At 43.7% G+C, this 144,179-nt stretch overlaps 3 protein-coding genes across 4 annotated transcripts in view; 2 read left to right on the forward strand and 1 right to left on the reverse strand.

Moving 5' to 3' along the window:
• Window positions 1-6,795: 6,795 nt before the first annotated feature.
• On the reverse strand, window positions 6,796-54,050 carry LOC121277759 (G-protein coupled receptor family C group 6 member A-like). The gene is made up of 12 exons (XM_041187398.1): window positions 53,973-54,050; window positions 48,762-48,918; window positions 43,848-44,016; window positions 35,364-35,667; window positions 24,822-25,610; window positions 23,414-23,614; window positions 20,034-20,154; window positions 12,925-13,865; window positions 11,677-11,784; window positions 9,860-10,447; window positions 9,199-9,264; window positions 6,796-6,891 (listed from the first exon to the last, which is right to left on the reverse strand). The coding sequence occupies exons 1-12, from the start codon at window positions 54,048-54,050 to the stop codon at window positions 6,796-6,798; spliced, it is 3,618 nt and encodes a 1,205-aa protein (XP_041043332.1).
• Window positions 54,051-54,488: 438 nt separating this feature from the next.
• LOC121277760 (transmembrane protein 200C-like) lies at window positions 54,489-79,315 on the forward strand. Its single transcript, XM_041187399.1, has 5 exons — window positions 54,489-54,514; window positions 55,653-55,710; window positions 58,939-59,043; window positions 69,836-69,898; window positions 77,964-79,315. The coding sequence occupies exons 1-5, from the start codon at window positions 54,489-54,491 to the stop codon at window positions 78,639-78,641; spliced, it is 930 nt and encodes a 309-aa protein (XP_041043333.1). The 3' UTR covers window positions 78,642-79,315.
• Window positions 79,316-89,737: 10,422 nt separating this feature from the next.
• mcm9 (minichromosome maintenance 9 homologous recombination repair factor) overlaps window positions 89,738-144,179 on the forward strand; it is a 63,054-nt gene continuing 8,612 nt past the window's right edge. The window contains exons 1-10 of one of the 2 annotated variants that reach the window (XM_041188917.1): window positions 89,738-89,803; window positions 93,340-93,474; window positions 97,850-98,164; window positions 99,592-99,908; window positions 103,299-103,380; window positions 109,560-109,760; window positions 116,118-116,243; window positions 125,148-125,267; window positions 128,593-128,767; window positions 144,063-144,179. The exon at window positions 144,063-144,179 is cut by the window's right edge and continues 86 nt beyond it. In XM_041188917.1, coding sequence (XP_041044851.1) covers window positions 97,855-98,164; window positions 99,592-99,908; window positions 103,299-103,380; window positions 109,560-109,760; window positions 116,118-116,243; window positions 125,148-125,267; window positions 128,593-128,767; window positions 144,063-144,179 — 1,448 coding nt within the window. In that variant the 5' untranslated portion in view covers window positions 89,738-89,803; window positions 93,340-93,474; window positions 97,850-97,854. Of the gene's footprint in view, window positions 89,804-90,335; window positions 90,420-93,339; window positions 93,475-97,849; window positions 98,165-99,591; window positions 99,909-103,298; window positions 103,381-109,559; window positions 109,761-116,117; window positions 116,244-125,147; window positions 125,268-128,592; window positions 128,768-144,062 lie in introns of those variants that run through there. The other variant, XM_041188916.1, reaches the window with a different exon arrangement.

Here is a 144,179-nt window from a genome sequence, read left to right on the forward strand (position 1 = left end):
AGGAGCTTTATACTCAAGACTAAGGGCTGGATTTTCAACCTGGAGACAAATTGGAAGCTGGAAAACTCCCAGCACTGCCTGCCTGCTTCCGGAGGAAGTGCTCACAAGGACAGGATATTCATTGTGGCTGGGAGCAGGTGTGGGCTGCAGTCGGGCCAGATGACCCAGGGAAAGGTTCAGAGGCAGCCACAGGGGCTGCTAAGTGCAGAGGTGGGCTGTGGCACATTATCTTGGTTAAAGTAAAAGCAGAAAGGCCCTTCTACTCTTACCCCTCACACCCCCTCACCCCCACACACTCCCTATGCCACCTCATGGCCCCCCCCCCCGCCCCTCTTGGCCCGTCATGCCAAGCTATGCCTTCCATCCACATCCAATGGCCCCTCATGTCTCCCATGCCAAGCTATGGCACCACCATGCCTGTTCACCTACTATACACTGTATAGAACCAATGTACCCTATAGTTTCTTTTATTCATTCATGGGATGCGGGTGACGCTGGCTAGGCCAACATTTATTTCCCATCCCAAATTGACCTTGAGAATGTGGTGGGGAGCTGCCTTCTTGAACCGTTAGAGTCCATGTGGTGTAGGTACACCCACAATGCTGTTAGGAAGAGAGTTTCAGGATTTTGACCCAGAGGCAGCGAAGGAATGGTGATATATTTCCAAGTCAGGACAGTGAGTGACTTGGAGGGCAGGTTCCAGGTGGTGGTGTTCCCACCTATCTGCTGCCATTGTCCTTCTAGATGGTAGTGGTCGCTAGTTTGGAAGGTGCTGTCTAAGTAGCCTCGATGAGTTCCTGCAGTGTATCTTATAGGTGATATGCACTGCTGCCACTGTGCGTCAGTCAATGTTTATGGATGGGGTGAAAATCAACTGGGCTGCTTTGTCCTGGATAATGTGAAGCTTCTTGAATGCTGTTGGAAAGGCATTCACCCAGGCAAGCTGAGAGTATTCCATCACACTCCTGACTTGTGCCTTGCAGGTGGTCGACAGACCTTGGGGAGTCAGGAGGTGAGTTACTCGCTGCAGGATTCCAAGCCTCCGACTTGCTCTTGTAGGCACAGTATATGGCTAGTCCAGTTCAGTTTCTGGTCAATCATAACCCCCAGGATGTTTAGTGGGGATTCTGTGATGGTAATGCCACTAAATATCAATGGGCAATGGTTATATACTCGCTTGTTGGAGATGGTCATTGCCTGGCACTTGTGTAGCGTGAACATTACTTGCCACTTGTCAGCCCAAGCCTGGATATTGTTTAGGTCTTGCCGTATTTGGACATGGACTGCTTCAATATCTGAGGAGTCGAGAATGGTACTGAACATTGTGCAATCATCAACGAACATCCCCACTTCTGACCTTATGGAAGGAAGGTCATTGGTGAAGCAGCTGATGATGGATGGGCCCAGGACACTACCTTGTGGAACTCTTGCAGTGATGTCCTGAAACTGAGATGATTGACCTCCAACAACCACAACGATCTTTCATTCTGCTAGGTATGACTCCAACCAGGATAGAGTTTTCACCCGATTCCCACTGACTCCAGTTTTGCTAGGGCTCCTTAATGCCATACTCAGTTAAATGCTGCCTTGATGTCAAGGGCAGTCACTCTCACCTCATCTCTGGAGTTCAGCTCTTTTGCCCATGTTTGAACCAAGGATGTAATGAGATCAAGAGCTGAGTGACCCAAGCAAAACACAAACTGAGCACCAGTGAGTAGTATATTGGTAAGCAAGTGCCGCTTGAAAGCACTGTTGATGATCCCTGATGTGGACACAATTGGCTGGGTTGGATTTGTCCTGCTTTTTGTGTACAGGACATACCTGGGCTATTTTCCACATTGATGGGTAGATTACAGTGTTGTAGTTGTACTGTAACTGCTTGGCTAGTGGCACAGAAGTTCTGGAGCACTAGTCTTTCAGTATTATTGCCAGAATATTGTCAGGCCCCATAGCCTTTGCAGTATTCAGTTCCTTCAGCCTTTTCTTGATAGCACGTGGACTGAATAGAATTGGCTAAAGATTGGCATCTATGATGCTGGGGGCCTAAAGAGGAGGCCGAGATAGAATATCCACTCGGCACTTCTGGCTGTAGATTGTTGCAAATGCTTCAGGCTTATCTTTTGTACTGATGTGCTGGCCTCCTCCATCATTGAGGATGGGAATATTTGTAGAGCCTCCCCCTCCAGTGAGTTGTTTAATTGTCCACCGCCATTCATGACTGGATGTGGCAGGGCTGCAGAGCTTAGGGCTGATCCATTGGTTGTGGAATTGCTTAGCTCTGTCTATCACTTGCTGCTTATGCTGTTTGACATGCAAGTATCCCTGTGTAATAGCTTCATCAGGTTGACACATCATTTTTAGGTATGCCTGGTTTTGCTCCTGGCATGCCCTCCTGCACTCTTCATTGAACCAGGCTTGATGGTAATGGTAGAGTTGGGGCTATACTGGGACATGAAGCTGCAGATTGTGGTTGAGCACAATTCTGCTGCTGCTGATGGCCCACAGCACCTCATGGTTGCCCACGATCTAGTTGCTAGATCTGTTCAAAATCAATTTAGCATGGCGGTAGTGCCTCACAACATGATGGAGGGTATCCTCAGTGTGAAAATGAGACCTTGTCTCTACAAGGACTATGCGGTGGTCAGTCCTACTGATACAGTCATGGACAGATGCATCTGTGGCAGTCAGGTTGGTGAGGATGAGGTTAAGCATGTTTTCCCTCTTTTTGGTTCTTTCACTACCTCCCACAGACTCAGTCTAGTGTCTATGTCGTTTAGGACTTGACCAGCTCGGTCAGTAGCGGTGCCACCAATCCACTCATGGTGATGAACATTGAAGTCCCCCACCCAGAGTACACCCCGCGCCTTTGCACGCTCAGTTCTTCCTCCAAGTGGTGTTCAACATGGACGAGCACTGATTCATCAGCTGGAGAGGGGCAGGTGGTGAGATATAGCAGTATGTGGTGATCAGCAGGAAACATAGAAACATAGAAAGTAGGAGCAGGAGTAGGTCATTCGGCCCTTCAAGCCTGCTCCACCATTCAATATGATCATGGCTGATCCTCTATCTCAAGTCCATCTCTCACACTCTCCCATACACCATGACATTCTTAGAGTCCAGAAGTCTATCTATTTCCTTCTTAAATATATTCAGTGACTGGGCCTCCACAGCCTTCTGTGGTAGAGAATTCCACAGGTTCACCACCCTCTGAGTGAAGAAGTCTCTCCTCATCTCATTCCTAAATGGTCTACCCTCTATCCTGAGACTGTGACCCCTTGTTCTAAAGCCACCAGCCAGAGGAAACATCATCCCTGCATCTAGTCTCTCCATCCTTGTCAGAATTTTATACGTTTCAATGAGATCCCCTCTCATTCTTCTCAACTCCAGAGAATACAGACATAGTTAGCCCAACCTCTCCTCATACAACAATCCTGCCATCTCAGGAATCAGTCTGATGAACCTTTGCCATACTCCCTCTATGGCAAATATATCCTTTCTTAGATAAGGAGAACAAAACTGCACACAATACTCCAGGTGTTGTCTCACCAAGGCTCTGTACAGCTGCAGTAAGACATCCTTGCTCCTGTACTCAAGTCCTCTCGATATGGAGGCCAATATACCAATTTCCTTCTTAACTGTTTACTGCACCTGCATGCTTGCTTTCAGTGATTGGCATACAAGGATACCCAGGTCTCTTTGTACATCAACATTTCCCAATCTATCGCCATTTAAATAATACTCTGCTATTCTGTTTTTCCTACCCAAGTGGATAACTTCCCACTTGTCCACATTACGCTGCAACTACCATGTTTCCCTACCTGTCTGTAATTCACTGTTTTCTCCCTCCCTCTTTTTTTAAATAATGAGGTTTGCCACCCTCCAAATGCTGGGAATGTTCCAGAATCTTCACAATTTTGGAAGATGCAAACAACGCATCCACTATTTCCATGGCTACCTCCTTTAATAGCCTGGGATGGAGATTATCAGGCCCTGGCGATTTATCATATTTTTTTCTTTTTTTGGATGAGCATTTGCTTTCCTTATCCCTACTCCTGAAGCTGCTTTGGGTGCTTGTTCCAGCTAGAGATGCCACGCTAATGCAGGTAGTTACCATATGATTCTTGAACTATTTGTTATTTATGTGTACATTCATAAAATTCTGTCATTTTGCTTCTAAAAATTAATGTTACCATTCAAATTAACTTGCTATGTGCCTGTTCTAAGTGCAGACTTTCCTTTCACCTAAGTAATTTTTAAGTGCGAAGCTTAAAAACCAGTGTACAACCGAGAAGAGAGGTTGCTAGCTGACTACTCTTGAGATACTGCCAGCACACTTGTAGATCTGGTAGATCTGAGTAAGGTCATTTCTTGAATTGATTGTTGAATTTCATCACAGGATTAGTTTTCACTCGAAATATTTTGTATTTTTAGGTAAATCTTATATTTTCCTTCACCTGATGACTGATAAATGTCTCACTGATTTCAGAAAAAGTTCATTGTTGTCTATTTTTATTAAGAATGATCTAAAAGCTATTTGTTATTGAATAACAACTTATGTATTCTGCAGGCTATTGGACAGAGTTTATATAGGACAGGGATAAGATTTAACCCCATTGTGGTTTTTAAATGGTTGAATTCCTTTAAATTTCTGCAGCAGCCCTGTAACAACTGATGGGTTGTTTTGGATATCCTGCTCATACAGAAAGGCTGCCTGCAATGTGCAGCTGGACTCCATCATTAGCCTGTAGCTCCTTTTTGTTGCAAATGAAATGAATTCAAACAGTGGAAAATTGCTAGTAAATGGACATTCACTTTATTTAATTTCACTAAAAAAGCCTCATCACATCATAGCTCTGAATAATGCTGACATACTAAAACTAAAGTTCCTTTATTTAAGAAATCAATATGTCATTTCATAAAACGTTATGGCTGTCACTGACAAGTCATGAATGCAATACAAATAGACAAATGATTAAGAAATGCAAAACAAAATTAATCTCTTATGTGATTAAAAACTATTGATTGTAAAGTGGGTTGTACACCTTCAGCCGTTTTATTTCTAAATTTTAAACTATGAGCATCTATTATGAACATCATGAAAAAAGACTGAAAATTATGAGTATTTTATTTAGAGCTTCTTAAAACAATATTACTTAAATATATATTTCAGCCATATATTCCTAAATTAGCATAATGCAAAAATGATTAAAATGCTTTTTTGAGCAAAGTAAAACAAACATCTAAATATTAAAATTTTTTAGAATTTAGAAATTATAATGCATAATGGGATGAATCGCCCCACATTTGCACTAAATGTGGTAGCGGGTGGAAAAAAGGACATTTTACTCGCTGGCCGTAATGGTGGCTTTTCACGCCATATCGCCCCAATCCTGGCGGTCCCGCCTTATTAATAATTAAATCCCAGGAAACATGCCTGGTCGCTGGTGGGGCAGCCCCTGATTCTGCCGCCCCGTCATCACCTCAGGCCTTCAGTAAACCAGGCATATTTAAAGGCCACCCCTGCACAGAGCTAGCACTCTTCAAGGGATAGGAACCTGCCCGGAACCGATGGAAGGAACCGTGCAGTTCCCAAATTTAGCAACGCCTCCCTCGAGCGCCTACTGGACACAGTGGAGGCCGGCCGTGATGTCATCTACCCCCATTCGGGCAAAGACAAGCAAGCAAGATCACCAATCCAGCATGACAGGCAGTGGCTGCGGTTGTCAGTGCCAATGTCTTACAAAAGAGGACAGCCACCCAGTGCTGAAAGAGGATGAATGATCTCCTCTGTTCCACCAGGGTAAGTCACTCTTCTCATCACTCTCAACTCAAAACACTCACAAACCCATCACACATACACAGGGATCTCACTCACTGCCAGTACAAGGGACATCACCATTCACTCTCTCAAACACACCTTCATTTGCCTGATGGATTTTGTCCTCATCCTGTCCATGGTACCACGCCCCACCCACACACATGTCAGGCATCTTTCTCATCTGGCCTGGCAAGCATCCTGTTAATGTGCTCTCTATTTGTATTCATGCAGGACAAGCTGGCATGCAACAATAGGGACAGGTCGCAGACTGGTGGAGGAATGCCTGAAATCAAGGGCCTCAATAGAGTCACCTGGCTGGCTGGCGACAATCTGGACCATTTTTGTCTTGACAGTGTGTTCAGCGGTGGTCAAGCAAAGAGGATCCAGCAGCACAACATCCATCAGACAATCGTGCTGTGAGTCACTTCCCCTGTTCCGCAGTCCCCTGCCATGCACTAATTATCTCTCCTTGCTTTCACAGGTACATCTGAGAAGCAGTTGAGGGGCTCTACGATCCAGCTCCTCGAGTCAAGCCTCAGAAGAAGAATCTGATGACACCCTAATTGAAGGACCTCCACCAGCGCAGAGACACACAGCTCGGTGGGACCTAGCTCTAGAGTCACAATCTGGTGAGCACTTCGCTCTGTCTGATGCACAGAAGGCAATGACAGGGCCTTCCCAGGTGTCTGGCACTTGGGGGACCGCTGGAGGCCAGAAATCTGAGAGTCTGAATCAGATATTGAGCCTCTGAGCTTGGCCATACCTCAATTGCTGGAGCTGCAAAAGCAAGCTTGGGAACATCAGGAAGGGATGGCTGCTGCACTCCTAAGATTGCAAGGCACGATGGAAGACTCCATCCACCTTCAGTCTGAGCTGATAACACCGGCATGCCAACATACCTTCACCTCAAGGAGTCAGCCAGGGGCCCTCAGGCACCCAAAGGGAGAAGGATCAGTAGGCACACACCCCAAGGCCATCTAGCCAGGTGACTCTGGGAGTGTCCGGTCCATCCGGATCTCCTCTTCCTGTGACCCCAGCAGTTCCAGCTTCACAAGCAGAGGTGGGTGCCACTGCTACACAGAAGGACCCCAAAAGAAGGTCAGGGCCCTCCAGGTCTCGGCCCTCCAGAGGACACCAGTCAAGGTCATCACAGACAGGGTGTAACAGTCAGCTGGCTGCCTCCACCTCCACTGTGGATGTCGGGAGAGACGTAGCGGCAGGGTTAGGAAGGTAAAGAAGATGTAGTTGTATAACCTGGGCATGGGTGTTAATCATTTGTACATAATGTTCACTATTGTAAATAAACTCCAAGAATGTCTCCTTGCCTGTGGTTCCTTGTTCTGATGAGCAGTGTTCGTGTCACTCAGATGTGAAACCTTGGTTCCTGCACAAGATAAAGACAGGTGTCTCAGTCCAGGGCCTCTTCCCTGTGCAGTGTGTAACCTTCAGACCAAAGTGATGGTCCGGCTTCACACTGACTGGACACTTTTGGGATGTTTGCACCTTGATGGGGCTTATCACTGCTGCCAGAATGTCCTGGGCCGGTGGCACAGAGTTCCATCCTTCTCTTTGTGTGCTCTCAGCACCTTTGAGATGTGGCTGGCCCCCATATCATTAGCATCTGTGCCCGGGTGACAGTGTGGTCCTGAAGGGTTCAGCTCACGCAGGATGCCATAGGATCAGGAGAAGTTAATCTTCCCTGCTGCATCTCCATGATATGACCCTGTTCACAGAGTGTGAGTGATCTGCTATCAGCCAGAAAGGAGTCAGACATTTACAGAGGCTATGTGAAGATCTATGGAGTGTCCCCACTGCATGTCATCTTTATCCTCCTGGAATTTAGAAACTATGGGCATCTGCTGCATCTCCATGACAGGAGCCTTATCACAGAGAGTATGTGCGCTGCCATCAGTCAGACAGGAGTCAAACGTTCACAGATACAATGTGAGGATCTATGGTGTCTCCTCACTGCATGTCTCCATGAATCTAGCAGCTGTGGATAATGGGAGGGCCTCATCGCCCTCATCCCCGTCGACATCATGCCCATCGGAGGAGACATGCATCTCCTCCTCAGCTAACTTACCTCCCCATTGCAGCGCCAGGTTGTGAAGGGCACGGCAGGTGGCGACGATGAGTGACACCCTCTGCGGATTGTATTGCAGGGCTCCAGCGAGTAGGTCCAGGCATCAGAACCTCATTTTCAACATTCCAATTGTTTGCTCAACCAAAGTGCGAGTTGCAGCGTGAGCCTGGTTATACCTTCTCTCTGCTGCAGTCTGAGGCCTTCATATGGGTGTCAGCAGCCACGTCCTCTGCGGGTAGCCCTTGCTCTTGAGGAACCAACCCTGCAACATCTATGGACCCTGGAAGTTGTAAGGTATCCGTGACCTACTGAGAATGTAGGAGTCGTGGACACTCCCTGGGAACTGTGTGCAGACCTGTAAGATGCATTTGTGGTGGCTGAACATTCAGTGAGTGGAAGCCCTTGCAGTTCACGTTGATGACCGTTTGTTGCCATGTAGATCTGAGTGCCATGTGAGTGCAGTTGATGGCACCCTGCACCTCTGGGAAACCTGAGATCTGTGCAAATCCCAAATTTTGCACACTGGCTTTCCTGATCCCAGGTGAAATGCACAAAGTTGTGCACCTTCCTAAATATGGTGTCTGGATGCGCTTGTGTGTGGAGGGTTGTGATATCCCACAGAGGTCACCTGTGGAGCCCTGAAAGGAGCCATTGGCATAAACATTGAGCATCGCGGTCATTTTCATGACCACTGGCAGTGGATGCCCTCCATGTCCCCATGGTGTCAAATCCTGCAGCAGGTGACCGACCAGTTCCCTGGACATGAGCAGTCTTAGGTGACATTGGTTCTCAGTCATCTGCATGAATGATAAGCGCCATTTATAAACTCTGGGTCTAGTTAGGCGCCGACCAGTGACAGCTCGCTGTGGCTTTTCAGCGGTGTGTGGAGGAACCACAGCCGCCCCTTCTTCTTGAGGGTGCTGCTCCTCCCTCTGCCCAGCCAGGCACCTCCGTCACTCTCTTCTCCTTTGTCTCCGCTCCCTGTAGGAAATGAGGTATACAGCCAGGGGTCACTAGGCTTCATGCTCCTGATATACTCCCCCTGCAGGATGAAACAGAGAGATGCATGGGTTAGCATGCGTATACTAAGAACATCTCTTGGTTAAGTCTGAAGGCCCCTTAACTCATTCCAGAAAGTGCTGGACACCCCTTTGATGGCTGCCTGATACCCCACCACACAGCCAGCCAGCCGGCAGAAAGCGACTTGCCTGTGCCCTTGCCTGAATGCGCAGCACCTCTTCCTTGAAGTCGAATGGGTGACCCTTGCAAGCACTGCGCAACGTTAGTGTGCACTCACCTTGAAGTTCAGCTCGCCAGATGCACGCCTTTTAAATGTTTTTGTGAAACGTGTCGGTATGGTTGCCTAGATGATCCAGCATGGAGAGATGATTCTCACAAGCAGGGCTAATAATTATATGCAGATGTAATAAAAGGAGATTCCTGATGTGTGACCGTGGGAAACGCGGCCCGTGATTAACGGGTGTAGCGGGTGATGGCAAACTGGTTTCACAATGTCATAAAACCAATTTTTGGCCTTCTCTCCATGTTGTCCACTCACACCTGCCAAGATGCCCAACGCCAACGTGGATGGAAAATTCCAGCCAATGACGTTTTTTCTGGGCATAAGATTAAAGAAACTCCATTCCATTAACTGTCAACAATAAATCAGTGACAGCTTTCTATAAAAGCTGCAATCCAAAAGCCCTGTGATAAAGCCGACCCCTTCGTGCTGACCCCTTCGTGCTGACCCCTTTGTGCTGACTCCTTCGTGCCGACCCCTGTGTGCCGAACCCTTCATGCTGACCCCTTCGTGCTGACCTCCTCATGCTGATCTCTTCATGCTGACCTCTTTGTGCTGAACTCTTCGCGCTGACCCCTTCATGCTGACCCCTTTGTGCTGATCTCTTCGTGCTGATCTCTTCGTGCTGACCTCTACGCACTGACCCCTTCGCACTGACCTCCTCGTGCTGATCTCTTCGTGCTGACCTCTTCATGCTGACCTCCTCATGCTGATCTCTTCGTGCTGACCTCTTCGTGCTGACCTCCTCGTGCTGATCTCTTCGTGCTGACCTCTTCGTGCTGACTTCTTCGTGCTGATCTCTTCGTGCTGATCTCTTCGTGCTGATCTCTTCGTGCTGACCTCCTCGTGCTGATCTCTTCGTGCTGACCTCTTCGTGCTGACTTCTTCGTGCTGATCTCTTCGTGCTGATCTCTTCGTGCTGACCTCCTCGTGCTGATCTCTTTGTGCTGACCTCTTTGTGCTGACCCCTTAGTGCTGACCTCCTCGTGCTGACCTCTTCATGCTGACCTCTTCGCGCTGACCCCTTTGTGCTGATCTTTTTGTGTTGACCTCTTTCTGCTGACCTCTTTGTGCTGACCTCTTCGTGCTGATGTCTTCGTGCTGACCTCTTTGTGCTGACCCCTTCAAGCTGACCTCTTCGTGCTGACCTCTTCGTGCTGACCTCCTCGTGCTGATCTCTTTGTGCTGACCCCTTCGTGCTGACCCCTTTGTGCTGATCTCTTCGTGCTGACCTCTTCGTGCTGACCTCTTTGTGCGGATCTCTTCATGCTGACCTCTTCATGCTGACCCCTTTGTGCTGACCTCTTCGTGCTGACCTCTTCATGCTGATCTCCTCGTGCTGACCCCTTCGTGCTGATCTCTTTGTACTGACCCCTTCGTGCCAACCTCTTCGTGCTGATCTCTTCGTGCTGACTTCTTCATGCTGATCTCTTCATGCTGACTTCTTCATGCTGATCTCTTCATGCTGACCTCTTTGTGCTTACCTTTTCATGCTGATCTCTTCGTGCTGACCTCTTCATGCTGATCTCTTCTCATTTAAATGGAGCAGGTGGATGCAGCTATACAATGGGTGCATCTTGAGCACCAGCCTGCCCCATTCTGCTGGAAACTTGGATGATCATTGAAATTGGGTATAACACAAGCTCCCTCAAGAGATCTCATTTCATCAAACTCTCAACATCACCACATGTAGGGGGCATCAATCTATCATTTTAAACCACTCCCCACTTTTGGGGATCGAGCTGATTCTGCCTAGCCTACGTGTCCTTCTGCCTTTGTATCTTTGATGACTTCATGTATCATGTCACTGAGTGTTACACCGGGTTCCTCATGAACTGGAAAAGTGGGAACTCCAGTGAAACCCTGTCTCTGATCACTCTACTCAGTGGCCATATAAGGGGTAGACAGAAGCCCCACTCCATACAAAGTCAGAGAGAGAAATCTAAAGTAATGTCAGGATCCGCCCATTTGCATCCTGGCCTTTTTCTAAGTCATTATTCTGGACTTCCACCATAACTCTAGCAGAACAACTGAGAGAGTTCAGCCCCAAAGAATTTGTTTTTAACTCTGCTGAGCAAAGTATACCCCTTAATTGTGATTTTCAAGCAGTTGCATTACTGGATGAAAATTATTCAGTTCATTCACATAGTCATTTGCTACAAAACTATGAGCCCAGATGTAAATATGATGCAGTTAGAACCCTAATGCAATTTTAAACCCAGGTTTCCCAAGTTACACCTATTCCAAAATCTACCAGGAAAATCTAGTGGCAAGCAGGATTTAGGGTGGTAGAGTGTCCGGAAAATACTATCTTTTTATCGTTTTCTATAACATAATATTGATACTTTTTAAAAATAATTTTCATGAGTGCTCTTCCTGGCCCCAGGAAGAATGGTGTAGCCTTCCCTACCCCAGGCTTCTCCCCCACTTCCCTGGCATCAAGCTTCCCTGTCTACTCCTCAGCTGACCATTTACCTTGGTGTCAGGGATCATTCCATCATGCCTCTCGTAATGGCTTTTAGCCATGCAAAATCCCTCTGCTACTAACTGGCCAGGCAGTGATTCCAAATGTCCAATCAAATTCTAATCAGGGTAAAAATGTCAGAACAGACCATAGTGTCACTTAATTCCTTTGGAAAATCCTGGGTCTTGAAATTATATTGTACAATATTAGTGCATAATGTGTTTATAAAGAATTGTTTTGAATTCTAATTTAAGCGGTTCTGATTTATTTTGGCCCAGCTCAAAAAAGTGGGTTAATGCTGCTTATAAAATAACAAATTAATTTCATACAAATGTATTTATTTGCTAATATTGCAACACATAATTTCAAAGAACTGCTGTTTATATTGTGCAAAATTACTGAAGCATAGGTGTTAATATCAAAGTTGTTGAAACAAGGAATAAACTGCTTTTTCACTATGGCCTGTATTTTCAGTTCGGTGGGCAGGCGTGATTGGCTGGCCCAGGATCGGCCAGGAAACAGACCGCTGACCCCAATTGGCCCCCACCCGTGATTTCAGGCTATCTGGTCAACTAACAGTTGCCAGGGTGGGGGCGGGGTGAGGGCTGGCGATTACATCAATGTGTGCGCGGGCCAGCACTGACAGAAAGCTCCCCGAAGGCAGTGAGCTGCCTCAGGGAGCTAAAGACCTGAAACAGCAAAAATAAAGGCTTCAAAAGCTGAAAAAAGTGTCCATGCATCATAATCAGTCACCTGAAAAATTAGCTTATGAAAATGCAGTCCACAGAAATTTATTTATATTTTATTTCATCACAGAAATCTCATCCCGCCTGTGGATGAGGATTGTCGAAAAAGGCAAAGGCCTCCTGGCCGATTCGCCCATCCGCCAACCGTAAGTTTAGATGGGCCACGTGAAATGACAGACAATTGCACTGTTAATGATCTTAATCACCCTCTTAATTGTCAGCGGGCGCACTTCTGATTTTTGCGCCCGCCGACAATTAAGAGGGCAATTAAGCTCATTAATCATCTCGCGTGATTTCACGCCCAATCGGCTTCGCTGCGTCCCCGCCCGATCAGCGTAAAAGTTTTTACCAGCTTTTATGTCTTTTTCTCAGGCAATTTGATTCAAGTGTTTGATTTTGGCAATTTTTGACCTGGTTTGTCTGATTATCTTGACATTCAAATTCAGAATCTGGCACCATTTGAATCAAGGTGGAAGGCTGACCTACAGTAGAAATCTCAGAGATCCTTCTTACATTGGTAGTTGGACACACAAAGTGTCCTTTCTCTTTGAAATGCTCTCTTGCATGTGTCAAATAATTTGACTCAACGTTACTTTCTTTCTTAAAGCAAACTATATAGCAGGCAGGAAAGAAATGGCAACATAAAATGCTATAGATTGATGCTAAAATTGCAATTGATTCAATTACTGGGAAATATTTGCTGCTAACTTCGATGTTAATATACACAACAGCAAAAGAAATCCAGACAATTAAATAAACAAGCATGCTGAATGTGATAAATTTTGCCTCATTAAACATTTCTGGAGCCTTTCTTCCTTTAAAAGCAAGAACAAAGCAGACACATGCAAGAAAAGCAATGTATCCTAACATTACAGCAAATGCTACATAGGAACCTTCGTTGCATAACAACAAAATGATTTTGGGGTTCTTTCTATATTGCACAGGTTTTGGAGTATTCAAAGATAACCATGTTGAGCAAATAACCAATTGAATCACTGTGGTAATAATTATAATGGGCACTGGTTTATAGATATTCTTCAGCCTCCTGTGCATAGTTTGATTAAAACTGAAAGCGAGGATAATCCGAAAAGATTTTACCAAAATACAGGAAACACAAAGTGTAAAGCTTATACCAAAAAGTGGTTGCCGTATTTTACAAATGCATTCAAATGGCTCTCCAATAAACAAAACAGCACTGACAAAACCTAGTACAAGTGAGAACAGCATTATGTAAGACATCCAACCTCCAGCAGCTTTCACGGCTGGGGTATCCAGATATTTTGTGAACAATATGAGTATTATAAATATGTTGAGTACTCCTAAAATAGCAAGTATAATTAACACAACAGAAATAGCACTTCTCCATTGAAGAAACTCTATAGTTCTATTCTGGCATGTTGAGCTCCCTTCCTCAGACCATTGGTCTTCTGAGCACTTCTCACAGTTATTAGAATCTGTAGGGAAAGAATATTATAGAATAGTGTCACAAAATTATCATATTTTCCATAATATTATTGTGGGGTATTGTAAAGTAGACTTACGTTTGTGTGTGTGTGTGTTTGTGTGTGGATGGTTCTGTCTGTGTGGCTGATTTAATTAAATTAGAGACAGATAGACTACAAGGTTGAAATTATCAAAAGAGTTTGGTGTAAAAGAGCATATAAAATGTTAATGAGTGAATTAGGGTAAAGTCTCAGCAGATAGGGTGTGAATGAAATTTGCATTTTAAAATAAGTGGAGAGGTGTTTGGTTTTCAAAGGGATGGTGGGATGTTTACAACTAACAAGATAAATAAGGCAGGTTATTACATTGATTTTTCCCAAACAAACTGGCCGTAATGACACCATAAAAGATTTTTATATTATGGGAAAAAGTAAATTCCAAAGACATGGGGGAGAAATGGGATTTACAGATTAATGAGGAACAAGTATATTTAAAGAAGGATTGGAAGGCTATGGGGTGTGGCCCTGTAAGATCTGAAAGGTACACCATGTGAAACAGACTCAGGGGAAAAACCTCTAGCTACTTTGCAGCCTTTGTAAGAACACAAGTGGGTGCTTGTGGTAACATTGCTGGGTTGTCTCTAAGAAGTTAAAATCTATTGTGGACTGTTGCCTTAAAGGGGATGTATAGTTGGGAGTCTGGTTAACTAGGAATTTTGGGAATTGTTATAATAATAAGTAACTATGTAATTGTAATCTTGTGTATGCGTTTATCCTTTTCTTTTGTTACTAAATATTTTAATTTAATTTTTAAAATCTCTAAAGGCTTTAGTGAACTCATTGGCCAAGATTTTTCCCTTGGCGATTTGGGGGCGGGGCCCACTCGCCGAGGGGAAAATGATGCGGGATGATGTCGGGAGGAACCCCCGATATCATCCCGATCCCGTTAAATATTCATGAAGGCGGGCGGACAGCAAAATCAGCTGTCCATCCGCCCACCTGTCAATGGCCAGTTAAGGCCATTGACAGGCTAATTAACCTTATTAAACACCCTGCCCATCCAACCTTAAGGCTGGCAGGCAGGCCAGGAGCCCCAGCGGGCTACAGATCATTAATGAAACTTCATCCACTGCAGGATGAAGTTTCATGTCCGTTTTTTAAAGATTTAATAAATTTTATGTGTTTATTATTAACGTCCCATCTCGTGTGACGTTGTCACATGAGGGGCAGATGTTAATAATTTTAATATTTATCTATTTTTAGAGTTTACTTACCTCTCACAAATCTCCCTGAGACAGGACTTTACCGCAGGGAGCAGTGCGCTCTTTTGTGTGTATGCACAAAAGAGCGCACTTTGACAGATGGGGATTCCCTCCCCCTCTGCAGGCAGGCAGCTGGGTGGGCCTTAATTGGCCAAGCCGGTGAGGCCCGCCTGCCATCCAAGGGCTAAATTCTGCCCATTACTTCTAAATTCAGTGCACCAATCTTCTCGTAATAAATACAAATTGTAAATCCGTTGTGATAGTGTGACCAAGGGCAAAATTTTCCTCCCCGTTGCGGGGGAAGAGCAGGAGTGGGCGCGAGCGGGCAGGTTCCCTATCAGCGTGATGTCCACCAGCGAGCACTATGCAGTCCCTGTGTGGGCGGGGGAGAGGATTTCCTCACCTGGCAGCTCACTCTTTCACGCCTGCACGTGAAATAGCGCACAGGTCTCCCTGAGGCTAAGTGCTGCCTCAGGGAGATTGGCTCATATTTTCAAATTTTAATAAAGGAGTTTAAAAATTTTCCCTGCCATTTGTCCTCATATGATACTGTCATATGAGTTGGGACATGTCCATAACTTTTATTTAAACCTTTCATTAAAATTTAAATACCGTCATGAAACCTCATCCTGCCAGTGGATGAGGTTTCATGTCTTTTCACAAGCCCGCCAGGGCTCCCGGCCTCCCCACAAACCTTATGGTTGGACAGGGAGGTCCATTAATGTGCTGAATTGGTTTTCTAATGGCCTTAATAAGCCGTTGACAGGTCGGCAGGCACGCACCCGACTCGGTTGCACCCCCGCCGACCTGAAAATGAAAATGACATGTGATGACATCGGGAGCCCCACCCGACGTCACCCTGTGTCATTTTACACATCGGTGAGTGGGCCCCGCCCCTGCTCACCAACTGGAAGATCCTGCCCCAATTTTCCCTTGTGGATTTGTTCAGCCTGGCAAATACCATTTGGCATATTGTAACAACAGCATTTTTGACATAATAGGCCTAGTTTGTGAGCTTGTGTTACCAGCATGAAGCTGCACTGGAAGTGCTTCTTCAGAATTTGAGCACATTCTAAAATCCCTGAAATGCACCCCTAACAGGTGAAGTTCCTTCACAGGGAGCAAAAAATATATAAAATTATCAAATGACATATCAAGTCAATGAAGGATATAAATGTTTAAGCAAATTACAGGGTGCATTCACAAATCATGCATTCCTAATAGGTAGCTACTGTTAAAGGGAGCTTGGAACAGACAAAAGGCCACATCATTATAGTGGTGACATTCTTTCATTACTCTCTTAAATTACAAGGTCAGGTTACCCTTAAATGTTGATAAATCTGAAGTAATGACCCACATTCATTAATCACTTTTCTAAACTTTGGCCTCTATTCAGAGCATGGATTGCACTGACATTTAAGGTGGAATCATTCCAGATTTGCACAAAGTGCAGAAGTGGGCGGGTAAAAGCAGTTTTACCTGCTGGCCGCAATTGCAGGTTTTCACACTGTATTTCCCCATTCCCACCTCATTAATTATGCAGCCATGGGGAACAGGCCATCACGCTGGCCAGTGGCCTCTGATTTGCCTGCTATGCCATTGCCACACTGCTTGCTCATGCAGGGTGCCATATTTAAACTACAGCCGCGTGCACAATCCTCAATGTTGCAGGTCAGGAGGGCACTGGGGAAGACATGGCCCCGAAAGGCTAAGAAGAATGCAACACCCTAATTCAGTGATGCGTCCCCGGGATACCTTCTGGACACCATAGAGGCCCGCCCGTGATGTCCTCTACCCTCGCTCTGGCCGCAGGAGGCCCATCAGTCTCACCAAGCCAGCTTGGGAGGTGGTGGCAGTGGTGATCAGTGCTGATGATTCCGGGGGATGATTCCGGTAAGCTTATAATGAGATGCTAACGTATTGAAACTTATAATGAGATGTTAACATATTGAAACTAGAGCCAGAATTTTACATTCGGCGTGTGGGCACACGGCAGACATGCTTGAGCATAATATGACATAATATGTTGGGCATGCATCCCAACGTCATTGCACACTCGTGTGATGTTTCACTCGGTGAGCACGCACCAGAGTCAGCTGCGTGCCCGCCGATAATTGAAAGGCCTATTTTAGCCCATTAAGAAGCTAATTGAAATCAAATTAATGCTGCCTGTCCAACCTTATGGTGAGCAAGCAGGCAAAAAAGCCAAGCGGCCTTTACATTTTTTAGGAAGCCTTATCCACAAGCGGGATAAGCTTTCCTAAAGCAAATAAATATTAACTAAAAACTTTATTTTTTAATTAAAAACATGTCCCAGCTCATGAGGGGAAATGTTTTTTTTAAATCTTTGCTACCTTTATTAATTTTTTTTAAAAAGCACTTCAATCTCCCTGAGGCAGTCAGGCCCGCTTTCCCTCCTGCTCCTGCCCGCAAAGGTAGCACTGAGCGCTGCCGCTCGTGATCCACGCAGGGCGGACCTTAATTGGCCTGCCTGCGTGAAATCGCAGAGCAGAGCCAATTGCGGGCAGTAGTTGGCTTCCCGACTGCCCTCGCCCGCTCCCGCCGAACCCGCCCAATGAGGCAAAAATTCTGGCCTAGGCTCCCTACGTGCGGCAGCGGGAAACACGGCCCGCCATTGACGGGTTTAGCGGACGATCCCAAACTGGTTTCACTGCGGCGTGAAACCAATTTTTGGCCTTCTTGTCATATTGTCACCCCCAACCCACCATGCCACCTGCGCCGACAGGGCAGGAAAATTCTGGCCTTAATCTCCCAACTAAAAGCTGCTCTTAGTAGTTATGTTGCTCCACAGACAACAGAACATTTCTCATTTATATGTACCCCAGAAATTAATTTATAAATGTCTTGCACTTAGCATTCAGTTTCTAATATATCTCAGTCACACTTTTTCTATTATTCAACATATATTTTGGCCACCATTTTATAATTATAAAACAGGAACAAACTATATTAAGTGGTAAAAAAAATGCCAATGAGAAATTGATTTTAAAAAAAAAACTAAGGGGAGAATTTTCACACCAGCAAGCAAGTGGCGGGCCCTGCTTGCCAACAAGTAAAATGACGCGCGGTGATGTCAAGCGTGTGTCCCAACATCACTGTGCGTCATTCAGGTCTGCCGTTTGGCAGGCACATGCCGGAGGCTTCTGCGCGCCCGCCAAACTGTCAAAGGCCTGTTAAGACGATTAATAAACTAAATAAAGTAATTCTCAATGTTGCCCGTCCAACCTTAAGGTTGGTGGGCAGGCGAGGAGCCCAAGCGGCCTTTGTATTTTTCATGAAACCTCATCCATGGGCGGGAAGGGTTTATTAAATTAATAATTTTTGCTCATTTCATGAACATCTCCCAGCTCATGTGACACTGTCACATGAGGGGACATGTGTAGATGATTTTTTAACTTTCTTTATTAAAAATTCTCAACCTGAACTTAATCTCCCTGAGGCGGCTCTGTGCCTCAGGGAAATTTCTGTACTCTTTCGCCGTCTGTGCCCGCTCCCGACTGGCTCGCTCAACAGGCAGAGGATTTGGCCCTAAGAGTGGGATTTTCTGGTCCCACCCGTCACAGGACCGGAAATTCCCACTCAAAGTCAGCAGATCTTTTGCTAGTTTGTCAAATTTTTGATTCTCACGGCAGGTAGAAAATCCCAGACAAGGTATGTATAAAAACTAGCTACAAACAATGTAAAAAAGGGGGAATGAATCAAATTATTTCAAATAAAAAAGCAAAATAATGTGGATGCTGGAAATCTGAAATAAAAACAGAAAATGCTGGAAATACTAAGCAAGCCTGACAGCATTTGTGAAGAGAGAAAAGAGTGAATGTTTCGGGTCATTGACCTTTCATCAGAACCGAGAAAGGTTAGGAATGTCATAGGTTTAAAGCAAGTATACAGGCAGGAAAAGCGGGGAGGGATAGAATAAAAGGGGAGGTCTACAGTGGGGTGGAAGGCAAAAGGAGATGGTAATGGGGCAAACAGAAACAAATGATGGGTTTAATGGAGACGTAAATTGGAATGTAGAATTATTACCAACAGCTGCAGTCTAAAAACAAAACCAGAAAGCCCAAAATAAAATGGAAGCTGAGGTTCTGATCTGATATTGTTCAACTCAATGTTGAAACTGAATTAATTCGTATGCTTTTTAAAAATCCTTTCAACCACCCTCTTAAGCTGTCTCTAAGGTGACATACTTAGTATTGGTAATAAGTTTTGAAACATGATGAAAAGACTTGAAAAAACAATGACCAAACTTATCTATGCAATAGGATTTTCTGTGCCCCATGATATACTTGGGGCTTCACAAATTGTTGACTGAAAACTTCAACAAGGTGGCAAACTATAGCTCTGAGCAGACTTCTACGGTTATTATTTTTAGATTTTTTTGAAGTATGACAAGAAGAAGAGCCATTCACAGACCATACAAACGTTGCTGCTTTTAAGCCTCACCCTATTCTTTTTCAGAATCAATAAAAGAAATGAATTCACTGTATCTTAGAGATCTCTTACAAACTTCTTTCCATATCCTTTTAGTGCAGGGTGCACTGCTATTTCACTTCCACACCCCAATATTCCTGCTTAAAACTGCATAAACTCTGGCTCACTGGCCAAATGAGATCTGCAAGTTCGTATATATATAAATAATGGGTATCAATAATGATTTTAATACTGAACTTTGGAGTTCAAAATACAATCCAACCATTCAATTTTTTGCTCTTTTGATTTATAACTATTTTGTGACCATGGTTAATTTATAGCATTGTAATTGATATCAGGTACTAAATATTAGAAGTAACTTTATAAACTGAAAGTCCAATCTCATGTTCAGTCCATTGTTTGTATATATCTTTATATTTGTAATAAATTCTGCTAGATTTTCTCCCTACTCATGCTTGATACTTACTATTTTTTCCGGAGTAAAATCCTGCCAGGCAGACCTTACAATTAAAACAACAAGGGTTTTTATTGGATAAAGTCTTCCTTTCTCCAGGTCTACAGGTCCGTGAGCAATTAGACAATGCAACCTATGAGAAACACAGTAAGAAAATACATGAATAACTGAAAGTTTTGTTGACAGTGCGCCTTTTGAAGCTGTCATCTCAAGCCAACACTACAACCAGCCTAGGAGAACAAAGACTAATGTAACATTATCAAAGGTAGCGAAAAACAAAATAGTAAGGGGCTGTGGTGCAGAGGGATAGGGGGAGACATAGTGATGCAGTGGATAGGAGAAACTTAATCTCAATTATGGTACCAGCTTTTAAATCACTCTTAGGCAAGAAATAGAATGAAAAGCTTTAACAGTCATCAAGTCTATGTGAAACAAGTTCAACCAAGTGTTATGACGCAGCAGATGATGTGTGTCAAACGGGTCAAATCCAGGAGCGAAGCTTGATCACGCAATCATAACAGTTTCGCAATTTGTATTTATTTCAAGATGTGTGCCCTGAATTAAGAAGTAATAAGTCCACCAAGGCTTCAGAAGTTTTTTAGAAAACTAAATTAAACATTTATAAACAAAGGAAAACATTTCAAGCACATACATAGGTCTACAAATTACTACTATAATAACTCCTAAAGCCCCTAATTAAGCTTGCTTCCAGTTACACCTCTGTTAAGGCAACAGTAAATAAAAATAAATTTTAAACATATCCAAGCAAGTCAACATGATAACCTGGACAATAGAATTCAAAATGGCTTTCCCAGCTTCGGTTTCTGTAGACAGCAGGCTTAATGCACAAATACTGGAGGCTTCTCACACATCTGTTAGGCCTTACAATGCCTTTGCTAACACATAGTCTCATTCTCCTTTAAACATGTTTCTCCCTTATAATGTAAATTCCATTCTTCACATATGTCTTTCCCATAATATAAACTTTTCATAGTGCTAATATTGTCAGTAACCTTTGGGAAAAATAAACACACTGCTTGGCCTAGCTTGTCTGGCTAGATATAAATATCCTATCATCTCTTTGAAACTCAAACTGCCCTGATTCATCTAAAAATGCAAATTCTCATCACCTTACATTCTAAGATTTCAGCCATGTTTACATATTTAGCATTTCAAACCTAGCTTCTTTTGGTGAGTCAAACCCTCCAGACCAGCTGTCTCCAATTCAATTAAATCCCGCACAGACACGCAGAGAAACTATCTAAACTCCGCTATTAACCTACTTTTACAACAAATCACAATAATATTATGGATAGAATTAACACTTGGCAATCAGGCTCAGCAAGGGCGGGCGGGAGTGTTTGGGAAGCCAACTACTGCCCACGATCGGTCCGGAAGGCAATTTCACACTGGCGGGCCAATTAAGGCCTGCCCAGCATGAAACACGAGCAGCAGTGCTCAGCATTGCCTGTGCAGGTGGGGGGAGGAGGGCGAAATGGGCAAGTGCCACCTTCACTCATGCACACAAGTGCATGCTTCATAATCTCCCTGAGGCACAGAGTTGCCTCAGAGATGAACTGATTTTGAAAAAATTTAAAATTTTATAAATGTTATGAAACATGTCCCCTCATGTGACTCTGTCACATAGAGCAGGGCCATGTTATTAATGAAAAAATAAAGTTTTTATTTGAATTTTATTTGCTTTTCGAAACCTCATCCCGCCTGTGGATGAGGTTTCTAAAAAAGTGCAAAGGTCACTTGGCCTTTTTGCCTGCCCGCCAACCTTAAGCGAAAAAATTATTTTAATTAACTTTTTAATGGCCTTAATAGGCCTTTTAATTGTCAGCGGGTGTGCTGCCGATTCCGGCAGGTGCCCACTGACCGAAATATCGCACGGGTGCGAGATGACGTTGGGATGCACGCCGAGCTGAAAATTTTACCCTTTGAGAATTACTATACTTTCATGACATAAGCTTGTAGCATCAGTCCATAGCAACATATTTCCAACAATTCAGGACAAACTAGTCAGGTTTCTATGTTGGGCAAGATTGGTTGGGATTTTGTGTAGGTAATAACAGTGAAACTGTCAGTATTTGCCCCATTACATAACTTAATATGTTATACCATATCAGGTATACGATTCAAATTATGTTAACTTGTTTCATTTTGTGGGTAGCATATTTTATTTATTCTGGCACCGTTCTACCTTTTGGATTTTTTAACTTATTCATTCCTATTGTTTCATTTCTATTTCCATCCTTGACTTTGTAATGTTTGAGAATTCAAAATTTCAATGTTGCAAATTTACAGGAGTTTTATTTCCAAATTGTCATTTTTCATGTCCTATCATTAGATTCCAATGTTATGGTTGATTTTAGGTGACTGGCATGATATCTGATTGGTGCCAACAGCAAAACCAGTACATGCTTATATTGTTAATAACTTTTTTGCCCATTTTATGAAGCTTGGCACTATCCAGGACAAAGCAGCCCACATGCCTGGTACCCCACTCCCAAACATTCACTCCCTCCACCAATGGCACATAGTGGCAACCATGTGTACCATCTACAAGATGCACGGCAGCAACTCACCAAGCCTCCTTAGACAGCACCTTCCAAACCCATGACCACTACCATCTAGAAGAACAAGGGCAGCAGACACAAGGGAACACCACCACCTGGAAGTTCCCATCCAAGCCACTCACCATTCTGACTTGGCAATATATCACTGTTCCCTCATTGTCGCTGGATCAAAATCCTGGAACTCCCTTCCTAACAGCACTGTGGATGTACCTACACTACATAGACTTCCGCAGTTCAAGACGGCAGCTCACCACCACCTTCTCAAGGGCAATTAGGGATAGGCAATAAATGCTGGCTTAGCCAGTGACGTTCACATCCCATGAACGAAAAAAAATCTTCCTACTAATATTTCTGCTAAGTCTTCCTTTTTCCACAACCAAACAATCCCGTCCTCCCCACCATGACCGAAAGGGTCCTTACCCATTCCTGTTCCATTTCACATACTTCTGGTATCACCCCTTGCGCACCTTCCCAGACTATAATAGGATTCCCTTTGTCCTCATCTTCTACTCCACCTTGATCATCAGTGGATGATCCTCCACAATTTCTGTTGCCTCCAATGTGATGGCACCACCTACACAACTTCCCCTCTTTCAACATTCTGAAAGGACCTTTTCCTTTGCAATACCTTGGTCCCCTTCTCGATCACCCCAACATACCCTTCCCCTGGTTGGATCCCCACTCCCTGACATTAAAACCTGAAGCCCAAATACAAATTGTTTTATATTAGATATTTTTTAAAATGTATATAGAAAAAAGGTATGACTCAGAACAACCACATCCATTTCTGAATTATTTTGAATAAATCACCTTTACTGTTTTCCCGAAGTTATTGTTGATTCTTATCATGCGTTTCACCACATTGTAGTTACCAACTTTGACATACTGTATTGAATCTTTCACCATTGTCCATGTGATTATGTCATACCCAATTGAGGAATCTCCTGAACTGTCAAATTCAAATTGCCCATCTTCTGTTGTAAAGCTAATGGTCTTCAATTCATTTAACAACTGAAAATAGAACATTCTTCAGTTATTGAAAGTTTATACAGAAATATGTCAAACACGCAGCGCAGAACCACTTTATTTTCAGAATATTGAGGTGTACAATATTAACAATTTTCAAGTAGAGTGAGGTTTGGGCAGAGTGAGAAAGTCTTTATAACAATGGCATTGTGATTGAGGGAGTTGAGAATATGGCTCATTGGGGTTCAGTAAGAGTTTTATTTAGTGCTGTTTTGTTTTCCTTTCATGCTTTATCATTTCAGGTGCCAAAGAGGGAACTTCAGAGCACTATCACTGCCAGCACTTCCAAAGAACGGGTACATGTGTTTTATGTGCAAGCATACATCTTAGCTAACTTTGGAAATGAGAAAGCTCCTAAGGAGCATTTCAAGGAGTTCTCTTGATCCATGTGTGAGGAGATATGATAATAGATGAGTAGTTATAAGGTTAGTGAAGCAGATAAGTGAACTTAAGTTTTGTTTTAATGGAGTGTGAGGTTTTTCTCTGCAGAAGGATGTCTCCTGCATTCCTTCCCCACAATGTTGCTGACCTTAGTGTTGCCAAAGCTAAATGTTATCTGCTCCTGAGCCAGATGGAAGCTTTCAGGTAAGAGAACTAAAGAGGTTAGGGAAGAAAAGCAAGAAAAGAAGAGAATTATAACTTTAACACATGGCAAAAAAGAGGCAATTGTGAATCTGTCACCTGGTTAGCATTTATGGAAAAGAAAAACAGGTGGGGTGCAAAAATAAGTGACCGGTTTGCTAATGCTTGTTTCTTACATGGTGATGTAAGTTAAAATTACTTCCAAAGAGCCAAGTTTTATGGAGAGTTTTGAAAGTGAGGAGAGATGTAGCTGGTAGTTTTGTCACTAATGATAGATTTGAAGGAGAGAGTGTGTGGCGTAGATCAGAGGCAGAAGACTGGAATGTGTACTTGGTACATGGATGTTGAGAAGATTGTCGGGGTAGGATTGAGTGAGGTTAAAAGCCTATTTAAAGATGAGGACAGAGCATACAAGATTTTGTTTGGAATAGGAAAGAAGCTGCAAAGTTCTGGATGAGTTGAAGGTTGTGAAGGATGGAGGCAGAGTGCCAATTATGAGAGGATTGGAAAAATCAAGTCTTGGGAAGTCATGGAGATCAGGGAGGGAAGTAGACTGGTAAGACTCTGGAGATGCTTGAATAATACAGAAAGAATGTTGACATTTGTTTACCTGCCATGGTGGGAAATTAAAACTTAGGTTGCAGTTTCCTTTAGTGCAATTGAGCATCTTGTGAAGGGCATAAGCTACAGCATTGATGGCTAAGTATACTCCATAGATAGCGGATTCATTAATAGTTTCAATTATTTGATTATACGTCAGAGGTTTGTTTTGCTGTGAGTTTGAATAATTCCAAGTTGGTTTATTTGTGTTGCCTTTGTTTACAAAGCTTATATCGTCTTTAAAAAGCTCCTTAACATCTTGGGGATTCACCTCCAACTTTTTTAAGTAGTCTTTAAAGTTTGGGATGGTTCCACTTTTGAATGTAAAGCCGAAAACAGGTCCAACTTTTTCAATATGGTTCATGCTGGCAACCTGCCTAGAATTGGACCAGGAATCACTGGCAATCCAAGTTTTAGTTACATTCTGTTGAACCAGTATAGTGAATAGTTTGATGACATCTAAAGCTCTTACAAATGTGATCATAACATTTGCAGTTGATTTCATAATCTTTTCAGCTGTTGCATTGATTTTAGCACTGATTTGTTCATTGTCATGAATTGGAATAAATTCATGAAAATCAACACATATATTGAGTCTTGCTGCATGTGAGAAAAAACTGTTTAGTCCGGCCCGTCCATATGCATCTTCACTAGCAATGGCTCCAACCCAATTCCAGTTGAAGTGCTCAACAAGTTTAGCCATAGCATAAGTTTGATGGCCGTCATTTGGAATAGTCCGTAGAAATGATGCAAACTTTGTCTTGTCACTGAGCGTTTCTGCTGATGATGCATAACTGACCTGTCAAGAGTTCAAGGAGACAATGTTTCAAAACAGAACCATCTTGTATTTTTAGAAAAAAATGCATTTATATACAAACATGAATTATCTTAAGCAAATATTTTTAATCAAATATTAAAAGTGTGAGGCAGTAATTTGTACTTTTTTTTACAAATACTGAAGCATGAAAGAAGTAAGAGAGAAATAAGTTTGTATAGACTCAATCCTGTTTTAGCAGCATTGAGCCCACAGCCAAAAATGACCTATAATTCAGTACTAATTTGCACTGAGTTTTACTCAGTCAGCTCAGACTAACAGAGCAGAATTTTGAGGTGGGTGGCTGGGTGGGCACAGTCGGTGGGCCCAGGAGCGGCTGGGAAACAGGTCACTGCCTGCGATCGGCCCCGACCGCAATTTCACACTGGTGAGCCAATTAAGACCCACTGGGCGTGAATGGCGGTTCCCCAATTGTTGGAAAGGGGCAGGCGGGGGGTGGGGTCCAATGGCGACCCAGCAGCTGGTTTAAAACCAGCACAGTCAGGCCCTGGAAGGCTGCCAGTGACAAAGACATCTTCGGCGTTGTCAACAGGAGATTATAAATTATGGAGAGTAATGCATCTGCAGACACCAGGTGGAAGGGCAGATTGGGTGGGCACTCGGCACCCCAGTTTTCTGATGAGTGTCTCGTGGTCCTCCAGGAGGAGATGGCTGCCAGGAAGACACCCTTGTCCTTGGAAGGAGGAGGCCACTGCACCTAACAAAAAGAGCTTGTGAGAAGGTGGCAGTGCTGGTCAGCAGCCATGATGTGGTACAGTGCACCTAAGTGCGGTGCCGCAAGAGGTTTAATGGCCTGCTGTGCTCAGAAAGGGTCAGTGCAGCGTTGGCATGGGTCAGTGTGGTGAAATGTTAAGGTCTGGCCATACCCCCATTGTGGAGCTCAGGGGTGTTAGAGTCTGAGTGTCAATGGTCAATGATGCTGGAGCTGGCCAAGGGGGTGAGCCCTGGCTGCTTGGATTGAGTGCCTTGCGGTTCAAGGGCCATGACTCTGGTGTGTTCTTCAGGTGGGGTTGGCCAGGCTGCAATGGCACTGCAGGTAAAGAGTGGGCTAATCCATGCTCCTCTGTCCTTTCAGGAGAAGACGACCCATAACAACACTAAAAGGTCGCACACCTGCGGAGGCCCCGCAAACCTCCTAATCCTTTCCAGATACGAGCAAGGCTCTTGGATCTGGAGAGGAGCCACGGAACCTCGGTCAACCGGCTGCAGTGAGGCTGGGGTGTCAGACGAAGGTAAGAGTGTGGTGCACAGAGGTGAGAGTTTCAGATGCTGCAAATATTCTTGTGCAGTCTCATTATTGATGGGAGCCTCAAAATTGGATTCCCAATTGATCACTGAAAAACGATGGCTCCATGCTGCAGATCTCCATTGTCTCACCAGGGTGCCTGGCATGCACAGTGACAGTGAGATGACTTAAACTAATGGCATGTCCTTGTCCTCCCTTAGGTGCCACCTTGCACCCAATTGCAGGACCCTGAAGACCCACCCCTGACACCAGAGGCCAGCTAGGCTCCAGATGCACCTGCGTCACATCTGCTCTGTAAACCGGTCACTAGTGTAGATACCAACACCTTGGTGGACATTAGATCTTTGGCTAGATTGTCGGTGCACAGCGGTGAGGGCATTTTGCCTTGCTTGAGGTGCAGGCAGAGGTAGAGAGTGTCCAGGGTGCCAGCAGTCGGAGGACTGCTGGAGACTAGGATGATGCTCAGTCAAAGGCAGATTATGAGCCTCTGGAGTCATCCATTAAGCAGCAGATGCTGGATGTCTAGTAATATCTCTGGGAGGATCTGGCGGAGATCCATGAGGGTATGTGTGCCATGGTCTCCATAATGGAGGAGTCCATGTGGAGCAGGATATTGCATGGACCCTCATGGCCGAGTGCACTGCCACTTCCATTGATAAAGTGGCGACTGTAATGGAGACACAGCTCCAGGAACAGAATCCAGGGCACAGGGGGTTGCGCTTGGACCTGCAAGCCCTCACACAGGCACTGACCTCAGGTGGTCAGTGTCTGTGTGGGAAATGAATGAGGCACCCTGTTTCCCAGCTAGGTGCTGTCCATTAATGGTGTGCAAGGAGGTCCAGAGCGACCTCATATTGGTGCACAAGCTGCTTGTCATCTCTACGGGCTCCTCTCTCGGCATTCTGGATGATGGCAGCAGCTCCTCTCCGCCTCTGCAGTGACCATGGCATTTGATGAGACTGCAATGACTGGGGAGATGCCAGCTGTGACATTGGCTACTCCCTCCCAAGCAGGGCCAGCACAGGCTCCACTGGCCAGAGGACAACTGCCAATGACATCAGGGCTCCAATGCCGGTGCCAGCGGGTGGAGCACCAAGATGTAGCACTTGCAAATGTAAGTTTAAGGCACTATGATCACAAGAAGGACTGGCTATGGGTGATCTTCTGTTGTGCAATGTTTTGTTTATTTTAACTGGTTTGGGGTTGAAGACCAGAGAAGGTTCTGTCAATTTGCTTTGACTGTCAACATGAGATAAATTTTTTTGTCATAATGGCCTGAGTATGCTTCACCTTTTGTATTTAATGTGGTGCAGAGTATGCCAATATGTAAAGCTGGATGTGGCTCAAATTTTTATTGCACAGGCACTGAGTAACTTTGGACACAAATGAAAGGGTTATTTCAGACATCAAGAATGAGGTTCAAGCTGATCCTTGGCAGCTGAGCTGAAGGAGTGTTAGATCAAGTCATCCCTGGTGTCCCCGCCTCCGAGGAGGTTACTGAGTCTGCATCCACTCCCCAGCATTCTCCTCATCATGCATCTCTTCTGACTCACTACTGGACTCATCCTTTGTGGCCTGTGCAACTGCGTCAAGACCCTCTTCCTCCAATGGGTACCCCCTCGCCAGTGCCAGATTGTGGCGAGCGCAGCATGCAACCATGATCAGTGACACCCGCTCTGTGGGGTTTTGTTGTGCTCCCCCTCAACGGCCCAGGCATCGGAAGCGCGTATTGAGAAGACCTATGGTCCTTTCTATCACTGCACTTGTGGAAGCAAGATTCATATTGTAACATTGCTCTGCCTCTGTTCTTGGGTGGCCGAGAGGTGTCATGAGCCTTGGCACCTGGGAGTGTCTCAGGATGTACACGTTATGGGAGCTGCCAGGGTACCTTGCACAGACTTGAAGAATATTCGCCCTCCTTTCACACACTATCTGGATGTTCATGGAGTGGAATCCCTTCCTGTTGATGAAGGCACCTGACTAACCTGCTGGTGTCTTGATGGCCACATGTGTGCAGTCAATAATACCCTGGATGCGGGGGAACCCAGCAATCACTGCAAACACTCTGCCTCGCTCAGCCTTATTGGCCTTGTTCATACGGTAAAGAATGCCTGAACAGAGCTTCTGTATCCAGCTTGAAGCAACTGGACAGCTGACTGGGAGAATCCACAAAAATTCCCCCTGGAAAGAGCTGGAGGCATAGAAGTCAAGGGCCTCTGTGACCTTCAGAACCAATGACATGGGGTGTCCATGCCCCTTTTTCCCATGCAATGCACACAAAAATCGTACGAGCAATGAAAGATTGCCGTCAACTGGCTTTTTAATGGCTTTAAGTGACCTCTTAATTAATGGTGGGCGTGGCTCTAGCTCCTGTAGTCTCCTCTCGGCCACCCAAGAACAGAGGCAGAGCAACGTTACAATATGAATCTTGCTTCCACAAGTGCAGTGATAGAAAGGACCATAGGTCTTCTCAATATGCGCTTCCGATGCCTGGGCCGTTGAGGGGGAGCACAACAAAACCCCACAGAGCGGGTGTCACTGATCGTGGTTGCATGCTGCACTCGCCACAATCTGGCACTGGCGAGGGGGTACCCATTGGAGGAAGAGGGTCTTGACGCAGTTGCACAGGCCACAAAGGATGAGTCCAGTAGTGAGTCAGAAGAGATGCATGATGAGGAGAATGCTGGGGAGTGGATGCAGACTCAGTAATGTCATGCAGACTCCTCTAGCGCCCACCGATCGAAATATCGCGCGAGTGCGTGATGACGTCAAGACACTCATCCAACGTTATCGCATGCTATTTTATGTCCGATTGGGTCGGGCGTGTGCACACTGCGGGACGTAAAATTCTGCCCATAGAAACAATGAAATGTAATTCTGGGGTTGAATTTCAACTTATCACCTGCATGTGAAACTCATGCTGCGGATTGGTCATAACCTCAAATTCTCCTTACTCTTTAAAATTCTAAGAATACTTGCTCAGAGTGAGGAAAAATAAATAATTTTCATTTCTTAAAATGAATCTTGTAGGATCTTGAATCTTGTATCCTTATAGTACGAGCGGTAGCTGGCAGACAATATTGGTCTGCACTAAAAATGTAGTTTGCCAACATAATAAATTTGAAAACTTTTTATTGCATTGTGTAGAAACAGCTGCTTCTATTGCCTGTGAATAAAATCTTCTGTAAAAAGTATGTCAAAATAGAGTGCAGTGGACATTCATTGATGCTGTTTATTCTGCAGTTTATCAGAAAAGTTAAATCTTACTGTCCCTACTTCATTAATGTAATGGGCCATACGTTATCAGTAGTGATCAGTAGTGAACCTGCACATCTCAATATATGTGTCCCAATTTTGTTTTGTGGATTCCTTTTCCCACCACTGCATATCGCTTGAAGGCAGTGACTTGTACACATGCACACAAAAGCATGTAATTTGGTGCAGTGATCATTGAATAGTAATGAGAATGGGACCCTTGCATGATTTCAATTTTCCTACCCAAGGACACTGAGACCAATTGCAGCATGGCTACAATTGCCCTGAGACCTGTTTACTTTAGCACATTAAAGATCAAACCTAGCCTTTCTTTGTTCCTTGGATTATTACCTGAGCCACGTGCAAATTGGCATAGGGACGCAAGAATAAGGGAAGTAAACACGTGGCTAAAGGAGTGGTGTGAGAAAGAGGGATTGCATTTCGTGGGGCACTGACATCAGTATTGGAACAGGAGGGATCTGTACCATTGGGACGGTCTCCACCTGAACCGATCTGGGACCAATGTTCGAGCGAAAAGGGTAAATAGGGTGGTCAACAGGACTTTAAACTAGAAAGTGGGGGTGGGGGGGTAAAATTCCAAAAAGTATGACTAATGACTAATGAGAAACAAAGCAGCAGGTTAGCATGTGGGAGGGTGGATTCAACTTCATGGAAAATTATATAAAAACTAAAAAGAAAGGAGAGCCCAGGAGAGGCTATTAAAGTCTCCAGAACACAACATAGGACAGAATGTTTCGAAAGGGCTAGGAATCTAACTTCAAGCACATCAGATAAAGGGACGACAATGAAAAAGGGGACAGGAAATACAGGACTGAAGGTGTTGTATCTGAATGCGCGCAATATACGAAATGAGGTAAATGAGCTTGTGGCGCAGGTTGAAATTGGCAGGTATGATGTGGTGGGCATGATGGAGACATGGCTGCAAGAGGATCAGGACTGGGAGCTAAATATCTAAGGATATATATCCTATCGAAAAGATAGGCAGGTTGGCAGAGGGGGTGGGGTTGCTTTGTTAGTAAGAAATGAAATTAAATTGATAGCAAGAAATGATGTAGGTTCAGATGATGTAGAATCTGTGTGGGTAGAGTTGAGGTAAAAAAAAACCATAATGGGAGTTATGTACAGGCCTCCGAACAGTCGTCAGGATGTGGGGCACAAGATACACCAGGAGATAGAAAAGGTGTGTAAGAAAGGCAAGATTACAGTGATCATGGGGGATTTCAATATGCAGGTAGACTGGGAAAATCAGGTTGGTAGTGGGTCCCAAGAAAAGGAATTTGTGAAATGTCTACGAGATGGCTTTTTGGAGCAGCTTGTGGTGGAGCCCACTAGGGAACAGGCAATTCTAGATTTAGTGATGTGTCATGAGGCAGATTTGATAAGGGAGCTTAAGGTGAAGGAACCCTTAGGAGGAAGTGACCATAATATGAGAGAATTTACCCTGCAGTTTGAGAGGAAAAAGCTGGAATCAGATGTAACGGTATTACAGTTGAATAAAGGCAACTACGGAGGCATGAGGGAGGAGCTGGCTAGAATTGACTGGGAGATGAGCCTTGCAGGAAAGACAGTGGAACAGCAATGGCAGGAGTTTCTGGGAGTAATTTGGGAGACACAATAAAAATTCATCCCTAGGATGAAGAAGCATACTAAAGGGAGGACGAGGCAACCATGACTGACAAGGGAAATCAGGGACAGCATAAAAGCTAAAGAGAAAGCATATAATGTGGCGAAGAACAGTGGGAAACCAGGGGATTGGGAAGCCTATAAAGACCAACAGAGGACAACTAAAAATGAAATAAAGAGGGAGAAGTTTAAATATGAGGATAAACTAGCCAGTAATATAAAACAAGATTGCAAGAGTTTTTTTTAGATACATAAAGGGTAAGAGTGAGGCAAAAGTGGACATTGGGCCGCTGGAAAATGACGCTGGAGAAGTAGTAGTGGGGAACAAAGAAATGGCGGAGGAACTGAATAGATACTTTGCGTCAGTCTTCACGGTGGAAGACATGAGTGACATCCCCAAAGTTCAAGAGAGTCGGGGGGCAGAGGTGAGTGTGGTGGCCATTACCAAGGAGAAGGTGCTAGGAAAACTGAAAGGTCTGAAGGCGGATAAATGGATAAATCACTTGGACCAGATGGATTACACCCCAGAGTTCTGAAGGAGATAGCTGAAGAGATAGTGGAGGCATTAGTGGTGATCTTTCAGGAATCACTGGAGTTACGGAGGGTCCCAGAGGACTGGAAAATTGCTAATGTAACCCCCCTGGTTAAGAAGGGAGTGAGGCAAAAGACGGGAATTTACAGGCCGATTAGCCTGACCTCAGTCATTGGTAAGATTTTAGAGTCCATTATTAAGGATGATATTTCAGAATACTTGGAAGTGCATGGTAAAATCGGGCAAAGTCAGCATGGTTTCATCAAGGGGAGGTCATGCCTGACAAATCTGTTGGAATTCTTTGAGGAGGTAACGAGTAGGTTAGATAAAGGAGAGCCAATGGATGTTATCTACTTGGACTTCCAGAAGGTATTTGACAAGGTGCCGCACAAGAGGCTGCTCAGTAAGATAAGAGCCCATGGTGTTAGAGGCAAGGTACTGGCATGGATCGAAGATTGGCTGTCTGGCAGGAGGCAGAGAGTGGGGATAAGGGGGTCCTTCTCAGGATGGCAGCCGGTGACTAGTGGAGCACAGGGGTCAGTGTTGGGACCACAACTTTTCACTTTATACATTAGTGATATAAATGAAGGAACTGAGGGCATCCTGGCTAAATTTGCAGATGATACAAAGATAGGTGGAGGGACAGGTAGTATTGAGGAGGTGGGGAGGCTGCAGAAGCATTTGGACAGGTTAGGAGAATGGGCAAAGAAGTGGCAGATGGAATACAATGTGGGCAAGTGTGAGGTCATGTACTTTGGTAGGAAGAATAGAGGCATAGACTATTTTTTAAATAGGGAGAGAATTCAGAAATCTGGAGTGCAAAGGGACTTGGGAGTCTTAGTCCAGGATTCTCTTAATGTTAACTTGCAAGCTGAGTCGGTAATTAGGAAGGCAAATGCAATGTTGGCATTTATTTCAAGAGGACTAGAATATAAAAGCAGGGATGTGCTGCTGAGGCTTTATAAGGCTCTGGTCAGACCACATTTAGAATATTGCGAGCAATTTTGGGCCCTGTATCTCAGGAAGGATGGGCTGGCCCTGGAGAGGGTCTAGAGGAGGTTCACGAGAACGATCCCAGGAATGAAAGGCTTAACATAAGAGGAACGTTTGAGGACTCTGGATCTATACTCGATGGAGTTTAGAAGGATGAGGGGGATCTGATTGAAACTTACAGAATACTGGAAGGCCTGGATAGAGTGGACGTGGCGAAGACGTTTCCATTAGTAGGAGAGACTAGGACCCGAGGGCACAGTCTCAGAGTAAAGGGAAGACCTTTTAGAACAGAGATGAGGAGAAACTTCTTTAGCCAGAGAGTGGTGAATCTATGGAATTCATTGCCACGGAAGGCTCTGGAGGCCAGGTCATTGAGTGTATTTAAGACCGAGATAGATAGGTTCTTGATTGGTAAGGGGATCAAAGGTTACGGGGAGAAGGCGGGAGAATATGGGTTGAGAAACTTATCAGCCATGATTGAATGGCGGAGCAGACTCGATGGGCCGAATGGCCTAATTTCTGCTTCTATGTCTTATGGTCTTTGTCTCCACCCGAGTAGTGCATTCGACACAAACAACATATGAGGGGTTATCATCAGTGTTACTTTTGAATTAATATTTCAGCCTTGCTTCTGTCAGTTTTGACAAAATTTAAATTTAATTCTTTGATCTTTGTAAAAAGATAACAATCGACGGTAGGATTATTTTTTGAAAATTAGCAACATATGTGGCAATTTCTGCTCAATCAGCCTATTTTCAATCACCAGCAAAGTGATGGAAGATGTTGTCAACCGTTCTATCAAGCAGCACATATTCACAAATAACTTGCTCACTAATAGTTTGTTGCATCGACTTGGCTCCAGACGTCAGTATATTTTTGGCCCAAATGTGGACAAAAGCTTTGAATTTCAGAGATGATTTGTAGCACCAAGGAAGCTGAGAAAAACTGAAGTCAAGGAGGTCACTCTTTGGTGGTTTGCATTAAGTGATATTAGTTGTGGAGATTGGAGACTAATCACTTGAGCCCTGGGACATCACTGCAGGGTTTTCTCTTGGCAATACCCTTTCCCTTATTTTAACCTGCTTCATCAATGACCTGTCTTCCATCAGAAGGCCAGAAGTTAACCTGCTCACTGATGACTGCATAGTTCGATCAGTACTATTCATAATTCCTTAGATAACGAAGCAGTGCATGACTGTATGCAGCAAGACCTGGACATTATCTAGGCTTGGGCTGAAAAGTAGCAGATAACATTTGCACCACACATGTGTTAGGTAATGATCATATTCCAAAAGCTAGGACATTATCATCTCCCCTTGACATTCAATGGCATTACCATCATCAAAACCCCACTATTAACATCCTCAGTAGGAAATGAACTAAACTAGCCAAATAAATGCTGTGGCTGCTGAAACAGATCCCAGGTTGGATATTTTGTGGCGAGTGACTCACCTCCAGACTCTCCAAAGGCTTTACACCATCTGCAAGGCATAAATCAGGATTGTAATGGAATATTCTCCGTTCGCCTGGATGAATGCAGCTACAATAACACTTAAGTAAGTAGCTCAACATCAACCAAGACAAAGAATTCCTCTTGATTGACACAGCACCCACTGAATTAAAACTCACTCCCTTCAGCAATAGCTTAGTGTAGCAGCAGTGTCTATTACCAACGCAGCAACTCATCAATGTTTCTTCTATCACAGCATCTCCTAAACCTGAGACCTCTATCACCGAAAAGGACAAAGGAGCAAATTGATGGAAAAACCATCAATTCCAAGTTTCACCCCAAGTTGCAGAGCATTCTATCGCTTTCCTTCATCGTCACTAGGTCAAAATCCTGGAGCTCCCTCCCTAACAACACTGTGGGAGCACTGCACCACATGGACTGCAGTGGCTTAAGAGGAATGTCCACCGTCACCTTCCCAAGAGCAACTATGTATGGAAATAAAATGTTGGTCTTGCCACATATTCCACATCCAAAATTAATTATAACAGTAGAATTGAAGAAACAATGTTACTTATAATAAAGAATAAATGCACATACCTGTGGAATAAGGTACAGATTCAACAATCGTGCAACTACCATCGATATTTCTGAGTAAACATCCCCGACAACTGCTTTGACATTTGGTATGTAGTCAGTATAATTACAGTGAACTTCAATTCTGCTGTCTGAGGAGTTAAATTTGGAAAGAAACCTTGTGGTCGCTTGTATTGCAGTGATGACCTCAGAGCAGCTGTCATAAATTTCATATCCTAGTTTTACACCCGGTAAAAAAGTGGAATTGTTTATCTGTTTGATGCTGTATATCATAGCCTGGGCTTGGAGAAACACGGAAAGGTCGAACCTAGAGAGAATTAAAAAACACGACAATTTTTTTCCGGAATTTTGGATATATCCTTTTTTTTCATAGATATTAACATGCTGATCCAAGACATATTGGAATTTATTTTCCAATTAGTGTTATTTTGGTACAAGTAGTTCTAAATACCCTATGTTAATTTAGCACAGACAGGATTTAATTGCTCATACCAAAACAATGTTGATAGAAAAATATTCCCCAATGTGCCTATGATTTATGTGCGAAGACCGGAATGTTGTAGCTTTACTGTAGAGCTGATATGGGCTCTCTGATGTAAATAAATTAAGTTACACATGTTTTATAAATGATATTTCTAGTTATCCTTAGGAGTGCTGGATATTGAGAGAGTTTTAACTTACCATTATAAGAACATAAGAACTTAAGACATTAGAGCAGGAATAGGCCACTTGACCCTTTAAGTCTGTTCTGCCATTCAATAAGATCACGGCTGAACTGATTGTAACCTTAACTTCACTTTCCTGTCAGTTCCCCATAACCCTTGACTCCCTTGTAGATCAAAAATCTGTCGAACTTAGACTTGAATGCCTTCTCAATGATCCAACTTCCACTGCCCTCTGGGGTAAAGAATTCCAAAGATTAACAACTCTCTGAGAGAAGAAATTTCTTCTAATCTCTGTCTTAAATGGGATACCCCTTATTTTGAAACTGCACTCCCTAATTCTAGATTCCCCCATGACGGGAAATTTCATCTCAGCATCTACCCTGTCAAGCCCCCCAGAATTGTTATGTTTCAGTAAGATCACCTCACATTCTTCTAAACTCCAATGAATATAGCCCAACCTGCTCAACTTTTCTTCATAAGACAATCCATCATCCCAGGAATCAACTTAGTGAATCTTGTCTGAACTGGCTCCAATGCAGGTATATCTCTCCTTAAATAAGGAGACCAAAGCTATATATGTACTTGTACATTGAGGTACGGTCTCACCAATGCCCTGTATCATTGTATCAAGATTTCTCTACTTCTATACTCCATCCCCCTTGCAATGAAGGCCAACATGCCATTTGTCTTCCTAATTACTTGCTATACCTGCATGCTAAATTTTTGGATTCATGTACGAGGACATCCAGATCCCTCTGTGTTGCAGCATCCTGCAGTCATTATTGGGAAGTTAAACTGTCTAATCAATAGAGACCAGCATAACCACATCTAAGTAAACCAGAAATTCGGTCATTGACAACTATAAATAATAAAGTATAATATCCTGTTGGAAAATATTGCACCTAGTTAAAACATACAGAAATAAAGATTTACTGACCCAAGAATTAGATCTGCACATGATGGATGTCAAAAAATATTTAATATTGAGGGCAATTTACCCAATATGAGGAGGAAATGGAGCTCTGGTTGGAGGTTGCTCAATAACTAAATGCAAATGGAACAAACCACTGCATGCACTATGAGGTAAGCTTATTTTTAGCAATACAAACAGGATAACACAAAGTGAAATTGCATTGAATTGTCAAGAAGGAAGAGTAAGGGAAATACACCAGCAGTTTAAAAAAATGACATATCAATGTAGGCAAACTAGCCTGTAGTTGCTGCTCATGCAATAGAGGTAAGATGAAATATAACTAAAACTAACTAGCAAAGTGCTTAACTATCTACACTAATGCATCATGATAAACAGTAAGATTTAAACACTAAGCCTATTTAACAAAGTTTTTCCAGTATTTAAAAAAAACACATAGGGCAGAATCTTCTGCTCTCACCAGCAGCAGGAATCGTGGCGGGCGGGGTACTTAATGTATGAATGAAAAATCAGTTTCCTGACTGCAGGAAATTAGTTTCCCAACTTTCAAGGTGGGTTAAAGGCAGGTCGGGTTTTCCACTCAGCAATGTTGGGAAGCCAATTTGCATTCGTTAGCATGCCATGAATGCTCATTAAAAGGCCAACTTGCTGGAATCACGTTCTCCACCAGTGGCTAATTAGGATGTTCTGTTTCACAACTGCCTATCAGTGGCACGCATCTGGCGAGCTTCACTTCATCCACAATTTGGACGTCAGTAGATGTGGCTTTCACCTTTCCTTTACATTGTTACTGATATATATTGTGTGCCTGTCACACAAGTAGTGCCAAGGCTGGGCATGGGAGGCATGGCCAGAGCAGAAGAGTGAGATGGAGGCAGGACTAGGTGGGGGGAAGGACCAGAGGGGAAGGGTAGAAGACCCTCCGGGGAGCAAGTTTAACAAACTGTCTAGGAGGGCTGGAAAGGCTGTCTGAGGGCACGTTTAAGAGACTGCCTGTGTAACGATACCACACTGTCAGAGGCACCTTCACAGAATCACAGAATCACAGAATCTTAATGGCACAGGAGGCCATTCAGCCTATCGTGTCTGCACCAGCTCTCCAAATGAGCATTATGATCTAGTGCCATTGCCCTGCTTTTTTTTCGAACCCCTGCACTTTGATTCTATTCCAATAATCACCTCACTAGTGCATTCCAGACCCAAACCACTCATGTGAAAATGTTTTTTTCTCAGGTAAGGAGGGCAGATTTCCTTCCCTAAAGGACATCAGTCACATTCATTGGAGCCATTTGGATCTGGTAAGTCAGAAATTCTAAAGTCGGGGTGGGGGCACGGGGGGATTGTTGGATGGTCTCATAGTGGACTATTCTGAAAGAACTGGACCAGCAATATAAATACTTTGGCTACAAGAGCAGGTCAAAGGCTAGGAATTGTGTGACAAGTAACTCACTTCCTGACTCCCCAAAGCCCGTCCACCATCTACAAGCCACAGGTCAGGAACGTGATGGAATACTCCCCACATGCCTGGATGAATGCAGCTCCCACAACACTCAATAAGCTTGATACCACTGAGGACAAAGCAGCCCACTTGATTGGCACCACATCCACAAACATTCATTCCCACAACCACCGACGCACAGTAGCTGCAGTGTGTGCCATCTACAAGATGCACTACAGAAATTCACCAAGGCTCCTTAAACAGCACTTTCCAAACCCACGTCCACTACGATTTAGAAGGACAAGGGCAGCAGATTTGCAGCAATATGTGATTTTCCACAAGTGCAGGGCACCATCGCTTGTACACATTGAGAGCTTGCTGGCAGCAGCCAGTGAGATACATCAACTGAAAAGGATTTCACTCTCTGAACGGCCATCTAATTTGTGATCACGGATAGCAGACGTTGCATGTTTGTGCCAGGTACCCAGGGAGCTCTCACATCTTGACACACTCACAGGTGCCACAGATCTTTGAGGGACCTCAGCATTTACAGGGCTGGCTCCTCAGTGGCAAGGGATACCCCAGAAAACCTGACTGATGATGCCTGTTTGCTATCCACATAGCACTGCTAAAGAGAGGTACAATGTTGCACATTCCATCACCAGGTCCTTGATAGAGCAGATGATTGGCCTCCTGAAGATGATTGGATCAATTAGGCAGGGCTCTCCAATACTCACCACAGAGAGTCTCCCAGGACATTGTTGTTTGCTGCACCCTACACAACTTTGCAAAGGGGGCATGTGTTGCCTGAGGAAGAAATAGGGGAGTGGAATGTTTCCTCGGATGAGGAGAACATTGAAGGGGATGCATCTGACGAGGGCGAGGATGTGGATAAGTCACATGAAGAGACCGTCGCAAGGGAATGACATGGAAGATGTGCCCATGTCAACCTGATAGCTGCAAGATTCCAGGAAGAGTAAAGTGCAGACAAATTCTCACAATAGTAGTTTCTTTCGCCTTTGCTGCCTGGAAGGGTCACTTTCAATCTCAGCAAGAAATTCTTTCAAATATTCAATGCTCTCACTATGGTTAGGGAAATATCAGTACACACTGTCTGCCCTAACGATGCGGTCATTCTTGGAAGACCTTAAACCATGGTTAAGTGAGCAGCCTTGGCAACTGGACCCTGTGGATCCTGAACAGCACTCCTTTCTCGCACATCCTTAGGCAACTCCACATAGTACAGTCCTTTCACCCATGTCCTCACCACATCAGTGTCCATTGCAGCTTATAATTGGATGGAATTCCAAATCACACAGGGATATAATCATGTCAGTCTGACACCTGCACAATAAGGTGTCCTGACCACACATATCATTCTTTCAAGCATTATTGGATGGATGGCTCAACAGGGAGCAGCATCATGAGAGCACCATATATCCTATCGGCAACTCTCCTTAATGCTGAATGTTATGGCATCATCTTGCTACTGCCCCCCCAGTCACTATTTGCACATAGTGAAGCAGTAACTATTAACATATAGATCATGCATTAAAGTTTCAAGGTTTGTTTGCATTGTCCTCACTGAGACTGCCTCACCAGGACAACGGGTTGCTGAGGTGCAACCACTTGGGACTGTACAGTCGTCGGAAGCCTGATAACTTTCTGTCGTAGATTACTTTTGCATTAGGGCAAAACCTTGATCAGTCATTATCGATACAATAGACAATGAATAATTCTTTTCTGCTTGCACCCTGCTGTGGCCTCTGTCCTGACATCTCCTTTTGGGATTTGGTGGCAACTTTTGATCGATAATACTCTTGTGAAGGGCCTTGAGATGTTTTACTATGTTAAGATGCTATATAAGTGCAAGTTGTTATTTCCGCTTGTGCTATGTAAGTGTATGTTATTAAGATACTGGGAAAAATATATGAATCAAAAGTAGCGAAGAAAGGAGTGTCTGTTGCTGAAGTTGAGTAAAGAGCATGGGCTTGTGGACTCCCCCATGGAAATCGTGAGAAGATAGAGAGGGTGCAGAGAACAAGTTAACCTGGGAAAAGCCAGGGATTTGGAGATCCTTCCATTTTAAAGTGGGACCTTAATTATTCTTCCATATAGCACGTGGCATTTGGCCAAATGGTCAGGCAAGCAAACTGTGGGAAAAAAATAAAAGCAAAAAACTGCGGATGCTGGAAATCGAAAACAGAAACAAAAATACCTGGAAAAACTCAGCAGGTCTGGCAGCATCTGTGGAAGGGAGCACAATTAACGTTTTGAGTCTGCATGACTCTTCAACAGAACGGACTGTGGGAAAACCATTGGACACAGTCCCTGACAATCAGGAGGGGTGAGGGAGCAGGAAGGTGACCAGGGATTGGATGGGTGGCCATTATGGAAAGAGGGGAGCAAGTGACTGGGCTTGATGAGGGGAAAAGTCAACAATTGTCAGGCCTGAGATTGGAATTGGACAAGGGAAGGTTTGCTCTCACAGCAGGAGGGAGGGAGAGGTTTAAATGAACATAGGGGAGGCAAAAGGCTTCCTTGACTGGCTGGGGGTTGCAGGCTGGGGATGGGGGGAAGCACTACTACTCTTCCAGGATCACAAGGAGCATTGTAATGGGCAGCTTCCTTTCTCTGCAGGTTTCCAATACACCCTGCGAAAATCATACAGAAATGGTTAAATTTAAACCATGCTTCCAATCATCCTGTCCAAACTGCAACCTTTGCAGGACACACAATCTACCACCATAAACAGCAACAGGCATGTACAAGGCAAGTTAGGGTCACGTTCCCCACGTTAACATTTTTAAGCCCACCTTGACCTCCTGCCTGTCGTGGGGCGTGGATTAATATTGAGACCCATATGCCTAAAATACCTGGGAAGCAGTGGGTAACACATATGATATTAATAATATTTCCAGTTTACATAATCCTGAACTACTAAGGTAGAAGATTTAGAAAAGATAATCAAGGTAACTTATTTTTCAACACTATATTATGCTTGAACAGTTTTGTTAATACTCAATTTTTCAGACCGAAAGTCCCCATTTTCATTTCCTGTTCTCTGTTGAGTTAACTGATCTCAGTTGGGACAACATTTTGCAACCAAGTGGGGAGAAGTCAGCTAGTGTTCCTACTCCTCATTGTTATGCAGTGCTGCATGGTGTATGATGGATGTCAGGAAGTTGAGGGTAAGACAGGCTTGGGCTGAGCTGCCACTCCTTCCAAAACCTGCTATTCTTTCACTATCAGGTCTCATATAAGACTGGTCATCATTTGAGTCATGAGCAAGGAGTGACAGTAGATGCATTGCCCATCAAAAATCAGCACCTTCAGGAGAGAAGAGATAAAAAAGATCAAAGGGAAAGGAGGATGATGGAGGGAGAAAAGTCATTATTTTTCTTTCCATGTAAACTGCGTTCCATCTTTGCAACAACAATTTAGGAAAATCACCTTCAAAGTTAGAGAAAGCAGCCTCTCAGAAAATAATGGAACTGAAAAAAAGACAAAAATAATTACAACATTAAGGAAATTTATACTAATCTAGTTTTATCTATCTTTAGTTTCATCAAGCAAACTACAATCTCCAGGAATAAATGAGGTGTTTTATGTGAACCGGTATCAGTCCCATCTTTGATTTACTGAAGAAAATGCCAATATTCTAACTGTCAGTTTATTCAATAATTTTCCCAACCTGAATAAGTAATACAGTAAATAAAGAGAAACTGGTTCCACTGGCAGAAAGGTCAGTAACCAAAGGATACTGGGTTAAGGCGTTTGGCAAAAGATCCAGTGGTGGTATGACAAAACCGCTTTTTATGCAGAGTTGCTATGTTGTGGAAAGCACAATCTGAAAGGGGGTTGGAAGAGATTCCATAATAATTTTCAAATGGAAATTGGAAAAATCCTTATTATGGAAAAATCTGCAGGGCAATGGGCAAAGAGTGGTACTGGGCTAATTGGATAGCTCTTTCAAAGAGCTGACACAAGCAGAATGGACAAATGGCTTAATCTGTGCAGTATAATTTAATGATTCTGTAAGACTTATTTTGCTTTAAGCAGAAGTCAGTGTCCTTAAGCCACACATGATGCTCACACACATTGATACCTGTGCCTATTTGAAATTGAGTGAGGGAAGGTGAGGTAATAGAACACAATGCAAAATGTCCAGTGTAACTGGCCAAATTCTAGCAGGAAGTACAATTCCTTCCTTCACTCACATGATGCTTCCTTGTTAAAAATCTTTGCTACATATTTTTCCTGATGTTTGTTTGGAAGGTTTGATTTTGTTTCATTCACTTGGACAACCGTTTTGTACATTTACAATTGTACTATCCCTCAAAGTACATCACAAGTATATAATATTCATAAAATGGTCCACTAAACACTTGTGTCTGCGACCGTAAAAATAGCTTTTGTTTCCGAGTAGAACAATGCACAGCCTAGGCATTGTATGACTCGGATTAGCATCAACTTGCACAACGAGGCAAAATGGGACCCCATTACTTCCCCTACCACCTTTGTTACTGGTTACTGCTTGAGACTTCAATTTTTCCTTTTTTAGTTTATATTTTGTGCTATGTTAAAACTATTATACTAATCACCGTGAAGGTTATGAAAGATATATAGTTTTATGTATATGCAATGGAATTGACTGTAGAGCTATTACATGTAATATTTGTAAATGGTTTTCCTTATTATTTTACAATAAAAGGCAGCATTCAAAATATCTGTCAGTGGGTTGTGTTCACAGGTATTAAGAACGTGGCTCCCAACTACTACACTGTCAGAAGTGCTGTCTTTCAGATTAGATTTTAAACCGAGGCTCCATCTGTCCTTGCAGGTGGACTTAAAACATATCATGGCACTATGGAAAAAAGAGCGGGGCAGCTCTCCAGGCATTTTGTCCAAAATTTATCACTTAAGCAACATCAAAATGGATTAACTGCTCATTTATCAGATTACTGTTTGAGAGACCTTGATGTAAGCAGATTGCCTGTTGTGATTCCTAAATTACAATTCTAGCCTAACCACTCAGTGGAAGGCTGGTGCCATCTTATTTTACTTATATTTTTTCATCGAATTATTGCATTTCTCATGTACCACAATCCCTCTGGCCTCTGCTCAGATTCTGCTAGCATTGTTATTCTTGTATAATAATTAAAAACTGCAATTAGAAATCATTCTTAGTTAGTGTAGGTTTCCCAGCAGCTGAATTAGTTAAGATTAGTGCTAGCAATGACATGTCAAAAGTACTCCCTTGGCTATGAAGCACTTTGGTACATCCTGAGCCCTTGACGAACACAATAAAAATAGAAGTTTCTTTTCTTCTATCCTCCCTTTTCCTTCATTTCTTTAAATACCTCAACCAACTCAGTTGAAAATAAGCATGGTCTTTAAAAGACAGTAATTTATATCAAAGGACTGCTAATTAATAATAATGCAAAACTTACCCTGAACAACGTAATCGTCCTGGTTGAGTCCGGTTTTCCAAATTTGCTACATTATCATGGACTGCAAAGAGTCCTCCGATGATGATGTCACCTGGAGCTCTGGCTCCTACAATATCATCAGGGATATTGCAAAGACTGACTAGGTGGATAAGTGAAGTCCAGTAAGAAACTGTGAATACGACAAGTGTGGAAAACATGTTCACCAATTCATCAACAAGTCAAGCTGGGTGTGAACTGAGTACCTGTGGTAAGCTGAATTCTAATGTAACAGCACCCTCATCTGCTTTTACTATCATTCAATGGGGAGGAGCTACTTGTATCAAGTTCTTCTCTCCACTGTTTTAAAACACATTTTAGCTTGCCTTTTTAAATTGGTCGATGGCTGCTTTTAATTATGACAGACAAATTTCACATAGCGCATTAAACTGTTGTAGGATAATAGCACTAGTGGTAATTTCTAGCCATTAAGGAAGGCAGTTAAAGATCTGATTGTTTTTTTCTTCCATCAATGTTAATTGTGATTTTAATGATAACTGTAACATAAGAACATAAGAAATAGGAGCAGGGACAGGCCCTTCAGCTCCTGAGTCTGCTCCACCTTTCAATAAGATGATGGATGACTTCCACACCTTCACACTGTCAGTCCTTTGGTTTTCCTTAATATTCAAAGATCTGTTGATCACATTCTTGAATATACTCAATGACTGAGTACCAACGGCCCTCTGGGATAGATAATTCCAAAGATTCACAAACCTTTGGGTGAACAAATTTATTCTCATCTCAGTCCTAAATGGCTTACCCCTTATTCTAAATCTCACCCTGAATTCTAGGCTTCCCAGCCAGGGGAAACATCCTCTCAGCATCTACCCTGTTAAAGCTCTTAAGAATTTTACAATGTCTCAATGACATCACCTCTTATTCTTCTAAATTCTAGAGAATGTTGGCCTAGGCTACTCAATTTCTCCTCATAGGAAAATCTCCTCATTCCAGGAATTAGTCCAGTGAACTAAGTGACTCCCTGTAAAGTAAGTAGATCCTTCCTAAGCTAAGGAGACCAAACTTCTACACAGTACTTGAGGTGTGGCTCACCAAGCCCCTGTACAATTACAGTAACATTTCTTTACTCTTATGCCCCATCCCTTTGTAATAAAGGCTAATACACCATTTGCTTTCCTAATTGTTTGCTACCATGATTTGTCCCAGATCCCCTGAATACCAACATTTCCTGGTCTTTCATCAGTTAAGATAACATCTGCTTTTCTACTTTTCCTAGCAAAGTGGATAACTTCACATTTTTCAACATTAAATTCCATGTGATACATTCTAGCCCACTCACTTAAACCATCTAAATCCTTTTTGCAGCCTCTTTGCGTTCCCCTCACAGTTTACATTTTACACCTAACTGTGTATCATCAGCAAACTTGAATGTATTACACTCTCCTCATCTACGTCATTGATATAGATTGTAAATAGCTGAGGCCAAGTATTGACCCTTGCAGTGCCTCACTTGATACAACTTGTCAACCCAAAGAAAATCCTGTTTATTCTTATTCTGTTTTCTGTGCATTAACTAATCCTCTATGCATAATATTTACCCCCAACCCCATGAGCCATAGTTTTGTGTAATAACTTCTTGCGTGACACCTTATTAAATGGCTTTTGAAAATTCAAATACATTACATCCATTTGCTCTCCCTTTTCCAACCTACTTATTCTTTTATTTAAATAGTTACACATTACATCCTCAAGAACTTTAACAGATCTGTCAAACACAATTTCACTTTCATAAATCCAAGTTGATTCTGCTTAAACATATTGGTCAGAATTTTCCCATCGGCTTGTGGGGTTGGGCCCCGTACACCAATGTGTAAAATGACCTGCGGTGATGTTGGGTGAGTGTCCCGATGTCATCGTGTGCCATCACGATATTCAGGTGGGCAGGCGTGCGATGTTCTCCGATGCACGCCCGCCATTAATCAATCATGTAGTTAAGGCCCTTGAGGCAGCAATTGACTGCAATTTTTTGGGGCCCGTGCGATCTTCAGGATGTCGCATGGTGCAATGGGCAGGCAGGTAGGAGAATTTGTATAACCTCATCCACAGGCGGGATAAGAGGGGTGAGTGGGGTCGCGAATGTTATCTGTCAGATATTTAATTGTGAAAGTTACTGACACTTGCCTGTCAGCTCTTTGGACAGGAGTAACAGCCTTCAGGTCAGGACTCTACAATAAAGATCATTTTTGGGGCCTGCAGGTTTCAGGAAGCCTTCCCTTAGCCTGGGAATGGGAGTTGCACTCTCCACTGGAGGCACCTCCTCTGAGGAGGAAGGGAGGGCCAGAAGGGGGATGAGGCCAGGTGTCCATGTTCAGCCTTCAGGGGAGCCACTTCTGGGAGGGGAGGCGCAGGCTCAAGGGGCTCAGGACAACAAGAAGCCCAAGGCAGAAGGGGCTGCAGAAGATGCCACTATCCTGCTGCCTGGGTATACAGGCAGTGAAGCAGCTACCTCATTATGTCTGAGGTGCAGTGCAAAAGGAGGCTCCACCTCTCAAGGGAGACAGTCACCTCCATCTGTCAGATGATAGGCCCTGAGATCTGCGCAAACTATGTGGGTGGGCACCCCTTGCCAGTAGTGCTAAACTTCTATGCCTTTGGCTCTTTCTAGGGGTCAGTGGGTGATTTTTGCGGAGTCTCCCAATCAGCTGTCCACACGTGTCAAGCAGGTGACAGATGCTTTTTTCAGCTGTGCATTGACTTTCATCCACTCACGCTGAGACAAGGCCAGCCAGACAGAGTGAGCCAGAAGCTTCGCTGCGATTCCTGGCTTCCCCTGCATACAGGGTGCAATCGACTGCACACTTGTGGCCATCAAGGTATCAGTAGGTGAGCCCAGTGCCTTTGTCAACAGGAAGGGCTTCCACTCCATGAATGTGCAGATAGTGTGTGATCCCAGGATGCAGATCTTACAAGTCTGTGCAAGGTACCCAGGCAGCTCCCACGATGCTTACATCCTCAGACACTCCAAGGTGCCGAGGCTCTTCAGTGCTCCAGCCCGGCAGGATGGATGGCTGCTGGGTGACAAGGGCTATCCCCTCAGAAGGTAACTCATGACGCCTCTCCACCATCCAAGAATAGAAGCTGAGCAGTGGTACAATAGGAGCCATGCCCCCACAAGGGCTATGGTGGAGAGAACCATCGGTCTTCTCAAGATGCGCTTCTGATGCCTGGATCGTTCAGTGGGTGCACTCCAGTAGCCCCCAGATTGTGTGTCACTGATAGTGGTTGCATGCTGCACTCTCCACAATCTTGCGCTGGAAATGGGCAATGCAGTGGACAAGGAAGATGTAGACGCAGTGGCTCCAGATGCACATGATAAGTCCAGCAGAGTCCGAGGATGAGCACGCACAGGAGAATGCTAAGGGGGTAGACACTGACCCGCGCATACTCCAGGGAGGCAGGGACACCCAGGAGGCTTTAACCCAAAGAACCTTCAGCTAGCCCACCACAGATGGACCTTCAACACAAGCCAGGGCTGCAGGCTCTGATTGTTAAATCTGCCTGGATAGTAACATTAACAAAGGCCCTTATCAATAAAGCTCAAAGTCAAACAACTCCCTCATAACATCATGGCTTCCCGTCCACTTGCAGAAGTAAGGAATCACCCTGAGGCATGGCAACATATCAAAATTTATTCAAAGAACAAAAGTAACTTCAGAAGTCAAAAAAGTCTTAAATGAACTAATATGAGGCAACATAAAAGCACCACTGAGAAGCCCGTGGTGTGCCTAAGGTGCCTTAAATTTACGCTTATGGGTGCTATGTCTAGGTGCTGTCCCATTGCTGGCACTAGCATCTGAGACAGCCTGCTCACTGGTGCATTTATGTTGGCCTCGATGACCTTGGCAGACATCCTCTGGGCCGTGAAGCCTTTGATGGCCCTGCCTGGGAGGAAGCGGCCAGTTCCACTGCTGGCTTCTCCCCAGTCACCACAGCCTCATCAGATGCCTTGGTCACTGGCAGAGGGGCGGAGGAGCTGCTGCCCTCATCCGGTGCGCTCTGAGAGGTGCCCGCAAAGATGACAGGCAGCTGCTGCACCAACATGAGGTCGCTTCTGACCTCCCAGCTCACCGTGGATGGATGGGCACCGAGCTGGGATACTTGGTGCCCAGACCATCTCCTACACTGGCACTAACCAGCTGAGGTCAATGCCTCTGTGAGGGCTTGCAGGTCCGAGTGCAACCCTAGGAGGCGCTGAACGTTCTCCTGGAGGAGCCTCTCCACGAGAGTCGCCAGTCTCTCCATGGAGGAAGCATGACACTTGGCCATGAGGCTAATTGCATCAGTAATGCTCCGCATGGACTCCTCCAGCATGGGCACCATGCCACGCATAGCCTCATGTATCTCCACCAGATCTTCCTGCATACCCTGCTGCACTTCCAGCATTTGCTGCCTCACGGATGACTCCAGAGGCACATCATCAGCCACAGACCGAGCATGTGCCTGGTCTCCAGCAGTCCTCCGACTGCTGGTGCTCTGGGCACTCTCTGTCTTTGCCTGCATCTCAAGCTAGTATGAAGTGCCCTCACAACTGTGCCCTGGGACACTAGCCAAAGACCTAATTCCCACCGAGGTGCTAGTATCTGCACTGGTGCCTGCCTGGCAGAGATGGTGTGATGCTGGTGAGTCAATTTCCTCTGCCTCCTCATCCTGGCCCTGCTCCAGTGATGCTGAAAGTAGGAACAAGGACGTTTGATTAGTTACAGTGCTGACAATGTCAATTTGCATGCCCTGGATCATTATGCGCCCATCCTTCTATAATCAAAGGTCAACCCATGTTGCTAACTTCAATCACTGAGCATTTAGCAGTGCCATGGCTTTTGGGACACTCATGGTAACCTGAGTGCTCGGCAAACATACCTACCTGTGGCACCCCAGCCTCACTGCCACTGGTGGATCTGGGCGCATGGCGCTTCTCCAGAACCATGCCCTGCTGCTCAAAAGATTTCAGGATCGCCAACTGGGCCTGGCCTCGGCCAGTCCACATCCGCTTGGCGGAATTGTGCGAAGTATTTTCCTGAAAGGAGAGAGGAGCATTGATTAGTCCAGCCTGTACCTGAATTCCCATTGCATCCCTGCCACCCCAACCAGAGTGGGACATTGCAGGATTCCAGTTCTTCGTTACCCCACAGCTGCCGCACACTCACCCAAAAAAGCCAGGGCTGACTCCACCCCCACCTTACCCAAATGCTGCCTCCTTCACATGTGGCACCACAAGGCATAACTTTGCTAAGCAACAAGGCACAAGCACTTGGAGCGCAAAGGCCAGCAATTGGATTAGTGCCCTGCCACTTGGAAGCTCCCCTCCCAGCATGTTAGCACCCTGATTTTGATATGCTTCCCAGTTCCAGCACTCTGCCTAGGCCAGACCCTTGAATTTCACCCCCATTCTATACTCTGGATGTTAGTGTCACACATGCTGAGGGTGCAGAACACACCCTAGCTCAACCTTCTCAGGGTGAACTAGGCACGGGTAATATCTGCTGGCACACCCAGCAAGGGATCCATGCTGTGAAGGATTCAATGCTGTTACTGCACTCAGAGTTGCTGGGGGGGGGCGGGGATTGTCCAGTGGGCATTGGGGGGGGTGGGGGGGAGAAGGGTGTGGGGGCAGTGTTGGTGGCGGCTTTGGGGAAAGGGTGACGGCTGCATTAAGTGTCTTCAGGCAACATGGTACTCACCCTTCCCGAGTGCAGGAGGTCGTTGAATCTTTTACGGCACTGGACCCACATGCGTCGCACCACATCATGGGAGCTCACTGTCTTGGCCACCTCCTCCCATGCACGTTTGGTCATGTGGGGGGGCCTCCTCCTCCCATCCTTTGGAAGCAGGACCTCCTGCCGCGCTGCCACCTCCTCCAGGAGGACAGCAAGGTACTCATCCGAGAAACGAGGGGCATACTGCCCCGCTGGCCTACCCTCCAGCCTGGCCTGCCCAGATGGATTACCCATCAGCTTTGCCTGCCCTACTGGCCTACCCTCAGGACTTGCATGCTGCATAGTAGCCCTCTGCTGAGCCCTCCTGCCGGCCATTGTGAGCAGCCTTGCAAAGGCTGCCAGACCTTCATTTAAACAGGCTGCCAGGTTACCATTGGATGCGGCGGTCTGTGCACGCCCGCCACCGCCCGCCCATTCCTGCTATCTTTGGGAATGGAGAAATCCACTGGGTGGGCCTTAAATGGCCCACCCACATAAAATGGTGGCGCAGACCCAATTGCGGCTGGCGATCAGGTCCGCGCCTACTCCCGCCTGGCCCACCCGACATGGGAAAAATTCTCCCCATTATGATTTTATAAGTGCATTGTTATCACTTCCCTAATAATAGATTCTAACATTTCCCTGTCACTGATGCCAGGCTAACTAGCTTATGGTTCCCTATTTTCTCTCTCCTTACCTTCTTGAATACAAAGGTTGTGTTTGTTACCTTTCAATCTACAAGGGCCATTCAGGAACCTAGGGAACTCTGGAAGAACAAAACCTATGCATTCAACATCTCTGTAGCCACCAGTTTTAAACCCTAGAGTGTAGACCATTAGGTCTGGAGGATTTGTCTTTCTCCAGTACTATTTCTTTACTAATATCAATTACCTCCTTTTTTCCACTAGACATTTGGGCCTCATTTTCATGCTTCTGTCCGAATCAGAATGGACGTGAGGGGTTTTTAAAAATGACAGGTGGGACCCTATTCTGGGATCCCCAACCCCATTTCTATTGTGTCACATTTTTTAGGGCATGGGTTAAAAGTTAAGGTAGCGAGCCTGCACACAGCAATCTGGCCCTTACCTATTCATTGCAGGGTTGGGCACTTTAGACCCCCACGTTTTTCATGGAGCTGGGTCATTTTGGTAGGTGACATGGTTCAAAGAACTCAGAGGAGTCATGAATCATGGGGAAGCCTTGTCTGGAGTCAGGGACCTTTTTGACAGGTAAATTTAAAAGATAATCATTGTCACAAGTAATAATTAAATGCTGTATGATAAATTAAGTATGTTTCTAATGCAGTGGTTGATAGTAGGGCTTTGTTCTTAAAGGATAAGTGACCAATAAATTTACCAGCATTGTGAAAGTTTTCAGATGCATTAGAGTACTTTGTGCATTGGATAAAGTGTTCTTCTGCATTCAACAGTACGGTAATTCATATTTTAAGGTGCCAGTTGGACCCTGTGCTTTAATCTTTATATTGATTGACAGCCTAGCCATTTGATGGGTCTTTTAAATAGTTGAACAGATGGATCACTTCTTTGATTGGCAGCCAAGCCATTTGTTGGGTCCTTTAAGGAGTGAAACAGATAGCCAGCTGTTCAATTCATTCATAGGCCTTATTCTATTTCACTTTGGAGGCTTTGTTGACACATTTGTGTAATGGACTCTTATTTTGAATGCTTGGCTGAGCTCCAAACCCCACTAATGGATTTAGCTCAGCAGGGGCTGTTGATACTGCTGTCAAGGGGACCTTGAGCTTTGTTTTGATTGACAGTTTTATAGCCACTTAAGCTAAGGATCAGTACTTGAGCCTCAGCAATTTGCAATCTGATGATATAAAGTTAGATGGGAATGTAAGCTGTGCGGAGAATGCAGAGAGGCTACAAAAAGGTTGTAAGGAGCAAGTTTTCTTTCAAGTGGAATTTGAATGGGTGGGGGTGAGGCGTGAGGACTATGGTGACTAACACTCACCTATGAAAATGTGCTGATGTCCCAGCAGACAGAAACAGGCCTTCTAAACTGCCCGCTTCAGCATGCTCCTGCCTCTGTTAATGCCTTGGGCCTGCTGCAGGAGGTGGCAGCCCAACTCTAGCCAGTACCCACCATGAAAGTAGCGTGGGCCGGTATTGGAGTCGGAAGGCAAGATCACAACATCAGGAAATGGCCCAAATTATGTTTACCATCTCCACCACGAAAATCTGGGTCTTGGTTCCTCATTCCAGAAAGCCGACTTGGGAGTAAGTGCCCTGAGTGGTCAGATTTTCATTCTGGGTGTTGGGGATGGGGTGGGAGGGAGGTGATGGTGGGGGTGGGTGGGGATGCTAACTGAAGTCAGGCCCAACACCCCTGGAAAAAGTTCAGAGGCAGCCACAGAAGTAAAACCAAAAACAGCCCTCAAGCCTTCACCCTCACACCCCTTCACCCCCCACAAACTCTCCATGCCACATCCATGCCAACTCATGCCACCTCATGTCCCTCTTACCCATCTCCATGGTCCATCATACCCTCTATGCAAATAAAGTGCCAGCTAATACCAATCTACGACTCCCCATTCATTCCTGTAGTCCTTTATAGCCCTTATGCCAATTTAGCATCAACTCATGCCCTCCACCCAGCACCCTTTGCCCTCACACTCTCCATGTCAGCTCACCCAGTATCCATCATGAGCAGAACTCAGGAGCCACGGTGAGTTTTAATAAAATACAGTTTAAAGTATTTATTACAGATGTCACAAATTAAAAAAAGAATCACTCTCATTGAGAAATACATTTAAATCTCTTCAATTACTTAATCGGCTTTGAAAAATAAACATTTCCTTCAAGTACTTCCAAAGTTTGAGGAAAGAGATGAGGAGTTCTTTATTTCATTTGAGCAGATAGCTAAACAGATGAAATGGCCACAAGAAAACTAGACATTGTTGTTACAATCTGGGTTGGTGGGTACAGCGCATGAAGTTTATGCTTCAGTGTCAGAAGAAATGTCAGTGGATTATGATGTGGTTAAAAAAAAGCAATTTTGAGTGCATATGAGTTGGTTCCTGAGGCATACAGGCAGAAATTTAGGAATGTGAGAAAACAGTCTGAGCAAACTTATTTTGAGCTTGTGAGAGTAAAACAAGTTAATTTTCACTGGTGGATATGGGCATTAAAGCTAGAGATGACGTATGCAGCTCTTAGAGAAGTAATTCTTTTGGAAGAACTTAAAGATTTAATTCCTTTGGTAGTGAGAACTCAAGTAGAGGAACAGAGGGTTAAAATGGTAAGACAAGCAGCAGAGAGAGCTGATGATTACAAATTAGTTCATAGATCTAAACCTTTTGTTCATTGTCCTTTCAAATCAGAGAAGGACCAGAGGGCATAATCTCGGAGTAAGGGATCAGCCATTTAAGACAGAGATAAGGAAGAATTTCTTCTCTCAGAGGGCTGTGAATCTGTGGAATTCTTTAACATAGAGGGCTGTAGAGATTAGGTCATTAAGTACATTCAATGCTGAGATAGACAGAGTTTTAATCAGTAAGGGAATCAAGGGTTATGGGGAAAAGGCAGGAAATTGGGGTCAAGGATTATCAGATCAGCCATGATCTCATTGAATGGTGGAGCAGACTTGATGGGCCGAATGACTTAATTCTGCTCCTACATCTTATAGTCTTATGGATAGATAGTGGGAAGGTGAAAGGAAGGTGGGTAGTCAAGGAAGAGCAGGAGGAGGTAGAAATGCCCAGAAAGCTTTTCTCAGAATAAAAGGGAAGGTGCTGATGGTAGAAGTGACACTTGGAAATTGATGTGTTTTCATTGTAATAAAGTTGGGCATCTGGGACAGGATTTTGCCTTTGGCGGGAGTGCTCGGTGGCGATGGTCAGGAAACTGACAACCGCCCGCAATTGGCTCTGCACCGTGATTTCACGCTGGCGGGCCAATTAAGACCCACTCAGTGTTGAACGTGAGCAGCAGCGGCCAGCGGTCAGCGCTGCCTGTGCGGGCGGGGGGAGGAGGGTGAGCTGGCCTAGCGTAATCTTCATGCATGCATGCAAAAGAGCGCTTCGATCTCCCTGAAGCACAGAGCTGTCTCAGGAAGATGAAGTGCTGTTTAAAAAAATAAAGGAAATATAATTGTCATAAAACATGTCCCCTCATGTGACTCTGCCACATGAGCTGGGACATGTTTTTAATTCAAAAATAACATTTTTATTTGGTGTTTATTTGCTTTAGAAAACCTCATCCTGCCCGTGGATGAGGTTTCCTAAAAAATATAAAGGCCACTTTGCCTTTTTGCTTGCCCTCCAACTGTTAGGTTGGACAATCACTGTAAATTTGAATTTAATTAGCTTCTTAATGGCCTTAATAGGCCTTTTAATTGTCAGTGGGCATACAGCAAACTCCGGCACGTGCCCGGTGTACAAATTATTGTGAGACTGCACGATGATGTTGGGACGCTCACCTGACGTCATCGCGCGTCATCTTACACTCGGGCATGTTGGGCACACGCCCACACGCAGAGCATCAAATTCTGCCCATGAAGTCAGTGTGTTGAAAATAACAGGGAAAATCTGTTGGAATTATTGGGAAGTAGAAAAGTTCTGGAAGTAAAAGTACTGTGGGTTCTGAGGTTCAGGTACAGGTGAAACAGAAGGAATCAGTTATATGTAAAGAAGTGGGAATGTGTTCATAATTTACCCAAGGGAGCTCTGAGGAGCAGGTTGCAGAAATGTTTAAAGATTTTGTATGTGAAGGCGAAGTCTTTCCATGCGTACAGGGTGGAGTAAATAAAGTTATTAAAATTTTATGAGACGCAGGGGCTAGCCAATCCTTTATGTTGTGGGATAGTGATATTTGTTGTTCAGAGGGAGTATTGCAGGAACAGGTGATAATAAGTGGGATTCCTAGAGATGCTAAACCTATTCTATTGTGGAAGGTAAGTTTAAAGAGTAAGAGGAAAACAGATGAGGTGATTGTTGGAGTAGTGGAAAAATTGCCCATTGCAGGGGTTCAATTTATTTTAGGTAATGATATAGCTGGGTCATAGATCTGGGTGATGCCTATGGTAGTTGAACAGCCTGTAGAGGTGCTTTCAGCAGAAAAAGCATCCTGGATTGTTTCCAGATTCTATGATAACAAGGTCCTTGGCTCATGGGTTGAAACAGGAAGAACAGGAAGTTAAAAGGCAAGGAGAAGGTGTTGAAGTCCAATTAGCTGACACTGTCTTTGATAAGATTGTTCAGGAAGAAAGAATGGGGGATAATACAGCTGAGGTATTTAACTCAAGGCAGTTGGTAGAATTACAGAAAAAGAGTATGCAAGTAGAACATTTATATCAGACAGTTTACTCAGAAACAGAGGCAGAATATATTCCAGAATGTTATTACCTTAAGGGTAATGTTTTAGTGCCAAAGTGGCAGCCATATCATGTTTCAACTGATGAAAACTGGAGTGAAGTGGGTCAGATTGTTATACCATTTGGATACAGAAATGAAATCCTGTGAATAGCTCCTGAAATTCCAATGGAGGGACATTTAGGAATTAGAAGGACACAGGCAAAAATACAAAAACATTTCTATGGCCTGGATTACATTGTGATGTAGTCAAATTCTGTAGAACATGTCACACATGTCAAGTGATAGGGAAACCACAGGCAATGCTGGCACCTTTAATTCCAAATCAAGCATTTGAAGAACCTTTAACTAGGGGCATGATTGATTGTGTAGGACCCCTCCCCAAGACTAAAATTTGAGATCAGTACTGACTGACAATAATAGATGTGCCTACAAGGTTTCCTGAAGCAATACCTTTGAGAAATCTTACAACAAAGAGAATTGTGGAAGAGTTGACCAAATTTTTTTACAAGTTTTGGTTTACCAAAAGAAATACAATCAGGTCAGGGTTCACATTTCATGTCAGCTATTTAAGGAAGTATGAACAATTTGGGGATAAAACATTTTAAGTCAACAGTTTATCATCCTGAATCACAAGGGATTTTGGAAAGATGAGGTGCATTGTCAGGGCTATCCATAGGATTGGAATAGGTGAATTCCATTCTTGTTGTTTCCCAATAGGGATGTTCCTAATGCGTCGACTGGATTTAGTCCTTTCGAATTAGTCTCTGGTCATGAGGTAAGGGGACCACTGGAATCGATTCATGAGAAATTGATGGGTCAAAATCCAGAAACTACTCTCCTGGATTGTGTATCAGACTTCAGAGGAAGACTGGACAAAACATATGAGTTAGTGAGGGAACGTTTAAAGATATCACAACAAATGATGAAAGTGAAGGCAGGCAGGAAAGCTACAGCTCATAGTTCCGTTGCTGGGGAAAAAGTGATTGTGACTCATTAAAGACAAAGTTATTTGTGGGAATAAGCTAGGAAGGTCAAATTTAGCTATGCATGATGCATGTGTAGAAAGTTTCATCTTCTAAAAGGTAACATCCTTACAGGTTAAATCAGGCAAAGTTATCACAAGCACAGAAAGAAATTGAATTCATGATTCAAAATTATTTTGATCATTGAGTCTAGTTGCAGTAACTGAACTTCACCTATTGTGATGGTAACAAAACCAGATGGAACACAAAGACTGTGTGTGGACAATCGAAGGGTTAATGCAGCTGCCAAAGCGGATTCATATCCTATACCATGGTTGGAAGATTGCATTGAGAAAGTGGGACAATCAAAATTTATCACAAATACCATTATCGGAGAGAGCTCATTCATGTATATTCTTAATAAAGCCAAAGGTGTACCTGACCTCTCTCAAAGGCATACCTTATCTCTCCAAAAGGGTACCTCAACTCTCCAAAGAACTCTGGTATGTTCAGACCTTTTCCTCAAAAGTCTAAAGTTATATTTTAGAAACCTGGGTGACAAAAATTGCTTCTGTTTGAACCATGTGAACTGTGAATGGGCAAAATACATCACCCCACTACCCCCCACCCCCCACCCTGTTCCCCCTGCCCTGCATGGCAAACTAGCGTGTGCTGGATTCAAGCATGGAATTTCCAGCACCATTTTGGCTAAGATGCAAAGCCCTTCCATCTTTATGAAAATTCAGGCCAAGGTAATTGTTTAATGTTTCTCTCGTATCCTCATACTACATTGTAATTTCTCCTGCCTCTGTCTTGAAGGGATCCATGTTAACTCTTGCAAATCTCTTCCTCTTTACATTTCTATAGAACATTTTCCAATCTATTTGTTGGTTTCTTGCTAATTTACTCTCATATTTTTCCTCTTTCTTCTTCAATTACTATATCATGCTTTGCTGAATTTTAAAATTATCCTAGTACTCAGGCTTACTACTCTTTTTAGCAATGTTATGAGCCTCTTCCTTTAATTTAATACTATCTTTAACTTTTCTTGTCTGCCATGGTTGGACCACTTTTCCCATGGGGTTATCTTTCGTTTTATCATGCTGCCTACACATACATGGAGTGTACACAGGAATCGTGAGCTAGTAATCAGTGGATAGCACTTGTTAGCTAGAAGCCAAACACTGGTTTCTCATGATAGATCAAACACAATGTCAAGCACAGATTAAGGCATCATCATTGCTCCCAGGATGCCAGGCACTGATCTGCTTGATCAGCTGAGAATGATAGCACACCAGCTGGATGTTGAAGAAGCGGAATTCCTTCCAGTACAGGATTCTCATGAGACTCCCCTACAGTAACATAACTGAAGTCAGTGGCACGCTGCACCATTAGGAATCCTTGCAAAATCAGGTGCTCGCTCTGTCTGTTTTTCTCTGGCAAGAGAGAATGAAATTTATTCAGCTCTCTTTGTATACAGAGCCTCAGTGGCCTCTAATAAGCAACAGTCGATGGCAAACTGGGAAATGTTGCATGTATCTGCTCCAGCCTGGAAGGAGCCTGACTCATAAAAGTCCATGGCCATGGTCAGCTTTGCAGCTGCTGGCTATGCTGTACAGGCCCTGTTCTGAGGCCGCAGCTGCAGCAACAGGTGGCAGATTTCAGCAAGAATCACCGGAAAGAAGTGGAGATGCCTGACATATTGGCTGCAATTTTCCAGTCCCACCTGTAGTGGGAATAGTCGTGGGTGGGATGGAAAATTTGAGGGGCCAGGAATTTCTGGTCCCGCGACGGGAGCTGTTTCTTCTTGAGATTGTGGTACAAGAATTACTCCCTGAAGGCCCTTGGTGGAAATGGCCTCCTGCTGAGTACCTTTCTTCCCCCTCCTCCTCCCTATTCCAGCAGCTTATCCTCCCCTGTGCTGCCTCTGCTCATTTTCCCTGTCATGCAGTAGGCCAAGGCCAATAGAAACTACTGCACTCATGGGTCAGAGCAGTTTGAGCAGAACCCTTGAAGTGAAAACCAAGGCCTTCACCATGGGTCACCATTTACTCCCTACAGACTTCAGAAACTTTAAAAGCAGTACAAGCTACAAAATACTTTTAATTCAGCAATAGCCAGTAGAAATCAGTCAGCAGCTAACATGAAAGTGGTTGGTGTTTACTTTAAATAGTATTTATAGTGGTTCCTTCTCATTTAGCATCCTACCCAGGATGGCTTCCGGTGCAGCTCACACTAGCAGTGCTTGTGTGCATGTCACTGATGTCCTTTTGGAATCAAATTGGAACCCATAGCGCTCAAAATATAGGCACTACACAGCCAAATTTTGCAGCAACTTGGTCTTCAGATGTGTCCACTAACAACACAATATCATATCTGAAAAGTGGAATCATAAACAGTCTGGGATCAGAAGAATTTTCTTGCAAATAGCAGGCATCTGCATCACAGACACTTTGGAGGCATTTGATATATAACCCTAACTGAAAGGCTTTCTTACCCAGGAAAGGAATTTCTTCATCCAGAGCATGGTGAGTTTTTGGAATTCTCTACCCCGGAGGGCTGTGGAAGCTTAGTCCTCAAGTATGTTCAAGACATAAATGATAGATTCCAGGATACTAAGGATATCAAGTATTATGAGGGTATTGGGAAAAAGAGGTAGATGATCGGCCATGATCTGTTTGAATGGCGGAGCAGGCTTAACAGTCCGGATGATCTTCTCCTGCTCATATTTCCTATGTTCCTATGGAAGACATTAAAGATATCTCCAGAGACTGCTTATTTTGAAAGAAAGAAGCTTTCAAATCTTCAGACTACATTCCCAACTTGAATCCCCAGGTGATTCCCCACATCTGCCTTTCGGGTGACTGCTACATCTGGTCTCACCAGGTATACCTGTAGCACTGAAAGCCAGTGGTAATGGTGAGGTTGGTGGCGAACACCCACCTGATGATCCAGCACCACATCATCCCTCTCTCAATGCAACTATGAGTGCTCTCTCTCCTGTTTTTGACTCCATCCATGCACTATTTATCTCTACTTAGGTTCACAGGGATCTCTGCCAAGGGAGCGGCACCCTCAGCCAGCCAGTCCCTCAGCTCCATCCAGTCCTCATCTGCAGGCAAGAGGACAAGTCCTCCATTGAAGAGGTAGAAATAAGCAGCCTGGAAGACCAATCACCGCAGAGGGAGCAGCTGGCTCATGAGTGATTCTGGAGGGAGAAGTGTGTGTGGATGGAGTCAAAAACAGGAGAGAGAGGACTCACAATTGACCCTTTCAGAGCTTGTGCAAACACTCTCCCATGCATGTGGATCCTTCATGCTTCATACTCATCTCACTGTCCTCAGCATTTTCAATGCTGCCTGCTGGGTTCGCTTTCAGTTGTCCCTCTGAGCTGACCTGCATCTCCACCCACCCACTGATCACACTCCCATGCAGCGCCTGCTCTCGCCCACCATGACTCTTGTTTCACTTTCATTTTGGACAGCGTGATACTAATTCGGTTTTACTTTTGCTCCCCCATCTTTTAGCCTCCCCCAGTCACCCTTTTCCTTTCCATCATCAGTGTTGACCCCACTGGCATAACCTTCCATCCCCACTCCGATACCTACCAGCCGCAACCCTTTTCCTTTGGGAATGTCCAGGTGAACGTGCATGTTCCCTTCCTTCCCGAAAATCCCATCCCCATCCAAATTCACCACCCTGATCTCCTCCTTCTCACCCCCAGGGTCTGTGCCTGCCTCTGGGTCCCCACCAACCACCCTCGCCATCCCTTCTACTGCTACCATTGAACCCTCACTCTCGCACCCGACTGCCTCACTCTGCCCTCACTCATTCTCACCCTTCCTCCATACCATGCCCACCCTTGGTTTGCTCACCAGGAGGCAGACGTAGACCTATCCGACCACCCCCTGTGCACGTTCACCTGCACATCCCCCCCCTGCACCTCTTCCCCCACTTTGCACCACTTACCCCCTGCATCCCTTCTCATCCAGAGCCCCTTCCCTTCCATAACCCCTTCCTCCCCAGTCCTCCCACCACCAGCATCAAACTCCCCTCCCCGTGCTTAGTCCCTCCCCTTCCTAACTTCTTCCTCCACCCTTGCTTCTTTCACCACCCTTAGTCCCTCCTGACTCTTTGCTCCAGCCTTGGCTCTTTCTCCAGCCTTATTTCTTCCTCTAGCCTTACACCCTCCCCTCTCCAGATCCCTTCCTCCCCCGGACACTCTCCCCTCTCTGCACTCCTTCCTTTGAAACTGCCACCCCACTTAATCCTACCTCTCTAGTTACCACCTTCTCACCCATTACCCCTCCTTCCCCATTCTCCCTCTCCCCCAACCTCCCCCTCAACACTTTATTCCTCCCTCCCAACCTCACCCCATCCTAACACCTTTATTCCCACCCTCTCAACCTCACCCCCCCAACACCTCTTCCTCTGCCAGCTGATCCTAGCCCTGCCTCTACCACCCCCTTGACTATCACCCGTTGTGAGCATCAATGGTGACATTCCAACTTCTGTGAGCTTCTTCACATCAGAGCCGTGTCCATGGGAATCCACCCAGCATGCCCTGGACATTTCTCTTGTGTGCTGTTGCTGTCGGGCTCCAGTAACTTCTGCTCTTCGATGTCTGCGCTGTGAGCAAAGCCTTGGCGGTAAAGTCCTGACTTCTGCACGTCGCAGCTGTTAAGACGAGTTCTACGCCAGCATGATTTCCCACCGACGTGGGCGGGCAATCCAGCGGGGGCAAGTTCCGGCCAGCAGGCCTAATAATGATATGCTGCTGTATTACAATGAGGTTCCTGACGTCCGATGGTGGAGAACACGGTCCACCATTGGCGGGCTGAGCGGATGATCACCATCTGGTTTCACGCTGTCATGAAACCTAATGTGCCATACCGTCCGCTCATGCCACTGAACATGCCCAATGCCAGCAGACATGGAAAATCCTGGCCTCAATCTTTACATACTAACATTAACTGTTCTTTGCTGTCTCTTCAAATAGATTTACTAATGAACATGCAAATGTATGCCTGAGCTACAAGTAAATTTGTTATTCAAATATAAGATTTTAAAAACAATACTGTAAACAAGCCAATTAGTTGCTGGATGTTTCTGACATTTTGACACGCACTCTGTGGATGGCAATATAAGGCCTCATTGGTCAAGCTTACTGACAAGCTTTTCAACTAAACAGATAGTTACTGTCTTTCACAATTCCACCACTAGCATAAGGACATTTTTTAAAATTCATTTACAGGGTATGGGTGTTGCTGGCTAGGCCAGCATTTATTGGGCATCCCCCAATTGCCCTTGAGAAGGTGACACTGAGCTGCCTTCTTGAACCGCTGCAGTCCATGTGGCGTAGGTACACCCATAGTGCTGTTAGGGAGGGAGTTCCAGGATTTTGGCCCAGCAACAGTGAAGGAACAGCGATATGTTTACAAGTCAGGGTGGTCTGTGGTTTGGAGAGGAATTTCCAGGTGGTGGTGTTCCCATGCATCTGCTGCCCTTGTCCTTCTAAATGGCAGCAGTTGTGGGTTTGAAAGGTGCTATCTAAGGAGCCTTGGTGAATTCCTGCAGTGCATATAGCAGATGGTTCACACTTCTGCCAATGTGCATTGGTGGTGGAGGGAGTGAATGTTTGTGGATGGGCTGCCAATCAAATGGGCTGCTTTGTCCTGGATGGTGTCAAGCTTCTTGAGTGTTGTTGGAGCTACACTCATCCACAAGTTGGAGCTACACTTATTCCTGACTTGTGCCTCGTAGATGGTGGACAGGTTTTGGGGAGTCCGGAGGTGGGTTACTCGCCACAGGATTCCTAGCCTCTGACCTACTGTTGTAGCCACAGTATTTATATGGCTGGTCCAGTCCAGTTCCTGGTCAATGGTAACCCCCAGGATGTTGATAGCAGGGGATTCAGTGATGGTAATGCTATTGAATGTCAAGGGGTGATGGTTAGATTCTTGTTTGAAGTGGTCATTGCCTGGCACTTGTGTGGCGCGAATGATACTTGCCAATCCAAGCCTGGATTTTGTCCAGTGATTGCTGCATTTAGACATGGACTGCTTCAACTCCCTCAGCTCAGCATGCAGCATGACATGGAATCCAGGTGCAGAGGTCTCCTATACCTGTTAATGGATGATGTTGCTGTCTCTCCACATTGCTATCCATTCACAGTAGACTGTCTCCACAACCACTGGCATTATTTCTCCTAATTCGATAGCTCAGGAACTTGAATTTAGGTGCAAGATCAATGCATCAAGCTGGCCCAACACAAGGCAGCCCTGCTTACAAAAGACAAAAGGTGCTTTGGTACCATTAGCCTATGAATGACAATAAGCTGCTGCCCTCCTTACTGGTTTCTGCCACTGGATTTGCATCAGAAAGAAGCATGGGTTTAGCCAGATCAATACAACATGCATCTCTCTAGAAACAGGAAGTACTGTGGGAGCAGGCACAATTTATTGGTTTAACATGCAACAAGACCTGGACAACTTTCAATCTTGGACTGATAAATGGCAAGTAACCTTCACAACATACAAGTGCCAAGTGATGATGATGTCCAACAAGAGCGAGTTTAACTTTGTCACCCCCTGACATTCAGCAGCATTACCATCATCCTGATCATCAATATCTGGGGAGTCACCACTGACTGGAAACCTAACTGGAGCAGCCATATAAATACAGTATACATATAATATACAAGTGAGAGGCTATCTATTCTATGATGAATAACTCCCCCCACCGACTCCCCAAAGCCTGTTCACCATGTACAAGGCACAAATCAGGATTGTGATGGAATGCTGTCCACTTGCTGGATCTGTGCAGTTCCAACAGCATTTAAGAGGGTCAACACCATCCAGGACTTACCCCTTGAGTGGCATCAATTCACCGTCTTAATTATTCTTTCCACAACTGGTGCACCATGGCTGCACAAGATACATATTACAAGACACACTGCGGCAAGGCTTTTTTGACAGCACCTCCCAAACTCATGACCTCTACTTCTAGAATTAAGGCAGTAGGCACATGGGACGACAACCACCTCCAAGCTGCCCTTCAGCAGCACAGGGGTCAAGGCAAGGCAAAACATTAAGGAGTTGGAAAAAGGCAGTCTTAGTGATGGTACAGATATATGGTCAGAAGCTCATATCAGTGTCAAATATGGCACCAAGATTGCAAATGGTCTTGGGTAGCCAAAAGAAAAATAAATTGTTGCATTTATATAGCACTTTTCATGACCGCTGCAACCCAAAGCACTTTACACCCAATAGAATACTGTTGAAGTTTGGTCGGAAATGTAGTGGCTAATTTGGACTCAGAAAACTCTCGGGCAGCAATATGCTAATGACCAGATAATCTGTTATTTTGTGTGATGTTGATTGAGGGATAAATATGGGCCACAATAACTACACTGTTGTTCTTCGAAATAGTGCCAGAGGATCTCTTACATCCACCCAGTATTAATAGATCAGCTAGAGACTGGTACTGTTTGATAAGGTACAGCCAGATAGTGATTGATCAGATAGAGCCAGGTACTGATTGATCAGGTAGAGGTTGGTACTGATTGATCAGGTAGAAGCTGGCACAGTTTGATCAGGTAAAGGTTGGTACAATTTGATAAGGTAAAGGCTGGAACTGATGGATCAGTTTTGTCACAGGTACAGACAGAAAGCATTCTCTATCTCCTGTTACTCATCAGTTGTCTCTCCTGCTATCCAGTGATATTCCAGTTAAAGGAACATATATAATTGTACACTTCAACAACAAACAAAGAGAAGTCTACAACACACAACAGGTAAACTCAGCAGCAAAGTAACTTAAGTACATACAACACTGGTGCCGTACAATGAATGGAATTAATTCACTTTTAATATGTCTTGTGTTGTATCATTCTTCGAATGTGCAAAGCATTAAATGGTAATTTCTGAAAAGCTAAGTAAAGTGAATCATGTTCCATCTTGTGCTCAGGGATATTCAAGCAATGTGGGTGTCGCTGGTATGGTCAACATTTACCGCCAACCTCTTGAGAATATGGTGGGAGATGCTTTCTTGAACTGTTGCAGTCCATGTGGCAAAGAACATTCGCGCACACAAGTGCCTGGAAATGGACATCTCCAACAAGAGAAAGTCTCCTTTATATTGAATTACCTTTGCTGAATTCCCCATCATCAACATCCTGGGAGGCCACCATTGACCAGAAACTTAATTGGATCAGCCACATAAGTACTGTGGTTGCAAGAGCAGGTTAAAATTGGGGCATTCAGTGACAAGTAATTCATCTCCTCCCTCCCAAAGTCTTTGCACAATGCACAAGCTAATGGTCTGACAGAATACTTGTCAAATATCTGGATGAGTGCAGCTCCATCAACACTCAAGAAGTTCGATACAATCTATGACAAAACAGCCTATTTGATTGGCACCCCTGTTTTGAGGATTGGTCTCATGGCCTAGTCTATATAGGGGAGGTTTCCTTCCCTCTTACCATGAGGAGGGAGAGGTAGTGGCATGGTGGTATTGTCACTGGACTAGATTTCCAGAGATCCATGGTAATGCTCTGGAGACCTATGTTCAAATCCCACCGGATGGTGAAATTTGAATTCAATAAAAAAAACCTGGAATTAAAAGTCTGACCACAAAACCATTGACAATTGTTGTAAAAACTCGTCTGGTTCACTAATGTCCTTTAGGTGGGGTAAGTCTGCTGTCCTCACCTGGTCTGGCCTGTGTGTGACTCCAGACCAACAGCAATGTGGTTGACTCTTAAATATTCCCTGAGCAAGGGCAATTAGGGATGGGCAATAAATGCATGCCTAGTCAGCGATGCCCATGAATAAATAAGACTGTAGCCTGACTCAGGCTGGTTATTTCAAAACTACTTTATTAACACTACATGATAGGCTTAAAGGTAAGTACATCTTTCTTGTGTACCAACTATTCTCCCTCTCTAACACAGTCTCTACCACACGACTGCTGATGTCACTGTTACAGCATGATATACATAACCATCTCATGACCATAACTATTAACCCATTATACTACACCTGTCCCCAAGTATAGTGGCAACTTGTTTAAAACAATATTAAACTACTTATAATCACTTTTCTGTAACCTCCTTTACTGTTACATATTCTATCCAACTCCTACTCCTACCCACCACCGCCACCCCTCCAAGTCACTATTATGAGGGATTCGATCTCCCATAGTGTTTCCAGCTCTTTGGAAAGACACCATTGAAACATGCAGCTGCTTGTCTTTTCCCGGAAAACAACAACATCAGCAAAGTGGAACAGCAGCTTTCCAGGACTGATAGTAATTAAGCTGTGAGCTCTAGAACAACTGAACTGTAAGGATCATAGAACCTTTCAAAGAAGGAGTGATCCAAAAGAGAAGAATGAAGGACATCGACACTTGCACTATTTTACGCAAGGCAAGGAATCTTCTGCTCCCTTATAGCACACTGAAAAAAGACCTGAGAAGATAAAGTATCTTCAATTCCAAAGAAGAATTGCGTGGCTGTATCATTCACTACTGCATTGAGGATGAAAAAGGCATTTGACATCTGAGATTTGAAAAAGTCTGTACAGTGAGAAAAAGAACGACAAAATTCCTGTAGACGTTGCAGGAAATGAAAAAGATGTGACCAACGCTTTGGAAATTAGGTTCACTTTCTGTAGGTAGCGGTAAGACTATCACACTTGCTTCAGCGTGAGGCTGTCCTGCTATAGACTGCAGCGGTTCAAGAAGGCAGTTCACCACCACCTTCTCAAGGGCATCTAGGGATGGGCAATAAATGCTGGCCCAGCCAGCGAAGCCCACACCCCATGAATGAATTAAAAAAATATGGTGACTGTGTCAGCATAAGAAGATAAGACAACATCATCTTCAGCAGTGGAAAGAATCGCTCGAAAAAAATGCAGACAGAAGTCTTGTACAGGACTTCTCAGCCATGGAAGCTCTGTAGATTGGGCCTCTGCTTTTGTGCTGAAGGACAACATTAATGGGAAGAAGATTTTCTGATGAGAATGAATTGTGGGCATCAACTTGCTTTTACCCAAGCTAATTGGGTCAGCAGACACTCTGGCAGTGTGGTCCTCTGTGGGATGAAGCACTTTGTTCACCCTGTCCAACTCTCCCTGGTCAGCCAGTGATATACAATGCACCTCATTAGTGGGTTCAATGGGACAAAGGTACGAATTCTGCTCTTTGACAGCGAATATAGCTGATTCCTCAAAAATAACAACAGACATTTCATGTGTTCAGCAGTAGATTCAAATAGCGTATTGATCTCTAAGACCTCATCTTCCAATGGATTGCTTGGTGCTTCTTCGGGAAAGAGCTAACCCAGGTCCAAAAGGTCTTCTTGTGAATGATCACTGTCTGCTACAGTAGCTTCTGTGTTCACATCCCCCGGCCTACCTTCAAAAAGAACTGACAGATCCGCAATCTCAATCTCCACTCAATGAATAAACCTCACCCATTGTTGCTGGATCAAAAATCCATTGGTTGTGCACATGACTTTGGAAATTTCTTCATGAAAGGCATCCAGTTGTCCTGCTGTAGATCGTCATCTGTTTTTTCCGGAATGCCCAGTTGTATACAGACAGCTCCATTTATTAAATAAATGCTTTGATTGCAGACAACATAGAGGGTCTCAACAATTTGTCACCCTATTGCAGTGAAGGCAAGTGGTTATCTGACCTTTTACTTGGAGATTCATCCCACCTGGACCTTGTAATTTAATATCTGATGAATAGAGGAGTACTGTGTGGAGCCAGTGCATACGATCAGCTAGTATTGTAACGTCAACTCCATTGTCAATTTTGAAGTCAGTGTTAAAGCCTATACCTGCCACAGTGAATGACCAAATGTCTTGATCATGACCCCTTACTTTAGCTAGGGGCTCTGTAATTTCATGCCTGCTGTTATTTCCAATTTCTTGATGTGTTTGCATTTCATAATATAAATATTCTCTTGTCGATTTCCTCTATCGAAATTGTCAGGCTTCCAGAACAACTTGAAGTGCCCATCTTTCCACATTGGAAACACTCTGCACCCACTGCTGGGAAATCTTGCCTTTTGTGCTGCTTCTTTGCGCTGTAGCATAGGCACCTCAAGATGGCTACTGTAGAGTATCCCACCTTTTTGCTCATCTTGGTGGGTTTTTGAGTGGGTGGGGCTTCTTCCCTTGCACCAATCCAACTAACAAACTCATCTGAAACCTCAGTATCTTGATGGATCATTACCTGGCCTCACTCTCCAAGTTCTGCCTGCCCAGCGTAGTGAACTGCTTGCTCGCTTGCGAGGTTCAGTTTTTGACTGAAATATGTGCCAAACACTTTTAGGACAGTTTCAAAGTCTGCTCAGGTCTGTTGTCTCAAAGGACATTGTCGGCGACTAGTCCCACTGCGTAGAGGAATAAACTAACCTGGTGCTTCTGCTCTTTGGCATGCAGAACCGACACTGCACAATACCTCAGGAAGTGTTCTTTCCATAACTCCCAACTCTGGCATCTCTGTGCTTCCTCGAAGTTTTAGAATGGCTGTGGAAGTCATTGGAAGAAATTGGAAGTCTTCTTCCAATTTCTCGCTGCGGTATTCGGTCGATGGCACCAAATCATTGTTAGATTGGTGTCACCACCACTGCTACCATGTTTTGAGGGTTGGTCTCATGGTCAAATCTATACAGGGAAGGTTTCCCTCTTACCATGAGTAACTCTAGTCTGACTCAGGCTGGTTACTTCAAAATTGCTTTATTAAGATATATACAGGATATGCTGGAAGGTAAGTACATCTTTCTTGTGTGTAGACTATTCCCTGTCTCTAACACATGACTGCTGATATCACCGTTACATCATAATACACATCACTATCTCATTACCGTAACTATTAACCTATTATCCCATTATACTACAATCCCATCCACCACCTTAAACATTCACTCCCTCCACCACCGGCACATAATGTCTGCTGTGCTTACCACAAGCAAGATGTGCTGTATCAATTTGCCGAGGTTTCTTTGAGAGTACCTTCCAAACTGTTAGTTATTTGACGTGCATTGTATAAACAGATTGCGAAAAAGATCCATAATAATTCAGCAAAAGGATTTTTGTCATTGTTGCATCAATTTTACTTTCAATAATCGGCAGCAGACAATGAAAATACAGTAAGAATGTTTAGATATTTCTGAAATAAATAGATTGTAAACTAATTTGAAACATTTTAGTCTTTTCTGCTAATTATCGCTTTGAATCCACCAACAAAGCATTTTGGGCACAGCAGGACAAAATACAACAATAGTAACAGCTATTTTTAATCGAGCACTTCTGAAGTAGTTGGAAACGTGTATATGTTTATCTATATTTTGCATTATTCATCAACAGTATGTATGTATCTTTCTAAAAATACAGGTCTGCATTTGCTAAAATTATGGAAAGATTTGACTTAAGAATGGTTTTAAACAGCACTTGGAGCATTTTTTAAATAGCGTGTGGATTAACATATGGTTTATTTACTTCAGTCTGCCAAAGAAATTGATCTAATCAGTGACGTAATTAATATAATTGCAAGTGCCTCTGGTTTTAAAAATAAATCCATCACAACAACAGAATGATTTGCTCAATTGTTTACAAATGATGTACTTGCATGTCTACACCATGCAGCACTTCTTTTTTTAATTGGCAGATAAAACATGGTGCACATCGTTTCCTAATTAATCTTTCAAATAAAGCATTACATCAAATAGTAGAAAATGAAAAGAGAATGTGAAGAGATTGTTATGGAAAAGAGTAAAGAAGGGAATTACTTGCATCCTGTGTGTCGTTGACTGGTATCATAGCAACAGCAATATCAGGATAACATTAGCCACATCAAGCTGCCATCAGCATTCAGTAACCTCACTGAGTCAACAAATAGAGATCAGGCAACTCTAAAAGAACAAGATGTGCTCTAATCCTCCTGACAGCAGTGCAAAACCTCATGACTGGTGAGATTTGTCCGGCACCTACTGTGCTTGCGAATTATTTATTTTTTACCCACCAAACATTGGAAAGCTGCTGTACTTGATCAACCTCTGCCTCAGCTCTACTACGTCTATGCAAAGGGCTCTGACACACAATGGCAATGCTGAAAGGGTTACATCTTGTTTTATGCCATTTTGACAGACATTTTTCTCAATTCCACTAATCTAGGCATTGGCCTGTGAGCCCCAAGATTAACCCAAGTCTTTGTAGGTAAGTGGAAATGATTCTATTTTTGTCTACAATTGCTCCCATTTTGGACAATCATTTGACTGACAACATTCCCTTCAAAGTTCAATCGACGATTTTTTTGTTTTTTCTGGATAAAGTGATTTGGATGTACCCTTCAAAGGTTAAACTTGACCTTTGCCAGCATAGGATGAAATCCAGAGGCTTTTATATTGCATAAAATATTGTATTTGTTCGCACTGTCAAAGATGACATGTATTTATATTTGATATTCTGACATTTAAACTTCTCAAATAATGTATCTGTCTTCAACAAGATTCTTTATAGAAATATTATTGCATTTTATTACAAGGGAACTGTTGAGTATATGGAGGATTGCCTCTGCACTCTGTAACAATATCGTAAACCCATTATTTATAAACAGGCTTCAGATCTCTTTGTGCATTGTGCACAGAAGAAGTTAACAATGTCTCTGCAACCTATTATTCAATATATGTCTTAAAATCTACCATCACGTCATTGATAGCAACAAAAATACATTTATATTGGGGCAGCTCCCAGTCAATAATAAAGTTAGATTTTTTTTTATAAGATAGTATTGTAGTTTCTAGTAGGAATGGCAAGACAGGTTGATTTAATGTGCCAATAATTAAATTAATGTAATAATAATCTGACAGTGTACAACCCATTGCTCAAAATTAAACAAAATTAAACAAGTATGTTTGTTTCTCCAGAGTGAAAATATTTTAATTAAAGAGACTAATACAGGGAAAGCGAGTGAAAAAGGACAGAAAAAGGTACACTTATTACTATAGTCTGGTTATTGCTTAGTAAGTAGTTCCAGTTTAGTGCAATTAAAATAGAAATGTATGAAAGTAGTTGAATTTATACACATCTGAACGTTTTAGGAAAATGGTTTGTTTTTGGATTAATCCAACCTTGGATATGGTGGGGGAGGGGGGGGGTGTGTGGGGTGGAGGGGAGGGTGAGGTGCACACTGCTCACCTCCTCAGAACGAAAGTTGGTTCCAAACCAAATGACTTTAAATAAGGCTGATCGACAGCAATAATATGCTGCTAGTGGTCTGAGCAAGCTAAGGGTTGGACTTCCTCAGAACTCAGGAGTGGGCGCTGCTGGAACTACGAACAGGCCCCAGAGTGAAGAAAATTATGGGATGTGGGTGGGCAGGAAGGCAGTGGGCTAGCCACCTGACATATTTTACATGCCACCCCCAGCTGAAAATCCACCTGTCTGGAATTTTAAAGCTAGTCTCAGCAATGATGATTGTAAAACTATTATCAATTGCCATAAAAACCCACCTGGTTCTTGAGATGGAAATCTGGCATCTTACCTGGTCTGGCCTATATGTGACTCCAGATCTCTACAATGGCCTAGCAAGCCACATGATTTAAGGGCAATTAGGGATGTGCAACCGGTGCTAAAAACAATAAATAAATGGGATGAATTACTGAAAATGTATCTGGATATCAAGTCTATTGAGGACAATCAAAGGCATGACCTTAAGGCTACAATTTTGACGTAGGCGTGCGGGGGTCGGGCCCGGAACGCTGACACTTAAAATGACTTGCGGTGATGTCGGGCGTGTGTCCAGATGTCACTGTGCATCATTTAGATCTTTCATTTGGCGGGGGTGGGGATGAGGGTCCAGCCCTAGATTTTTCAGTTTCTTAGGGGAGAATTTTGTGTAAGCCGGGCGGGCCTGTCGGGAGTGGACATGGAGCCAGTCGCCGCCCGCAATCGGCAGCACGCTGCCATCTTACTGCCAGTTAAGGCCCGCCCATCGTGTCACACGGCCGGTATCACTCAGCGCTACCTGTGCTGATGGGGGGAGGAGGGAGAGTCGCATGCGGTGAAGAAGTGCAGAAATCTCCCTGAGGCATGGAGCTGCTTCAGGGAGATTAAGTTCACATTGAAATTTTCAAATTAAGAAATATAAAAATTATTCAGACATGTCCCCTCATGTGACAGTGTCAGATGAGCTGGGGGATGTTTATGAATTGTGCAAAATATATTTATTTATTCAATAAAATTTTCAGGAAACCTCATCCCGCCTGTGGATGAGGTTCCCTGAAAAACGTGAAGGCCACTTGGGCTTTTTGCCTGCTCACCAACCTTAAGTTTGGACGGGCAGCATTAATAAGTACTTTAATTGGGTTTTTTATGGCCTTAACAGGCTTTTGACAGCTCGGTGGGCACGCTGCCGCATCTGGATGCGCCTGCCAAACGAAAGATCTAAATGACGTTGGGATGCACACCTGACATCACCGCACGTCACTTTACGTGTCAGCATTCCAGGCCCGGCCCCACGGTCAAAATTCTGGCCTTAAGGTCATGCCTTTGATTGTCCTCAATCCAGATATCCTTGATATCCAGATATATTTTCCGTAATTCATCCCATTTATTTATTGTGTTTAGCACCTGTTGCACATTCCTAATTGTCCTTAAACCATGTGGCTTGCTAGGCTATTGTAGAGGTCTGTAGTCACATATAGGCCAGACCAGGTAGGATGGTGGATTTCCATCTCAAGAACCAGATGGGTTTTTATGGCAATTGATGATAGTTTTACAATTATCCTTACTGAGACTAGCTTTAAAATTCCAGACATATTAATTGAGCTTAGATTCCACTAGCTACCATGGTGGGATGTGAACCCTTGTCCTCAGAGTATTAGCTTGGGCCTCCCGATTACTAGTCCAGTAATATTAGCACTATCCCACGGTCGCCACAAAGTCATTGCTCAGGGTTAGACAATTACAGCTTGAGAAGTTGTTTTAAAATAAATTATTAGGCACAGAAGTAAATACTGTGGATACCGGAAACCTGGAATAAAAATAGAACATGCTGGAAAATATTCAGCAACATCCATGGTGATGGGTGAAAGTGAGTCGGGAGTATTTAATAATGCAAAATTAAATATGGCATAAGCCACCCCAGCCTGTTGTATACATACTTATTTTTATGGCTGCAGGTTGTGTCCACTTAGGTGGCAAGGCAACTCATTAAAATTAAATCAGTCTCCCTCTAACCCAATTGCCAGTCCGACTCCCCGCCTCACCCTTCTGCCCTGCAAACTTTCCCAGTTGCCGGAGATTGTCCGTGACTGTCCCTGGCCAAGGTCTTCTGTCACTGACTTTCCTGATTGACAGGCTAGACAAGGGATACCCACTGAAAACATGGCTGATGACACCTGTGAGGAATGCAACCAATGACACCCAAGATCGCTGCAATGAAAACAACATGATAGCCGATGAGTCGTAAGCTAGCCATTGGAATGCTGAAGATGCGATTCAGGTCCATGGGCAGATTTGGAGATACCCTTCAGTATGCCCAAGTATATAGGTCTCTAAAATTGTCATGGTGTGCTGTGCTTAGCACAATATTACACAGCAGCGAGGTTTGGAGCTGCAGGAGGAAGAATCAAATATTTAAATGACATCTGTATCACTCAATCCATGTGGGAACTGATGCCTGCTGGACAGACGATTGACTTGATCGATTGGTGAGGAACATCTACCTAGTTTCAAGACCCAAAAGTTCAAGAGGAAGAAGATCAATCTCTCACTCCTAAAGCCAACCAACCGAAAAGAGGAACTCCAAGTGCAGCTTACAACCAATCTGGAAATTCTTCGCATAGCCAAGTCTAGATGAAAAAACTCATTAACTCAGTCACCTCTATGTCAAAACTAAACTGACCACCATAGACATACATGATCTCCAATTTGCAGATGACTGCAGTGTTGTTGCCCATTCTGTACACAATTTCCAAGCCACTCTTGATCTCTTCGATTCTGCATACAGGAAACTTGGCCTGTCCTTGAATGTTGCCGAAACAAAACTCGTGTATCAACCAACATCCGGGGCAGGATTTTTGGGACGTTAGGCAGGGTGGCAAATGGGCCCGGGTGCAGCCAGGAATCAGTCCGCTGCCCGCAATCGGCCACAGACCCCATCCCGACATGGGGCTAACTCACAATAACATGCACAGAATAAAACCTCTGCCTAAACAATTATATTTATTTTTGACTGGGCAGTGAAAAATATGTTTAAATTAATTGATTAAAGGACTTAATAGGCCCCTTATCCGGCGGCAGGCACATGCCGGAGTCGGCAGTCTATGATGACTGTGGGGGGGAGGGCGGGGGGGGGTGGGGGGGCGGCGGGGGGGGGTGTCCTCTGGGGGGCCCGAGACTTGAAGGGCCCCTGCCAGCTTTTGGGGCCCTGCTCTACGGCCTTTGGAACTGGAGCTTCTGAGATCAAAGGAAGAGGGGATTCGGATAGGCCAGTCACTCCCAGAGTCTCCTGGGTGGATGGTCCCGGGGTGTGCACCTGCCCAAGGGTCCCAGGCTGATTCCTTGAGGAGAAGGGGTAATTAGAGTGAGATCAGGCTGCCCAGCACCCCTCTCATGTACACACTGTTGGAGGCCAACTATGGCATCAGCGATGGAGTTGAGCCCATGCAGCAGTGCAGGAGTGACGTCCTGGACCAAGGTCTCCACGGCGGCTGCCACCCTACCAGTGCATTGGCATGCTGGCACTATCACCTCAGACTGAAGGCAGATGGGCTCCTCCATTGTACCTTGCAATCTGAGGAGTGCAGTGGACATCCCTTCCTGGTATTACCAAGCTTGCCTTTGCAGCTCCAGCAACTATGACATGACTGAGATTCAGACTCAGTAAATTTCTGGCCTCCAGAAGCCTTCTGAGTGCCAGACACCAGGGAATTCCCTGCCTCCGCCTGTCGTGGATCAGACTGTGCAATGTGTTCACCAGATTGTGATCCCAGGCTATTGTAAAGTTAGGTCCCGCCGAGGTGTGTGTTTCTGTGCTGGTGGAGGGTGTGGGTGAGAGCTGTGACGGGACTCAAGAAGGGTGCCTCCAGATTCCTCTTCAGAGGTTTCTTTAGGGCTTGATTGGAGGCCCTGGGTCATAGACTCCGTCAGCTGTTTCCCAGATGTGCCTGCAGAAGCAAGGGGAGATGATTAGTGCATGGCAGTGCCCTGTGAAACAGGACACATCACTCACAGCATGGTTGTCTGATGGATGTTGTACTGCTAGATCCTCACTTGGTAGATCATCGCCAACCTCACTGTCAGCACAGGAACAGTACAGACTCTCGCTGGCCAGCTCAATGGCTCTGTTTTCAAAGTCTTTGAGGACCTTGATTTCGGGCATTGCTTCACCAGTCTGTGGCCTCTTTCTCTTGTTGTGCTAGCTTGTCCTGCATGAATATAGTTGGGGAGTGTGTAAGCAGGAGGCCTGCCAGGCCAGTTGATAAGTATGCCTGGCATGTGTGTGTGGTGAGTGGTCCAAAGACAGGATGAGGACAATGAAGGTGTGTGTGAGAGAGTGAATAGTGATGTCCCTTGTACTAGCAGTGGGTGAGATCCCTGTGGGTGTGTGATGGGTTTGTGAATGTGTGAGTTGAGAGTCATGAGAAGAGTAACTTACCCTGGCAGAACGGAGGAGATCATTCATCCTCTTGCGGCACTGGGTGGCTGTCCTCTTTTGAAGGGCATTGGTGCTGATCACCACTGCCACCCCAAGCCTGATTGTCCACGCTATTGCCTATCCTGCAGCCAGAGCGAGAGTAGAGGATACTGCAGCTCGCCTCCATGGCATCCAAAAGGTGTTCCAGTGATGCGTTGCTAAACCTGGGGACTGCAGTCTTCTTGCCATTCATGGACATCTTCCCTGCAGTAGTCATGGGCTGGAAGCACTGAGATGTGTGCGCATGGCTGGACTTTAAATATGGCACCCGGCATGATGAAGCGGCAAGATGATGGCATGGTGGGCGAATGAGAGACGCTCGCCATGGAGATGGTGTGTTTCCCAAGAATGCATAAATAATGTGGCGCGATTGGGATGATATGGCGTGAAGACCCGCCATTGTGGCTGGCAGGTAAAACATCATTTTACCCATCCACTACCGCAGTGCAAACTTGGAACTATTCTGTTCCTAGTGTGCAGAGTAGTTGTTGTTACCATTCTTGTGTACTGCAATGAGACCTGGACTTTGTATCAGTGGCACTTAAGGGTGCTAAAGAAATTCCATCAGCAATGTCTCCGCTGCATCCTCTGGATTCAATGCGAGGGCTGTTGAACAAACGTTAGCATCCTTCTTTAAGCCAGATCCACAAGCATTCAGGCAAAGCTACTGCAAAATGAACCATGGTGGATTGATTACTGTGTCCGGATGGCTAAAAAACATCTCCTCCAGCAGCTCCTGTTTTCTCAACTCTCAAACGGCCAACCTTCCAGGTAAGACAAAGAAAATGCTTCAAAGACACTCTGAAGGTCCCCTTCAAGTGTGAAAGCATTGACCTTAATGATTGGGAGGAGCTTGTTATCAATCGTCCAGAATGATGACAACACGCCCATCAAGCTGAATTACACCTTGAGTCACAACGTCTTAATGGCAGAGTGCCAGAAGAGGAGGAAAGGAAAGGAAGCAGATCCTGCATTCTGGATCCCACTTCCACGAGGGACATGCTGGCCAATATGCTCAAAGATCTGAGGGACAAGAATAAGCCCGTTTAGTCACTTGAAGGCCCATGGCAGAAACTCGCAACCCTGAGTTGACTTCATCCTCGATTTGAGGGTCAGTCAACAATTATTGATAACAAAAACAAAAATAAAAATACCTGGAAAAACTCAGCAGGTCTGGCAGCATCTGCGGAGAGGAGCACAGTTAACGTTTCAAGTCCGTATGACTCTTCAACAGAACTAAATAAAAATAGGAAAGAGGTGAAATATAAGCCGGTTTAAGAGAGGTGGGGGGTGGTGTGGGACAGGTAGAGCTGGATAGAGAGCCAGTGATAGGTGGAGATAGCCAAAAGATGTCATAGACAAAAGGACAAAGAGGTGTTGAAGGTGGTGATATTATCTAAGGAATGTGCTAATTAAAGGTAGAAAGCAGTTCAAGCAAGGAACAGATAGCCCTAGTGGGGGTGGGGTGGGGTGAGGGGAAGGGATCAAAATAGGCTAAAAGGTAGAGATAAAACAATGGATGGAAATACATTTAAAAATAATGGAAATAGGTGGGAAAAGAAAAATCTATATAAATTATTGGAAAAAAAAGGCGGGGATCGGAAAGGGGGTGGGGATGGAGGAGAGAGTTCATGATCTAAAATTGTTGAATTCAATATTCAGTCCAGAAGGCTGTAAAGTGCCAAGTCGGAAGATGAGGTGCTGTTCGTCCAGTTTGCATTGAGCTTCACTGGAACAATGCAGCAGGCCAAGGACTGACATGTAGGCATGAGAGCAGGGTGGAGTGTTGAAATGGCAAGCGACAGGGAGATCTGGGTCATGCTTGTATTCTGCTGTGTCCATGCCGGCTCCCTGTTGTGTTCTGCTGTGTCCATGCTGGCTCTCTGCAAGAACAATTCACCTAGGCCAGCTCCTCTCCTCATTTCCCCGTGGCTCTGCAATTTTCTTCTCTTCAAATCATTGTCCAATTCTCTTTTGAAAGCCTTGATTGAATCTGCTTGCATCACACTCCAGGTCCTAACCACTTGCTATGTATTCTTCCTTATGTCATCATTGCTTCTTTCACCTTAAATCTGTGCGCTCTGGTTCTTGATCCTTCTGCCAATGGGAACAGTTTCTCCCCTTTTACTCTGTCTAGGCCTCTCATGGTTTTGAATACCCCTGTCAAATCTCCTCTTAATCATCTCTTCTCCTCAGAGAACAGCTCCAGCTTCTCCAATCTTAAGTACCTAAGTCCATAATTCCCATGATTTTTTTTTTGGCACTCTTTCTAAAGCCTTCACGTTCTTCCTAAAGTATGATGCCCAGAGCTGACACAATACTCCAGCTGAGGCTGGGCCAGTGTTTTATACAGGTTCATCATAGCTTCTTTGCTTTCGTAATCTATGTCCCTACTTATAACTCCCAGGATTCTGTATGCTTTCATAACCAATTTCTCACCCTCACCTGCCACCTTCAATGATTTGTGCACATATACCCTTGGGTTCCTCTGCTCCTGGATCGCCTTTAGGATTGTACCCTTTATTTTGTATTTATTTATGCCTCTCCTCATTCTTCCTACCAAAATTAATCACTTCACACATTTCTGCATATAGATTTCATCTGCCACTTGTCCTCCCATTCCACCTGCCTGTTTATGTCCTCCTGAAGTTTATCACTGTTCTCCTTACAGTTCACAATACTTCCAAGTTTTGTGCCATACCAAAGTATCTTAAATATACAGCCAGAGTATGTAAGGTCTATACTAAACAATAATTGTAACATGTTTTTTTGTAAAATATCATGGCTATTTTACCAATCCTCAATGTGTCCTCATAAAGTACCTTTAATAACCTCAGGACATCTCAAAGTTCTTTATAGCCAATTAAATACTTTTCGGAGTATATTCACTGTTGCTGGTTAGGGAACATGGCAGCTCATTTGCACATAGCAAGTTTCCACAAACAGTGATTTGACAGAGATCAGTTAATCTGTTTCAGTGATGTTAGTTAACAAATAAAAAAAATGACTAGGACAGCAAGGATAACTTCCCTGCTCTTCCTCAAAAAATTGTCATGAGATCTTTTACATCATCCTGAGAGGGCAAATGGACCTCAGTTTAACACCTCAGCTGAAAGACAGCACTTCCTTCGTACTGAACTGGATTGTGAGCTTTATTTTGTGCTCAAGTCTCTGGATGGGATCTGGTGACTCTGAGACAAGGGATGCTATACTGAGCCATGGCTGACCAAAAATTTTTTTTATGTGTAGAATTGGAGACCAGGAGGTTCCTCATTATGTCATGTGAACTGCCTTTCTGCTCCTTCATGGCCTGTGCATTATTAATTCATTAATTAACTTCTTCTTCCTTTCAGATTGAGCTGTTAAGTGGATCAATCATGATTGCAACAGGAGGTCTCCTGCGCATTACAGCCAGGACAAATGATTCCTTCCAATCTAGTGAGCAGGCAAATAAAAGCAGGAAGAAAATGTTCAAAAAAAGGAAGAATGATGTAGTAATGGTGAAAGCCAAATTGGAGTTGTGTTCCATTTCAGGATTGATTACTGCCATTGGGATCTTGGTGATGTTGGGAGGGATTGCAATGGTATTAATAGGCTACTGGCCTATAGGCTACAAGATTCCTGAACCAAATGCAGTGTCTCACAACACCACCAGCAATTATACAACTGTAGACACTACATCTTTGGAGATTATTTCTGAATTTGTAAGCAGCTATATACATTCTGATAAGCTGAAGATCTTAGGACCACTGGTGTTAGGAATTGGCATATTTCTCTTTATCTGTGCTAATGCAGTTCTTCATGAAAACAGAGACAAGAAAACTAAGGTGATTAATATGCAAGATATTTACTCCACAATGATAGATATTCACAATATGAGGAAAAAAGAATATGGCCCTTTTAATGGATTTGTGAATTATGTGCAATGTAAAAGCATTGACAATCTCAAGTTTCCAGCTTCTTACGATGCAGTAATACTGGCTAAAAGTTCCTGTCAGACACCTACTGCAGATGGCATTAAAAAGGTTTGATCTGTTAAAAAGCCCAAGAGAAAAATAACAATTATTTTGCAAAGCATCAGGAACTTGACCCACAGAAAAACAAAACATTATTTGTTTAGTATCTGCAGAGACAGCATCATTGCCAATGAAGGAAAGAAAATATCTGGAACTAAATAGCACCAAATCTCATGCTACTTCTTCCATTGATACGCTCATACACCACATAATTGAAATGAACAACTACATCACACTGAGGAAGATGTCAGGTCTGCCAAAGATGATAATGAAGCACAGATGTCAAAAAATCACTGGTAAAGTCAACAAGAATTGCACTACAATGTCTCTGATCCCAGAGAAGCTGTTGGACATATTTTAGGGGACTGAGCTCCAGCTCAACCATGGAAACAATAAAATGGCACCAAGGCTGTGATTTCAAATGTACCCTGGTCACATGATACCCGCCTGGTAACAGCAGAGTCTCATAAAGACTTCCTACATGAGTCAAGCAGAGATTTCAGAAGTAGAAACAGAACATTCTGGAAATACTCAGCAGGTTTTAAGTTTTTTGTTGAAATTCAATCAAGCTCTAAAGGCTTGTATATCGTTTGTTGTTCTTGAACTTATCAAGCCATCTTCTTTACAGCAGCGATTTATTTTGGTGGGAAGAATGAGGAGAGGCAATTTAAATAAAGGATACAATTCTAAAGGGGTCTCAGGAGCAGAGGGACCTGGGAGTATTTGTGCACAAACCATTAAAAGTGGCAGGACAGGTTGAGAAAGTAGTTTGAGGGGTACAGGATAGGGCTATATTGAAGCATGTAGCACAAAAGCAAAGAAGTTATGACAAACCTTTATAAGACTCTTTGTTCAGCCTCAACTGAAGTATTATGTCTAGTTCAGGGCACTATTCTTTAGGAAAGATGCAGAAAAGGTTTATGAGAATGTTTCCAGGGATGAGAGACTTCAGTTACGAGAATAGGTTGGTGAGGCTGGGGCTGTTTTCTTTAACGAAGAGAAGGTTGAGAGGAGATTGATCGGGGCATTCAAAATCATACCATGTCTGGGCAGAGTAGGTGGGAAAAGCTGTTCCCATTGACAGAAGAGTTGAGAACTAAAGGACACTGATCTAAGTTGATGAGTAAAAGAACCAGCGGCAACATGAGGAAAGGCTTTATAATGCAGCAGGTAATTAGGACCTGGAATGAACTGCCCAAGAGTGTGGTGGAGGCAAATTCAATCATGGCTTTCAAAATGAAGTTGGAAAATGATCTGAAGAGAAAAAGTTTGCAGGGCCAGTGAGAAAGGACACGAGAGTGGGACTGGCTGAGTAGCTGTTTCAGAGAGCTGGCATGACCTGACAGGCCAAATAGCCTCTTTCTGTATTCTTACCATTTATGATTCTATGATTCAAAAGCAAAATATAGTGGATGCTGAAAATCTGAAATAAAAACAGAAAATTCTGAAAATAGTCAGCAGGTCAGGCAGCATCTGGGAAAGAGAAACAATTAACATGTCAGAACTGGGAAAAATTAGATATGCAATAGATTTTAAACCAGTAAAAGGGGCAGTGTAGGAAAAAGAACAAAAGGGTACGATAGGATGAAAGGCAGGAGAGATTAAATGACAAAAGAGTTAATGGTGCAAGGCCAAAGAGAGTGGTAATGGAACAAGTAAAGAAACAAAATATGTGTCTTGAGGGAGAGTAATGGCTGAATCAAGAACAGCTACCGTCCAAAAGCAAAATAAAGAGAAAAACAGGATAGTAAAACCAAAACCTGCAAAAGAAAGGGAAACAAAGTGGAGACAGAGTTATGGCCTGAAACTGTTGAACTCAGGCTATAAAGTGCCTAATTGAAAGATGAGGTGCTGTTACTTCGAATTTGTGTTGAGCGTCACTGGAACACTGCAGGAGACCGAGGACACAGAAGTCAATGTGGGAGCAAGATGGAGAATTAAAATGACAGGCCACCAGAAGCTCAGGGTCACACTTGTGGACAGAAAGGAAGTGTTCTGCAAAGCAGTCATCCAACCTGCATTTGTCCTTTCCAGTGTACAGCAGACTGCATTGTGAGTAGTAAATACAGTAAAACACTTGAAAGAGGTATACGTAAACTATTGGAAGGAGTGTTTGGGGCCTTTGGTTGGTGAAGAGAGAGGTGGTAAATGAGCAGGCATTGCAACTCCTGCATTTGCATGGAAAGGTGCAGTGGGAAATGAAGAGGTATTGGGAGTGATTGAGGAGTACACCAGGGTGGCGTGGAGGGAATGGTCCCTTTGAAGTGCTGAAAGGGGAGGGGCGGGGAGATAGGTTTGATTGTGGTGTCATGCTGGATGCAGCAGAAATGGCGGAGGATGATTCATTGAATATGGGGGCTGGTGGGGTGGAAGGTGAGGACAAGAGTATAGAGGTTCTGAGAGGGAGGGGAAGGGGGAGAGCCAAAAAGCGGGAAATGGAACGGACATGGTCAAGGGCCCTGCTAACCACACTGGGGGTGGGAGTATCCTTAGTTGAGGAAAAAGGGAGACTTATCAGAAGTGCTTGTATGGAAGTTTTAAGTTTCTTTAATTGCTGTCAAGTCTGAACACAGGATTGACATTGTTCATTTCAGTAAATCAGTAGATAAGGGCTGAATTTAATTCATTCCATCACAGTCGGAAACATGGCAGCCAGGTCCACTTAATTGTGGAGTGGCCCTGTGTCAGTCTCCTGGTGTCCGGAGAACACCCCCTGAATAAGTCAGAAGCAGAAGAGACTGATGCAGGATTCCCAGCTGCCACTTGGCATCCATTATCCCGGAGTCCACTGCAATTCAGTTGTGTCTGTGGGATTTAGTGGGAGCTGCACATCTTTCCTGTCTGACCAGGGAACCCAGCATCGGGAAAGGAGGTGCAACTGAAAACCATCCCCTCTTGCCCTTGCTTGCCACTCTTGCAACCCCCACTCTTCAAGCCACATCCCACCCTCACACACTTTTGATGTAGGGTCCCATGACGGATGGAATCTTGTGCCCTGCCCCAATGGCAAAATAGGTTGGAGTGGGGCGGAGCCTTTAACCACTGATTATGTCTGGGATGGGAAGGCCCATGGAAAGCCTTCCAGCCCTACTGCCAAGTGAGACCCTTAAGTGGGCTACTAATGCCCACTTAAGGGTTTCATCCCACCACAGCTGATACTAACCCAGCAGTAAGCAAGGGGCGCACCATGTAGGGAGCATGACAAGCGGACTTGCTTGTGGGCATCTGGGGACTCCCTCCGCTGTCAATCTCCTGTGCCTGCGACCCTCTTCAATCCTAGGCCTTGGGCGGGTGTGGAACTGGCAAGAGCCACTGCCTCCCTAGTGGCGCTGCTGAGTCCAGAATAGCTGCCAGCCTCTGACTGGCCCGCAGCTCTTGCCAGGCAGGGTTTCTCTCACCGGGGCCTTTGATCAATGGGGAAAGCCCATTGCAGACCTGTCAAGAAGCACGTGATGCGTTGGCCATCCCAAAAGGAGGTAACGCGGATGTCTTGCTGGCTCTCCAGCTGGCAATTGAGATCTCCGTTGCCTCAACAAGATTCCACCCTACATTCCTGGGCCTCTGGTGGGTGCAGTGCCGTCAGCACCCAGCACTCCTGCTGGCACTGGCACGACAAATATTGCCAAATGGCGAAATGGCAAATGTGACGTGACAAAAAACTTTCATACAGCAAGTGGTTTGGGTCTGGAATGCACTGCTTGGAATTGTGGTGGAGGCAGATTCAATCAAGACATTCAAGAGGGCATTAGGTGATTATTTGAATAGAAACAATGTGCAAGGGTAAGGGGGAAGCAGTGGCACTAGGTCATACTGCTCATTTGGAGAGCCAGTGCAGACACAATGGGCTGAATGGCGTCCTTCTGTGTCGCTGTGACCCTGTGCTGCTGCTGGAGTCCTCAATTGCTGAGCAGGCCTCATGATGGCCACTTAACTGCCTGAAAGGTACTTGAAATCATCAGTTCTCCAATAAGTGGATGAAATCCTTGTCAGATGGATTATTTCCAGCCCTAAGAGTTTTAATATCTCTAATTAAGATTGTCGACTGTTCTACGTTTGTACAGTTTTCCAATTTGGATGTACATGTCTTGAATTCATGTTGTAACCCTACAAATAGAAGGAAGGAACAAACAGGGGAACTTTTGGACTTCCTACAAAATGCTCGCAATTCTTCCTCGATCACTAAGTTCTGAAATGACTGGTGGAAGTTTAATTTTAAATACTTGCAATAGTACAAAATATACTTTGTGCTGTGACGCAACCAATATTAAGCTGTAATATTACTGAACCCACTGTTTTATTTGGGCCTTTTCATTCTGTGTATTAAAGCATGTCGAATACAATGCTATCTTTCCAAATGTTTAAAGTTGTTATTCATTCCAGTGTTTTCTTCATTGCTAGCTTCTGGAAGATGCAAATTAATGATCAAATAGTTATCTTCAAGAGAAACTAATATTAATTTAATGCACCTGTCTCCCTGTTCAATTACTGACACCCACTCATAAAAATAAAGATTTTCAGAAAATATTTGGCAGTAAATTTCCAAGCGTGCATTGATGAAAAGGAACCTCATTTCCTGCCTCTCCCTAGTCTGCATCAGATCATTGTAAACAGCATACCTATGATTTTCTGAGATTTAATGATGACAGTGAAGTTTCCACAGGCAAAGGGGTCATTGCATTGTTTCAGTGCAGACATGCAAAAGATGAGCCATAGGTACGTTATGGGTAGAGTTCTGAAAATAGCTGGTATTCTGACATATTTGCAAATACCATTTGTAAATACCGATAGTGTATTTACAGTGCAGATAGTTAACAACGATTCTGACCTATTATAAACTGTAATACCTATGCAGGAACTAAAAAGGAATTTTGCATCAACTGATTTGATCTAGATTTTTGGTGCTACTGATTGTGACCAATTTTGTTACGAAAGTGCTAAAAAAAAGTTCTTCAAAAGAGGGTGAGAATCCTACTACAAATACAACTTTTTTTTGAAAATCTGAACATAAAAATGTGATTCTGTAATTTTGTGATCCTTTAGTTCACATGCCATTAATCTTGGATTTAAGATTGGCACCAGGTCTTAATGGAATGGGAGATTGCTCTGATAGACATATGTTTTGGCATAGGATTTTAAAAAGGGAACTTTTACATCTAGCTTAATCTCTCAGCACCATCTGTCACTACACTCTCTCTCTCCACAGGTCCCATTCGACTTTTGTATTCTCCCTTTCCCTTTAGGCCCCACTCTTTACTATTCCTTTCTCTGCTGCAGACTTATTTATCTTTTCCAGGCTGCTTCCACTCCTTTTTGTTTCTCCCCTATTCTGTTTCAAACTTGGTTGCTGCTCTTCCTTGCTTTCTCTCGAAGTGTCCCTCTGTGTGTCACTTTGGCCAATTTCTGCTTTGCCCCCTCTTTATCACATGCAATCTTTCTAAGTGATCAGCAAAAGATCCCCTTTTCAGTTCCCCATACAGATAAGCAGCTGGAAAATAAAGTAAAGTAAGTTAATTGCTGTCTCATTGGTGTGTTTTTGAAATGAAGAGCATTATTAGGTAAGAAAACACATTACCTCTGCTCAAATAGAATAGTTTTATGTATCTTCCCTATGTGTACTATGATGAATGGTAACTTGTTTAATAATGACCCAATAGAAGTAAAAAAAAGTTTATTTGCTTATTTCTTTGTTTTACATATGAAAGGCAATAAAGTTAAAATTTGTTCCAACACACATTGTATAACAAATGTTGGAATTAGGGAATGTTGTTTGAGATGAAGGCTCTGAGAGGCTGGAAGAAACTGCAGAGGTAGAATGGGTTAAAGCCATAGAGAAATTTAAAGATGAGGATTATTCAGATGAACCATTATAAAGTAAGAAGGTTAGATGTTGCGGAGTTGCAAATGCATCTGATGGGAGTAAAACCTCACACAATTTGATTCAGAACCTCATCCATCAGGTGATGATGCACTAGACCTTTTCTTGGAGAATGTGGTTGCCTCTCTTAAGATAAGTTTCTCATTTCCCTGATTACACAAATAGCAGTATAAACACTATAAACACAAGAAATCCCAGGAAGTAGGCTTTCCAGGTAGTAAGAAAAACATGGTTCCCCCTTTAGGTTTTCTCGAAAAAAAGCAGATTGCCTGGCCAACAGCCTGTGTGATGAGTTCTGGGATTCCATGAAATTGAAACTACAGAAAAACCATGAAGTCTTCCCAACATGAAGCTGAGCAGTTGGTAATTGTTTGAACAGTCAAACTATACCTTGGCCACTTCAGAAAAGAATATTTTTGAAGTTTGGCTGACATCAACTAGAATCTGTGTGCAAACAGGTCTGCAGCTAAATGTCAATATACTGATCTTCCAGTTAGGAAAATAAATCTGTGCAAGCAATCACCCCTCCCTAAATGTACAGAAATATCAACCTACCCTCTACCTCTCCATTCCGTCCCCACTTCTCTCCTCTCCTCATGTCTCTTCCCTCCTTTCTATCATTTCTTCTCCCCTTCTCTCCACTTGCTCTCCTTCCTTTTCCTTTATCTCTCCTGTTTCTCCCAAATCCTCTCTTTCCCTCCAGTCTCTCACAAACTCTCTTGTTTCCGTTCCCTCCTCTCAGCTTTCCTTCAACTTGTCCCTCTAATTCATTTGCATCCTCCTCTTCTTTCTCTCCTGCTCCCTGCCATCCTTTTTCTTCCATCCCCATCTTTCTCCCCTTCACCTCCTTCTCTCTTCCTTTCCTGTTCTTCTCACTTCCTTAATCCAAACGTGCCTTTGAGTCAGAAGATTGTGGTCAAGACCCACTCCAGAGACAAGAGCTAGGCTGACAATCCAGTGCAATCCACCACCAGCACACCCTTCCTTACAGTACTGTGGACGTATCTGTACTAGACAGACTGAAGCAGTTCTCAAAGGAATCATCAACAAATGTTGGCCTTATCAGTAAGACTAACTGTAGCAACAACTTACATTTCTATCGTGCTCTTAACATAATAAAACAAGAGTATTATGAAACAAAGTATGACAAGGAGATATTAGGTCAGATGACCACAAGTTTGGTCAAAGAGGTAACTATTAACAAGTGCCTTAAAAGAAGAAAGTGAGGTGGAGAGACAGAAAGGTCTGTAGAAGGAATTCCAGGGTTTGGGGCCTAGGCAGCTGAAGGCACAGCCACCAGCAATGGATCAGTTATGATGGGGAATACACAAAAGGCTAGGATTAGCAGAGCAAGCACAGATATCTGGAAGGGTTGCAGGATCTTATTGACAAAGGGGCAAGGCCATGGAGAGCTTTGAAAACGAGGTGAGAATTAAAAAGAAATGGAGTGCTGCACTGAGAGAGGTGCTGTTTTTCTCTGAGTCTTGTGCCACGACTTTGATGAGCAGAGGAGTTCCCCCTGGTTTCTGGTCAATAATTATAAATACTTATAAATACTTATAAATGTGTTTACTAAAACCCGCTTTCACAGCCATATCTCCTTTCTCAGTGACTGTCTCCGTCTCCGACTTACCCCACGTGGATTTCAACTGAAATTCCACCCCTCATGTTTCGAACCCACCCAGGATTACAGGTATCTCCGGGACATAAAACGTTTCTCGGACTGCTGTTCCCATCACATTCTGAAATCCACACTCAGTGCCATGCGCCGCCATATGAACACACTCGACCTCTCCCTCCAGCAGCACCGCCGTACCCTTTTTCAAAGCTGCGCGTGCCCCCAGTTTCATTTTATCCTGCGGCTCATCCGAAGCCTCAACAAGAAACTTTTTCTCTTTCTCTCAAGTGCTAAGGAACGCAAGCTGCAACAACTCATCGACACCAACACCCATCTAGGACCCTCCACCCCTGCCTGTTCCTCCGTCCCCACCCTTTCTTCCAATCCCAACCCCAGCCGTGTATTCACTATACCCCCTGACCTTCCCCTCTCCGATGCTGAACGTTCATTGCTCAGCAAAGGACTTAGTTTCATACCCTTACGCCCTCACCTCAATGAATTTCGGGCTCGGCATGATGCTGAACTCTTCTTCCGCCGTCTTCGTCTCCGGGCTCACTTCTTTGGGCAGGAGTCCTCTCCCAGTTCAACGGATCCTTTTACCCATCTCCAATATTCTCCCTCCACCTGGACCCCTCCCTCTGGATTCTTACCTTCTCTCGATCTTTTCATTGAGAACTGTCGGCGCGACATTAGTCGTCCCAATTTCTCTGCTCCTCTCACCCATTCTAACCTGTCTCTCTCTGAACTTACTGCACTCCATTCTCTCAGGTCCAACCCTGACATTGTCATCAAACCCGCTGACAAGGGTGGTGCTGTTGTTGTCTGGCGCACTGACCTCTACCTCGCGGAGGCTGAGCGTCAACTCGCAGACACTTCCTCCTACCTCTCCCTGGACCATGACCCCACCACTGAACATCAAGCCATTGTTTCCAGGACTGTCACTGACCTCATCTCCTCTGGGGATCTCCCTCCCACAGCTTCCAACCTGATAGTCTCCCAACCTCGGACGGCCCGCTTCTATCTCCTACCCAAAATCCACAAACAGAACTGCCCCGGTAGACCGATCGTCTCAGCTTGTTCCTGCCCCACAGAACTCATTTCTCGTTATCTTGACTCCCTTCTCTCTCCCCTTGTCCAGTCCCTTCCCACCTACATCCGTGATTCCTCTGACACCTTACGTCATATCAACAATTTCCAGTTCCATGGCCCCAACCGCTTCCTCTTCACCATGGATGTCCAATCCCTCTACACCTCCATCCCCCACCAGGATGGTCTGAGGGCCCTTAGCTTCTTCCTCGAACAGAGGCCCAAACAATCCCCATCCACCACTACTCTCCTCCATCTGGCTGAACTTGTTCTCACACTGAACAATTTCTCCTTCAACTCCTCTCACTTCCTCCAAATAAAAGGTGTGGCTATGGGTACCCGCATGGGCCCCAGCTATGCCTGTCTCTTTATGGGGTATGTGGAACATTCCTTGTTGCAGTCCTACTCCGGCCCCCTTCCACAACTCTTTCTCCGGTACATCGATGATTACTTCGGTGCCGCTTCATGCTCTCGTCAGGACTTGGAAAAATTTATTAATTTTGCTTCCAATCTCCACCCCTCCATCATTTTCACGTGGTCCATCTCTGACACTTCCCTTCCCTTCCTTGACCTCTCTGTCTCAATCTCTGGTGATAGACTGTCCACCAATATCCATTACAAACCCACTGACTCCCACAGCTATCTCGACTACAGCTCCTCACACCCCGCTTCCTGTAAGGACTCCATCCCATTCTCTCAGTTCCTTCGCCTCCGTCGCATCTGTTCCGATGATGCTACATTCAAAAACAGTTCCTCTGACATGTCCTCCTTCTTCCTTAACCGAGGTTTTCCACCCACGGTCGTTGACAGGGCCCTCAACTGTGTCCGGCCCATCTCCCGCGCATCCGCCCTCATGCCTTCTCCTCCCTCCCAGAAACATGATAGGGTCCCCCTTGTCCTCACTTATCACCACACCAGCCTCCACATTCAAAGGATCATCCTCCGCCATTTCCGCCAACTCCAGCATGATGCCACCACCAAACACATCTTCCCTTCACCCCCCTTATCGGCATTCCGTAGGGATCGCTCCCTCCGGGACACCCTGGTCCACTCCTCCATCACCCCCTACTCCTCAACCCCCTCCTATGGCACCACCCCATGCCCACGCAAAAGATGCAACACCTGCCCCTTCACTTCCTCTCTCCTCACCGTCCAAGGACCCAAACACTCCTTTCAAGAGAAGCAGCATTTCACTTGCATTTCCCCCAACTTAGTCTACTGCATTCGTTGCTCCCAATGTGGTCTCCTCTACATTGGAGAGACCAAACGTAAACTGGGCAACCGCTTTGCAGAACACCTGCGGTCTGTCCGCAAGAATGACCCAAACCTCCCTGTCGCTTGCCATTTTAACACTCCACCCTGCTCTCTTGCCCACATGTCTGTCCTTGGCTTGCTGCATTGTTCCAGTGAAGCCCAACGCAAACTGGAGGAACAACACCTCATCTTCCGACTAGGGACTTTACAGCCTTCTGGACTGAATATTGAATTCGACAACTTTAGGTCGTAAGCTCCCTCCCCCATCCCCACCCCCTTTCTGTTTCCCCCTTCCCTTTTTTTTTCCAATAAATTATAAAGATTTTCCTTTTCCCACCTATTTCCATTATATAAAAAAAACCCCCACTAGAGCTATACCTTGAGTGCCCTACCATCCATTCTTAATTAGCACATTCGTTTAGATAATATCACCAACTTTAATTTTAACACCTATGTGTTCTATTGTACTATTGTCGTTGACATCTTTTGATGATCTGCTTCTATCACTGCTTGTTTGTCCCTACAACCACACCCCCGCACTCCACCTCTTTGTCTCTCTATCTCTCCGCCCCCCCCACACACACCTTAAACCAGCTTATATTTCAACTCTTTCTTGGACTCGAACGCAAGTTCTGTCGAAGGGTCATGAGGACTCGAAACGTCAACTGTTTTCTTCTCCGCCGATGCTGCCAGACCTGCTGAGTTTTTCCAGGTAATTCTGTTTTTGTTTTTTTTATTATAAATACTTTGTTGCTTGTGTAAGCTTGCTGGTTGAAAATTGGCTACTATATTTTCTACATTTCAACAGTGACTACACTTCAAAAGTATTTTATTTGCTGTAATGCCATATGACACGTCCTGAGGATAAAGGCGCTATAGAAATGCAAGTTCTTTATCTGTCCAACCAACTTTCTCAATGTGTGTACAAAACACTCACGTTGTAACACAAAAATGCATTTTCAATTTTAAAATGCAAATTTTTGCAGCAAAACAATCAAATTCTAAATTGTTTAAATCATTTTTATTTTTATGTAAAACTGAAGTTTTAATGAGCGCGCGCTGTAATATCACCCCTTGGAACCTACCACTGAACTAGAGGGGGAAGTCATTGCATGCCTCAATTCCTTACATGTAATATGACTACATAATATCCACTATAGGATATTGTCACACTCGCGAACAATAATTCACCGATTTTTCACTTAAATCTAAATGATTGAAGAGGTGGTGAAGAAGTAAGAGGAGCTATATAATCACCCAGTCCCTGTCACTCTCGGCGGTGAAGTGGCTGGCGGGCGATGTGAATGAAGAGTAAGGGATTCAGTCGCTGGGTGGCCGCTCCAGGTAATATTTGTAGAACCTGTGTTTATTAACACTATTACTGCTGATTATTGTCATCACGATCCCTGTGTTCGCCTTGTTGTGATGTCCCGGCGTTCGCTTTATTGTGATGTCACGGGATCCCATTTATTCTGATGTCACGGGGGTTCGCTTTATTATGATGTCACGGGATCCCCCTTATTGTGATGTCACTGGGTGCAACCAGACCTGGGTTCTCCGCCTTGTGATATCACGGGGAAGTGTACGGGTTTTGCGCGAGGGTCCTTGTTCCAGCTCGTGGCGCCCGCACTCGGAAGTTTCTCCTGCTCGGTGTCATTTCTGGAACCAGCAGCGGGTGGCGACTTCAGCACAGTCTGTGTCTGCACGTGAGGAAAAGGCTGCGAGCCGTAATTATCATTTTCCCCAGAATCCTTGGGGGGTCGGGTTATTGGTTTATCTCATATAGTAATCTAGGACTAACGGCACATTACTGGACAGGTAAAATTATATAATCCAATGACAAAGCCTCTGAAGTAAGTCGAAACCTCCCATAGAAGTGAGAGTATTGCTTCAAGGGACTTGACAGTTCAAGAAACTATATAGGGTAAAACAACAATTTGCATTTATGTAGCATCTTCAGGTATGATATACTATGCATGCTGCTTTATGGAGGAAAATTAAGTAGTGAATAAAAGGAACGTGTGCAGCAAGAGTTTAGGGACATGATCAAAATTTTAGCCAAAACATGAGTTTTGAGAAGGCTTTTTAAAGTAGAGACTGATTTGGAGAGGCAGAGGGTTTCAGAAGGAGTTCCTGAGACACGAATAGTGTGCCACTAAGTGTGAAGGGAAGGGGCATATAGATGAGGCCCAAGTTGGAAAAATGAAGGTATGGGGAAGATGTAAGCCAGGAGGAGATTGTAATGTTCATACAAACTGTGATTGACAACTGGGTAGAATAGTAGACTTTTTGTTACTAATCCATCTTCTATGGCATTGTATATAAGGGGATCAAAACTAAATGTCTTCTGGTGAAGTAGGGTTAGAGTTGGGATAATTGAATCAGGGAGTCCAAATCCAATTTTATTCCCAATTAGTCCTGTGTTCTGTCCTTATCTTTATATTTCTACTATATATTATTTCCACATTTATAATGCTAATGAAAGCTTGTGCTGTCTTTGGACCCTTCAACCAGTGATGTTATTGAAATGAAAGTCGCTGCAGCCCCAGAGGACCATAGGCTGCTCTCTCATTAGAGAACCACAACCTAAAGGTCACCACACCTCAGGCAAAGGGTGAGGTTGAGAAGGCGGGGCCTTTATGGATGTTATTACAGTATGTCCACTGGAGGGAAGTGTAAATAGAATAGGAACATAGGAGCAGGAGTAGGCCATTTGGCCCCTTGAGCCTGCTCCGCCATTCAATTAGATTATGGCTGACCTTCTACCTCAATGCCATCTTCCCACATTATCCCCATATCAATTAATGTGTCATTGGTATCTAGATATCTCTCAACCTCTGCTTGGAATATACTCAATGTCTGAGCCTCCACAGCCCTCTTGGGTAGAAAATTCCAAAGATTCACCACCTCTGACTGAAGAAACTCCTTTGCATTCCGACCCTAAATGGCCTACCTTTTATTCTGAGACTGTGTCCCCTGGCTCTAGATCCCTGAACCCAGGGAAACATCCTTCCTGCATCCACCCTATCGAGCTCTGTAAGAATCTTGTACGCTTGATGAGATCACCTTTCATTCTTCTAAACTCTAGAGAATACAGGCCCAGTCACCTCAATCTTTCCTCATAGCACAATCTCTCCATCCCAGGAATTATTCTGGTGAACCTTCGTTGCACTCACTCCATGGCCAATATGTCTTTCCTTAGGTAAGGAGACCAAAACTGCACTCAATACTCCAGGTTTGGTCTCACCAAGGCTTTATGCAACTGCAGTAAGACTTCCTTACTCCTGTACTCAAATCCCCTTGAAATAAACACTAACATACGATTTGCCTTTCTAATTGCTTGTCACACTTGCATATTAGCTTTCAGTGACTTCTGAACAAGAACTCCCAGGTCCCTTTGGTCATCAACACTTCCCAACTGCTCCCCATTTAAGAAATGTTCTACATTTCTGTTTTTGTATCAAAGTGGACAACTTCACGTTTCCACATTGTATTCCACCTTTCGTGTACTTGCTCACTCGCTTAGCCTGTCTAAATCCTCTTGAAGTCTCTTTGCATCCTCCTTACAACTCCTACCCCCACCAAGTTTCGTGTCATCAGCAAACTTGGAAATCTTACATTTGATCTCCATATCCAAATCATTGATATAGATTGTGAATAGCCAGGGACCAAACAGTGACCCTTGCGATACTCCATTATTTCTTTTTATGCGTTCATGGGATGTGTGCTTTGCTGGATAGTCCAGCATTTATTGCCCATCCTTAGTGGCCCTTGAGAAGGTGGTGGTGAGCTGCCTTCTTGAACCGCTGCAGCCCATGTGGTGTAGGTACACCCACAGTGCTGTTAGGCTGGAGGGGGGGGGGAGGAAGGAAGGAAGGAGGAGGAGGAGGCTAGTTCCAGCATTTTGACCCAGCGAGAGTGAAGGAATGGTGATATATTTCCAAGTCAGGATGGTGAATGACTTAGTTACAGCCTGCCAACCTGAGAATGACCTGTTTGTTCCTACTCTCTGTTTTCTGTCCAATAACTAATTCTGAATCCATGCCAGCTTATTACCCCCTCAATCCCACGTGGCCTAATTTTGCTTGTGTGAGATCCTCCTGTGTGGGATCTTATTGCAAGCCTTCTAAAAATCCAAATATGCCACATCCACTGTTCTCTCCTAACTATCCTGCTAGTAACATCTACAAAAACCTCAAACAGGTTTGTCAAATATGAGTTCCCTTTCATAAATCCATGTTGACTCTGCCCAATCTTACTATTATTTTCTAAGTGTATAGTTATCACATCCTTTATAATAAATTCTAGCATTTTTCCTGATGTCGGGCTAATGTGTCTAAAGTTCCTGGTTTTCTCTCTCCCTCCTTTCTTAAATAGTGGGGTTACATTTGCTACCTTGTGACCAGCTCACAAGGTTTTTGCATATATATGTGTATATATGGGTATACAGATTTATATTGGGTGGCTGACAGGAAGTCAACTCAATTAGAAACATAGAAACACCGGAAATAGGAGCTGGAGTAGGTCATTCGGCCCTTTGACCCTGCTCAGCTATTCAATATGATCATGGCTGATCCTCTATCTCAACGCCATACTCCTGCATTCTCCCAATGCCCCTAAATGCCTTTAGAGTCCTGAAATCTATCAATTTCCTTCCTAAATATATTCAGTGACTTGGCCTCCACAACCTTCTGTGGCAGAGAATTCCACAGGTTCTGAATGAAGAAGTTTCTCCTCATCCAGACTGAATAGGGGTGGCATGTTCCCTTTAGGACATTAGTCAACCCATTTGGATTTTTATGACGGTCTGGCAGCTTTCATGACGGTTTTTTTCTGGTGCCCAGTCCGCAAATGACCAGATGTAGTAAATTTACTTTCAGAATGTGGCCCTGTGGTTTTTTGAACTCGAGGCTTCAAGGTTATTTCTCCTGTACTGCAACCGCTACACTACCTACCTGCTAGACACTGGCCTTCCATCTTTGGACTTGGATTCAATTGCTGCTCAGGCTGATGAGGTGAGAGTGGTCTCTTGTCTGCTGGCGGTAAAGATTCTATTGAAGTAGAAATAAGTAGTGGGAATGGTAACAAGAATGATCCATGATCCATCTTGTGTATGAATTATCTCATGATTATTCTTGTGAAAGTGGTATTTTTGATTGACCTTTAATTTTTTGCTCTTTTTTTAAATGCTGTGTTGAATTTCAGGGTTCATCACCTGTATTAATGAGGGAAGGAAGTTGCTGAGATAAATCACTGTAACTGCAGCACTTTCCACTGTGGGAGATGCACTTAAACAAAGCCCTGTGTATATGGCTTTATCAGTCAGCTAAGCCTTTAATATCAGAAAAGAATCAGCTACCTTGTTGACTGATAGTTTAAAAATTGTTTTATGAATGGTTGAGCCTATATTGTGACTTGAGTGGCATAAGATTACATTCTCTACTGTCACGACTCACTGGGGATAGTGCGCTGTAGTATCAAGTGGGGAGACGATAGCATAATGATATTGTCACTGGACTAGTAATCCAGAGACCTAGAGCCAAACATGGACAAGGAAACCCCCAGCTGATGACCACATACTGCCCTCCCTCAGCTGATGAATCAGAACTCCTTCATGTTGAACATCACTTGGAGGAAGCACTGGTGGTGGCCAAGATGCAGAATGTACTCTGGGTGGGGGACTTCAATGTCCATCACCAGGAGTGGCTCAGCAGCACCACTACTGACCGAGCAGTCCGAGCCCTAAAGGACACAGCTGCTAGACTGGGTCTGCGGCAGGTGGTGAGGGAACCAACAAGAGGGAAAAACATCCTTGACCTCATCCTTACCAACCTGTCTGCCGCAGTTGTATCTGTCCATGACAGTATTGATAGGAGTGACTACCGCACAGTCATTGTGGAGACAAAGTCCCATCTTTACATTGAGAATACCCCACAGTTGTGTGGCACTATCACTGTGTTAAATGGGATAGATTTTGAACAATTCTAGCAGCTCAAGACTGGGCACCATGAGGCACTGTGGGCTATCAGCAGCAGCAGAATTGTACTCGAACACAATCTGTAACCTCATGGACTGGCATATCCCCTATTCTACCATTATCATCAAGCCAGGAGATCATCCCTGGTTAAATGAATAATGCAGAAGGGCATGCCAGGAGCAGCACTAGGCATACCTAAAAATGAGGTGTCAACCTAGTGAAGCTATAACACAGGACTACTTGCATGCCAAACAGCATAAACAGCAAGTGATAGACAGAGCTAAGCGATCTGCAGTCCTGCCACATCAAGTCATGAATGGTGGTGGACAATTAAACAACTCACTGGAGGAAGATGTTCCACAAATATCCCCATCCTCAATGATGGAGGAGCCCAGCACAGCAGTGTAAAAGATAAAACCTAAGCATTCGCAACAATCCTCAGCTAGAAATGCAGAATAGTTAATCCATCCTGGCCTCCTCCGGAGGTCCCCAGCATCAGAGAAGCCTGTCTTCAGCCTATTCGATTCACTCCACGTGATATCAAGAAATGGCTGAAGGCACTGGATACTGCAAAGACCATGGGCCGTGACAATATTCCAGCAATAGTACTGAAGACTTGTTCTCCAGAACTTGCCGCGCCCCTAGCCAAGCTGTTCCAGTACGGCTATAACACTGGCATCTACCCGGCTATGTGGAAAATTGCACATGTACGTCCTGTACACACAAAGCAGGACAAATCCAACTCGGCCACTTACTGCCCCATCAGTCTTTTCCCAATTTCAGTAAAATAATGGAAGGGGTCATTAACAGTACTATCAAGGGATACTTGCTTAGCAATAACCTCCTCCCTGATGCCCAATTTCGGTTCTGCCAAGTCTACTCAGATCCTGACTTCATTACAGCCTTGGTTCAAACATGGACAAATGTGCTGAACTCCTGAGGTGAGGTGACAGTGACTGCCCTTGCCATCAAGGCAGCATTTGACCCAGTGTGACATTAAGGAGCCCTAGCAAAACTGGAATCAATGGGAATTTGGGAAAACTCTCAGCTGGTTGGAGTCATACCTAGTGCAAAGGATGATGGTTGTGGTTGTTGGAGGTCAGTCATCTTAGCTCCAGGACATCACTGCAGTTGTTCCTCAAGGTAGTGTCCTAGGCCCAACCATCTTCAGCTACTTCATCAATAACCTTCCTTCCATCATAAGGTCAGAAGTGGGGATGTTTGCTGATGATTGCACAATGTTCAGCACCATTCGCAACTCCTCAGATCCTGAGGTGGTCCATGCCCAAATGCAGCTAGATCTGGACAATATACAGGCTTGGGCTGACAAGTGGCAAGTAACATTCACACCACACAAGTGTCAGGCAACAACCATCTCCAAAATTAGAGAATCCAACCATCGCCCCTTGATGTTCAATGGCACTGCCATCACTGAATAACCCACTATCAACATCCTGGGGGCTACCATTGACCAGAAACTGAATTGGATTAGCCATATAAATACTGTGGCTACCAGAGCAGGTCAGAGGCTAGGAATCGTGTGATGAGTAACTCACCTCCTGACTCCCCAAAGCCTGTCCACCATCTACAAGGCACAAGTCAGGAGTGTGATGGAACACTCCCCACTTGCCTGGATGAGTGCAGCTCCCACAACACTCAAGGAGCTTGACACCATCCAGGACAAAGCAGCCCGCTTGATTGGCACCACATCCACAAACATTCACCCCCTCCACCACCAATGCACGGTAGCAGCAGTGTGTACCATCTACAAGATGCACTGCAGGAATTCACCAAGACTCCTCGGACAGCACCTTCCAAACTCCCGACCACTACCATCTAGAAGGACAAGGGCAGCAGATAGATGGGAACACCACCCCTTGGAAGTTCCCCTCTAAGTCACTCACCATCATGACTTGGAAATATATTGCCATTCCTTCACTGTCGCTGGGTCAAAATCCTGGAACTCCCTCCCTAACAGCACTGTGGGTGTACCTACACCACATGGACTGCAGTAGTTCAAGAAGGCAGCTCACCACCACCACCTCAAGGGCAATTAGGGATGGGCAATAAATGCTGGCCCAGCCAGCGAAGTCCACATCCCATTAATGAATTTTTTTTAAAAAGCCTCGTTGTTTCCTGAGCCTCAACAAATGTGAAAAGTTCAACAAAACCACCAGATTGCCCCAATTCCACCTAACTGTTTAATTTAGGTTAACAGAATACGAGTACCAGGTTTGTAAACTTAATAAATAAATAACTGTCATTACTAGTGGCAAAAGAAAGAAATGTGAACTGCTAATCTCTATATCTATAACATAAACTCTACCCCTTCTTAAATCCCTATATACACACATGCATGACAAATAAGCCACATAAAAACATGGATTTTAAGGGCGGGATAAAACAGTTCAATAACACCAGTTCCGGAGTACAGGATCCAATGGGTTGATTTTGATTGCTGTCTTCCAAATTCCTTTCAGTTCTTGTTGATGACACAAAGTGGTCTTCCAGCAATTTCAGTACCTAGTTCACTGGTTGAGCACTTGCCTTTCAATGTCTCTAACAGTGATTTCCCCCTTTGCCCCTTGACAAGGTTCTTCAGAGAGAGATCAGGTTATAGAGATATGAGGAGAAAATGCCAGCTAGGTATTATTGTGTAATTACTGGAATCTTTCACATACAGGAGAAAGAGGTTTTAGGTCTTGTTCTATTCAGGCTAGGAGCTATTCTGCTGCACTGCCCTCAAACAAAACCTGGTTACTTGGTCAGGAGCCAATTAAAACATTGTTGCCAGGCAGCTCCCTTGGTCCAGGACTCCTTTCTGGCAGCATCCTATCTTTCATGGCACACTCTGTTCCAGGACTGCAATATTGTATATATATCTCATCTTGTTCCAGTGGACATGTCTTTCAAACAGCAGCCATTGTGATTTTAATCCACAGTCCAACAGAAAATAAAAAGATATGTTCTTTACAACAGTCCAACAGAAATAAAAAAGATATGATCCTTACACTAACTGGTCTTACACTAGATATAAAAATGAACTGATACTGAATTGATTCTAGATATACAAGATTCAATAGGCAGCAATTGCAGTTTAACTGCCTTTTTAAACAGAGTGCTTCTTCTACTGCTGGGCAAAATATTCACAGTTGTAGGAAAAAAATAACAGTTATGAATTTCTTTGAAATCAATGCAGAGTATATTTGAATGATCACATTTTAGCTTTTCTGGATGCAATATCATGGTGGGGCTGTGAGCAATCCAAACATATGATAGTCCGCTTTAGCCCATCTATTGGGGGTCAAGAGTTATGCTACTGTATTTGTAAGGGTAATTACTAAATGTATTCATGACACTGCATGATCAAATTCAATGCTTATAATTCCCTTATCTTTTTGTTTTCCAAACAGGAAGAATGCATCTGAATCCAGAACAAGTTGCCTTAATTGGACAAGTGTTTGAATCTTATGTTGTAGAACTCCACAAAAATGATATCATCCACATTCTGCAAGAGCCAGATAATGGTGCTCACTATCCCGTCACTGTGAATGCACTGACACTGTTTGAAATCAGTATGGAGATTGGTGAATACTTAAATGCATTTCCTAATGAACTGTTTCCAATATTTGACAATGCACTGCACAGAGCAACCATGACAATTCTACAGTCATATCCAGAACCACATAATTTGGTGATGAAACAAAACCTTCATGTGAGAATTTCAGGTCAGACTGAATACCAAACCACAAAATCATTAGCAAATGAAATTTATAGTAGTGTGATCATTGCCTTATTGACTGTAAATACTTGAATTTTCATATTCTGTTTTTTATATTTATTGGGGGCGGGAATGAAACCAGGGACAGTATTTAATGGAGGCAAGGGGGGTCTTGCCAACAGGCGTGAGAGTCCCACCACTTCTTTTTGTGAAGCCCTGCCAAATTGGACAGCAGTGGGCCTTCATCAGGATCAAGGACCCCTGGGTGGGCGGGGCCTCCTTCCAAGTGCTGCCAGCCAATCAGAGGCTGGCAGCTCTTCATTGCTTGGCAACACCACCAGGGACGTGGTGGCTACTGTTGGTACTACACCATCCAAGACCCAGGATTGTTGATGGACCCAGGCATCGATGAGTGATGGCGGAAAGGAGGGTGGTGGGAGGGGAGGGGCTCTCAGTGGGCCCACCCCTTTTCACTTTGAACAAGTGACACCAACCCCGCCCCTCAACACCTGGAAGCTTGCAAGCAACTCCTACAGGGATTGCTGTTCGGGCTTCTCATATGGCAAGTCCCCTGCCTGCTACTGAGTGAATACAGGCATGGACTTAATCGGGGAAAAGGTGGGATGGGTACCCATTCACCAGCCTTCTGCCCAATTAAATGCCTTCCCCCACCACCAAACATGTCACAGGGAGGGGCATTAAATATGTCCTACAAGTCTGTCAGTCATGCTTCAACCGCAGGGTCTGTTTTACAGAACTATTATTTGGCAGGCTAAGTGTATTGTTGGTGTCATCTTTTTAGTTAATTTTATTTCTCTGTTTCTTTTGAGTTCGCTCAAAGTTGCACCAAGTGTGTCAAGTGGCTCTGAGCATAGCTCTAAGTCTAGAAATTCATTAACACACATTGATGCATTAAACCGGCACCTAGGTGTCCTATATGGCAGGCAGTGTGCACATGTCAATCCCAACCCGGAACTATGCTGCTCACCACATTGGTACAGGTTTCTGCAGAGTCCAGGGCCTACTCCAGAAACAGAATTAGTCCCTTTGCATGTGCAAATGGAGGCCCTGCCTGCTTTCGCAAAAGGACATGAAAGATGTTGTGGTACTAGTCAAAGAACAGCAGGAGATTTGTTTTACTATTCTGACTAATATTTGTTCCTTAAATAATATAACTTAAAACAATCTGGTCATTTATCTCACTGATGTTTGTAAGACCAAATTGACTCGTGCATTTTCCTGTATTCCAACAATGACTACAGTTCTTTAAAACTAGCTCAGTAAAGCACTTGGGATGTCCTAAGGTCAAGAAAGACTCTATATAAATGGAATCTCTTTCTCTATAGGGAATGACAAAGGGTTGTCAATAATGCTGAATTAATAATTTCATGTTTTCAGTAAAGCATGAATCTTACTTGTTTCTTTATTTGTCAGGACTGCCACTTTGTCCTGAATTGACAAGGGATCGCATTCCAAAAACCAGAGATGTAAGTCATTTCCTTTCAATTATTGGCACAGTCATACGTACTGGAATGGTGAAGGTGCTGGATTTTGAGCACGAGTACATGTGTAACAAATGCCGACACATCTTCACGGTGACTGCAGACTTTGAACAGCATTACACCATCTGCCGTCCCACATCCTGCCCTAATCCAGAAGGTTGCAACTCAGTGAAATTTACATGCCTATCTGGAGCCTCATCCTCTCCTGCGAGTTGTAAGGACTACCAAGAAATCAAAATTCAGGAACAGGTGATGTAAAAAAAAAAACAACACCTTTCATTGCCATTAATTTTAAAAATATATTACTTAATTCTCAACTAACAAATATTTTGGTCAGTAAGATGCAGTATAATAGTTTATGTGTGATTCATAATGCCTTTTTTAAACTTGAATATGAAACCAAATACTTGTAACTGTTAGAGTTGAGTCAGATGGCCCGAATTCAAATCCTTTACAGTGGGCTGGATTTTCATGGAGTCAGGACGATTCTGCAGCCATTTAAAAATGGCGAGGATTCCAGCTCCCATTCCTGGCGCTATACAATTTTCGCCAGCCCGGGATAAGAGTATGGGTAGTGAGCCCATACCTTGCACTCCTGACCTATCCGGCTCCATTGCACCTTATAATCTCCGCAATCTCAGGCATGTTGTGAATCGTAGTCTAGATTTGGGAACCTTTTGAAAGATAACTTCAAAAGATCTTACCCATGCCCCTGAGTGATACCCCATATCCCTTCATACCTTCTATGTCAAACCAATGCCAACCCATGCCCCCAGCCACTCCTCATGGACTCCATACTCTCCATGCCAACTCTAACCCCTTGCATGCCCATTCAGCGAGTATATACTACGTACAAAACCAATGAGCCATAGAGTAACAATGGCAAGTGTGGAACTGCTAAGAAAAAAACACCCATTTAGAAATGTTCTTTGAAAAAAAATCTGCTGTTCCTACAATCCTATAAAGTGTCAATTAGACAGACCATCTATAACAGAGGTTCCCAAAACTTACCTGTCCTCATTATGCATGCTTGGCTGAGAGCCAGACAAATTAAGACATTAGCTCAGCAGGGAATCTGTTTTGACCAGTGAAGTGAATTGTTGACTTAGTGGTTATAATAAGTTCTTTCTGTGATCTATTTGTCAATGTCTCAATATTTATTTGGATAAGCTTAAGAAGTGTATGAAACCACACACACACACACACACACACACACACAAAAATGGGACACAGGAATGCTACACATGGTTTTCCATCTCTGTTCTAATAGATGGAAATTCATTGACAGAGCCCTTGCAATCTTCCGATATGTGCAGCTTACAGAAAGCCTCACCTGCCAGCAGAGTGAATTTGGCTCTTGGGTCTCCAGCCTGTGCTATCCTCTTAAAAAAAAGTTTGTGATTAAAAAAGATGGAAGGATAGAGGAAAAGCAAAATAAATAATTACAACTAATTCACCTATTTTTAAAAAAATTGTATTTAATATATGGCATTACTTCATGTCATGTGCTAACAAAATTGGTCCGGCAACTGAGTGGGGGACCTGGGACCTGTGTGGCCAGGGAAAGCAATAGTAAGTCTCTGTAACCAGACAGACTGAAGAATCCTTACTGAACCATGCAAAGTCTAAATCATGAAGTGTAAGTTTGAATTATTTAATTCAATGTCAAAGCATGCACAAAAAGTGAAATAAAAGGATTAAGGGAGAGAGAGAAATAGACATAAAGAAAAAGCAAAAACATTTTAATTTTTAAATTTTAAAAATTCTCCAATAATAATTAAAATGTGAAGAAATAATTATCAACAATATTCATTGCCAGAGAGGTTATTTGAAAGTAATTAAAACCTACACTGTTAAAACATTCAGTTGCACTTAAATCAACAAATCCTAACTTTTACTGGGTTAATAAAAATGAAGCCGTCTTTTTAAGTCATGACAGTTCATTTTTAATAAGGAACGGGATTTCAGGAAGATAGATTAATTCTCATAATGTTATTGGAATTTATTGTAAAATAGTGGTGTCTGTATGAGTGTGTGAGACTTCGATTAAAGACAGCTGGTCTGAAGGTTTTGATGTAAACATGGTAAACAAGGGGGAAGTTTAGAATGTAAGGAGTAAAAGTATATTTGCATTTTTAATCAAACAAGACTAGATTGTTTTCAAAGGAAGGGTGAAATGTGTCACCTAGCCAGGTGAAGTTTAGAAACACTGTTTATTTTTCCCAAAGATTACTGGTAAAACTTAGCATTATGAGGGATTTTTATTATCGGAAAGATAAAGTCCAAAGACATAGTGAAACAATGCGAATTTGCATTCAAAAGGGAAAATATGTATAAAAGAGCAAAAGCTGAGTGTAAGAGTAGGCATTTTTAAGATCTAACAATTGTGAAAACCCTTCAGCAGCTACGTCTCAAGCTGCTGTTTTCAAAGAACTGAAGTTAAGGAAACTCACTTTGAATTCGACTTGTTCAGGGTATCATGTTTCTTTGCCTGGGTCTTTTAAAATCTGTCTGTCTTATTGTTGCCTTAACAAAAGTGTAACTGGGAGTTAGATTGACAAGGGAATTTATAAGTTATCATAGTAGTAATTTGTAGATCTATATATGTGCTTAAAATCATTTCTTTTACTAATGTTTAACCTTGTTTTGTAAAAACCTATAAAACTTGGTCTTATTACAACTGAATTCAAGGCACTCATCTCGAAATTTATACAAATTGCAAAACAGGTTGTGGCAGTTGTTTCAAGTTTCCCTCTGGGATTTGAACAACTCAGCATTTACCATCGGCTCTGCCATAACAATGGCTAATTAATCACCTAAACATATACCTTTGAGGAATATTGTTGGCATAGTGGTAATAACATGACCAGTAATCCAAAAGCCCAGACTAAGGCTCCGGGGACATGGGTTCAAATCCCGCCATGGCAGCTGGTGGAATTTAAATTCAATTAATTGAAAGCTAGTCTTAGCAAGAGTAAGCATGAAACTATCATTGCCGTAAAAACCCATCTGATTCACTAATATCCTTTAGGGAAGGAAATATCAGCGATGCCCACCTCCCAGGAAAGAATAAATAAAAAAACACACAACACTGTATTGCAATATTTTGTTTTTTTATCCAAAGACTTAGAATATGAAGTAATATCAAACTTGTGTGATAGCTTAATTGGGCTGCAGTTGCCTACTGTATAGAAAAGATATAAAAACACTGGAAAATTGTTGCATTAACTTACTAGGACTAAACTGGAATGAATAGATACAATTATGAAGAAATTGGGCTGTTTAGACAAAAGCTAATGAGTGACCCAACAGAATCTTCAAAGCTATGATGTGTTATATTGAGGTAGATAATCAAAGACTGTTTCTACTGGTCAGTGAGATTGTAACAAGAAGGCATAAATTAAAGACCAAATACAAAATAATTTAAAGGAATGGTTGGGAGAAAATGTTTTCAGAATGTAGAATTCTTTGCCACTGCTGCTGAAACTGAGTCATCTGTTTTTTTAAAGAAAATATTGTTTGAAGTAGAGAAGTATATTCACAATGTGTACGTGAAAGGAACAGGATTGTGAAATTAGACATGAATACAGAACAGCTATTTGCATTATTCTTCACATACCTTTCTTGGTTCAATATTAGGTTCAGAGGCTGTCTGTGGGCTGCATACCTCGATCTTTGTTGGTTGTATTGGAAGATGACCTTGTGGACACTTGCAAATCTGGTAAGTGTTACTGCATTGTCTGCTTACAATGGTAAAGAGCCAATATATGAGACTGACTAATGAAATCATTGCACCCTTTTTCCAGCAAAGACCAGTCTCCATAGTTACAACCTGAAAATGTTCCTTGATTTGGTCTTATCACCATTATAACCTCAAACCATTTCTATTAGGTACTATAATTTTGTTCAAAATTACAATAGTTCAATAGCTTGCATCTATAATTTTCTCTAATATTAGGCCTATTCTAATTTTACAAAAAAAATTCCTTAAAATCATTGTTTTAATGTGTTCTCAAAGGCAGCATTATAAACTGGGCCTGCTGTATTTCAAAAGAATGTGTTTCTAACTAGTACTGAAGGAACTTGGTCAAACATTGTTCAGTGTTAAAATTGAAGATTTATCTTAAAGCAGAAATGAACTTGAATAATAGGTAGTATATATTACATTTTGAAGAATGTGCTTCATGACCAGAATATTGCCATTGGCATGCGGGGCCAGCTCTGACACGTTGACGCGCAAAATGACGCAAGGTGACGTTGGGCATGCGTGCCAATGTCATCGTGCATCATTCCAATATTGCGTTTGGTGGGCATGCGCCAGAGGCAGCTGCACGCCTGCCAAACTGTCAAAGGTCTATTAAGGCCATTAGGAAAGTCAATAAGGTCATTAACACCATTGCCCGTCCAACCTTAAGGCTGGCGGCAGGCGAAGAGCCCAAGCAGCCTTCGCATTTGTCAGGAAACCTCATCCACGGGTGTTTATAAAATTAATAAATACATTTGGTGAACTTGAAAAACATGTCCAAGCTCATGTGACACTGTCACATCAAGGGAAATGTTTAAATAAATTTTTAATTTATTTATGGCATGATTTTTTTAACAACTTAATCTCCCTGAGGCAGCTCCGTGCCTCAGAGAGATTGCTGCGCTCTTTAGTGCACGTGCATGGAAAAGCTCAGGCCCCGACAGTCCCTTCACCTTCCCCCGCCTGCCCGCACAGGTCACACTGCGCTACTGGCCGTGCATTACGTTGGGTGGGCCTTAGTTGTAGGGCTAGGGCTTGTTTGAGGAAGGGGGAAGGAGTGGCCTCAGGCAAGGGAAGAGGCTGCAGGACGAGGGCTGTACTGGGGAATGGGCTATCCCAGCATGTGTGTTGGGCACAAGTTGATTTGGGCAAGCAGAGTCAAGATGATGAGGACTGAGGAGGCAGTCTCCAAAGCAGACAAAAGCAGATGGAGATGTGAGGGTGTGTATGAGTGAGTGGTGATGCCCCTTTGAGCAGGCAGTGAGTGAGATGCCAGTGAATGTGTGATGGGTTTAGAGTGATGTGATAGTTGCCTTACCCTGGCGGCACAGATGAGATCATTCATCCTCTATCTGCATTGGATGGCCAACCTTTCCTGTGCAGCATTGGCATAGATCACCACTACTATTGTCTACCAGCCAGGAGTGGTAATGTTGCTGCCTCTCCTGCAGCCAGAGCAGTGGTAGAGGACATCCCGGCGGGCCTCCACGGCTGCCAAAAGGCATTTGAGGGACACGTCACTAAACCTGGGGGCTGCAGTCTTGCCTTCAGGGCCATGTCTTATTTGCAGCAGCCCTGGGCTGGAAGCAGAGAGGTTTTTGCGCAGCTGCACTTTAAATGTGGCGCCTGGCGTGATGAAGCGGCGAGGTGATGGCATGGCAGACACATTGGAGCCCACCTGCCATGGAAAAGACGTGTTTCCTGAGAATGCATAATTAATGAGTGGGATTGGGATAATACAATGTGAAAAGCCGCCATTGCGGCTGGCGGGAAAACATCATTTTACCCGCCTGCTACTGCACTTAATGCAAATCTGGGACGATTCCATCCATAGAGCGAATCAATAAACCAAATGTTTGTTGGATTCTGAGAGTTTTATTTCCATTTTTTTCCATTTCAAATGGATTTTTCCCCTTTCCACAATTCTGTCTTCCTGTGCCTTGCACTCCCACAGGTTTGTGGGAGATATCAGGATTTGAAATAGGGGAAGAATAAAATCAGCTACAAGTTGACAGTCCTTCCAGTATTTTGCCTTTGTTTGAGGGAGCACTACAACAACATGACTAAGACCAAGAACTTTTGTTTCAATATCCTGCACTCTTATTATATTGTAAATCCATCCTTTAAAGATCCCACTTGTAATTGTACTCACCATTTCTGCGTTAGATGCCTACTTTTTTGCATGAAATTACAGTGAAGACAATTATTTACAGCTTTTATGGAACAACATTATACAAATGTTAAAGTAATACATAGGGCAGGATTTTCCTGCAGGCTTTGGGACCCTGCTGTCAGGCATAAGTGGGGATATCCCAAGCCTGCACTTGCTGCCGGCAAGATTGGATCAGCAATCTTCCCATTCGTGGCCTCCTGTTTGGCCGCCTCAGCACCAAGGAAGGTGGGTGGGCTGTTGATGCTGCCAGCCCAAACAGAGGGCTGGGCTCAGCTCTGAAAGCTCGGCAGTTTCTGGACGAGGTATAAAATTATATAATTAAATCTGAGGGGAGTAACTGGTAGGCCCCTTGGAGCAGAGAGGGAGTCCATCCAAGTGGATCATTTGGGCCGTGATTGCAGCCTTTCCTGCCCATGGCGCGGGGGCATGGAGCCTCCGACTCTGATGGCCACCCAGCCTGATGCAGGGAGGCTGCCTCCATTAAGCTGGTGACCTCGCATGGGACAGGGCGGTACTTTAGCAAGGCCTCAAAATCGCCTGTAACTGGGCCTTAACCAGTACCCACCACTATGGTCCCAGTGGCTGGAATCTGTCTGGGAGTGGTCCCCATGCAGCTCCTACCCACCCCCCACCCCATCTTCCTGGCCTCTACCTCCAAGCCCACTGCCAAGGGGTCAGGAAAATTCTGGTCAAAAGGTTTTGTATTGTAAATACCCAAATCATTTATTTTCTGACTGTGCCATAGGGAATGTGGCGCATACATTTCCCCACAGTGACTTACTCATAGACGTTCACAGCACAGAAGGTGGCCTTTCGGCCCATCGTGTCTGTGCCGGTCAACAAAGATCTGACTACACTAATCCCATTTTCCAGCGCTTGGCCCATAGCCCTGGAGGCTACGGCAATGCAAGTGAATACCCTGGTCCACTCCTCCATCACCCCCTACTCCTCAACCCCCTCCTATGGCACCACCCCATGCCCACGCAAAAGATGCAATACCTGCCCCTTCACTTCCTCTCTCCTCACCGTCCAAGGACCCAAACACTCCTTTCAAGTGAAGCAGCATTTCACTTGCATTTCCCCCAACTTAGTCTACTGCATTCGTTGCTCCCAATGTGGTCTCCTCTACATTGGAGAGACCAAACGTAAACTGGGTGACCGCTTTGCAGAACACCTGCGGTCTGTCCGCAAGAATAACCCAAACCTCCCTGTCGCTTGCCATTTTAACACTCCACCCTGCTTTCTTGCCCACATTTCTGTCTTTGGCTTGCTGCATTGTTCCAGTGAAGCCCAACGCAAACTGGAGGAACAACACCTCATCTTCCGACTAGGCACTTTACAGCCATCCAGACTGAATATTGAATTCAGTAACTTTAGGTCGTGAGCTCCCTCCCCCATCCCCACCCCCTTTCTGTTTCCCCCTTCCTTTTCTTTTTTTTTTCCAATAAATTATATAGATTTTCCTTTTCCCACCTATTTCCATTATAAAAAGGGGGAAAAAAATTATTTATTTATTTATTTATTTATTTTACATCTTTTATGCTCTCCCCACCCCCACTACAGCTATACCTTGAGTGCCCTACCATCCATTCTTAATTAGCACATTCGTTTAGATAATATCACCAACTTTAACTTTAACACCTATGTGTTCTTTTGTATTATTGTTGTTGACATCTTTTGATGATCTGCTTCTATCACTGCTTGTTTGTCCCTACAACCACACCCCCACCTCACCTCTCTCTCCCTCTCTCTCCCCGCCCCCCACACACACACCTTAAACCAGCTTATATTTCAACTCTTTCTTGTACTCGAACTCAAGTTCTGTCGAAGGGTCATGAGGACTCGAAACGTCAACTCTTTTCTCCGCCGATGCTGCCAGACCTGCTGAGTTTTTCCAGGTAATTCTGTTTTTGTTTTTGTTTTGAATATCGAAATACTTATGAAATGTTACAAGAGTATCTGACTCAACCACCCTTTCAGGCAGTGAGTTCCAAACTTAAAAAAATTCTCCTCAACTCCCCTCTTAGCCTTCCACCTCTTAACTTAAATCTGTGCCCCCTGATTATTGACCCTTCTACAAATGGAAAAAATACCTTCCTATCCACCCTGTCTATGCCCCTCATAATCTAATACACTTGCATCATGTCCCCTCTCAACCTTCGTTGCTCCAAGGAAAACAACCCCAGCCTATCCAATCTTTTCTCTTAGCTCAGACCCTCCAGCCCAGGTGGTATCCTGGTAAATCTCCTCTGCACCTTCTCCAGTGCAGTCACATCCTTCCTATAATGTGGTGACTGGAAATGCATGCAGTACTCCAATTGTGGCCTAACCAGCATTTTATACAGTTCCAGCATAACCTCCCTGCTCTTGTATTCTATGCCTTGGCTAATAAAGGAAAGAATCCCATATGCCTTCCACCTTATCTACCTGCCCTGCCACCTTAAGGGATCTATGGGTGTGCACACCAAGGTCCCTCTGATCTTCAGTACTTTCTAGGGTCCTACCATTCATAGTGTAATCTCTAGCCTTGTTAGCCCTACCTAAGTGCATTACCTCACACTTCTCAGGGTTGAATTTCATTTGCTACTGCTCTGCCCACCTGACCAGTCCATTGATATCCTCCTGCAGTTTACAGCTATCCTCCTCACTATTTACCACGCTACCAATTTCCGTGTCATCTGCGAACTTCTTGATCACACCCCCTACATTTAAGTCCAAATCATTTATGTACACCACAAACAGCAAGGGCCCCAGCACTGAGCCCTGCGAAAGCCGACTGGAAACAGACTTTCAGTCACAGAAACATCCCTCTTCCATCACCATCTGCTTCCTGCCTCTCAGCCAATTTCTCCAACCTGTTTGTGCTATTAGAGGAATAGACAGAGGCAAGGCACTTTTCAATAGAAGTTGAATCACTCTGAGTCATATTTGTGTAGTTTCAGCAGACCTAAAACAGGAAAAGAGAAAAAAATTAAGTACAAGTGGAATTTCTATAAAAGAAGACAATTATTGTAAACGTGCAGAATTGATTGACTTCATAGGTGGCTCTATTTTAAGTTTAGCTCTTTCAATGTTCTACTTTTATTCAAAATAGAATAAGATGTGAAATTGGAAATTGGACCGGTTAGCAGGACTGGACAGATGATGTTCAATTTATTACAATAATATCAATGTTCATCTGAAAAAGTGGAGACCAACTGAAATTCTTCAAAAATTATGCAGTTAATATTGAAGTCTTCGAAATCATTTCAGACGTATATGTGTGTGAGACCTTTACAATGATTATGTATTTTGAAATCAATGACAAATTGGCCAGCTGGATTAAAAAGCAAGCAGAGAATGAAAGAGGATATTTATATACAGTTCTATCAGAGAGGGGTAGTGACTTTTGAACTCTGTGGGATTCTGTTCATTCTATTCATAAATAATATAGGAGGAGCACCTTTGTAATGTAAGATCTGTGGATGATGCCAAGCTAGAGGGCTAATTTACAAGCGAAGCACATTGAAAGCATTCATAGTGATTTGAGTCAATTGAAAAGATGGGTTATGCAGTGGAAGAATTACTTTGATGCAAACAGATGTAAGGCAGTGAACAGTGGAATAAAAATGAAATATGTACATAGTTAATAAGCATGCAAATAATTTTTGCTGAATTTTAGGTAAACATAATATCATGCAAAAATATTGCTGGTATATAAGATCCTATACTCAACATTCAATTTCACTTACTTGTCCAATATAGGTTTTAAAATGTCTATTTACTACATATTTCAGGTACTGGAGGTTGTGAATGAGTGTGGATCAATGGGTTTAGTTTTGAATTGCCCGGTCAAGTGCTATAAGTTGGGCCAAATGGCCTCCTTCCACTTCAAGGACTATTAACTATAAACTTTAAGATAGTTTATTTATTTTACTGTGCCAGAAAATAACCAGCAGCCAAATGTTTACAAATAACGACTCTGAGTTTGTTTTTAACCTAGGTGATGATATTACTGTTTATGGTGTGGTTATGCAGAGGTGGAAACCTCTCAGTCAGGACTCCCGTTGTGACCTAGAACTTGTCCTGAAAGCCAATAACCTCGAGGTGAACAACGAACAGCCAACTGGAGTTATTATTGATGAGGATGTCCGGAAAGAATTTGAAAACTTCTGGGAGAACTACAAAGATGACCCTCTAGCAGGTGCAGCTGAATGTCTTGCGCATAGAATTGTTTAAATCGATTCAGTAGCTTCTTCCAGTCTTCTAGTGCACAGTGGTAAAGTTCTATTATGTGGACTGTAGACAAATTTTAACTAAATTGTGCAAAACTGTACAGTGTCTTAGCTTTGTCAAAGAAAAATGTGGGCTATTAACATGGAAGAATGTCTATGAAAAGTAATAGACTGGACCAGCTAAGTCAGTTGATTTTAATCTTTTAAAAAATGTTATTAAGTGCAGTAATCGCCTCAAGAAATCATTATTGTGCTGGGCTGGCTAAAGTATTTAAGTCGTTGATACTCATGTGTAGTGAATGTATTGAAACTGATGCAAACAGGTCAACAGTCATGCCCAAAGCCAGCTGTTCAAATGTTATACAAAAACAAAAATTGCTGGAAAAACTCAGTAGGTCTGACAGCATCTGTGGAGAGAAAGACAGAGTTAACATTTCGAGTCTATATGACTCTTCTTCAGAACTAAAGACAGTTAAAAATGTAGTGAAATATATACTATTTAAGGGGGGGTGGGACAGATGAAGCTGGACAGAAGGCCAGTGATAGGTGGAGGCAAAGGAGCGATTGCAAAAGATGTCATAAACAAAAGATCGAAGGGATGTTGATGGTGGTGGTACTGGCTAAAGGAAGTGCTAAATGGTGACATTAAGAGCAGAAAGCAGGATGAGCAAGTGACAGATGGCCCTAGTGGGGGAAGGGGACAGTGCGGGTAAAAAGATCGAAATAGGCTAAAAGGTGGGGGTAAAACAATGAATGGAAATAATTTTTTTTTAAAAAATAGAAATAGGTGGGAAAAATATATATAAAAATTTAAAAATAAATAAATAAGAGAATCAAAAAGGGGTGAGGATGGAGGAGAGAGTTCATGGTCTGAACTTGTTGAACTCAATGTTAAGTCCAGAAGGCTGTAAAGTGCCTAATCGGAAGATGAGGTGCTGTTCCTCCAGTTTGCATTGAGCTTCACTGGAACATTACAGCAGACCAAGGATGGACATGTAGGCATGAGAGCAGGGTGGTGTGTTGAAGTGGTGAGTGGCTGGAAGGTCTGGGTCACACTTGTGGACAGACCAAAGGTGTTCCGCAAAGGGGTCACCCAGTCTGTGTTTGGTCTCTCCAATGTAGAGGAGACCGCTTTGGGAGCAGCGAATGCAGTAGACTAAATTGAGGGAAGTGCAAGTGAAGCGCTACTTCACTTGAAAGGAGTGTTTGGGCCGTTGGACGGTGAGGAGGGGGGGAAGTAAAGGGGTAGGTGTTGCACTTTCTGCGATTGCATGGGAAGGTGCCATGGGAGGGGGTTGAGGTATTGAGGGTGATGGAGGAGTTGACCAGGGTGTCTCAGAGGGAACGGTCCCTACAGAATACTGATTGGGGGCGGGGGGGGGGGGGAAGGCAAGATGCGTTTGGTGGTGGCATCATGCTGGAGTTGGCGGAAATGGCGGAGGATAATCCTTTGAATGTAGAGGCTGGTGGGGTGATAAGTGAGAACAAGAGGGACCCTATCATGTTTCTGGGAGGGAGTGGAAGGTGTGAGGACAGAGGCACGGGAGATAGGTCGGACACAGTTGAGGGCCCTGTCAACCACCGTGGGTGGAAAACCTCGGTTAAGGAAGAAGGAAGACATGTCAGAAGCACTGTTTTGGAAAGTGGCATCATCGGAACAGATGCGACGGAGGCAAAGGAACTGAGAGAATGGGATGGAGTCCTTAAAGGAAGCAAGGTGTGAGGAGTTGTAATTGAGATAGCTGTGGGAGTCGGTGGGCTTGTAATGAATATTGGTGGGTAGACTATCACCAGGAATTGAGATAGAGAGGTCAGGGAAGGGAAGTGTGAGTGATGGACCATGTGAAAATGATGGAGGGGTGGAAATTGGAAGCAAAATTAATAAATTTTTCCAGGTCCAGGCGAAAGCATAAAGTGGAACCAAAACTGTCATCGATGTACCGAAGAAAAGAGCTGTAGGAGGGGGCCTGACTATGACTGGAACAAGGAATGTTCCACATGCCCCATAAAGAGACAGGCATAGCTGGGGCTCATGCGGGTACCCATAGCCATGCGTTTTATTTGGAGGAAGTGAGAGGAGTTAAAGGAGAAATTGTTCAGTGAGAGAACAAGTTCAGCCAGACGGAGGAGAGTGGTGGTGGATGGAGATTGTTCGGGCCTCTATTCAAAGAAGTGGAGAGCCCTCAGATCATCCCAGTGGGGATTAGAGGTGTGGAGGGATTGGAGGTGTAGAGGGATTCGACGTACATGGTGAAAAGAAGGCGGTTGGGACCTTGTTATATCTGGTATATGAGCCTTTTTGCAAAAAATCCACTAAGACATAATGCTAAAAGATAAGCTGCAAATTTCCCATGATGAAATTACTTCTATTTCTTAGTTTGTTACCAATGCTTCCAAAAATAACAATTGAAAATTGAAAAGTACTAAAATTTGGGAGAGAATGGTTAGCCATGTGCACACAGGCTGAGTCTCCAGAGTTGAAATATGCTTGGAGCTCTCCCTCATACAGATTTGCTGATTATGGTACAGCAAATTGTAGAATTGCTTATGGAGTCACTGCCACTCAGAGGTGTTAGAAGGCGCATCATCATCTTCCCTTTCATAGCACAACTCCAACAATCTATTACTCGGATTGGAAAACCATTAACCTAAGACCTCTTTTCAAGAAAGGAGGAAGACAGAAAGCAGAAAATTATAGGCCTGTTAGCCCAACATCAGTCATAGGGAAAATGCTAGAACACATTATTAAGGAGGCAATAGCAGGACATTTAGGAAATTATAATACCATCAGACAGAGTCAACATAATTCTTTGAAAGGAAAATCATGTTTGAAAAATTTATTAGAGTTTGTTGAAGAAGTAACAAGCAGGATGAATAAAGGAAAACTTGTGAATATGCTGTATTTCCAAGAGATGCTTAACAAGGTACCACAACAAAGCTTACTACACAAAATAAGAGTTTATGGCGTAGGGGGTAACATATTAGCATAGGTAGAGGGCTGGTTAACTAACAAGAAGTAGAGAGCATGGATAAATGTGTCATTTTTGGGTTGGCAAGCTGTGATGAGCGGAGTGCCACAGGGATCAGTGCTGGGGTCTCAACTATTTACAATTTCTATTAATGACTTGGATGAAGGGACCGAATGTATGGTGGTTAAATTTACTGATGACACGAAGGTAGGTAGAAAAGTAAGTTGTCAAGAGGACATAAAGAGTCTACAGAGGGATTTAGATAGGTTAAGTGAGTGGACAAAAATTAAACCGATAGCATATAATGTGGGAAAATGTGAACTTGCCCACTTTGGCAGGAAGACTAGAAAAACAGAATATTATTTGAATGGAGAGAGACTGCAGAATTCTGTTGTACAAAGGGATCCAGGTGTCCTGGCACATGAATCACAAAAAGTTAGTATGCAGGTACAACAAGTGATTAGGAAGGCAAATGGAATATTTGTGTTTATTGCAAGGGGAATGGGATATACAACTAGAGAAATGTTGCTATAGCTGTACAGGACCTTTGTTACACCACATCTAGAGTACTGTGTACAGTTTTGGTCCTCATAAGAAAGGATATAATTGCATTAGAAGCTGTTCAGAGAAGGTTTACTCGATTGATTCCTGGGATGAAGGGATTATTTTATGAGGAAAGGTTGAACATGTTGGGTTGATACCCATTGGAGTTTAGAAGAATGAAAGGTGATCTTATTGAAACACATAAGATTTTGAGGGGGTGGATGCTGGGAGGATGTTTCCCCTTGTGGGGGAATCTAGAACTAGGGAACGTAGTTTAAAAATTAGGGACTGAGATAAGGAGATATTTTTACTCTCAGAAGGTCCTTAGTCTGTGGAATTCTCTTCCCCAGAAAACAGTCTGGGTCATTGAATATATTCAAGGCTGAGTTTGATAGATTTTTGACCAACAAGGGAATCAAGACTCATGCGTACAGGAAAGTGGAGTTGAGGCCACAATCATATCAGCCATGATCTTAACGAATGGTAGAGCAAGCTCGAGGTGCCAAATGGCCTACTCCTGCTCCTAATTCTTGTGCGCTTGTGACTCTTTCTCAAGCAGTTCAGGGTTGTCCAGATTTTCTATGGAAGGTAGAAACCTGGAATTTCACCACTCTGGTCAGTTATCAGGTTACGGTTGGTGATGTTTGCAATCAGCCAGGAGGTGGGTCATTGAGAGGTGAGGCTGTCATTAGTTTGTAAGGTACGGAGTGTGTGTTCCAGTAGGAACAATGGTATTTCAGACAGGTGCGTGGATTTTTTTTTTGAGGTCCTATGTGTCAATGGGAGTACTTTGTTGGCTATCAGCCTCTGGTGTTCTTTGAGTTGGCAGTTTTCCCTGCTGGACATCAGGAGGGTCAGTTGGTGCAATTTGTGATGAATTGATGAAGTGATGCTTCAGTTGTACACATGCAGTCTGCAGCACTGCAATTAGTTTTAGACACCACTCCTCAGGAATGATATATTGGCCTTGAAGGGGATACAGCACCAATTCACTAGAATAATACCAGGACTTAAATTTCCACAGGCTAAGGACCCTCAGAGAGAAATAAATTCTCCTTATCTCAGTCTTAAATGGGAGACCCCTAATTTTTAAACTGTGTTCCCTAGTTCTAGACTGCCCCAAAAGGGGAAACGTGCTCTCAGCATCCACCTTGTCAAGTCCCCTCAGAATCTTATATGTTTCACTCAGATCACCTCTCATTCTTCTAAACTCCAATGGGTATAAGCCCAACCTGTTCAACCATTCCTTATAAGATAATTTCTTCATCCCATGAATTAGTCAAGTAAACCTTCTCTGAACAGATTCTAATGCAACTATATCCTTTCTTAAGTAAGGAGACCAAAACTGTACACAATACTCTAGATGTGATGTAAACCTATGAAGATAGGCTTCATGAACTTTGAGAAACTCTGTTTCTCTCCACTGATGCTGCCTAACCAGTTGAATATTTCCAGCATTATCTGTTTTTATTTCATGAACTTCACTTTTCTTGAGTTTAAAATTATTTACTTTAAGTGCGGGTATCAAGCTATGGCTCAAACAGATTCGGTGGAGTTGAGGTAAAATCATCCATGAAATTAATTGAATGGCAGAACAAAGTTAACCAGCTCAAAAGCCTACTCCTGATCCTATGTTCCTATGTCTAAATTGACATATGAGAAAACACTATTTGAGTGAGTTACCAAAGGGCTCCTGCAGTCTTTGCTACCATAGCCTAGCAAGAATTATGCCTGCAGGAGATAACTGGGGAAGCTGAAGGGAAATATGTTCAAACGTGTAATTTTGAGGAGAAATTCTTTTAAAATAGAATAAGCTGACTACATCTAGCTATAAGTCTGAATTCCTTACTTTATGCTTCTTGTGTTTTAAGGCTCATTATCTGTAGTTCTGTGTGTGAAGTGTTATCTTGCAGAGAATCCATATTTCCCCTTCTTACTCATTTCTGTCATTGAACACAGGGTTAGCTTGGGTTTCTTTGAGTACTACCAGCAGAGGCTAAGTTGACATTGCGAATTGGACACAGTATAGTTTATATAAATGGAATCTAATGTCTTTAAACTTGAACCAAGTATGTTCAGATTTCATCCACTGCCACAAAGCCATCACTTTAACAAGTAGCACTAATATTTAACCTACATTTTAAAATTAAGCTATTATAGTTTTTAAATGAAGTAAATGTTTACTTTATTACTGGACTTCTTGATAATGGTGCCACAGTTCCTGAAGATTTATGTGTAGTATATGCATGGCAAGATTCCATTAATATCTGGACTAGTTCTGAATGAAAGAAAAAGATGGCCCAAGTGGGAATGGACAAAACAATTGTTTGAAACCAAGGCCCAACCTTTATGTAAGGAGTAGAACTGGGTGTTACTGTTAGGCTCCTTAGGCAGCATCTTCTATACCCACAACCACTACCATCTAGAAGGATAAGGGCAGCTGGCACATGGGAGCACCTGGAAGTTCTCCTCCAAGCCACTCACCATTCTGGCTTGGAAATACATCGCCGTTCCTTCGCTGTCGCTGGGTCAAAATCCTGGAACTCCCTCCCCTAACAGCACTGTGGGTGTACCTACACAACATGGACTGCAGCAGTTCAAGAAGGCAGCCTCACCACCACCTTCTCAGGAGCAATTAGGGATGAGCAATAAATGCTGGCCTAGCCACATCCTGTGAATGAATAAAAAAAATAATGCTGGTACTCTATTGTAGAATTTGTGAACGTTTAGACATTTTTACATTTTATTTGGTGCTAAATAATGATGTGTGCTGTTTCTTTCATCATAGAAGCTCTTCATATTTTTATTTTCAAGGGAGAAATGAAATTCTGGCCAGCCTTTGTCCACAGGTATTTGGAATGTATGTGGTTAAACTAGCTGTTGCCATGGTGTTGGCAGGTGGGGTTCAAAGAACTGATGGAGCAGGCACAAAGGTTAGAGGTTAGTACTACAGCATTAGGTATGTAATCTGAATTAACTAAAATATTTTAAATTATTTTGTATTACACATTTTTCACACAAATCTGTACTGGAACATATGTTTCTTTTAAAACTTTCTATCGATGTTTATTCTATTTAATCTCCATAGCTTCAACGCAGCACTTGAAACAAAAATCATGAGATCTGATTGAGGAAAGTCATTCAGCCTATTCAACAACAATAAAAAAAAAACACAATCTCCCTATTTGGCTGTTTCTTAAATTATTCTGGTTCTTCTTTCCAAGTATTGATCATTTAGTCAAAAGTCATTTTCTAAATTAAGTCAGAATTTTGCCTTTCACCATTTGGAATTTCAATATCATTGTCCTACTGTTACAGTTTGATTTGAAGTAATGTTCTAGATCTATTTTACCTTTTATTACCTTGCATACATTTGTAAGATCACCTCCTAGTCTCTCTCTTTCAAGGATGATAAGCCTTACTTTGTCCCATTTATAATTCTATTTTGGTTAAATGGGTACAAGGTCCAAGTGTGTTTGATCTATAAATATTTGCAATATGTGGGCATTTTAATTAAGGTAATTTCACATATAGCTCCCATGTGACTTCCCATGGTATTTGATAGTATTTAATAGTCCATAGTAGTTCAATTACTTTTGCATAGCATAGTGTGAAGATATGTGGGGATTTTTGATAATGCTCATGTACAGTGCAAGATTTAAATTTTGGCCCAGATAGAAAGGATATACTAGACATTCAGACAATGAGGACGAGATCAAAACTGCTGAGAAAAGGAGCATAGAGCAATAGCATATCAATTCAACATGGACACGCTCAAAGCATTGTAAAAGGAAAATGGCCTGAAAAAGCGAATGATGGACTAAGTGGTGATGATAAGACCAGTGGATACATTAGTTATCACTGTCAAAGTGTTACTGCATGATACAAAGAATATTATAGATATAGCTACAACCCAGTCTGATTTTAAATTTTTGAAGAGTGGGCTGCATGTGTCCAATATTGCTACCTGGCTGAAGAAGATGACCTGTTTTCAGAGCTCAGTTTTACAGAACATGGAAAGCATCAGTTTCCAACAGGATAATGGAAAAAAAGTGTCAAAATTTTAGGAAGTTTCAATGCACCAGAAGATTGGCAGAATCCAGTGTCCTTAAGCAGACTAATTTTAACATAGCATTGGCATGTGTAATAATGGTGGAGATAAAATGGAACATTGCAGATGGGGAAATACTCACTAACAGGAACTAGCAAATGGTCTGCTGGATAGAGCACAACTCTGAGTTTTATTCAAATGAGATGACCAACTCTCTGCCTTTGCTTGATGAGTTTCTGCAGCTACCTGTTATGTATGAGCTTGATGCAGAATCCTCATCACTTGAACTTGAAAAGGCCATTGATTCCTTAGCAGCAAGGAAACAACCTGGGAAGGACAGAATACCAGCTGAGTTACTCAAGTATGGAAATCCCCACCTCTTGCCATACTTCCAAGAATACCTCCTCTTCCTCTGCTGGAGAGTAGGTCCTATCCCACAGGATATGCATGATGCACATATATTACACCAAATAAAAATAAAAGGTGATCGAGAGGATTGTAAATACTGCTGCGGCACTCCTCAGTAGCACTTGGAAGACTTTTGCCAGAGTCATCCTAATGAGGCTGCATTGACTAGCCAACAGAATATACCCAGAGGTACAGTGTGGGTTCAGAGCAGGCAGATCCAAGGTAGACATGATCTTCTCCCTACATCAGCTTCAGGAGAAGTTCAGAGACCAGCAGACACCACTCCAGATACTAGAGAAAATCAGCTGTCCTCACAAGCTTCACAGTCTTAAACCGTGCTTCCATGATAATATACATGGCACCATTCAGTCCAATGGCACTACCTCTGATGGCTTTGAGATCAAGAATGGTGTGAAACAAGGGTGCACCTTAGCTCCTATTCTGTTTTGTATCTTTTTCTCTATCCTACTGGCCTATACTTTCCATGTGACATGGAAGGAATGTACCTCCACTTAGCTTCTGATGGGAGCTCCTCAACCTATCAAGACCGAAAGCCAAGGCAAATGTTCAGCAGGGTCTGATCGGAGAACTTCTATGTGCTGATGATACTGCACTAGTTGCCCAGACAGAAGACCAGCTCTAAAGGCTCATAGATAAAAACAAAAAACTGCGGATGCTGGAAATCCAAAACAAAGACAGAATTACCTGGAAAAACTCAGCAGGTCTGGCAGCATTAGCGGAGAAGAAAAGAGTTGACATTTCGAGTCCTCATGACCCTTCGACAGAACTAGGTGAATCCAAGGAAGGGGTGAAATATAAGCTGGTTTAAGGTTGGGGGGGGTGTGGGTTGGGTGGGGGGAGAGAAGTGGAGGGGGGTGGTGTGGTTGTAGGGACAAACAAGCAGTGATAGAAGCAGATCATCAAAAGATGTCACAAACAACAGAACAAAAGAACACATAGGTGTCGAAGTTGGTGATATTATCTAAACGAATGTGCTAATTAAGTCTGTCCGCAAGAATGACCCAAACCTCCCTGTCGCTTGCCATTTCAACACTCCACCCTGCTCTCTTGCCCACATGTCTGTCCTTGGCTTGCTGCATTGTTCCAGTGAAGCCCAACGCAAACTGGAGGAACAACACCTCATCTTCCGACTAGGCACTTTACAGCCTTCCGGACTGAATATTGAATTCAACAACTTTAGGTCTTGTGCTCCCTCCTCCATCCCCACCCCCTTTCTGTTTCTTCCCCCTTCCTTTTGTTTTTTTTCCAATAAATTATATAGATTTTTCTTTTTCCCACCTATTTCCATTATTTTTAAATATATTTAAATCTTTCATGCTCCCCCCACCCCCACTAGAGCTATACCTTGAGTGCCCTACCATCCATTCTTAATTAGCACATTCGTTTAGATAATATCGCCAACTTCGACACCTATGTGTTCTTTTGTTCTGTTGTCTGTGACATCTTTTGATGATCTGCTTCTATCACTGCTTGTTTGTCCCTACAACCACACCACCCCCCTCCACTTCTCTTCCCCCACCCAACCCCCACACCCCCCCACCTTAAATCAGCTTATATTTCACCCCTTCCTTGGATTCACCTAGTTCTGTTGAAGGGTCATGAGGACTCGAAACGTCAACTCTTTTCTTCTCCGCTAATGCTGCCAGACCTGCTGAGTTTTTCCAGGTAATTCTGTTTTTGTTCTAAAGGCTCATAGATCATCTCTCCCATGCTTGTGTCACGTTCTCCTTCACCATCAATGTCAAGAAAACAATGTTACAGGACAGCATGCTGTGTCTCTGTTTGTGATTAGATTCAATAACACACCGCTGGAAGCAGTTAGTAAATTCTGCTCCCTTGGATCCATGGTGACAGACAGCCTGTCACCTGACGAAGAGCTCAGCACTTGCATCGGAAAGATAGCCACATTTTGGCTGACAAACAATATGGATGTGGAGAGACAACAAACTATCCCACAGGTCTAAGTTGCTTATCTACAAGGCCTGTATCTTAAGCACATTGCTGTATGGCAATAACTTATACCTACCAAGATAAAAGGCTCAACAACTTTCATCTCTGATGTCTATGGCACATCCTTGGCATCACATGGAAAGACAAAATCACTAATGAGGCAGTCCTTTCTAAGACAGATATGAAAGCATGCTAGTGCTAATCAGGCAAAGAAGGCCTCACTGCCCTGGGCACACGCACAAGATGGAAAATAGCCACATCCCCAAAGGTATGCTATATGAGGAGGTAGCCCAGGCCAAGAGACCTGCAAGATGCCCAAAGGTCCGATTCAACAATGCTGTCAAAAGAGACATGAAAGCCCTCAACATTAATCATGACAAATGGGAAACTCTAGCTGACAATCAACGCAAATGGCAACACTAGCTTCCGGCAGGAATTTGCCACCTTGACAACATGTGGCTTCAGAAGCTCCAAAGTAGATGCCAGCCCTGAAAACAAGGCATCAGCAGAGATCATCCAGAATCGCTTGTTCAGTCATCAAAAGAAACGTAGCAGATAATTTCATCTGACTTTACCAAAGTTTAGAGGCTGCATTTCCATCATTTCTCACAGATGGAAAAATACCAATCAATAAGAAACTTTTTGATTTACGTTTAATTGAAAGACTGTACCACTTGAACAAATTACCCTGCAGGTGTTGTCAAGGAGAATACAAATATTAGACGACTGGAGACCTGATGGTGGGTCAGGTTGAGGAGGCCTTATGTCGGGACTGTATTGGCAAAGAATGATGTACAGTCTAGAGTTGACAGTGTTAATAAGGTGCTATATCAAAGAAATAAACTGTTAAGTTTATGATTGGCGGTAAGAAATAATTCATAGGCTGTGATGCCTACAGGCCTAATTAAACTTAATAGCTAAGAATTAAAACAGTTAATAGACCATTGTCAGTTTATTGTGAATAAACTGTGAGGAATCTGGGTGTCTGAAAGCCTGCATACCTTCTTTGTATGTGGTAGAAGACTGCCATCATATCTGGTTTATGTTAGTGGGTGACTAGCGCTTGGGAATCGGTATTTTAATCAACTTTTCTCAAAGGATGCAGCTGAATTAGGATCTGAGGGCTGGATTTTTTGGAGCCCACTGCAGTGGACAAGATGGCAGGCAGGCCCAGAGACTGCATGGGAGGCTGTGCATCAGAACCCCAGTGGTGAGAAAACATCCCCTAATTATGCCGGCGGTGGAAGGTTAAGCAAGCGGGAAATTCACCTGTTATCAATAGGAACTTCTTAAATATTCAAAATCAACCACTTGTATGCAATTTAAATGTAATTTAATGCAGCCTCCCCATTTTAAAATGAAACTGATTTTGAGTCTCCCGTGCCTTCAATAACCTTCCCATTGAATGCTGGCAACTTATATGTGGCTTACGTGACTCATGGTGAGAGCTGTTTTGACTTGCACGAGAGCGAGTCACAGGGAGCTGCATTGTCTTTGGAGATTTTTTCCTCTTGTGTACAAGCTTAATAGTCTCACACTCTTTGAGGGCCAGAGCCTGAGGTAGGGGGTGCCTAAGCCTCCCATTTTGGATCTCTCCCTAGCATTGCGGGCCCTTTTGTCCTTTCACAAGGCAAGAGAAAGTAAGGTTTCCAGTGGTGCTGAGGAGACCCCCTCTTATTGCTGGATTGCCCCCTCTTCCCATGAAGTGGCAGGTTGTCCAGCTGTCCTTCCAATCCTCATGCTCTCAGGAAATCTGGGTAAGGGGCAGAGGAAGGTGAAGATTCCTGTGACGCACACACACATGCAGCCGATGGAACTATGGAAGCTGGTGAGGGGGAACCCTCTACACTTCAATCCCTATGCTGGCCTTTAATAATTCAGTGCCCCTACTTTTCCCATCCACCTTTCATCCATTTCTTTGCAGTTTGAAACTCAAACTCAGTTTTGTAGTGTGGAGGAGGTCATTCATCTTTTTATGGCACTGGACCTAGTCCCTTGATGGAGCACAGGACTGCTCACCTCCGTGGCGACCTCTATCCAAGGCTGCCTTGGTCATTTGTGATGGCCTTTTGTGGCCATCAACTAGAAATAGAATCTTCCTGTGTTCCTGAATCTCCTGGAGGAGGTAGCGCAGCGAGCTCTTGTTGTACCGTGGGGTGATACGCTGGGTGGATTGTGATACTTTTTAACATAGCTGAATCCATTGACGACATGGACTGAACTTTTAGGAAGATGGTGATTTCTTCTACCTGGACCCTCAAAAGCTTTCTGTTGCGATATTCACACATCTGACAATGTTGACCACTTCAATTGCAGTCCGCTCTCAGAAAGATTGCATGCAGAATTTCAGCTTTTGGACAGGGCAATCTGCCCTTTAAATATGGCGCTTTCTGCTGCAGGGCATCAGCTGACATAGGTCTCCTGATGTCAGAGCAGCCCCTGCCATGAGATCCAGCAGCAAGCCCACATCACCCATATACATTTGCGGCCACATAAACGGGATCAGCGGCTGCTTCCTCCCTGTGCCAGATTCCCAACTTCTTCCAGAGCGACCAGCAGACTCGGCAACACTAGGATAAAATTCAGTCTGAATCTTGCGATACTGATTCTTGGAAGGATAGAAATTTCTATGGAGGAGCATTCAACGAATGAGGGTTCCTCTAAGAACTGTTAAGTTGATGTATTTAGCCATTGACAATGATTGGTTCCTTAACTCTGGTCATAACATACCGCTTATGTCTTCTTCATTTCTTTACTAATTTGTGACAATCTTTATAACAAATGGTGACCTTCAGTAGATGTTTAAATTTGTCTTCAAAAGCAAAAAATTGAAGTAATTCGAGAATTTTAATTTGAGAATTTTGTGATCCAATAAAGAATGTGTATGTAATGTATCATGTGATACATTCAAACATAATATGTTTAGCAGATTCAATTAAAATTTTGCTGTTCATTTCAGAACTTCATTGCGAGTACAGTAAGCCCTCGTTTAATGTTTCCCTGTTTAACATTTGGCTTTAATGTTGGTAAATAAATAGTGCTTGTAATCTTGTTGAGCATTGCGAGGTTCGTTTTAACATCGCTTCCTGCGAGACCTGATTGGCCATTTTGGAGAGAAAAGGAACACCCTGACATGAAGTTGACATGTTTCCAATAGTACACCTGCATATCATCTTACATAACCTTTGGTCTTGATTCTCACAATGATGGAAAGCCCCTCTGTCATTGTGAAAATGGTGGATGAGCCTGAAAGTTGGAAGTCCCACCCCAACCACAGCACCTACTATTTTTTTCTGGCAGCGAGAATAGGGTCGGGTTGCGTTACATGCATGTGCATGTCACAGAGGCCGTGCCCATAGAAATCGGCAGCTGCCTCCACTTGTGTGATTTTGGTATGAGAGGTGTCTGAAATCTGACATGGATAGAATTGACCTGGTAGGAGCAGGTCTGAACTTGTGAGTTCAGATTGGTAATGTACTCCTTTGGATATGACCCTGAGACGCCTTTAAGGAGGTCAGGTACCCTTTGGGACGGGAAGGTGCCCTTTGGGATTGTTAAAAGTAGGCATGAATGTGCATAAACTCATTAGAACTGTAAAAAAACAACTGTAAAAGATGTCAAGATGAACTGTCAAAGGGAGCTGTCAAGGCATTTAAAACTCCTGCCCTTTACTCTTTGAAAAAACTGTGTGGAGTGTTAACAAGTGATTGTTTGCTATTTCACTCTGCTGGTTGGCATAAGCCTTACTGCTGAATGGCAGGAATGTGGAGTTGAGGTTACAATCAGATCAATCATGATCTTATTGAATGGCAGAGTGACCTACTCTTGTTCCTAATTTGTTTGGACATATGGGGCTTGACAATGAGGCATGGGTGGCCAGGGTGGGTGGGGGCATGAGATGACATGGGTTGGTATGGATTGCGCATGGGGAGTCAATGGGGATAGAGGGAGTGTGAGGGCTGTTTTATGTTTTTCTGTTTTTTTTAAAAACTTCAATTCAGTGCTGGTGCATCAAGGCTTGCCCTGTGCCCTGTCTGCCTCGGCACCCGGCATCCTCTGCACTCATTTTGGGGTCACCTGACCTGACTCTCAGGGAACCACATCACCCAAAATGAAAATCCAACCTTCCAGGCCATGTTCTCCCAGGTTAGGTTTGTCTGCGCTCTTGAGCCGGGTGCGAAAATCCATGCCTTTGTTTAGCAATCCATCGCTACAAGTATAGCTCTTCACTGAAATCCTTAATCAATACATATACTTTTATGAGAACGAAATCTTTTTAAAATTCAAGTCTTAAATCAGCTTATTCAAAAAATAAGAGACCTCCCAAACTTAGAGTCCACCAAAGGAACAGAGCAAATTAACAAATGCTTTCACAACACACTGGGGCACCTGTGTCTCTGGACAGAATCACTGATAGACAAATGTGTGAAGTTCTTGTCTTATAACATAGCACCGCACAAATTATAAGATTCCAGTAAACAAGTTCATATATAAATACTGAGATTTATAAATCCATAGTTTTGAATACTATTCTGAACTATTTACAGCGTTAGATAGTAAATATATTACGGCAACTTCTTTGTGATTTTTTTCTTTTCTCCCCCCCCCCCCCCCAAAAAAGATTAAATTTGAATACAAGTGATGATTCTACAATCTTGCAACCCCTTGGAAGGAATGATATTTCCACATATTGCTTTTTGGAAAATTGTAGGTGTGTGCAATCCCTGTTTTCCCAAGATGTGTTTCCATGATTGTCATTTACTTCTAGAGACTTTGATCACAGCCTCATCACAGTAACTCTTTCGAGTACAAACACGTTTCCATCTGTTCCTATTCAGATGAAGTTACATTGTTTCATAGTTTGCCATTGTGAGATTTGAACTCTTGATACTCTTTTTGAGTAAACCTGTTTCCATGTTTCAGATGAAGTTACATTGTTTCATAGTTTGCCATTGTGAGATTTGAACTCTTGATACTCTTTTGAGTAAACCTGTTTCCATCTGTTTCAGATGAAGTTACATTGTTTCATAGTTTGCCATTGGGAGATTTGAACTCTTGATACTCTTTTGAGTAAACCTGTTTCCATCTGTTTCAGATGAAGTTACATTGTTTCATAGTTTGCCATTGGGAGATTTGAACTCTTGATACTCTTTTGAGTAAACCTGTTTCCATCTGTTTCAGATGAAGTTACATTGTTTCATAGTTTGCCATTGGGAGATTTGAACTCTTGATCTGGGGGTTACAAACCCAGTACCATAACCACTTGGCTATTCAGGCCAAGCTTGCCTCATCACATTAAATGCACCCAACTGTTTCACCTGTCAATGAGTGATGCATGCTCAATTTCCTGGTGCAGTTTGATTGTGTCTAATTAATTAAAGGAACATGTGTTCATTGATTTCTTTGTTTTGAAGGAGAACCCCATCTCTTACTGGTGGGAGATCCAGGTACTGGGAAATCTCAATTTCTTAAATATGCAGCAAAAATTGTGCCTCGATCAGTACTGACAGCTGGAATTGGATCTACCAGTGCAGGCAAGTGAAATGATTAAATACCATAGAATAAAAAAATCTTGTAGCACTTAACAGATTTTGCAATTTATGATTAAGAAATATGTATATATGGTACACTCAATATGCAATCACTTTTATAGTGTTTAGTTTGGAATTTTTCTTTAAATACTTATTTTGGCCTGACTAATTCTGATTTGTTGTGTAGCATAGAGAAAATGAATCTGTTAATTATAAAAGGGAAAATAGAATAATGTAGTTATACAATAGTATACTTTAGTAAAGGGAGGCACCAGAGCTGGTTGAGAAAAGTGCATCCAGAAAGAATTATGCAAACTGGACTTTCTATATCAGTGATCAGAGTTTTCTGTATAACATCAAGGAATGGTTATTATAGGGGAGACTGGTCAAAGGTCTAGAAAATTAGGTCAGTAGATATTATGATGGAAGAATGGAAGTTAATGCAAATTAACACATATTTGATAGTTATGGAAAGAAAATAACATTTCAGTGTGATTACCAGATGTTCACTGGAATTGTTAACAGTTTCCAACTGTTGCTAATGGTGAAATGAAGTCTTTTAGATGGAAGTTGAGAGTAATTGATCACCAAAAGAAGTTAGTTTAGTCTTTTATAACTTGTGAATAAAGGAAGCTTGGAAACATTGTAATAGTATCCACAAAAGTATTGATGCATTGCCTAAAGTTCAAAGGGAGGTGATAAGGATAATATGATAAGGTGACCATAAAGATTATTCCCGTTTCAAAATGTCAAGTTTAGAATTGAATTTGTTCTCTTTGGAAAAAAATTCACAAGGAACGTGGTTCATATTTTTAAAATGTTTTAAGACTTGTAAGATGTTAAATGAGGGACCTCAAATGCCTAGTTTAACAGAAAAAAACCAGGATGGCTGTTTACCTGTTGACCTACTAATTTCACAAATATGCATCTTTGTAAATGCAGTTTGTTGTTATATTGTTAATTCCTGAATAACACAAGTTGTCATCTATTTTTTTCTTGGAAGATACGTTTGCATCTGACTTTCATTTTAATCCTGGCCCTCAGTATTTACTTGGGTGGGTGGATGGGTGGGTCTTTTAATTTCTGACCTTAAACCAGATTATGTTTTCTTTGTTGGGGCCATTAACATATATTTTCTCTCATTTTTTTTCTTCCTATTCGCCTCCCTCCTCCCGACTTTCAGATCAATTTTAGCTGCTGCCACTACTGAGATGGGTTAATCCAGCACATACTAGCATTTGGATTTGGGCTTTCCTGGTTTAAATTGCTCAGCATGAGCAGTTTACTGTGTTCATATTTTAAATGATTCCTTCAACCTCCCCAGTACTGTGGCTGGAATAACGTATTATTACATTACATCACCCTCTACACCACCAATTGCCAATCTCCTCCTGCCTCTTGCCCATATTCATTCCTTTCAACTTTATAACATCAAAAGTTATGTGGTTTGTTGGAAGAAGCAAACTTGATTTGATTTTCTGAAGTTCCTTCAATAATATATGTACAGAATTATGTTATTACCTCATTTTCATATCCAAAATTTTGTCTTGGTGTGCATGGTGAATGTATGGCTCTTATAAACTGGTAATTTGCTACATGTTTAAGGGGAAAAAATCCCATTAAACTATCAGTAGGAAAAGCTGCATAAGACATGATACTATTAGCTATTAGCTTAAAATCTCTAAGAAAGACATTAAAAAGTTGTAGTCAACAAAATCATAGATTCTGCAGCTTTGATTTATTTTGTATCAGTAATGTAACATTCTGCTTGAAGACGTTACTTGCAGGTAACCTTTTCATGGCCTGTCTGTATCCAATTTATATAAGAAGCAGTTCTTCTAGTGATTACATGGCTTGGGGTGCTTCTTATTTTAATTTTCAGTTATTTGAACTCACTCAATTACCACATTTTCCTTTTGGTGTGATCTCAACTTCAGAGACATGCCAGATGGCATCACTATTGCAGAAATGACAGTGCATATTGGTAGACACCACATAATAAATTGTTTAATTCCAAGTGGTCCAGTACTGTGGAAAAGGGGAGGACAAAGCTCTATTTGCTGATTTGTACAGTTGCCACCATTTGTCAAATATGATTGATAAGGTTATTTGTAATTCCAGGATGAACACTAATAACTCTAACATTACAACCCCAACTCCTTTTTTGTTCAGGTATTTTTACTGAAATATTTATCTCCTTTGCACAAAATTCGTTCACTAGAATGCTTCTTTTTATTAAATGTATCTTCACACATGTTTGTCCCCTATGGGGAATAGTGGGGAGGTGGTGGAAGGATTCCCAAGTTGACTATCAGCCCATCGAACCAAATCATGAACACTCCTTCCATCTACTACTTCTCTGTGTCCTAAATTGCTGCATGTTTTGTGAAAGTATTGTAAAACAATAAGGTCAAAATGTATGACTTTAAGATTGGGATTGAATTACTACACACTTTGGTCCAGTTATCCAAATCCCTATAACCTGAATATTATCCCCACCTCTTCTAGCGAGTGCATTGGTGCTAATGCAATTTGGCTGCTATATATGTTGGATGGCTTCTGTAGTCAAAAAATTGTGATGCTAAATGAAAAAAATAACTGTGTGGTGTCATTGGTACTTTGCAGAGAAAATACACAGAAAATTATTTAGTCTGTATTGGTGGTTTGCCATAACTTTCTTTTCTCACAATGATGGCATGCGTAAGAGCAGTAGAGACAGTAGCAGCATTAGAGGAAAGATGAGAAAGGCCAAATATAAAACTTAACCATTGTGAAAAACTGGTTAGATTACCTGAACTGCTTAGTTGGTTATTGTCATATAATTTACCTAATACACATTAATGAAGTCCAAACCACTTAGTGAGCATTTGTTTCTGCCCAAAATTTCCAGCACATTTAATACACTGGAAGCAGCCTGTAGATTTGTAATTGACAGTAATGGTAATTTTTAGTGCTACGATCACCAATTTAAATTTGATGGTTTAGAAGTTTAATAGCAACAACTTTGAAACACATACCATCAAGATTAACACATATTGCTCATGATGGCTACTGGATCAAAAATCTCAAACACCCTATGAACAAACTGTAGGATATATTTAGCACAAAGTCTGCAGTGATTTGAGAAGAAAACTCAATCCCTTTGTGAAAAAGCAGCAAGATATGGGTAATAAATGGTGGCCTTGCTAGCACTGTCCACACTTGGAGAATGGATGAATTTTTAAAACAGTAATAGGAAATGTACGCTAGTTGGCTTTCACACCCCGTGTGAATCACCACGTGAAATTAGTATGTACATATGTTGTTTTGCTCCCTCTGTTTCCTATAGGTTTGACTGTGACTGCAGTAAAGGACTCTGGTGAGTGGAATTTGGAGGCAGGAGCACTGGTTCTAGCAGATGGAGGGCTATGCTGTATTGATGAGTTTAACAGTATTAAAGAGCATGATAAAAGCAGCATCCATGAGGCAATGGAGCAGCAAACTATAAGTGTGGCAAAGGCAGGGTAAGATGCTCATTCCTACCTCTTGAAGCTTTTAACTGCGAAAGTCAAAATACTGTGGTATTTGCTTTCAGATTGCTTTCCAAAATCTTTAAATATCTGTGCAATCAGCCTATCTGACAGCAGAAAAAAATATCAAATTTTAACAACAAACCATTTGGACAACAAGCCAAGACAGACATAAGACTGTTCTGAAGGCAATTATGTGGCCAGTGTTTGATCCAAATATCCTCAGTCATCTTGGATTAAAAGGTGGAATGTTGTACAGAATGTTATTGGAAAGTTATCTTAATTTTGTCTCGTTATTATCTCAATAATAATCTCATTATTGATGATTTTATTAGCTTACAGAATGAAGTACTATCAAAATATTTTTGCTTAAATATCTATTGTTATTTGGTGCCATGTGATTCATTTACTGTATAGCTTTATTTTAATATTACTACAGTTTCTGACCCAGCATGGTGACTGCTAAACAAACTTTCTATGCAAGGCTTTAAGAATGTATTTCTGATCTACAGCTATTGTGCACCTGGAAGTGATGTTGCATGTACAGTGCCTAAGTGGTTATGATACTGAACTAACAATTTGGAGATTGAGGATTTAAAATTCACCATGACAAATTGTGAAATTGAATTCAATTAATCTGGTACTTGGTGAGTGAACTGCCAGATTGTTGTAAAATCCAACTAGCTTGCTAATGTCTTTCAGGCAACCTGCATGTTACTCCAATTCCACAATATGTAGTTGACTCTAAATACTCTCAGAGCAACTGGGCATGCACAATAAATGCAGCCCTGCCTGTATCTCCTACATACTGAGAACAAAGGGAAAAAGAGCCCTTTCCCTTCCACCTGTCTGACTCAGGCTCCATTTACTTTCTACCATAATGCTAGATAAATTTTAAAACTGAGTATCTTGAAAGCACTGCATCTCTAATTTGATTGGGCAGATGGACAAGCCTCAATTGCAGTGGAGGAGATGGAACTCTACTGCAAACTTCCATGTCCAACTGCTTGCCCATCTTTAAAGTGCAGATAAATCAACGTCTTGTGTTACATAACGTTGGCAAGACTAAAACCATTCTCCCAGCCCCTAGGCTCCTACCAGAAATGCTTATCCCCCAGTTGCATCCCCTTTCTGGCTGCTCTCTGGTTGAATATGATTATGCACAACCTCAGCACCCAACTTAACCCTGAGCTGCAATTCAAACCCTAAATCCATCAGCGAACTGAATAACTAGGGTTGTAGAGAGGGCTTTAAACTAAATTGAGGTTGGGGGGGGCATTCTGGAAAGGGGATACATAGGCTTACAAAGAAAAAGGATATGGCAGCCTTGCAGGGCAGCTATTTAGGTAATGAATACAGAGTGTGACCAGGAGGAACAGAGTGTACAAACATAAAAAGCAGCAGCAAATAAGGTCAAAGGGGGAAAAATGGTAGAAAGGCAAAATTAATGGCCCTTCACTTGAATGCACATAGTATTTGAAACAAAATAAATGAATTAACGGCACCAATAGATGTTAATGGATATGATCTTATAGCCATTACAGAGATGTGGTTACAAAGAGATCAAAGCTGGGAACTAAATATTCAGGGATATGTGACTTTTCAAAAGGACAGGCAGGAAGGAAAGGGCGGTGGGGTAGCTTTGTTAGTATGAAATAGAATAAGTATAATAGCAAGAAAGGATCTTGGATCGGAAGGTGTAGAATCAATATAGGTGGCAGTAAGAAATAACAAGGGGAAGAATTCACTGGCGGGTGCAGTCTGTAACAGTAGCAATACTGAGGACGGAATAAATCAGGAGATAATGAGGGCATGTAAACAAGGTAGTACATTAATCATGGCTGACTTTAATCTTCATGTAGATTGGGAAAATCAAATTGGCAGAGGTAGACATGAGCAAGAAGTCATGGTGTATTTAGGACAGTTTCTTAGAACAATATGTTATGAATCCAACCAGGGATCAGGCTATTTTGGATCTGGTAATGTGTAATCAGGCAGGTTTAATAAATTATCTCAGAGTAAAGGATGCCCTGGGAAACATTGACCATAATATGGTAGAATTTAGCATTCAGCTTGAGTGTGAGAAACTTGGGTCGGAAACAACTGTGCTAAACTTAAATAAGGGTAATTACGAAGGAATGAGGGCAGAGTTGGCTGGAGTGGACTGGGAAAGCAATTTAGCAGAAAAGACAGTGGTGAACAATGGCAAACGTTTAAGAAAATAGTTCATGACTGACAACAAAGATATATCCCATTGAGGAAGAAGGATTCTAGGAAGGGGATAAACTAACCATGGTTAATCAAGGAAGTTAAGGACAGTATCAAAGTGAAAGGAAAAGCATACAAGACCAGAGGATTGGAAAAGTTTTAAAAACAAACAAAAGATGGCCAAAAAAGTAATAAAAAGGGAGAAAATAAATTTTGAGGGTAAACAAGCAAGTAAGAGCTTCTTTAAATATATAAAAAAGGAAGAGAGAGGCCAAAGTGAACACAGGCCCCTTAGAGAATGATGCTGGGGAAATAATAATGTGGAACCAGGAAATGGCAGAGAAGTTGAATAAATACTTTGCATCGGCCTTCATGATAGAAGACACTAATAGCATTCCAAAAATACTAAATCAAGGGGCAAAATGGGGGGTGGGGGGGGCGGGGAAAGAGATAAATACAATAACTATCACTAGAGAAAAAGTACCAGGGAAACTAATGGGGCTAAAGACCGATAAGTCCTCTGGACCTGATGGGTTGCATCCTAGGATATTAAAGGGAGTAGCTACAGAGATAGTGAATCCACTGGCAGTAATCTTCCAAGAATCCTTAGATTCTGGAAAAGCCCCAGAGGATAGGAGAACAGCCAATGTAACACCCTTATTCAAAAAGGGAGGGAGAGAAAAAAACAGGTAACTAGAGGCCAGTTAGCTTAACATATGTCATTGGGAAAATGTTGGTGTCTATTATAAAGGATGTAATAGCAGCACATTTAGAAATACATAATCTAATCAAACAGAGTCAGCATGGCTTCATGAAAGGAAAGCAAACCTAACAAATTTATTAGAATTCTTTGAGGAGGTAACAAGCAGGATAGGTAAAGGGGGAACCAGTAGATGTAATATATTTGGATTTCCAAAAGGATTTCCAATAAAGTACCGCACATTAGACTACTTAATAAGATATGAGCCCATGGTGTTGGGGATAGTATATTAGCATGGATAGAGGATTGGCTAACTAATAGAAGACTGAGGACAGAATTTTGCCCTTGACAGGTGGGCAGGCTTGACCGACTCAGTGGCGGACGGGCAGCCGATTGCCACCGCTGAAATGGGCCGTGCCGCCATTTTGCGTGGACGGGCCAGTTAAGGCCCACCCAGCTGGTTAGTGACTCCCATGGAGAACAGGAAAATAGTTGTGGAGGCGGGCGTGCTCAGACCGCCGGGTCTAATGGGGAGCCGGCAGCCTGTTTAAAGAGTGGCCAGGCAGCCTCATTGAGGCAGTGCACCATGGCCACTCGAAGAGGGAGAGAGACTGCTGTCAGACAGCAGGAGCAGGAGGAGGGGGCAGGCTGCAGGAGAGGCCAACGGGGGGCCACTGTGCCCCTCGCTTCTCCGATGCCTACCTTGCTGTCCTCCTCCAAGAGGTGTCCAGCCGGCAGGATATTTTGTATCCAGAGGATGGGAGGAGGAGGGCCCCCCATGTCACCAACCAAGTGTGGGAGGAGTTGGGTGATGCTATGAGCGCCCATGATGATGTGCAGTGCACAGGAATGCAGTGCCACAAGAGATTCAATGATTTGTTGCGCTCTGGAAGGGTGAGTACCATGTCAGCCTTGGCCATTTGACCCAGCAGGTAGCCTTAGCCTTTGAGACACCACCACCCCCCCACGTCTTTGTGTTGTTACTGCATTGGGCATTTGGCGCATGCTACGTGGGCAAACAGATAGTGACCATGCTTACATCAGCCTTAGTGGTTGAGGAGAAGATGGGTTCTCCCCGCAGCATATGTTGGTCTTTGTCTCATTTGAGTAGTCTGGGGGCAACCTGCAGGGGATGCAGCTAGACACATACTCAGAACTCCAACACATGTGATGAGATGGTGGAAGGGGAGCCTCAAGGTGTCGTGGCCAAGAGCCACCTGCTGGCCTTGGCGCTGCACCTAGTTGCGCCTCCTTGCCATGGGCGCTAAGACCCATGTGCTAGTCAAAGTGATGGACGCCGAATGTGTCCAAGATGGCTATTGGGGGAGGGGGTTGGGACCAGCTGTACTATCTTCTGGGGACTCATCACCAGTAGTGTGGACAGGAGCCGCTGGAGGCCTCAGATGGGCTACTGTGGTTGGGGTGCGGCGTGCGCGTGCAGAGTACACGATCAGCCCCAATAAATCCTCTTCTCTGTTCTGCAGGCAAAAACTGAGCACAATCAGCCGGAGCGCCAAAGGACAGGTGGTGGGCACGCCCTGATCCAGCGCCTCAGCACCTTCAAGGAGCAGGCCATGGAGCTGGAGAGGAGGCAGGCGGCCAGGGCAGCAGGTAGTGGCGAGGCTGGGGTCCAGCGGCCAGGTATTTGAGGTCCTCAGTCTCATCTACTCTGTCTCTCACCATCCAAACCACTGATGATTGCTGCAATCGTTAATGCTGCAACACTGTTCATTCACAGACTGATACAGTCAGACGTGTGGGTCATACACAAAGCTCCTTCTTCCTCTTGAGGATGCGCTTCTCCACTATCTTCCAAAGTCGCCTTCTCCCATTTGTGACCACTATCCCCATGGCCTAACATGCCATGGCATCGCTGTTGTACAGCCAAAGACGTTTTGCATCTTAGGGGGTTGGTACCTCCACCACCCTTTCAGCCAGTGCGCCCCACATTCCTCTGTCCAAAAGGTCCTCAGCACCTCAGCTGTCAACCTCATGGCACTCAACTTAAATAAATGCTACCACGTTAGTCATCCTGCGCCAAGTGGAAATGTTGCCTTCTGCCCACCCGGTCTATGCCCCTCCTAACAGTATGAAGTTCAATAATGTGACCTGTCAATCTCCTGTGATCCACAGCAAATATCGCAAGTGTTTGCGATGTTTCCTCAGCACCGCAACTATCCAGGCCAGCATGCATCCAGGTCAGGTACCTCTGCATTCTCCCCACTCCAATGGCACATAACATGTCATGTGGCATTCCTGAGGCCATCTGACCAGCCTGTCTGTATGCACGTCCAATGTTTGGGCCTCCTCTTGACTCTTTTCCACCCCACCAATGTTCGTTTCCTTAGGGTCTTGAAGGGCGAGTGACTTATGAGACAGGGGAGGAAAAGGATGAAAGGTGTTACTAACTGTACGCTAACTGATCCACTGCCCATGTTATTAATTTCAGCATCACCACCACATGGCTGCGCCCATATGCACCGGAGCACCCCCTCCACACCTGAGGTGCAAGACGTGCAACTTGCGGCACATCATTTCAGCCGACCAGGCACAGACACAAACACTTCGGTGGGGAATTTAACATCGGCTAGTGTCCCGGGGCACAGTGGAGAGGGCACATCACATTCACTGGAGGAGATAGCACAGACAGAGAGTGCCGATGGTGCCAGCAGCCGGAGGACTGCGGGGGACCAGGCACATGCTGAGTCTGGCACTGATGATGTGCCTCTGGAGTTGTCACCAGTGCAGCAGCTGCAGGATAAGTGGCAGGAATCGTGTTTGCCCATGGCAGGGATGCATGAGGGTATGCTTCAGTTGGTCTCTGTGATGGAGGAGTCCAGGCAGAGTGCACGTGAAGGCATGAACCTCAGGGCAGAGCTTCACACTTCCTCCACTGAGAGATTGGCGACTCTCATGGAGATGGGGTTCGATCAGAAGGAAAATCTTCTGATTGGGTTACGCTCTGACCTGCAAGCCCTCACAGCGGCACTGGCCACAGGTGGTCATTCCCAATGTGGGAGAAATGGGCACCAAGCGTCAGCGCTCGGTGCCCATGCATCTGTGGTGAGCAGGGAGCTGCAATGTGACCTCATGTTGGTGCAGCAGCTGCCTGTCATCGCTGTGAGCTCGTCTCAGGGTGCTCCAGCTGAGGGCAGCAGCTCCTCCGTCCCTCTGCCAGTCAACGTTGCTTCCGTTGAGGCTGCGACAACTGGGGAGGTGCCAGTTCTGGAACTGGCCTCTCCCTCCCAGGCGGGGCCATCACAGGTTCCACGGGCCAGAGGACGCCCACCAAGGTCATTGAGGCCAACAGGACAGCAGAGTCAGCAGGCTGTCTCACAAGCCACTCCGAGCGATGGGGCAGCACCTAGATGTAGCACCTGCAAATGTAAGCATAAGGCACGTTAGGCACTCAACGGGTTTGTCACTGGTGATTTTGTGTTGGCATTAGATTAGGGAAAATATACTTATGTTTACCATAGAGACGTTTGTGTTTTATGTTGGACAGAATAAAGTCCACTATTCTGACTATGGCTGAGGGTGTTTCCTTTGTGCTTCATTTGTCTTTTTCACAAACATATCATGAGTGTTTGAGTGGACATTGATGTTTCTGTACTAGGCCCTTAGTTGCAGCTGATGAGATGGAAGATGTAGCACCTAAATGCCACGTGTGGAAGCGCCAGGCAATGCTGGTCTTGCAGATCCATGTGTGTGGAGCTAGCTGAAGGTTCATTGGATTAAATGGTCCCGGGTGTCCCTGCCTCCTTGGTATAGTAGCAGGTTGGTGTGCTGCCCCTCATCATTGCCCTGTGCCTCCTTATCCTCTGAGCCACTGCTGGATTCATCATGTGCAGCCTCATCCACTGCGTCAAAGTCTTCATCGTCAACTGCATCCCCCCTTTCCAGCGCAAGATTGTGCCGAGCACAGCATGCTACCACTATCACAGACACGATCTGGGGAGTACTGGAGTGCGCCCCCTGAGCGGTCCAGGTAACGGAAGCACATCTTGAGAAGACTGATGGCTCTCTCCACTACAGCCCTTGTGGTGCCATGGCTCCTATTGTAGCGCTGCTCAGCTTCTGTTCTTGGATAGTGGAGAGGCATCATGAGTCACCTTCGGAGGAGATAGCCCTTGTCACCCAGCAGCCAACCATCCAGCCGAGCCAGAGCACTGAAGAGCCCTGGAACCTGGGAGTGTCTGAGGATGTAGGCGTCGTGGGAGCTGCCTGGGTACCCTGCACAGTCTTGCAGAATCTGCATCCTGTGATCACACACTATCTGCACGTTCATGGAGTGGAAGCCCTTCCTGTTGACAAAGGCACTGGGCTCACCTGCTGGTGCCTTGATGGCCAGATGCATGCAGTCTATTGCACCCTGGACGCGGGGGAAGCCAGCAATGGCCGTGAAGCCTCTGGCTCACTGTGCCTAACTTGCCTGGTCGCAGTGGAAGTGGATGAATGTCAATACTTGTCTGAACAGAGCGTCTGTAACCTGCTTGACACAAGTGTGGACAGGTGATTGGGAGACACCGCAAAGATCACCCAGCAGCTCAGAAGGAGCCAGAGGCATAGAAGTGGAGAGCAACTGTGAGCTTCAGAGCCACTGGTATGGGATGTCCACTCACATAGCTAGGAGATATCTCAGGGCCAATCATCTGACAGATATAGTTGACTGTCTCCCTTAACAGTCGATGCCTCCTTCGGCACTGCACCTCAATCATATTGAGATAGCTGCTTCTGTGCCTGTATACCCTGTCAGCAGGATAGTGGCATCTTCTGTGGCCCCTTCCACCTTGGACTACCTCTTGGCCCAGAGCCCCTTGTGCCTGCGCCTGTACTCCCAAAGGTGGTTCCCCTGGAGGCTGATTGTCCAGTCTTGGCCTCCTCCTTATTCTATCCCTCCCTTCCTCCTCAGAGGAGCTGCCTCCAGTGGAGATCACAGCATCACAAAATCACACAGTGCAGAAGAGGCCCTTCGGCCCATCGAGTCTGCACTGACACATGAGAAACACTGTCCCATATATCTTTTTCAGAACCCATACCCCCAGGCTAAATGGAGGCCTCCGGAAAGCTGTAGGCCCAAGAAAGATTACTGTCTGCAGACTGGTTTCACAGTACACAAAAAGCTCTTGGAAATCGATGTGAACTGTTAACAATCACACAGGCAACTTTAAAACACTTTGTGCATTAAATACATCATGGAAAACATGAACAACCCCTCTGAGTCCACATATCCCGACATTGCATGAGTTTTAATAAAAATCTCCTACCAGCCTGCCCATTGGGCTGTGCATCGAGCCGAAGTTTGCACGGGCCCCTCAAAATCGTCGACAATTGGCAAGTTAAGGGCCTTAATGAAGCCTTTAATTAATGGCGGGCATGCGTCCCACTGCTGTGCGCGCCCACCGACCGAAATATCGCGATGCCGCACACAACCTGATCCGCCACCTGCACGTCAGCCAGAAAATTCTGCCCAGAGAGTTGGGATAAGGGGGACATTTTCAGGATGGCACCCTGTAACTAGTGGAGTGCCACAGGCATCAGTGCTAGGGCCTCAATTATTTACAATATATATTAATGACTTGGATGAGAGAAGTGAATGTTCTATTGCCAAGTTTGTGGATGACACAAAAATAGGTGGGAAGGCAAGTTGTGAGGATGACACAAGGAGTCTACAGAGGGATATAGACAGGTTAAGTGAGTGGGCAAAAACTTGGCAGATGGAATATAATGTGGGAAAATGTGAGGTTATGCAGTTTGGCAAGAAGAATAGAGGAGCTGAATATTATTTAAATGGAGAAAGACTGCAGAAGGCAGCGGCACGGTGGGATTTGGGAGTCCTTGTGCGTGAATCCCAAAAAGCTAACATACAAGATCAGTAGGTAACAGAGAAGACAAATGAAATGTTGGCCTTTATTTCAAAGGGAATAAAGTATAAAAATAGGGAAGTCTTGCTAAAACTATACAAGGCACTAGTTAGACCACACCTAGAATACTGTGAACAATTTTGCCCCCCTTATCTAAGGAAAGATATACTGGCATTGGAGGCAGAAGGTTCAGTAGGTTGATCCTGGGTATGGAGGGATTTTCTTATGAGAAGAGGTTGAGTAGGTTGGGCTTTTACTCAATGGAGTTTAGAAGAATGAGAGGCGACCTTATTGAAACATGTAAGATTCTTAGGGTGCTTGACAGGGTAGATGCTGAGAGGTTGTTTCCCCTTGTGGGAGAGTCTAGACCGGAGGGCATAATTTCAGAGTAAGGGGGGCCCATGTAAAACAAAGATGAGGAAGAATTTCTCCTCTCAGCTGTAGAGGCTGGGTCGTTCAGTATATTCAAAACTAAAAAAGACAGATTTTTAATTAGTAGGGGAATCAAGGGTTATGGGGAAAAGGCAGGAAAGCCATGATCTCATTGAATGGCAGATCAGACTCGATGGGCCGAATGGCTTATTTCTGCTTCTACGTCTTAGGGTCTTATGCTCACTGTCCCGTCTTTACCTTCACCCTAAGTATACCAAAATCTATGCCCTTGTCACATCCAAGCATAGTTTTTCCAACATTCTACTTGTTGGTTTCCCAAGCTTCAGTATATCCGGCATTCTCATGGTCACATCCTGGAGTGACTCTTGCATACTCATCACTTCTGTTCTCCTAAATCTTTGTGGTTTCTAGTTCTCAGTTAGTCATTTGGTTGTATAGAACTGGAATATTGCTGAAAAAGAGACACGTCTTACACTCATCAAGAATTCACTTCACAAGAATACCAATATAAGGGGGAAAATAATAATTTATACTATATGTGAAGAGAGCGCTGATTGGTTGGCAAGTGGCCTTGCCATGGAGAATGCACCGCATGGTGACTGCCAGTTAACTGCCAGGCATTATTTGAAATTTAAACCAGGCAGCTTGACCCTGATTGCTCAAAACATTGCCCTGAGGAATGAGTCAGTGAATGGCTGTCACTTATTTTGTTTAGTTGAAACAGGTGCAGTGTATGTATATGTTGTTTCTGTCTGAAAAGAACAGGGCCCTGACAATATCTGTAGCTTCCAGTACACACAAGTGCACCACACTGCGAGGCCGACTGACACTCTTAAATTGGTTGTCAGCGAAATTTTTAGCATGCTGAGGATTATTTAGTAAATGTTGTCCAATCGTGGAATCACATCTGATGTTGGATACTGGTATTTGAATTTTGCAAGCACGGTCTGCTTGGCTACGGTCTGCACCCTGCCCGTTGTGAACAGCAGCTGAGACATACTGTTTGATACAATCCGCCAGTCTTTGGAACGAATGGCCGACCTAGCATCACACTGGCACTGAAATTCATGCACCACATTACTCATTTATGTGATAGGCAGAACATTTTTTTGGCTTGATGGCAGCATCCTGTTAGTGGCAATTACCACTCGTGTTGCTACTGCATAGTAGCAGCGTGAAACAGCTAGCTTCATTTGTTGTTCAAATTTTTGAGATACCTTGCCCATCCAAGGTAATCAGAAGTAGACTGGGCACTTTTCAGGGCCAAAAGTGATGACCTTAGGCCCTCATGAGATTGCATGATATACTGCGCGAAATAATCTGATCAGAGTAGCCATTATCCTCCAAGATTCCTTTGATGTGCCCCATACAATGTGGTGAAGAGCAGTGGGAAGCCAGGGGATTGGGAAGCCTACAAAGACCAACAGAGGACAACTAAAAATGAAATAAGGAGGGAGAAGATTAAATATGAGGGTAAACTAGCCAATAATATAAAAGAAGATTGCAAGAGTATTTTTAGATATATAAAGGGTAAGAGAGAGGCAAAAGTGGACATTGGGCCGCTAGAAAATGATGCTGGAGAAGTAGTAGTGGGGAACAAAGAAATGGTGGAGGAACTGAATAGGTACTTTGCATCAGTCTTCACAGTGGAAGACACGAATGACATCCCCAAAGTTCAAGAGAGTCGGGGGGGCAGAGGTGAGTATGGTGGCCATTACCAAGGAGAAGGTGCTAGGAAAACTGAAAGGTCTGAAGGTGGATAAATCACCTGGACCAGATGGATTACACCCCAGAGTTCTGAAGGAGATAGCTGAAGAGATAGTGGAGTCATTAGTGGTGATCTTTCAGGAATCACTGGAGTCAGGGAGGGTCCCAGAGGACTGGAAAATTGCTAATGTAACCCCCCTGTTTAAGAAGGGAGTGAGGCAAAAGATGGGAAATTGCAGGCTGATTAGCCTGACCTCGCTCGTTGGTAAGATTTTAGAGTCCATTATTAAGGATGATATTTCAGAATACTTGGAAGTGCATGGTAAAATTGGGCAAAGTCAGCATGGTTTCATCAAGGGGAGGTCATGCCTGACAAATCTGTTAGAATTCTTTGAGGAGGTAACAAATAGGTTAGACAAAGGAGAGCCAATGTATGTTATCTACCTGGACTTCCAGAAGGCCTTTGACAAGATGCCGCACAGGAGGTTGCTCAGTAAGATAAGAGCCCATGGTGTTAGAGGCAAGGTACTAGCATGGATAGAAGATTGGCTGTCAGACAGGAGGCAAAGAGTGGGGATAAGGAGGTCCTTCTCAGGATGGCAGCCGGAGACTAGTGGAGCTCCGCAGGGGTCAGTGTTGGGACCACAACTTTTCACTTTATACATTAATGATCTAGATGAAGGAACTGAGGGCATCCTGGCTAAGTTTGCAGATGATACAAAGATAAGTGGAGGGACAGGTAGTATTGAGGAGGCGGGGAGGCTGCAGAAGGATTTGGACAGGTTAGGAGAATGGGCAAAGAAGTGGCAGATGGAATACAACGTGGGGAAGTGTGAGGTCATACACTGTGGTAGGAAGAATAGAGGCATAGACTATTTTCTAAATGGGGAGAGAATTCAGAAATCTGGAGTGCAAAGGGACTTGGGAGTCCTAGTCCAGGATTCTCTTAAGGTTAACTTGCAGGTTGAGTCGGTAGTTAGGAAAGCAAATGCAATGTTGGCATTTATTTCGAGAGGACTAGAATATAAAATCAGGTATGTGCTGCTGAGGCTTTATAAGGCTCTGGTCAGACCACATTTAGAATATTGTGAGCAATTTTGGACCCCGTAGCTCAGGGAGGATGTGCTGGCCTTGGAGAGGGTCCAGAGGAGGTTCACAAGAATGATCCCAGGAATGAAAGGCTTAACATATGAGGAATGTTTGAGGACTCTGGGTCTATACTCGATGGAGTTTAGAAGGATGAGGGGGGATCTGATTGAAACTTACAGAATACTGGAAGGCCTGGATAGCGTGGACATGGGGAAGATGTTTCCATTAGTAGGAGAGACTAGGACCTGAGGGCACAGCCTCAGAGTAAAGGGAAGACCTTTTAGAACAGAGATGAGGAGAAACTTCTTTAGCCAGAGAGTGATGAATCTATGGAATTTATTGCCACGGAAGGCTGTGGAGGCCAGGTCATTGAGTGTATTTAAGACCGAGATAGATAGGTTCTTGATTGGTAAAGGGATCAAAGGTTATAGGGAGAGGGCGGGAGAATGGGGTTGAGAAACTTATCAGCCATGATTGAATGGCGGAGCAGACTCGATGGGCCGAATGGCCTAATTTCTGCTCCTTTGTCTTATGGTCTTATTTCAACATCAAGCTTGCATGGTGAGCTCGGGCCCTTTTAACAAGGTTGCCAATGAGACCAATCTTACACAGTTCCACATGCCTGTGTTTGTAAAACTCAGAACACAGTGTACAACATTAGATGTGATTCTGTGATTGGACAACATTTGCTAAATAATTCTAAGTGCGCTAATAATTACACTGACCACTAATTTAAAATTATCAGTCGGGCTCACAATGTGGCACATTTGCACACACTGGAAGCTCCATATATTAATACACAGGGCTCTGTCCTTTGCAGACAGAAAGAACATGTAAATACGTTGTGCCTGTTTCAGCTAAACAAAATAAGTGACAGCCATTCAATGAAGCATTCCTCAGGGCAATGCCTTGACCAATCAGGGTCAAGCTGCCTGGTTTAAATTTCAAACAATGCAGTCACCATCAGTGAAGCATTTGCCAATGGCAATGCCACTTTCTAACCAATCAACACTCTCCTCACATACAGTATAAATTGTTGTTTTCCCCTTATATTGGTATTCTTACGAGTGTCCTGATGAGTGCAAGACAAAAAGCTTAGACATGTCTCTTTTTTTCAGCAATACTCAAGTTCTTCATTTATAAATCCTTCCATAACTTCCTTCAAAACCAATATTGCAGTCTGTTCCAGCTCTACATCCCTGCTCAGACACTCTGCTTTTTGGACTCTGAGCCACCATGGCCTTGCTGTTCTTACTCTCCACCATCAGCAGCAGTATACTTGATCACAACAGATCTCTTCCTAAACCTTTCCTCTTACTACATTTCTCTTTGTATTTAAAAAAATATCCTTTAAAACCTACTTCTTTGATTACCTCTTTGGAAACTTTGCCTGATTCAACCCTCTACTTCTACCCAGCTTTGACTCTTAATTTTGAAGGGCTATGGGGTGGTTCACTTCACATTAGCTGTAATTTTAACAAATATTTTTTAGAATATTTTGAATAGGTAGCTTTTCAATGTTACAGTAATGAGATAATTTTGGATAATAAATTGCTTCCTTCACGACCCTGGCCTGAAGTGTGTACTGAGACATTGGGCTGGATTTTCCTCTTTGAGGTAGATTTAGGGAGATTTCCAGATGTTGCGACCCCACCTCCTACCCAGCAATTCCTGCTAGTGCTATTCTCATCATGGGGAGGAAAGAGGGGGAGGCTTTGGGTTAGGCCTGAGATGGAGATGGAGACAGAGGTGGAGCTAGGCCAAATCCGAGGCGGCCAGGTTAAAGGCCCACCTCTGTTTGCTGAGATATTGGCCTAGTTCTGGAGATCAGTGTGAGGCCCCCATAACTCTCACGCTTCAAACCCACATCCCCTACCCCCTCATCCCCCCCATACCTCCATCTCCCCCTCAACCCCTACTCCTCCCATTACTCCCACATCCTCCCTCAACCCACACACTCTCCCAAACCCCCTGTCCCTTGTCACCATACCTCCTACCCTGACACCACTTTAACCCATATACCCCTTACCCCCATGCACCCTCAAACTCCTCCATTCCCCCTTACCTCTGATATTTGCCAACCCATCCAACTCGCTCACTCAGTATCCACTAACTCACAGAACTCACCCCTAGCATAACATTTGGAAGCCTTTGAAAAGCTTATAAACCTTCCAAAATAAGCAAACATTATTTGAATAGGCACTTAAAAGATCATTATCCCCTTAGAAGTTTATAAAGTTTGCCTATTATGACAGATTTATTTGAATAGCCATTTTAAAAACCATTATCTTCTTAGAAGCTCATAAATTTGTCAAGCGAACAAACACACATTCCCCTTGTAAACAAACACCACTGAGAAGAATCTATTTGTGGTTTGAAAGGCAGCCAAGCATTTATAATGACATTCTATTAAACAACTGTTTTAACAAGCCTACCTGAGCAGAATCCTTTGGAGCCTTTGAACACAGCCATAAACTCAGCCACCTGTCAAAGCATTGAAACAGCCAAACAGATGGCTGAGCTGAAGTTCCAGGAGAAAACGAAAGCAATGGCAACATTTCACACAGTCAGATGTGGATTTCAAACTGTACAATGCAGAATAACAATTCATTCAGTGGATAGTCTACTCTAATGTATCTGACTAGTTTTTCACCTTCACGTTGCTATTCTTTCCCTTGTCAGCTTGCCATTTGTCAGAAGTGACAACCTGATGATCATATTATTTAATGGTAATTTACATTTTCAAATCAAAACCCAATCATCGCTCACTGTGGTAAAAACAGATATAATATATGATGCAGCATTTCATAATGACGTGAAGTAGGCAACACCATTTTCACTTAGCTTTCGTATGGTTCCTGCCTCAACCCTGATTCAGTCATGGTCCTCAACACTTCTATCCTGTTGTGATTTAGGTGGCGTACCAAAACCCACCCTCCTCTATCAAAATTGCGGAAGTTCAGAAATGTCCACTTCCGCAGTGGTGCTGACAATGTCGGTACAGCTGTGAGCAAGCTCATGACCGCCCTCATCCCACACTGGTGAAAATTGCCAGTGACAGAAACTGAAACCAGAATCCTGGATTTGGGTCCCGCCTGCCATTTTTGAAATCTGCCCGACACATAAGACCCATGTTGTGATGGGAAAACCAGTGAGGTACCATATAAAAAAAAACTTTGCTACAATTATAACTGGTTTCTATACAAGAACTTGGGATGTGAGTAACAATTCCACTAAAATTGTATTTAAAAAGTGTAAACAGGACTTTTTCTACAAGCAGTATTCTAACATAATGGATTAATGCTAACCATCTTTTCTACACATTTAGCCTAGTGTGCAAGCTCAACACAAGAACCACTGTACTAGCAGCTACAAATCCAAAAGGCCAGTATGATCCCAATGAATCTATTACTGTTAATACGGCACTTGCCAGCCCACTCCTGAG

Source organism: Carcharodon carcharias, chromosome 5, assembly GCF_017639515.1.
Source record: "Carcharodon carcharias isolate sCarCar2 chromosome 5, sCarCar2.pri, whole genome shotgun sequence".
NCBI classification, from domain to species: Eukaryota; Metazoa; Chordata; class Chondrichthyes; order Lamniformes; family Lamnidae; genus Carcharodon; species Carcharodon carcharias.

Bases quoted from the DNA above. Each gene is read 5' to 3' on its own strand.
- LOC121277759 (XM_041187398.1), bottom strand. From the start codon at position 54,050: ATGACGTCAGGTGAGCGTCCCAACATCATCGTGCAGTCTCACAATAAT. The intron at 23,615-24,821 runs GTAAACAAATGT...TTCTATTTTCAG, and splicing joins TTAATTTCCCACCATGGCAG to TTGTTAAATGAATTGAAGAC. The intron at 6,892-9,198 runs GTGAGTGCACAC...CCTTCTGTGTAG, and splicing joins CTGGCGAGCTGAACTTCAAG to CAGTGGCACCCACCTCTGCT.
- LOC121277760 (XM_041187399.1), top strand. From the start codon at position 54,489: ATGCTAAACCTATTCTATTGTGGAAG. The intron at 55,711-58,938 runs GTAAGGGGACCA...ATCTCTACTTAG, and splicing joins AATTAGTCTCTGGTCATGAG to GTTCACAGGGATCTCTGCCA. The intron at 69,899-77,963 runs GTACACTTATTA...TCTTCCTTTCAG, and splicing joins GTGAAAAAGGACAGAAAAAG to ATTGAGCTGTTAAGTGGATC.